The sequence below is a fragment of the Myotis nattereri genome (genome assembly GCF_964212035.1).
Source record: "Myotis nattereri genome assembly, chromosome: X".
In the NCBI taxonomy this organism is placed as follows: Eukaryota; Metazoa; Chordata; class Mammalia; order Chiroptera; family Vespertilionidae; genus Myotis; species Myotis nattereri.
Genome location: NC_138078.1, coordinates 145316580 through 145420403, shown reverse-complemented (window position 1 = coordinate 145420403; position 103824 = coordinate 145316580). Strand labels below are relative to the sequence as shown.

General features: G+C 45.8%; 3 protein-coding genes and 1 pseudogene across 7 annotated transcripts; 2 read left to right on the top strand and 2 right to left on the bottom strand.

Annotated features, from left to right (window-relative positions):
- Positions 1-32963: 32963 nt before the first annotated feature.
- Positions 32964-65021, bottom strand: SMC1A (structural maintenance of chromosomes 1A). Its single transcript, XM_081115444.1, has 25 exons — positions 64804-65021; positions 59467-59655; positions 59256-59368; positions 58225-58428; positions 57889-58127; positions 56383-56641; positions 56145-56285; positions 54662-54744; positions 54303-54510; positions 53258-53443; positions 52995-53174; positions 52754-52900; positions 52521-52658; positions 51694-51810; positions 51487-51593; positions 48170-48311; positions 46967-47112; positions 46722-46875; positions 45614-45724; positions 38747-38903; positions 38112-38266; positions 37844-37995; positions 36364-36433; positions 35993-36103; positions 32964-35572 (listed from the first exon to the last, which is right to left on the bottom strand). Exons 1-25 carry the CDS (start codon positions 64910-64912, stop codon positions 35489-35491), a joined length of 3702 nt encoding a protein of 1233 aa, XP_080971570.1. The 5' UTR covers positions 64913-65021; the 3' UTR covers positions 32964-35488.
- Positions 65022-65181: 160 nt separating this feature from the next.
- On the top strand, positions 65182-77116 carry RIBC1 (RIB43A domain with coiled-coils 1). 3 transcript variants are annotated; one of them, XM_081080981.1, is made up of 9 exons: positions 65229-65303; positions 65595-65708; positions 70679-70795; positions 72820-72901; positions 73105-73228; positions 73310-73449; positions 75800-75918; positions 76352-76761; positions 76881-77116. In XM_081080981.1, exons 3-9 carry the CDS (start codon positions 70679-70681, stop codon positions 76960-76962), a joined length of 1074 nt encoding a protein of 357 aa, XP_080937107.1. In that variant the 5' UTR covers positions 65229-65303; positions 65595-65708; the 3' UTR covers positions 76963-77116. The 3 variants fall into 3 exon arrangements, with proteins under 3 accessions (XP_080937105.1, XP_080937107.1, XP_080937106.1); XM_081080979.1 differs by having other exon boundaries at positions 65182-65303; positions 73105-73449; XM_081080980.1 differs by lacking the exons at positions 65229-65303; positions 65595-65708 and having other exon boundaries at positions 70216-70795; positions 73105-73449.
- A 147-nt stretch (positions 77117-77263) lies between these two features.
- Positions 77264-79999, bottom strand: HSD17B10 (hydroxysteroid 17-beta dehydrogenase 10). Of its 2 annotated transcripts, none has more exons than XM_081115442.1 (6): positions 79922-79999; positions 79455-79619; positions 78470-78634; positions 77979-78107; positions 77788-77896; positions 77264-77599 (listed from the first exon to the last, which is right to left on the bottom strand). In XM_081115442.1, the coding sequence occupies exons 1-6, from the start codon at positions 79946-79948 to the stop codon at positions 77409-77411; spliced, it is 786 nt and encodes a 261-aa protein (XP_080971568.1). In that variant the 5' UTR covers positions 79949-79999; the 3' UTR covers positions 77264-77408. The 2 variants fall into 2 exon arrangements, with proteins under 2 accessions (XP_080971568.1, XP_080971569.1); XM_081115443.1 differs by having other exon boundaries at positions 79699-79978.
- A 20775-nt stretch (positions 80000-100774) lies between these two features.
- Positions 100775-103413, top strand: LOC308511936 (large ribosomal subunit protein uL6-like; annotated as a pseudogene). Its single transcript has 2 exons — positions 100775-100792; positions 102855-103413. The product of its transcript is annotated as a large ribosomal subunit protein uL6-like (transcript).
- The last annotated feature ends 411 nt before the right edge of the window (positions 103414-103824 follow it).

Here is a 103824-nt window from a genome sequence, read left to right as displayed (position 1 = left end):
GACCCTACCCAAATAACCAGGATAATCTCTTCACATCAAGTTTTTTTAAATATATTTTTTATTGATTAAGATATTACATATGTGTCCTTATCCCCACGTTACCCCCTACCTCCTACCCCCCCGCTCATGCCCCCCCCCCCCCGTTGTCCGTGTCCATTGGTTAGGCCTATATGCTTGCATATAAGTCCTTTGGTTGATCTTTCCCCCTTACCACCACCCTCCCCTACCTTCCCTCCAAGGCCCAACAGTCCAATCAATGCCTCTCTGTCTCTGGATCAGTCCTTGTTCATCAGTTTATGTTGCTCATTATATTCCACAAATGAGTGAGATCATGTGGTATTTATCCTTCTCTGACTGGCTTATTTCACTTAGCATAATGCTCTCCAGTTCCATCCATGCTGTGGCAAATGGTAAGAGTTCCTTTTTCTTCTTCCTCTTCTTAAAAAATACCTTTCAGCATTTCATATAATGCTGGTTTGGTGGTGATGAACTCCTTTAGCTTTTTCTTATCTGTGAAGCTCTTTATCTGACCTTCAATTCTGAATGATAGCTTTGCTGGATAAAGTAGTCTTGGTTGTAGGTTCTTGGTATTCATCACTTTGAATATTTCTTGCCACTCTCTTCTGGCCTGCATGGTTTCTGTTGAGAAATCAGCTGACAGTCGTATGGGTACTCCCTTGTAGGTAACTGACTGTCTTTCTCTTGCTGCTTTTAAGATTCTCTCTTTGTCTGTTGCTCCTGGCATTTTAATTATGATGTGTCTTGGTGTGGTCCTCTTTGGATTCCTTTTGTTTGGGGTTCTCTGCGCTTCCTGGACTTGGAAGTCTATTTCTTTCACCAGGTGGGAGAAGTTTTCTGTCATTATTTCTTCAAATAGGTTTTCAATATCTTACCCTCTCTCTTCTTCTGGCACCCCTATAATTCAGATGTTGGTACACTTGAAGTTGTCCCAGAGGCTCCTTACACTATCTTCATATTTTTGGATTCTTTTTTCTTTTTGCTTATTCGGTTGGGTATTTTTTGTTTCTTTGTATTTCAAATCTTTGACTTGATTCTTGGGATCCTCTTGTCTGCTGTTGGATCTCTGTATATTATTCTTTATTTCGGTCAGTGTATGCTTCATTTCTAGTTGGTCTTTTTTCATATCCTCCAGGGTCTCACTAAATTTATCGGCGGTTTCCATAAAATTCTTGAAAAACCTTATAAATGTGGTTTTGAACTCTATATCCAGTCGTTTGCTTTCCTCCATTTCTGTCATTTGTGACCTGTTTCTTTTCTCCGCATTTTTTATGCTTCACTGTGTTGGTAGAGTGGTTTTGTGTGCTAGGTGTCCTATAGGGCCCAGTGGCTCAGCCTCCCCAGTTACCGAGGTGGACACTCTTGGTGCACCACCTTGTGGGCTTTGTGCACAGTCTTGTTGTAGTTATGCCTTTATTGTTGTAGGATCACTGGGAGGAATTGACCTCCAGGCCAATTGGCTGTGAGAATCAGCTGTCTGCAGTGGGAGAATTTCTGTGCTGAAGACACCCCTCCGGGGCAAGACTTGCTTCAGTGGGGCTTTGGTGCTCACTGAGTCTGCCCCCTGAGTGTGTCCCTTATGGATCTGAGGAGTTGTAATCTGGATGGTCCCACTCTGACCACTGGGTACACTGGCTCTTGGATCTAAGGAGGTGCTAATTTAGTCTCTGCCTGAGGTTACCCAGCAGGAGCTACGAAAAGATCTGCAGATTTCCCTTCCTTTTTTGGAGTTTGGAGGTGCCCAGATGTGGCCCAGCTGTGAAGCAATGCAAGCTGCTGTGGGGCCTTGGGCCTTCTCTTGGAAGTTCTGGGTCTGTCTGGCCCAGCTGTAATTTGTTAGGTAATTTTCAGGTTGCAAAGGGCCAGGGCATTCATATGCAAAAGCCTCTGCCACAGCCTGGGTGGGGCGGGGTCTCAAGGAATCAACAGGGCGGAGCTAGCAACTATGGCAGATCCTCAGCCCTGCCCTAAGGGGCCACGCGTCTCAGTGTCCCGGTAATTTAATTGCTGCAAGCACCTCTGAGGGAAAGCCGCCCTCGAGTTCCGAGTTCTGCCCGCTGCCAGACAGTCCAGTTTCTCCCTGTATGAGTCCTGGGTCCCCAGAGACTTCCCAGAACTGGAGTTCAGAGCAGTCGGGAGCTTGTGACTCCCTCCCGATTCAAAAAGACAGCCGCGTCCTCAGGTACCACCCCCTTTCCGCGAGCGCACGAGCCTCCGTACCTTTGCACTTTACTTCTGCAGCTCCTGACTCTCAGTGTGCTTTTCTCTTTCCTTCTAGTTTTAGAATTTCCACTCAGTCAGCCTTCCTGTAGTTCTGGATGATGTCCGTTTTGTCTTTTTGTTGTATTTTTGAAGTTGCTGTAGGATGCAGCAATTTCGGTGTTTACCTATGCCGCCATCTTTTTTGTCCACATCAAGTTTTTAGTTCATTTCTTCTGAGAACCTCTGATTGTACCACTTATCGATGGGCATTTGAGTTGTTTCCAGCTTTTCTGTGATTATGAATAAATTATGAGTATTTTTTGAGCATTAATATTTTCATACATCTAGAATTTATTTGGGTGTAAGAAATAAGATCGAGATCCAACTTCACTTTTCTTGCCAAATCACAAGCCAATTATCTCAACAGTATTAATTGCATAATACATCTTCCACCAAGGAATTAAAATATCATCTTTCAAGGCCCTGGCATGGTATCTCAGTTGGTTAAAGCATCATCCTGATACACCAACGTTACGGGTTTGATCGCTGGACAGGAATCATACAAGAATCAACCAATGAATGCATAAATAAAGTGGAACAACCAATTGATATTTCTCTTCTCTTCTCTTCTCTCTCTTTCTACCTCCCTCTCTCTCTTTTAAAAATAAAATTTTAAAGAAAAAATGTCTTTCAATATGTTAAATTCTCCATAGACTGTTTTTTCCAAACTCTCTATAGTGTTCCATTGATCTAGTTGCCAGTTTTGAACCAGTAGTATTGTATTTTAATTCCTATAACCATACAATGTGTTTCAATGAGTGATGTACCAGTTGGTACTCATCACTCTTCTTTTTCAGAATTGTCCTAGTTATTTCTGGATGTTTATCTATATACTTTCTATGCTGATAGCTATGTTCTAAAGGGATACCAGTTAGAAATTTAATGTGAATTAAAATTTATTTTGGTTGCATTAACAAATTAATTTGAATCTGCCCATCCAGGAACCAAATATATCTCTTTATTCAAATATTTTATATTCTATAGGGGAGCTTGTTAACTACAGAATGAGGTTTTCAGAGGGTATAGTGGAAAGGTTACGGAAGAAGAGAGGCAGGCTAAGGTTGGCTCAAGGTAGGAAAAGCAGAGTTGTATGAAATATAAGAGAGAATAGAGAATTAGAAGAGCTTATATAAAAGGTGGGTACTGTAGTAGTTATCTATTGCTGAGTAAAAGCTAAAACCACACTTAGTGTCCCGAAATATTTATTCATCTCATGTTTTTCCATGGGCTTAGTTGGGTGCAGGTCCTCTGCTGAACCCTCTCTTTTAGGGTCTCTCACAAAGGCTGCAATCAAGGTGTTGGCTAGGGCTGGGTCTCATCTGAGGGTTTGATAGAGGAAGGGTCCACTTCCAAGATCAACTGGTTGCTGGACAGATTTTCAGTTCCTCAAGGACTGTTGGACTGAGAGACTCAGTTCCTGGCTTGATGCTGGACTTCACTTACTTGACACATGGACTTTCCTAACATGGCAACTTACTTCATCAAAGCCAGCAAGAGAGAAAATCTCCTAGCAACATGGAAGTCACAGCTTTATGTAGCCAATTTCCTAAGTGATATCTTATCACCTTTTCCCCATTCTATTGTTTAGAAGTAAGTCCCTAGGTCAGCCACACTCAAAGGGAGGGAATTACACAAGGGTGGGAATACTGAGTCAGGGATCATTGCGGGGGAGGGTCATCTTAGAGACTACCTGCCACAGTTATTAAGAAATGTAGGTTGTGGTAGGTTTGGTAGCATTTGCTAACTCAAAGTGTGCCAAAGGAATGAAGCTCCCTGGCACATGGGGATAAGGAGGGACACAGACTTCAGGGTTTTCCTATAAACTAGTTCAGGGGTGGGCAACCTTTTTGTGAGTGCGTGCCAAAACCAGCAAAATCTCTGATTCAAAATTCTTCTGCGTGCCAACCCTAATTTTTTGAGAACATGTTATGCCTACTTGATATCTCTTAAGGTGTGCGTATGTGAAGAACCTAGAAGAAATAATAAAATTCATTCGAGCGACAAAAACACAGTATATGATTATGAAAAATACATTTATTTTTTAATGTATACATGTACACTGATAGTCCAACAGAACACTTTATGACTCCGTTTGATATTATCAGTGGGACTTTTGCTGCTGCATCACTGATGACAGAGATTTTACATCAGGTTTATATTTCGTGACCTTCAGAGATATGCATGAGCTACTACTTTCATCTGTCAGGCTGCTCCTATTATGAGACTTAACAAAATTCATCACTGAGAACAAAGATTCACAAGCGTGGATGAAAACATGGAGAGTAACGCTGTTGCAAAGTTTTTTAAACAGAAAAAAATTTCTGGAATGGCATTCCAAGTCCTCAATAGTTCGTTTTCGACACTTCTCTCTGGTACTCCTGTCTCTAATCGCTTTTTTCCAATGTTTTCCAAGTCAACTCTAAGGTCAATAAATTTCTGCTTCCAAATTGAGCTACTCTGAAATTCAATCAACTGCATTTCAAAGTCAGCCATGTCTATGGTCTTTAAGATAACTTGTTATGTAAAATTATTTATCTAAGATGCACCTACACTGAATTTATGTGAAAAATAAAAAAGTCGATATTAAGAAAAACATTGTAAATGAAAGATTATAAGAGAGGGTTTCGCGTGCCAGCAAAAGTTACTGGCGTGCCATGTTTGGCACTCGTGCCAGGGGTTGCCCACCCCTGACCTAGATCAATGGTGTTTTCAAGAGAATTGTGGTCTCTGTTGGAAGGGTAGACTCCAGACTCATTAGACCAGGTAAATAATAACCATTTTCATATGCATAGCACTTCAGGGTTTATACATCTGCTTTTGGAGCCATTAATTTAATTCTAATAACAACCCTGTGAGGCAGCCAGGCAAGGAAACTAAGGTTCAAAGAGGTTACGTGGCCACCTCAGATCTCACAATCAAAGGGTGGCAGAGCCGAGACCAGAGCCCCAGTCTTCAGATTCCTAGCCTGTTACACCAGAGTGTTTTTCCCTTCAATGGCCTTTCCTAACATTTTCCTCCCTCTCTGGGTTCTTACTGTGGCTCAGTTAGTAGTTAGTCTGGCAACCTCACCGTACCTTCTAGAATTACTGTAGGGTCAGAAATAATGCTCATAAAGCTCCCAGCCCACTGTTTGGCACACAGTAAGTTCTCACTAAACAGAAGCTATTAGCTGTTATTATTCTTCCTCCTCTGCCAAGCCATCCTCACTGCTACTCATCTTCAATTCTGCTCCTTCCCATGAATCTCTGTGGTACCACATCCCAAGATGCAACTTGCTTTCAAAAGACACAAATACCCAACAACTTTTACAGGCAGACATTGCCCATCTCCAAACATTTCCAGTAAAGAGCATTTGGTTGTCAATGGTGTACTCTTTCTACTTATTAAAAAAGGTTTGCTGGCCCAGCCAGTGTGGCTCAGTGGTTGAGTGTTGACCTATGAACCAGGAGGTCACAGTTCGATTCCTGTCAGGGCACATGCCCAGGTTGTGAGCTCAGTCCCCGGTGGGGGATGTGCAGGACGCAGCCTATCGATGATTCTCATTATTGATGTTTCTGTCTCTCTTTTCCTCTCCCTTCCTCTCTGAAATCAGTCAAAATATATTTTTAAAAAAGGTTTACTATAAAAGAGTATGCATGTCACTCAGGCAGCAGCCTCATACATCTCGTGTTTACCACGTTTCTTGATTCCATTATTTTCTCTTACGCTTGATTTAATTTTGTGTTGTTTTATACAGTAACACGCTGTATAGGTTTGTAGCCCAGGAGCAATAGACTATACCATCAAGCAGTGATGGCGAACCTAGGACACGCGTGTCAGAGGTGACACGTGAACTCATTTTTTTGGTTGATTTTTCTTTGTTAAATGGCATTTAAATATATAAAATAAATATCAAAAATATGTTTTTGTTTGACTATGGTTGCAAAGATCAAAACATTTCTGTATGTGACATGGCACCAGAGTTAAGTTAGGGTTTTTCAAAATGCTGACACGCCGAGCTCAAAAGGTTCGCCATCACTGCCATAAAGCCTAGGTGTGTAGCAGGCTATACCATCTAGTTTGTGTAAGTGCATTTTATGATGTTCACACAACAATGAAATTGCCTAACACATTTCTCAGAATGTATCCCTTCACTTTACCATACAGAAAACTATATATTTATGTATGCCAAATATTAACATATTATATTTATTTTTAATACAGAGAGCCCTCTCTGGGCCTGACATTCTAGCTCTGGGTTCTCCATGGCCAAACACAGATCTTTCTTTCAAAACATGGTCCTCATGGGTCCCTCCTGTAGCCAAGCCACTCTCACCCCAGCCACTCTTGTTCAACCCCCTTGCAGAAGCCAAGATCCAATTTGCATCTGAGCCTTTGCTCTCCCCTTTCATTGTGGAGCCTGACACATCTATTTAAGTCCTGCCCTTGGTGCTTATTAGGTGCCTAAACTTATGTAAATCACTTCCTTTCTAGGAGCCTCTGTTTTTCAGAGATGAAACTGGATATTAATAATTTCCACATAAAGGGACTGCTTTGAGCATTGAAAGGTTATGTATAGAGTCCTGAGCAAATAACAGAAAGAAGTTTATTAAATGTTTAAATATATATTTTATTGATTTTTTTACAGAGAGGAAAGGAGAGGGATAGAGAGTTAGAAATATCGATGACAGAGAAGCATCGACCAGCTGCCTCTTGCACATCCCCTACTGGGGATGTGCCCGCAACCAAGGTACATACCCTCGACCGGAATCACCCTCAGTCCCCAGGCCAATGCTCTATCCAGTGAGCCAAACCGGCTAGGGCAGTTTATTAAATGTTTAAGCTCCATATCCTGCCCCCCACCCCACTAATCCTTTGGTCCCCACAGCACAAGGTCATAGTAAGAATTCAGAAGGTGATTCCTTCCCTCTCTCTCTTCTGCCTTGACAATTGTTACTCTAAGACCCTGGTTCCAAGCGTAACTCCACCATTAATTACCACAAGCCTGTTATCCAAAGGGAAGGTTGAGAGAGGCTGGGACAATGTAGAAAGTGCCTTGAAGTTGATCAGAGTTGGAGTCCCACCACGACCTAACTTAGCTGTGTGGCTTTGGCAAGTGACCTAAGCCTCCCTGTGCCTCAGGTCACTTACCTATAAGGGGGAGGGAAAAGCATAGCACCACCTCAGTGGGCACACCCATTTTCTATCCCTCACTGCACCCCTTCTCATCCACCTACCTGCTCTCAACTCAGCTGGTTGGGCCTCACCCTCTGTCAGCTGACTCAAGCCACGCCCCTCCCAGAGAAACCACCACAGGGAGCAGGTAAGAACCTGCCAGACAGCAACTGACTTCATGCAGGAGTGCGCAAGGACAGAGCTGAACCCAAATTTCATTCTTTATTCAACCATTCATGCACCTGAATCCATGCAATGAATATTTGCTGACCCTTCCTCTGGGACTGGCCAGGTGCTGAGCTTTGCTGGAGACAGAGGCCCTGCCTTTAGGGAACTTCTGACCTGACAGGAGAGGGAACCCTGGGCATGAAATCCACATGGGGAGGGGCAGGAAGGTCTAGGGGCTGTGAGCCCAGAGGACAAGATCAAGGTAGTACTTGGATGAAGTGCCACTTGGTGAGTTCACAAGGTCTGGGGAGTTGTGAAGGGCAGAGCACCTTGCAAAGTCACCTAGACCAGAGAGAGCTGTCAGATTGTAGGAACCACTTGTGGTTAGTTCAGTGGGCAGAGCACAGTGTGTTGGACCAGGTGTGGCAAGAGATGCAGTTGGAGAGGTTTGGTGAGGCCGGATCTATGGTGGGCAGCCTTAATTGCCAAAAAGGAGTAGAAATTTATCCTTGTGTGTGTGTGTGGGGGGGGGGCGGGTCACAGAAGGAAGTGACTCCCCTCTCACTGCTGCTGTGCAAAGGGGTAGGTCGAAGATGGCCAGTCCAGAAGCCGGAAGCCGGGAAGGGGAATTGCCAGCAAGGGGACTTGGGGTCGTTCATGTGAGGGGTGTTGAGGCTGGAACAGGGCAATGGCAGAAGATGAGGAAAGAAGCTGGATTTGAGGGACAGAAAGGGGAATCAGCTGCACTTGGTGAGGGACTGGCTAGGAGGAGAGAAGGGGAGTTTGGGCTGCACATAAGGCAGAGGACACAGAGGAAACTATCGCACAAGTGCCCAGGGGGTGGTGAAGGCAAAGATAATGGCGGGGCGGGGGGGGGGGGGCGATGACTCTGAGTGCTGGGAACCAGTGCGGGATAGAAGGGGCCGAAGCACTATCCTGGAGGTGGACGGGTTCAGCCTAAGACTCGCTGTGTGACCTTGGGCCCTCGGGTCCTTCAGGTTTCCACCTGGTAAATGGGGAGACAGAGAATGATAATTGTGAGGAGTGAATCACATAAAAGTGTGTCCCGGAAGTGCTTAGCCTTGTGGGTGATTTGAAGGCGGAGACCTGTGGCAGGTGTGTTTGGTCCAGGGTGGAGTGAGGCTGGGCTATCCTTTCTGCAACAGCATTGTCATGGGCAGGAGGACACACACACTTGCAAAGAAAGAGGGGTGTGGGGAGGGACGATGTGACCTGAATACATGCCTGTTGACTTTGAGGAGGGTCAGAGGCCAAGGAAGTCAAATCAATTTTACCTTGGGAGGCCCTACCTGAAGTCGGCAGTGAGCGCTTCTCTGAGCTGTGAACCCTAGATGCCACTTCCTCAGGAAGTACCAGGCCTGGGAGGCCCGAGGCCTCTGGGTTGTGATCTCAAGTCAGCACTGGAGTTGCTGTGTGACCCTGAGTCAGTTCTAACCCAATCTGGGTCCCATGTTTGCCAGATGAGCAACAATCACAATAAAGCATGTGTGTTGGTAGACAGGTGACTGAAATGTTTCCACAGGTCCTCTCAGGTTTACTATGTTTCAGCTCTATGACCCCGAGTACTTTTTAAAAAATATATTTTTATAGATTTCAGAGAGGAAGAGAGAGGGAGAGAAACATAGAAACATCAATGATGAGAGAGAATCATTGATAGGCTGCCTCCTGCACACCCCGTACGGGGGATTAAACCTGGAACCTGGGCATGTGCCGTTGACCGGAATCGAACACAGTACCCTTCAGTCTGCCTGGGACCCTTCAGTCTGCAGGCTGATACTCTATCCACTAAGCCAAACCGGCAAAGGTGACCCTGAGTACTTTTTTTAAAATATATTTTATTGATTTTTTACAGAGAGAAAGGGAGATAGAGAGTCAGAAACATCGATGAGAGAGAAACATCGATCAGCTGCCTCCTGCACATCTCCCACTGGGGATGTGCCCGCAACCCAGGTACATGCCCCTGACTGGAATCGAACCCGAGACCCTTCAGTCCGCAAGCCGACGCTCTATCCACTGAGCCAAACCAGTTTTGGCGTGAGTACTTTTTAAAAACATCTAGTCCTGTCCCTGTCCCTGACGTCCTGTGTGGTCTTGAGCCAGCTACTGGACTGCTCGGACCTACTGTCACATCTGGAATATCAGGAGACTGGGCAGGAGTCCCCAGTGATTCTCCCTGAAGGACACTCACCCTCATCTCCAGCTGCACGCTTCAGACAAACAAGGGGAAAGTGAAGTGCTGGTCACAGATGACCCCCCCCGCCCCCGCCTTCCAAATCTTCTGTCTTCTCCCACTGCCCTCCCCTCCCTACTGCCAGGAGCTTGTAGCACTGGCTCACTTGCCAAACTTGTTGCTATGACAACGGTTACAAATAACTCAGATGCAGACGAAGATTTTAACTCAAGAGCTGCTGGGCCAATCCCACTTCACACCTGACTGAAGGAACAATCTGACAAATTCTTTGAGATCAAGTCACTTCCTTGTTCACAAGCCTGCCAGGGTTCCTCAGCGTCACAAGACTAAGTCCTGGCATCCGAGACCCTCCTGACACCTGCTTCAGATCTTTCCAATCACATTTCCCACTTGCTGCCTTAAACAGTGATCACTCCAATTCTGAGCACCTACTGTCTGCCAAGCCCTGTGTTGTATGCTTATATATAGCCGCTAAGGAAATCTTCCCAGAGCTCTATCAGATAGACCTCCTCATTCCCACTTTGTAGAGGAGAAAATTGAGGCCCATGGATGTGACTTGAGTAAGGAGGTCAGAGAATGACAATTCAAACTCAAATCCATCAGAATCCCAAACCCAGGATTTTCCATTGCCAATGGCTCATAAAAGTTGGTCCAAGTAATCTGGGCCTGTTAAAAATTCTGATTCTAACTTCCATTCAAGAGGTTGGAATGCCTCTCTCTCCTCTACCTCCTGACATCCCATAAAATAAGAATAAAGGAATCATGTGTATAAACCCACATCTCCAAAGAAACTGGAGGAAGATCCCTCCATGGGGAAGAGTTCAACTTCCTGGCAGAAAGGGGCTAGCGGGGCGGTAACTGAGAAAGCAGGGCCTGGAGAGGTAGAGGACAGCCCCCCGTGGGAGGGACCTGGGTGAAGAACCTTGGTCTTCCTTGCAAAATCCGGGTGAAGCTCTGGTGCAAAAGGTATCCTGACCTGGGAGTGAGATGTAGAGGCCCCAGAGGAGGGAGAATTGAAAGTAGGTGTTGGAACAGTTGATTGTCCCACCTCTCTCTGTCCTTCCCTGTGCTCCTGGGTAGAAATCACAAGAGTCAAGCATCTACACTCAGCAAATTACAGAGCGTTCCCCAAAGAAATCAGTCTCAGAGCAAAGCTTTCCCTTTCTGGACTCAGGAGTCCTCGGGCAGAATGCGCGGGTCCCCACCCGGTCACCTTACACAGGTTCCCAACCAATCAACTTTGTGTTGGTTTCTCCTTAAATCAATGAGCTGAGAGGTGTGAATATTTGTGGGAAAATGTGTGAATAGGTTTATGAACGATTTGATGAAGCAAATGGGAAAAATTAACACTGGGCACGTTTCAAGGGGGAAAACCAAGCAATTATTAAATTCAAGAACATTTTAAAAAGGAAAAGAAATCCAAATAATCTTAGTACATTTTTTGACTCTAACAGCCACTGATTTACCAGGAATTGGGATATAAACACAGTAGAAGAGTAAAGGGAGGGAAAATAGGATGTGCGTGTGGAAGTGGATAAAATCCTCTTCTACCATAACAAGATGTCAAGGGATAGTGTCTCAAATTGTTAAGAAATATTAGCATACATTGGAAACTAAAGAGAAAATAAACGAATGGGACTACATCAAAATAAAAAGCTTCTGCACAGCAAAAGAAACCATCAACAAAACAACAAGAAAGCCCACTGCATGGGAGAACATATTTGCCAATGTTATCACCGATACGGGTTTAATCTCCAACATTTATAGGGAACTCATACAACTTAACAAAAGGAAGATAAACAATCCAATCAAAAAATGGGCAAAGGACCTAAATAGACACTTTTCAAAAGAGGACATTCAGAAAGCCAAGAGACATATGAAAACATGCTCAAAGTCACTAGTCATTTGAGAGATGCAAATCAAAATGACAATGAGGTACCATCTCACACCTGTCAGAATGGCTATCATCAACAAATCAACAAACGACAAGTGCTGGCGAGGATGTGGAGAAAAAGGAACCCTCGTACACTGCTGTTGGGAATGCAGACTGGTGCAGCCAGTATGGAAGACAGTATGGAGTTTCCTCAAAAAACTAAAAATGGAACTCCCATTTGACCCCGTGATCCCACTTCTAGGAATATATCCCAAGAAAACAGAAACACCAATCAGAAAGGACATACGTACCCCTATGTTCATAGCAGCACAATTCACCATAGCGAAGATCTGGAAACAGCCTAAGTACCCATCAGCAGATGAATGGATTAGAAAACTGTGGTACATCTACACAATGGAATACTATGCTGCTGTAAAAAAGAAGGAATTCTTACCATTTGCAACAGCATGGGTGGAACTGGAGAGCATTATGCTAAGTGAAATAAGCCAGTCAATGAAGGAAAAATACCACATGATCTCACTGATTCATGGATAATAGAGACCATTATAAACTGACGAACAAAAATAGATACAGAGGCAGAGCAGCCTTGAACAGACTGTCAAACTACAGTGGGAAGTCCGGGGAGGGTTGGGGGGCAGGAGGGGGGAGGGTAAGAGATCAACCGAAGGACTTGTATGCATGCATATAAGCATAACCAATGGACATAAGACACTGGGGGGTAGGGGAGGCCAGGGGATTGTCAAGGGTGGGAAAAAAGGAGACCTATGTAATACTCTTTGTAATACTTTAAGCAATAAAACAATTAAAAAGAAAAGAAATAGTAGCATAGTCTATTGTATAGAAACATGGTGGCCCTTGAGGTTAAAACTCTTTCAGCTACAAGTAATAACAACAAAAAATAATGAACTGACAGTGGCTTTCTGTCATTTTTCTTTCTTTCTCGGGAATTTAATTTATTACCAACAAAAGTGTGGCATGCATTCAGCTGCTCAATGATGCCATTAAGGACTAGGCTCGCCCTAACCGGTTTGGCTCAGTGGATAGAGCGTCGGCCTGTGAACTCAAGGGTCCGGGTTCTATTCCAGTCAAGGGCATGTACCTGGGTTGCGGGCACATCCCCAGTGGGGGCTGTGCAGGAGGCAGCTGATCGATGTTTCTAACTCTCTATCCCTCTCCTCTCCTCTCTGTAAAAAAAATCAATAAAATATATTTTAAAAATTTTTTTTAAAAAAGAACTAGGCTCTTTCTAACCTTTTCTTCCTTAATGTGTCGAGCTTCAGTCTCATGCTCATCCCCTCAGGGTCACAAGATTGCTGCCACCTCTCCAGGCAGCACGACTATATTCCCAGCAGAAAGAAGAAGGAAGAGGACAGTGTGGCCTCTTAGTATTTATTCTTGAGAGATGTGTGTCTCAGGAAAGGCAAAGCCTTGTCAGAAGGCGCCCAGAAAGCATCTCACGGCCATCACGGGGACACATAACCATCTCTAGCTGCAAGGGAGGCTGAGAACGTATCTCTGGCTCTTCAGCTTCTGAGAAGACGGCCAGGGAGAAGGGGGTTGGGAGTGGTAAAAGCCAGAAGAGACAGCCAAAGGCTGGTAAAATAGTTTAAAGTACTGCCTGTAGGGAGCAGGACTTGCAGTTGGAGTGGGACAGGATATTGCTGGATTTTTAGTATGAGCTCTTTAGTAGCACTGTCTTATTTTTTAAGTGTGTGCAAGTATTACTTTGATGAAAAATTAAAATCTAGAAATAACGTGTTATGATTTCTATGAAAAAAAAATTAAATAGAAGCTGGTGGTAGTTTTCTGTCTCCAAAGGCAAGGACGTCAATTCACTTGGGAGAAAACTAACCAGAATAGGTTGTTTACTCAGACAAAGGCACCTCAGGTTTCTACCAGCTGATCTTAGAGTAGATTGTGCTACACCATTAACCTGAATATGGCTGGGAGAAACCAGTCCAGCACATTGCAGCAGTTACATGGGTTGGCTGTGGTTTGAAAGGACTGGTACAATTTCCTGTCTGCCATTTATGAGCTCTGTGACCCTGGGCAAGTGGCACCTGGGAGCCTCTCTCTGCTTCTTTATGAAATGAGGGTAATTCTAGTGCCTGGTACAGAGTAAGCACTCAGCCAATGCTCTCCACTCTGATTAAAATGTTAAATGTTCTGAGCAGTGACATAATTTGGGCGTACTTTAACAGTATTATGCTTCCACTGAGTTCATTTTTTATCCTAAACATGGCTCTGTGAAAATTAGTATTTGTTCTTGAGAGATGTGTGTGCATATTCCCCCCCCCCCCCAATACTTTGTTCTCAGGGATACTCTGTGTGGGCCATATCAAGAGATATGCAGGTTTGGATTGCTGTTGACGCGTGCTGGAGGAAAGGGTAAAATAAACTAGACTGGCCCTGGCCGGTCTTTTCAGTGTTTAGAGCATCGGCCTGGGGAACCAAAGGGTCTCAGGTTCAATTCCTGGTCAAAGGCACATACCTGGGTTGTGGGTTCGATCCCCAACCCTGGTTGAGGCACATGTGAGAGGCTACCAATCGATGTCACATTGATGTTTCTCTCTCTCCCTCTCTCCCTATCACTTTTTCCCTAAAATCAATGGAAAAAATATCCTCAGGTGAGGATTAACAAAAAAATAAAAAATAAATAACAAACAAGAACAAAAAGCTAGACTGATTTGTTGTTTCCACTATATATATTGTTATTTAACATTAAAAAAATCCACTGTGTGAAATGTGCTGCTGACTATTGTGATTGTCTTGGGTGGGCCATGGGAACCAGGTCAGCATGATGGGAGGCAGGTATGAGAATGTCCGAGGAAGAAAATAATCATGCAACGTGTTATGCTGGAGCAGAAAATACAGAGTGGTGAACAGAACAATAACATCACTTCTCTAATGTTAAGGTAAGAGCTGAGATCTGAACTCCAGGTAGGGAGCACATGGCCAAAACCATCCAGTTGGTAAACAATCAGCCTTCACACACACAGTATTTATCATACTAGGAGGCTAAGGAGAGGGACAGCCAATATAATAGACAGCCTCCTTCAGAGGGACCTGGGTGACATTCTCTTGGAGAGGTAATATCTGATATCCATTAAAATTTTTCCTTCTGGCTTAGTAATTGTCATCTGTTATTCTCAAGACTCCAGTAAAGTCCTATTAAGCACACATACACGGAAGATATTGCATCCATTAAAAAAAAAAAAAAGGATGCTATGAAAAAGGCACCTTAGGAGAATAAGAGAGATTGCTTGGCAATTGAAAATGACTGCCAAAATAAAGAAGTTCAATAGAAGATAAAGTCAAGAAAATGTCCCAGAATGCAGGAAACAACAACAACAAAGACTAGGCTATGTAAGAAAAAATAAAAAGACAAAGGCAGCCCAGCTGGCGTGGCTCAGTGATTGAGTGTTGACCCATGAACCAGGAGGTCATGCTTGGATTCCCTGTCAGGTCACATGCCCAGGTTATGGGTTCCATCCCCAGTGTGGGGCGTGCAGGAGGCAGTCAATCAATGATTCTTTCTCATCATTGATGTTTCTACCCCTCTCTCCCTCTTCCTTCCTCTAAAAACATATTTTTTAAAAGGACAAAGTCATGCAAGATCCGAATCCAACTAATAAGAGAACAGAGAAAATAAAGGAGAAAAAATTAGCATAGAAATAAAACAGTGATTTCTCAGAGGAGAGGGACATAATTCTTCAGATTGAAAGGGCCCAACCAGCAGGTGCCCAGCAAAACACATGGGGAAGAACGCACTTCTGGGCTCTTCGTTGTGATATTTCAAAATCCTAAGTATTAAGGGCAAAAATATAAGCTTTCAGAGGTGGGGAAAACAGGTTGCCAACAAAGGAATCAGGATAATATTAGCACTGACATCTAATCAGTGACTCTACACACTAAAAGCAATACCTTCAAAATTCAGAGGAAAAATATTTTTTTAAATCTAATTTGCTTTATTCAACAATTCATGAATCAGTCAGCCTTCAATCTAGTAAATAGAGCGAATCTCTCAAGGGGAAAAAGATTTTAACATAGAATTCTAAAAACAAACTATGATTCAAATATGAAAGTCAAACAATGTTACCTTTTCAGACATGCAAAGACCGCAGCATTTACCTTTCATAAGAATTAACGTGAACCTGGCTGGCGTGGCTCAGTGGTTGAGTGTAGACCTATGAACCAGGAGGTCACAGTTCAATTCCTGGTCAGGGCACAAGCCCGAGTTGTGGGCTGGATCCCCAGTGTGGGCGTGCAGGAGGCAGCCGATCCATGAGTCTCTCTCATCATTGATGTTTCTATCTCTCTCTCCCTCTCCCTTCCTCTCTGAAATCAATAAAAATATATTTTAAAATAAAGAAGTAACTTGAGGATGTCTTCCAACAAAATGTGATGTATCAGTCAGGATTTTGGATGCCAATAACAGAAATTGACTCTGGTTAATTTAAGCAGAAAAGGGATTTATTGCAAGGTTATCAGATAGCTCACAGAAGTCTGGAGAACTGGGTATCAAAAGCCACACTGTTAACAGCGGGGTTAGAATCTGCTACTGGCACCGCTGGCCTGGAAGGGCAGGTCCCAGCTGACTTCTGGGCCTTGGGCAGCACCTGGGACCCCGGGCCCCTTGACCCCTAGACTACCATCACACGCCACTGCAGTTGAATGCTAACCATCCTCCTGACCTCGTTTATTTGTGGGCCACTTCGGGATTGTGTTACTCCCACTCTCCAAATCCATGGCATATTATTTTCCTCAGTCCATGGAGGCTCCTCTTCTGTTTTATTTCATTCTATTATTGATTTCCCCTGTCAGTCCCCGTCCCCACTCCCACTCTCTTGCTCACCTTAGTGAGGTGCTCAAGTGTGTTTTATGTATATACACGCTTCTTCCAAGCCATTTTCCATGGGTTTATTTAGATATATGCATATCCATGAAAATATACAGTGGTTTTTTTTACATTTATATAAACACTATTATGCTGTAAATATTATTTTGTTTTTTGTTTAATATATTTTATTGATTTTTTACAGAGAGGAAGAGAGAGGGATAGAGAGTTAGAAACATTGATGAGAGAGAAGCATTGATCAGCTGCCTCCTGCACACTCCCTACTGGGGATGTGCCCGCAACCAAGGTACATGCCCTTGACCGGAATCAAACCTGGGACCCTTCCGTCCACAGGCTGACGCTCTGTCCACTGAGCCAAACCAGTCAGGGCTATTATTTTGTTTTTTACCTTTTCCACTTAATACTAGGTTTTGGAGACCTATCTATGTGGCTATAGTAAATTTAGCTCATGTCTTTTTACTGTTTTACTTTTTCTTTCTTTCTTTTATTTTATTTTTTGTTAATCCTCACCCAAGGATACCCCTTTCCATTAATTTTTAAAGAAAGTGGAAAGGAGGGATGAATGCAGAGAGGGAGGAAGGAAAGGAGGGAGGGAGGGAGAAAGAGAGAGAGAGGGAGAGAGAGAGGGGGGCAGGCTACTTTCCACATGCACCCCCACCAGGGCTGGGAAATGAACCTGCAACCCAAGTACATGCCCTTGACCAGGAGTCAAACCCATGACCCTTCAGTGCAAGGGCCAATGCTCTAACCATTGAGCATGCTGGCCAGGGCTGTTTTATATTTTCTTTTCTATGAATACTAGAGGCCCGGTGTGCAAAATTCATGCACAGATGCAGTCCCTAGGCCTGGCTAGTGGTCGAAGCATGAGCGTCTGGTGTGGAAGGGCAGGTCCTAGCTGACCTCTGGGCTTTGGGCAGCACGTGGGTCCCCGGGCCCCCACGCACCCCCCTCCATCTGAGTCATTGGGCCCTGCCCAGCTACCTGAGCACCTGGGAGCTCGGCAGGAGCCCCGCTCCCCACCGCCACCGCTGGTTGCTGTCTGTGGGACGATCAGCAGGGCAATCAGGCCTCGCTCACACCTGCCTTGGCCTGGCACCGCCTGATCACCTGCTCCACCATCCTCCCATGGTCCCGCTCTTGTTGGGGCCCATCTGGGCCAGCAGTGCCTCCACTGCCACCCGCTGCCAGCGCAGCATTTCCCACACCTGCCATGTTCCGCGCCACACCCTGGTGGTCAGCGCACGTCATAGTGAGCAGCTGCACTCTGGGTCGAATTCCCAGTTGAGGGGACAATTTGCGTATTAGGCTTTTATTATATAGGATATCACACTTTGCTTATCCAGTCCCATGGTTATGGACACCTGGGTTGCTTCAAATTAATTCTCCACTACCACAAATAAAGCTAGAGCAAGCAACCTCAACTCTATTTCCTTAAGGACCTATGTGAGAATTTCTCTGGAATATAAATATATATATATACCCAGGAGTATGATAGCTGAATTGTAGAGTATACATACACAGTATGGCCTCAATGTCATTAGTAGGTTCTGAGACTTTAAGTAAAATGATATATAAGAAAATAATCAATTTTTTTGGTTAATCCTCACCTGAGGTATTTTTTCCATTGCTTTTCAGAGGGAATGGAAAGGAGAGGGGAGGGGGAGAAAGAAACATCGATGTGAGAGACACATCAATTGGTTGCCTCTTGCATGTGCTCAACCAGGGGCGGTGAGCAAACCCGAAACCCGGGTACATGCCATTGAACTGGAATCAAACCTGTGACCCTTTGATGTGCAGACTAGTGCTCTAACCACCGAGCAACATCAGCCAGGGCAAGAAAACCAATTTTACCATAGGCTAATTGATATAAACAGGAGTTAAGATCCTACGACATCCTATGTTATAACAAAACAGCGCTGAACAAAACAATGCTCTACTTACTTCCAGGTGGTACTACCAGATTACTCTCTGGAGTGTCTGCATCAGTTTACACTCCCACCCACAGTGTTCCTTTCCCTCACATCCTCATCAGCAATTGATAATATCTGCCTTTCTACATCTTGCCATTCTTATAGTGATTCTCACTATTATTTTAATTTTCATTCTTCTAATTATTAGCAGAGTTGAAAATCTCTTAATTACTCTTCATATCCTTTGTTCGTTTTCCTATCGGGTTTACTATCTCCTTTTGTTGTTGTTAATATTTTGTCAGTTTTTCACATTACAACTATATTCTCCTAATTGATCACCCATCTTTTTTTAAAATATATTTTTATTGATTTCAGACAGGAAGGGAGAGGGGTAGAGAGATAGAAACATCAATGATGAGAATCATTGATTGGCTGCCTCCTGCACGCCCCCTACTGAGGGGGATTGAGCCCACAACCCAGGCATGTGCCCTTGGCTGCAATCGAACCTGGGGCCCGAAGCAGGGTGATCGCCCTAGCTGATGTGGCTCTATCCACTGAACCAAAACAGCTAGGGCAATCACCCATCTTTTAATTTCATATGTTCCTGTCTCCTTCAAAGCCATGAACAGAGCATTCAGCCCTTGCTGTGTGGTGGGCAGGGAAAGGAAGTATCTAACCACCTTCAGTTTCCATACTTGAAAGTAAGGTCCTGTCTCCCAACTAGACTTACACTAGCAGGGAATCCCCCCAAACAGGGTGGACATTTAGATGCTAAGCAACCACTACAGTTCACTCCTTTGGGTGTCCGGCATCCACATATACCCTCATTTCCATACTTAAAAAATGCTGCCACCTAATATAGAACCTCATATAACCAAACATGCACTCATTCCCTCTCTAAAGGGAAGTGGCAGAGAGTAGGTTAGAATGCTTTCAGGTGCAAGCAATATAAAACCCACCTCAAACGGGCTTAAATAATCAATGTAATTTATGGCCTCACTTACCTGAGAAGTCCACAGGCAGGGCAGATTCAGGCATGGTGTGACCAGGACTATGGTTCCATTTCTCTGTGATTCTCTTGGCTCCGTCTCCTCCATTTGTCAGCTCCATCCTCAGGTAGGCCTTTTGCATGTTCACAAAATGGCTAACAGCAGTGACACAACTACATACTTCTTTCTTCATAACCAAGGAAAGATACGCCACATCTTTCCTCAAAAACTGAGCAGAAGTCCTAAGCTTCAGTGTGATTGGATCATTCTTTTTTTTTCCTTTTTGTTGAATTTAATGGGGTGACACTGGTTAACAAAATTATACAGATTTTAGGTGCACGGTTCCACAACACCTCATCTGTACACTGTATTATGTGTTCACCACCCCAAGTCAAGTCTCGGTCCATCACTATTTATCCCCCCATACCCTCCTCCATCTTCCCTCACTTGATACTTGTATCATGAAAACACAGGACCACAACATAGCAGAAGCCATGAAAAATCAAGACAGCAATAGGATGCTGAAGCCATGAAACAGTAGGAGCCATAAGGAACAGAAACCATGAGACAAAACCCTGAATTCAGCCTGGTCCATGCAGCTCAGTGGTTGAGCATCAACCTATAAACCAGGAGGTCATGGTTTGATTCCTGATCATGCCCAGGTTTTAGGCTCGATCCCCAGTGTGGGGCATGCAGGAGGCAGCTGATCAATGATTCTCTCCCATCATTGATGTTTCTATCTCTCTCTCCCTCTCCCTTCCTCTCTGAAATCAATAAAAATATATTTAAAAAATTATTTAAAGCCGAAACTGGTTTGGCTCAGTGGATAGAGCGTCGGCCTGCGGACTGAAGGGTCCCAGGTTCGATTCCAGTCAAGGACATGTACCTGGGTTGTGGGCACATCCCCAGTGGGAGATGTGTGGGAGGCAGCTGATCTATGTTTCTCTCTCATCGATATTTCTAACTCTCTATCCCTCTCCCTTCCTCTCTGTAAAAAATCAATAAAATATATTTTTAAAAAATTATTTAAAAAAACAAAACAACCCTCCTTCCCCCCCCCCCCCCACCAATCTGTGAGACCCATATAGCATCAGCAGCTTGAACACACAAGATCCATGAAGTGGCAGAAGTGATGAGACTGCAGGAGCCACCAGGAAGCTGGAGCCACGTGACAGCAGGCAACAGGAACCACAGAGGTGGCAGGAGTTACAAAGCAAGCAGAAGCTACAACACAGAGCCCAAGCCAGTTTGGCTCAGTGGATAGATTGTCAGCCTGCAGACTGAAGGGTCCTGGGTTCGATTCCGGTCAAGGGCCCAGGCCCTGGTTGGGTCTGTGTGGGAGGCAACCAATAGATGTGTTTCTCTCACATTGATATTTCTTTCTGTCTCTCCCCCTCCCTTCCACGCTCTCTAAAAATCAATGGAAAAATATTCTCGGGTGAGGATTAAAAATAAAAAAAAGAAGAAGTTACAACACAGAGAAGCCCTGGGCTATTTGGAACTGAGGCCCCAGCAGTCAGGAAGCTGCACATAACAGGAGGCCCAGAAGCCACGGGGCCCGAAGGCCCTGGGGGAGCGAAGAGGGGAACAGAATGAAGGTAGTCAGTGGCAGTAGGAGTATAAATACAGCAAGAAAGAAGTTGAGTCACTATTTTGGGAGCGCTAGAGAAGGGAGCAACAGATGCCTGCAGCTGAGGGGGTGACGAGATAAGCCAGGCTCTAGAGCTGCTTTGGATCATGAGCCGTTTTCAAGTTTCAGTTCTCCTGTGAGGCCGTCTGTGGAGCTGTGTTTGACTTCCTTCTTGCCCTCTGAATTCTTCAATAAATAAATCTTCATCTCTAACCTGAATGTGTCTGTTCCTTGTAATGGAAAAGAGGTGAACACTGTGCCACGCACTTCAGATGGGTGGAGGGCAGGGCAGAAGCTCTTCCAGGTGGGTTTGCACCAAGACACAGAGGGTGATTCATTCATTCTCTCTATCATACCCTTACTGGCACTGGTGCTTTTCTTTTTTAAAAAATATATTTTATTGATTTTTTACAGAGGGAGAGGGATAGAGAGTTAGAAGCATTGATGAGAGAGAAACATCCATCAGCTGCCTCCTGCACACCCCCTACTGGCGATGTGCCCGCAACCAAGGTACATGCCCTTGACCAGAATCGAACCTGGGACCCTTGAGTTCGAAGGCGGACACTCTATCCACTGAGCCAAACCAGTTAGGGTGGCACTGGTGCTTTTCATCCATTTACTTCAGAGGTGGGGAACCTTTTTTCTGCCAAGGGCCATTTGGCTATTTATAATATCACTAGTGGCCCGGTGCACAGATTTGTGCACATTGAAAGGAAATTAGAAGAAATATTTTAATATCTCTATTCGCCCTTTCTCTATAATAAAAGTGTCAACCAAATTCATGATCGACAATGACAGATTGAAACACATGCTTGTGATTGGCACCAGCGTGAGCTTTATATGTATCGTGCATGTGCAAGTCAACGTTTATTTTTAAAATGCCAGTGCACATCATATGTACTGGCCAGTTGGTCAGTCGGATGGTCAAACAGACGTACGGTCGGCCACTTAGCCTTATATATATAGATAGATTTTGGGGCCATACAAAATTATTCCCTTAAAAATTAGCCTGCTATATTTGGTCAAACATTTAATTAACTCACCCCTAATGCCTTGGCAGGGCCAGACCAAACTATAACTAGTACAGAGCCAATTAATATATTTTTATAATTTTTCCTTAGCAGTTTTTCATTTTTCTTCAAGTTTCTAATTCCTTTTTTCTTTTTCACTATTTCATCATATATTCCATTTTTTCTTTTCAAGATCTCTATTACATTAAGTATTTCATTAAGCCCACTTTTCCACCCAAGAGACCTTCTTTCTGCAGCCCTCCATCCCCTTTCTCAAATCTGGACTTAGTACTTCTCTAGTCCTGATGCATGGCTGTCATTTTGATACTTTCCTTCACTGCTTTCCTTGGTTATACCCACTATTTACTGGTTCCCAGGTTTGTTTGTTTTGTTAACTTTTTCCATTTTTTTGATAGTACACATCCTCAAGTAACTTTCTCAGAAAGGTTGTGTAAGAAGTAGACTTCATGAGTCTTTGCATGTCTGAAAATATTTCATACTTACATTTGTCTATAAAGTCTGAGGTTCAATGTCATTTTCTCATAGAACTTTGAAGGCATTGCTTCACTTTCTTCTAGCATCCAATTTTTATGATAAGAAGTTGCTTTCAGTCTTGAGTCTTATTGCTTTATAACTGACTTTCACCATCTCTTTTTCTTCTGTCTTTCTGGGAGCCCAGAGACATGAATGTTAGATCTTTTGTTATAATCTCACAGGTCCCTAAGATTCTGTTCACTTTTTCCCCAGTCTATTTTCTCTCAGTTGTCCAGATTGTGTAATTTCTATTGTTCTATCTTCAAATTCACTGATTCTTTCCTCTGTCCTCTCCATTTTTCTGTTAGCCCATCCACTGACCCTTTTGTTTTGGTTATTGTATTTTTCAGTTCTAAAATTTCCATTTGGTTCTTTATATTTTATATTTCTTTACTGACAGTTTCTATTTTTTCATGTTTTTTTAAAAAATATTCTTTATTGATTTTTTACAGAAAGGAAGAGAGAGGGATAGAGAGCTAGAAACATCGATGAGAGAGAAACATCAACCAGCCGCCTCCTGCACACCCCCCACTGGGGATGTGCCCGCAACCAAGGTACGTGCCCTTGACCGGAATCGAACCTGGGACCCCTCAGTCTGCAGGCAGACGCTCTATCCACTGAGCCAAACCGGTTTGGCTATTTTTTCATGTTTTAATGAAACAAATTTAATTGTACATTGAGGCATTTAAAAATATATACATATTATTTTTAAAAAATATTTTTTTATTGATTTCAGAGAGGAAGGGAGAGGGAGAGAGAGATAGAAACATCAATGATGAGAGAGAATCCTTGATTAGCTACCTCTTGCATACCCCCTACTGGGGATCAAGCCTGCAACCAGGGCATATGCACTGACCGGGAATCAAACCAGCGATCTTCTGATGCATGGGTCAATGCTCAAGCACTGAGCTACACCAGCTGGGCACATTGAAGCATTTTTATGATAGCTCCTTAAAAACCCTTGTCAGATAATTTTTAACATCTTTGTTATCTTGATGTTGGAGTCTGTTCCGTGTCTTTTCTCATTGAAGTTGATATTTTCTTGATTCTTAGTATGATGAGTAATTTTCTATTGAAACCTGGGAAGTTTGGGTATTGTGTTTTCAGATTCTGGATCTTATTTAGACATTCTGTTTTAGCTTGCCTCCTCAGACACTGTTCCAGAAGCAAAAGAGGGGCCATTGCCTTGTTACTGACAGGTGGTGGTGGAAGTCCAGGATCTCCACTCAGTGGCGAACCTATGACACGCGTGTCAGAGGTGACACGTGAACTCATTTTTTTGGTTGATTTTTCTTTGTTAAATGGCATTTAAATATATAAAATAAATATCAAAAATATAAGTCTTTGTTTTACTATGGTTGCAAATATCAAAAAATTTCTATATGTGACACGGCACCAGAGTTAAGTTAGGGTTTTTCAAAATGCTGACACGCCGAGCTCAAAAGGTTCGCCATCACTGCCCTAGGGGGAGGATTTCCTCATTACTTTTAGGCGGGGGATGGGAGTTCCAGCTCTCCACTCAACCTTCTCTGACACCATCATAGCAAGAAGGGGCTGGGATGACTATAGCTAGAAAGGGTGGAAAGCTCAGCTCCCCACTTTGCCTTTGCTGGTGGAGCCACACTTTTTTCTGTGGTGTTTGGCTGGAATATCTAATTGTTACCTTCTCCAGCACCAAGTCTTGGGTATGTGAGGTGAAAAGCAAACCCAGGGAGCTCACACCATGTCACTCCTCTGCCATCAAGATCCCCAGCAGAGCCCTAACCGGTCTGGCTCAGTGGATAGAGCATCGGCCTGCGGACTGGAGGGTCCAGGGTTCGATTCCAGTCAAGGGCATGTACCTTGGTTGCAGGCACATCCCCGGTGTGTGTGTGTGTGGGCGGTGTGCAGGAGGCAGCTGATCGATGTTTCTTGCTCATCAATGTTTCTAACTATCGCTCTCCCTTTCTCTCTGTAAAAAATTAAAATATATTTTTAAAAAATAAAATAAGCCGAAACCGGTTTGGCTCAGTGGATAGAGCGTCGGCCTGCGGACTGAAAGGTCCCAGGTTCGATTCCGGTCAAGGGCATGTACCTGGGTTGCGGGCACATCCCCAATAGGGGATGTGCAGGAGGCAGCTGATCGATGTTTCTCTCTCATCGATGTTTCTAACTCTCTCTGTCTCTCTCCCTTCCTCGCTGTAAAAAATCAATAAAAAATATATTAAAAATAAAATAAAATAAAATAAAATAAAAAAGATCCCCAGCAGATTTGCCTTCTCCCCACCTCTCAGAGTCTTCTTAGGTTTATAGATAATGTTCTAGCATTTTAGCTGACTTTGGGAGAGGAATAGGGAAAAGTTTTTCTACTCCCCTCTTTAAATAGTTATTTTTAATTGTATTCAAATTCTAACCTTTTATGTGTTTAGGTTTGGGGATTTGTCTTTCATTTTTCTGGTCATTGGTTAGGTCTTTTCATTTTGAAGTTCTTTAACTCTGGGAATTTTTCTTACCTTATTTCTTTGATACATACCTCTCTTCTATGTTCTTCTCTCTTTAAAGTTGGATGTTAGACCTTTTAAATTGATGGTTTATAGTTTTTTTTAAATTAAATCTTTATTGTTCAGATTATTACAGTTGTTCCTCTTTTTTCCCCCATAGCTCCCCTCCACTGGTTCCCACCTGACCCTCTGCCCTTACCTCCCCCCCACCCCCACTGTCCTCATCCATAGGTGTACCATTTTTGTCCAGTCTCTTCCCGCATCCCCCACACTCCTTTCCCACCCCGAGAATAGTCAGTCCACTCCCTTTCTATGCCCCTGATTCTATTATATTCACCAGTTTATTCTGTTCATCAGATTATTTATTCACTTGATTTTTAGATTCACTTGTTGGTAGATGTGTATTTGTTGTTCATAATTTGTATCTTTACCTTTTTCTTCTTCTTCCTCTTCTTAAAGGATACCTTTCAGCATTTCATATAGTACTGGTTTGGTGGTGATGAACTCCTTTAGCTTTTTCTTATCTGTGAAGCTCTTTATCTGACCTTCAATTCTGAATGATAGCTTTGCTGGATAAAGTAGTTTTGGTTGTAGGTTCTTGGTATTCATCACTTTGAATATTTCTTGCCACTCCCTTCTGGCCTGCAAAGTTTCTGTTGAGAAATCAGCTGACAGTCGTATGGGTACTCCCTTGTAGGTAACTGACTTTCTTTCTCTTGCTGCTTTTAAGATTCTCTGTCTTTTGCTCTTGGCATTTTAATTATGATGTGTCTTGGTGTGGTCCTCTTTGGATTCCTTTTGTTTGGGGTTCTCTGCGCTTCCTGGACTTGGAAGTCTATTTCTTTCACCAGGTAGGGGAAGTTCTCTGTCATTATTTCTTCAAATAGGTTTACAATATCTTGCTCTCTTCTTCTGGCACCCCCATAATTCGGATGTTGGTATGCTTGAAGTTGTCCCAGAGGCTCCTTACACTATCTTCATATTTTTGGATTCTTTTTTTTTTTGTTTTTCTGGTTGGGTGTTTTTTGCTTCTTCGTATTTCAAATCTTTGACTTGATTCTTGCGATCTTCTAGTCTACTGTTGGAACTCTGTATAATATTCTTTATTTCAGTCAGTGTATGCTTAATTTCTAGTTGGTCCTTTTTCATAACCTTGAGGGTCTCACTAGATTTCTTGAGGGCCTCACTAAGTTTATCGGCGGTTTCTAGAGAATTCTTGAAAAACCTTAAATGTGTGGTTTTGAACTCTATATCCAGTAGTTTTCTTTCCTCCGTTTCTGTCATTTGTGACCTGTTTCTTTGTCTCCACATTTTTTATGCTTCCCTGTGTTGATAGAGTAGCTTTCTGTGCTAGGTGGCCTATAGGGCCCAGTGGCTCAGCCTCCCCAATTACCTGAGGTGGACACTCTTGGTGCACCCCTTTGTGGGCTTTGTGCACAGTCTTGTTGTAGTTAAGCCTTGATTGTTGTAGGTATCACTGGGAGGAATTGACCTCCAGGCCAATTGGCTGTGAGAATCAGCTGTTTCTGCAGTGGGAGAACTTCTGTGCTGGAGACACCCTTCTGGGGCAAGACTTGCTTCAGTGGGGCTTTGGTGCTCATTGAGTCTGCCCTCTGAGTGTGTCCCTTATGGATCTGAGGAGTTATAATCTGGATGGTCCCACTCTGACCACTGGGTACACTGGCTCTTGGATCTCTAAGGAGGTGCTAATTTAGCCTCTGCCTGAGGCTACCCAGCAGGAGCCCAGCTGTGAATGCAAGCTGCTGTGGGGCCTTGGGCCTTCTTTTGGAAGTTCTGGGTTTCTCTGACCCAGCTGCAGTTTGTTAGGTAATTTTCAGATTGCAAAGGGCCAGGCCTTTCATATGCAAAAGCCTCTGCGTACAGCTTGGGTGGGGCGGGGTCTCTGGGGATCAACAGGGCAGAGCAAGGGCTATGGCTGCTCCTCAGTCCTACCCTAAGAGGCCCTGCTTCTCAGTGTCCCAGTAATCGCTGCAAGTACCTCTGAGAGAAAGCTGCCCTCGAGTTCCAACCGATGCCAGACAGTCCAGTTTCTCCTGTATGATTCTGGGTCCCCACAGACTTGCCCGGAACTGGAGTTCAGAGCAGTCAGGAGCTTGAGACGCCCTCCCGATTGAAAAAGACAACCATGTCCTCAGTTTCCAGCCCTTTCCGCGTGCGCCTCCGTACCTCTGCACTTTACTTCCACACCTCCTCTGAGTCTCAGTGTGCTTTTCTCTTTCCTTCTAGTTGTAGAATTTCCACTCAGCCAGCCTTCCTGTGGTTCTGGATGATGTCCGTTGTCTTTTAGTTTGTATTTTTGAAGTTGTTGTGCGAGGCAACAATTTCCGGTGTTTACCTATGCCACCATCTTGGTTTCTGTTTCAATGGTTTATAGTTTTTATCTGTTCTCTACTTCCCTCATCCCTACCTTCCTAGCTCTCCATCTCTTCCTTTTGTTTTTACTTTCTGTGAGATTTAATTTTATCTTCCAACTCTTCTATTGCATTTCTTTTCATATTGACAACCACATTTAAAAATTTTCAAATATCCATTCATGTTCAATTTTCCTTTCTTGTAATACCCTATTCTTGTTCAATGGGTACACTATTATCTTTAATCTCTGGGGAAAATAGAGGTATTTTTATATTTCCTTCGTTTCTTTGAAATACCTACAGTGGGGCCTTGACTTATGAGTGTCCCGACTAACGAGTTTTTTGAGATACCAGCTGTCTCTCGGCTGATTTTTTTGCATTGAGTTGATAGAGTAATTTGAGTTAACGAGCTCCTTAAGGAGCTCGGTCTCAGAATGAATTAAACTCGTAAGTCAAGGCCTCACTGTATTTCATTTGGGATTTGTTTTTCCCTGTTTGCTTATTTTGGTCTCTTTCAGTTTGCAGACTTTTCTCAAATGCCTGGTGATCCATGGTTGTTTACTTGTATTTAAGAATGTAGCACTAAAATCTGATTGGAAGCTCTGTGTATGGGGGACAGAGCTAGGTGACTGGTGGCTTTCTTTTTTTATTTATTTCTTAATCCTCACCCGAGGATATTTTTCCATTGATTTTCAGGGAGAGTGGAAGAGAGAGGGAAAGACAGAGAGAAATACTGATGTGAGAGAAACACATTGATTTGTTTCCTCCAGCATGAGCCCAACCAGGTACGTGCCCTTGACTGGAATCGAGCCCAGGACCCTTTGGTTCATAGGCTGATGTTCTATCCACTGAGCCAAACCAGCTGGGGCATGGTGGCTTTCTTTGAGGATGATTGAGGAGAATTGACTACTGTGCTGCAGAGCCCCCAAATGCCAGAATGCAAAGATTTTTCTCCTGAGGTTGTTCAGTTTCCATAGACAAGAACACTCTGGTTTTTGTCTAATGGGTAGATATCTGGCTGTTGTGAATTGTACACAAGGGGGTTGGTTATCAGTTTGATATCCAGCCTTCCAATTAATCTGTTTTTAATCCCACATCTCACTCCCACTATATATGGTAACTAGCATTGTTAAGACTCAAGACACTCCATACTTCTGCAGAGAAACATCAGTTCCTTCCTTGGTGGTATCACTTCCATGCATATGCTAAGTTAGGGCTTCCTCTGTCATGATTCATCAATCAACATTCCTTCATTTATTTCCCATCTTCCTGAAATTTGTTGAGATCTCTTTTGCTGATGGACCTGCTCCCATTCTCTTCATCATTGTGTTTTTATACTCTTTTTATTCCTTTGCTGTCATTTTAGCAAGGTCTCAGGTGGGAGTGAAGATAAACATGTGGTAAGTCTGCCATCTTGATCTGGAAATCTACTAGTCCACTTATAACTGTTTAATTTTTCTGATAATTATTTTTATATCTCTAAATCATATGCAGATTTTCTATTTATAAATTTATTGATCACTTTTATTTTTAGATATATTTTTATTGATTTCAGAGAGCAAGGGAGGGGGAGAGATAGAAACATCAATGATGAGAATCATTGGTCGGCTGCCTCCTGCACGCCCCCTACTTGGGATCGAGCCTGCAACCTGGGCATGTGCCCTGACTGGGAATTGAACCGTGGCCTCCTGGTTCATAGGTCAATGTTCAACCACTGAGCCACACAGGCCGGGCTGGATTCAGGGTTTTGTCTCATGGTTTCTGTTCCTCGTGGCTCCTACTGCTTCATTTGGTCTATTGCTGTCTTGATATTTCATCGCTTCTGCTACCTTGTATCTCATGACACAAATGTCAGGTTTCTGAAGTTTCCTCCTTGCTTTTGCTGTTTAGTTTCTGGCACCACTTCTGCTGCACAAAAATCTAGTAGGTCATTGGCCAGCCTAGAAATTAGTTGTCCTTGAGACAGATATTATCCCAACCTAACCATCAGTGGCCAGGATTGTGAGGTCACATGGTACAGAGCATAGCAACTTATGCTTAAGAAATGCTGTAAAAGGAACTGTGGGCACGGTAGGTTTGCTGGGGGTTTCCAGAAGGGGACAGTGTAATTGACAAGCTTTTTGTTTGGCCCATCCAGTATACTGATCTTCAAGGCCAATACGTACCACCTTCAAGGCTCTAGCGGTGATGGGGGAAGGGAACTTAGGTTCCAGTTCTGGCCCCAACACATCCTAACAGTAGGACCTTGAGGAAGTTTCTTCCCCTCCAAGGGCCTCAGGAGGGGGTTGGACAAAGTCTGTAAGTTCCCTTACAGGTCCGACATCTGGGCATCTCACTCTAGATTCCTGTATCAGGGGTGTAAGTCGTACCTGGGGAAGTCCTCAAAAACATCTCTTGAGGTAGGAAAGAGTCAAGAGTCCTGGCTTGGAAGAGCCTCACTGTACACAGGCAGTGCTTAGCCAAGATTTATTGAACTGGAGAAATCGTAGCTGGGGAGAGGGGGTGACCACACAGCACACAGAAAATGTTTGACTAACTTGAGGGAGGAATTTCACTTACTGAGTAGTCTGGATTCAGATAAATGAAGAATTACTGGGCTAGGGTAGGAATCTTGGCTATTAATGGATGTTCACTCTATTGTCTCAGTCACCCTCCACATCCAATAATCAAGTCACCAAGTCTGGTTCATCATCCCTTAACAGCTCACACCTTATCACTTCCAAACCATTCCCACTGCCCTTGTCTTTGAGTAGGCTGCCTGGTATTTTCAAGTTTCCTAACTAATTTCCTTGTCTCCTCTCCCTCACAAATGCATTCATTCTTTCAAAAACTATCTACCGGGTGCCTGTTTTGGGTCAGTAACCTCAGGCCCATCCTTGTGCTCACAGCTTCTTCAGAGACAAAATAAGCAAATATCATCCACTGTAGAACTGAACAACAGGGAAACTGCGGCCATGGGAACCTACAGCAGGAGCATCCAATGGGATCCATTTCACACGGACTGGCCAGAAAGGGGTGTGCTAGTTCCCATCTGACCCAGAGTCTCCCAGCTTAAAGCCACTCCACAGCCACCCCCCCCCCCCCGCCTTAGGCTACAGTTCTAACCTGGCTGCACCCTAAAGTCATGTGCTGACCTTCATCTGCACTCAGGATTCTGAGGTGCCACCCCAGTTAGTGAAACTGAACTTTACAGGCTGGGTGCAGGATGCCCCAGGTGTTTCTGGTGTGCAGCCACTTTGGGAACCACACTGTCCCAGGAGATAAATCTGGACTCTGTAGCCAGGCTCTGAGGCTTCAAATCTGGTTCTTGCTTACCTCTCCAGCTTCATTTCCTGCTGCTCCTCCCCAACCCAGGAAACCTCATGCTTCAGTATTTCTGAATGGCTTTGCTGTTTCTTGCCTTCAGGTCTTTGTGCATACCATTCTCACTACCTGGGAATTCCTTCCATTTCCTCAACTGGCTAATTCCTACCAGTCCCTCAGGACTCAGCTCAGATATTATCTCCTAGATTAGAGGATGCCTTCCCTGACTCTCTAAGCTACATGCCCCTCCTTTTTCTGTGCTTCTGTCAGAACACCGATCACACTGACACTGGATGGTTAACGGCTGCTTCATGAATTGCCTCCCCAACTAGAGTGAGCTCCTCAACAAAGACTGGACTCATGTTTGTGTGCTTGGTGTGCAACACCAGGATTCCCAGAGTGAACTGCCCAATTGAAAGTAGACACTGTGGCCCTAGCTGGTTTGGCTCAGTGGATAGAGCATCAGCCTGCGGACTGAAGGGTCCCGGATTTGATTCCGCTCAAGGGCACATGCCCGGGTTGCAGGCTCAATCCCCAGTAGGAGGTGTGCAGGAGGCAGCTGATCAATGATTCTCATCATTGATGTTTCTAGCTCTCTCTTCCTCGCATAAAAAAAATAATAATTTTTTTTTAAAAGTAGACACTGTCGTGGAGTACTCGCCAACTCCCCAGACCAAGGCTGCAGGGTCCAGAGTATAAGGGATACAACCTAGTGTCCTCCAATGAGCCCTAAGGATGCTCCTCAGATCCAGCTTCCTCTTGAAAGCAGCTCTGCTGTCTGCTCTCCTCTGAGCACAGCCTTCACTGAGCACATTACCTTGTGATGATAGGAGGTGGTGAGGCACAACAGGAAGGCTCTAGGCAAACACAGAGAAGAATCAAGTTGAAGTCTAGACTCTGACACTGAAACACTGAGATCTCAGACAAGTTATCTCTTCTCTGATCCTCAGAATGTAAGATCCTTTTAGCAATTGTGTTCCTGTGTTCCAGGCCCATAGCCCAAGGCATAGCATGTAATCCTTTCCACCCTGTGAGGTAGGAATGTTATCTAGATCAGCAATTTCCCCGGCTTGCCGCAAGAATTTTTAAAGCACGCAATGAATTCTTAAAACATGCAATAATCTGACTAGTCAGGGGCACTGACCTCTTTTCCCTTAGGTTGTCAAATAAAAAAATGACAACAGCCAACACAATAGCCATCCGACGTGAATGATACCTTTTTCATTTAGTCAGCTCAGCAAAAAAAAAAAAAAAATCTGTTTTTTTGTGTGTCACCAAATTGTTGTATTATGTGCCACAAGATGAAAAAGGTTGAGCCCGGTCAGCGTGGCTCAGTGGTTGAGTGTTGACCTATGAACCAGATCACAGTTTGATTCTCTGTCAGGGCACATGCCTGGGTTTCGGGCTCGATCCCATAAGGAGCGTGCAGGAAGCGGCTGATCATTCTTTCTCATCACTGATGTTTCTATCTTTCTCTCTCTCTCTGCCCCCCCCCTTCCTCTCTGAAATCAGTAAAAAATATACTTTTTTTAAAAAAGAAAAAGGGTTGAAAACCGCTGATCTAGATTATTACCCACACCCTACTGAAGATTTCCAGGGGCAGGACCAGGGCACAGAGCTCTAGTCTTCGGCTGTGGAGGTGCAGCAGGGAGCTACTGCTTTTGATTATAAGCCCTTCCGTGCAACCTTATTTTCCAACCTGTGTACATATTGCTTTGACTTTTAAAAAGGAAGAAGCTTCACAAGTGAGTCAAGTACAAATCCAAGGTGAATAAGCACCCTCAGTGGAGAAACCCCAAGACAGAATCGGAGGGCCCGAGTTCAAACTCTGTTATCTGGGTCACTTACCCTTCCTGGGCCTGTTTCCCCCTCTGTAAATGGGGAGAACAGCAATCGCTACCTTTAAAGGCCTCTGATAATGTGTCAGCCAGTACTTCAAACATATTTCCCTTCATCCTCCCTGCACGGCTGCAAGGTAGGCTTCTATGAGCTCCTTTCCTACAGGAGGAAACTGAGGCCCATGCAGGTGAAGGAATAGGCTCAAGCTGCCACAGCTGGGATCTGAACCTGGGTGACCCCCAAACCATGCTTATAATTATGCCAGTACTTCCCAAACTACGGCACACTGGTGGTATGGGACTTCTTTGATTGAACAGACAAATTTGTTTTGATTATACCTTTTAATATGCATTAAAAAACAACATAACAACACATAAAACCCGTGATTTCATGATATCACTACTTAGGATGAAAACTGAAGTTCATGATGTTAAACCTAAGACAAACTGAAGGAAAATACTGAGTAAGTGGTACAGGAGGGCAATTTGGAAGTATCTATTAAAAACAAAAATATAAATAGCCTATGACTTTTTCAATTCAACTTCTAGGCATTGATCACAGGTAAATTTTCACACACACAAACACAAACACACACACACACACACACACACACAATGCTCCTATGTATTTTGTAATATCAAATCCATAAAATAGTCTTATGACGGCGATCTATACAGTGATTACAAAGGATGGCATGAATCTATTAGCACATGCACTGATCTCAAAAGCATTAGGCCAAGAAAGCAAATTGCAGGAAATGTCCATATATATCGTCTGCATTAAACACAATAACACTTCCAACGAATTAGTATATGTAAAAATCTTAAAGTCTAGATAGAAAGATGTACAACAAACGAACAGCAGTTAAGGGAGGAAGGGAAAATGGCGGCGAGCGAGGCTACCTTTATTTGTAATCATCTAATTTCTTAAAAAGAGTGGATTCGCGGATGACTTGAGCAATTAGAACTGACTTAACTTTTCAAAAACAACTATGCAGTATGCAGATCAGGACAGGGTGATGGTCTGGTGGTGTGTGTGAACAAATGCAGACTGACCTCATGGCAGCGGGCTGTGCCCAGCACGGTCCCTGCAGCTAATGCATCTAGTTCCCAAAACGAACATCAATGTGTTTGGCTAGGGTGTGGCCCAGGCCACCTCTCCCTACTTCCTCACAATAAGGTTGGGGCCCGGGCACCCAGTTATTACATACGATTGAAACTACAGATTTCCTAAGGCCGTCCACGTACCAGGTAACCCCTCCCCCATCAGTGCCCAGGACTTTCCTAGTAACCAGGACATTCAGCATCTCCCAGATTTGGAGGCTCCTTCTGTTCCTAACAACTGGGATCAGAAGCCCTCAGGGATCCAGATATGAGAAGGCTGTATTCTGAGGGTTCAGCACCTAGTGGGCTCCAGGCAGGGGTAAGGCCTCCAGTGAGAAGCTTGACATCATTAAAACCTATGTGAGGTAGGTAATACTGTTAGCCCTATTTTACAGATGAGGAAACAGTGAGGCACAGAAAGGTCGAATGACTTGCCCAATGTCACACGAGTGAGTGACTAAAAAAATGGGACTAGGGCTCTCCCTCCTGGAAGCACACCTGCGCTTCTTCCTCCCCCCGCCCCCAAGCGCATTACCATTACCTTCCTCGCTCCCAAGCGCCTAGAGCCCTTCTGTTACCTCTACTGTTGTTTCCTACACCCATTTCTTCTAGGAATTACTTTTTCTACCTCTGAATTTTAAAAAACGGGACTAGAACCTGCAACTGTCTGTCCCTAGAGCCCGGGCTTTGCTCCTAGTGCCCAGGCCCTGTTCCTAGTGCCTGATCAAATCCTACCGATTTATTAATGCCCAGTTCCAATCCGACCTTCTCCAGGAAGCCTGGAGGTGGTGGTCTCCTCAAATTCAAAGTGCCTATACATGATTCAGCTAACCACAGGAACTCCTGAACCCAATGCATCTCCTTAGGAGGGATCACATGACTCAGCTCTGCATTCCTATCAGAGAGCCTGACAAACAGCATGCTCAATGTGTTTGATAAATACACAAATAAATGAAAACACAAATGAGGGGATGCAGGCAGTCTCATGTGACTGCCTGACTCCTTCCTATGAGGTCCTGAATACCTTTGCCCAGTTCTGGGGGGCGGTCATACAAAGCTCTCTTGGAGTCAAATTCAACCTAAGTTCCTTATTATTTTTTTTTTTTTAAATCCTCACTGGAGAAATGAGGATATTTTTTCTGGTTGATTTTTAAAGAGTGGAAGGGAGGGGGGAGTGTGGGAGAGAGAAACATCAATGTGAGAGATACATTGATTGGTTGCCTCCCACACACACCCGGACCAGGGGCGGGGATCAAGCCTGCAACCCAGATACATGCCCTTGACCGGGAATCAAACCCAGGACCCTTTAGTGTGCAGGCTGATGCCCCAACCACTGAGCCACGCCGGCCAGGGCCAACCTAGGTTCCTTCTAAAATGAGTCTCCAATATCATATCATTATTTTGCAAATACAACCACATGTACACACACATACCCACACACAAGCAAAATGCAAGGGGTCCCACAGACCCATGATTATGGGCCGATGGAAGGCGAGGTTTGGGGGGAGGGGATAGACAATGGCCCTGTTTAGCTCAGCACCTCCTTACAGAGGCCAGGATGCTCCCTGTAGCTCAGGAGTTTTTGCTCCAGACTTAACATCACCTCTGTTCCTCTTTGTGCTCAATAGCAGCGCCTAAATCCCATGACAATAGCAAACAAGGAGAGGAGGTAAGGGAAGGTTGGAAGCCAAATATCCAGAGATTGGCAGATGGGCAGCTTAGGGATCCAGATAGGGTGGGAGGGCAGAACTGCTACTGCTCATTGGGATTGGGGTTGGCATCTGGGTACTTGGTGAGGTCAAAGGTCAAGACTTTGCTGATCACACAGTCCCCTTGCTGAAGGAGGAGAGAGAAAAAGAAAAATGAAATTGTAAGGAGAGAATTAAGAGGGGTCTAAGCATCCCAGAACTGGGGGCCTCAAGCCTCCTCTCTACATACCTGCCCAAAGCCCAAGCAGTGGTTCTCTCTGGGTGTGAGAGGCCATGCTCAGTCCCATGTGCCTCTCCCTGCCCACCTCTGCATGCTGCTGCTGTTTTTGTCTGGCTGCCTATGCCTGGCTTTTCCATTTGTCCCCAAATGCAATGGCCCTGCCCAGCTGGGCTGGGTAAGCCTCCAGGGCAGAGTTCCAACCAGCCCAGATGGCCGTTCAGGACTTGAGTCTCTGTGCTTCCCCGCCCGGCACCCCTTCACTGTGGCCTTCCCGTCCTGCCCCGGGGAGTCAGGCAGGGAGTGGGGCTGGCTCCAGGTCCGCCCTACCTCAGGGTAGACTCCAATGAGGCTCTCGGCCTTGGTGTAGAACTCCTCCTTGAGAGAGATGACAATGGCCTGGAAGTTGCAGGTCGACTGCTCCTTGATGTAGTTGGCCACCTGTGGAAGGGACCACCAACACACAGTAGGGTTGAAGCCTTAATAATACCTTGTGTTTTCCAGTCAGTACCAGAAGCAGAGGCGGGGGTACAGGGAGATGAGATACTAAGAAGAGGCCACTGACTAGCAGGGCATGAATGATCCTGGGCCCAGCCTCCCCACACAGAAAGCAAACAGCAGGAAAAGTTAGGGCACATTCAGGAGCTGGCCCCTGAAACCCATTCCCCAGCCTAGGGATGTCCCTCTTTCCTTGTACCCACCTTGCCAATGTTGGTGTTATCCAGGGCGGCATCAATCTCATCCAGGACGAAGAAGGGGGCTGGCTTGTAGCTGGAGGAGGGGACGGGACCAATAGGTAAATGACATGGATGGGGTGGGGGTGGGGCAGAACAGCCCCAGGGCCCATCACTCAGGTCAGATTCCCCTCCACTTCTTCAGAAATGAAAAACCCAGGCCTTCATGTTCCTCAAGCCCCTAAGGCCAACAGACCAACTGAGCCCAGACCCAGTGAGCCCTCCGTAGCAACCAGCCCTGTGCTCCTGGATCCTGTAGAATCAGCAGACACAGCCCTCCCCAGAGCCTCCAGGCTGGCTGGGGAGGTGAAGCTGCCCTAGGCTCTGGCCATACTCACCAGGCCGTCTAGAAGTCTGCCCTGCCCACCTGCAGTTTACTCTCATATCTCCCTGCCTGCACACATGCTACAAAGTCCGCCTGCAATGCCTCCTCTCTCCCTGGCCAATTTCTACTCATTCTTTTATATATTGATTGCAGAGAGGAAGGGAGAGGGAGAGGGAGAGGGAGGAGAGGAAGAAGGGAGGAGAGGAGAGAGGGAGAGGGGAGAAACATCAATGATGAGAGAGAATCACTGATCAGCTGCCTCCTATATGCCCCGCACTGGGGATTGAGCCCGCAACCCGAGCATGTGCCCGGACCAGGAATTGAACTGTGACCTCCTGGTTCATAGGTTGACACTCAACCACAGAGCCACACTGGCAGGGCTCTACTCATTCTTTACATTTCCTGCTCATGTGTTACCTATTTTACCTCCAAAAGCCTTCGCTGGTCAGCCCTAATCCTTCTCTACAGTGGGTGGTGCCCCTCCTCTGTGCATCCACAGCACACACCCTCACCTGGTTACAAAACCAAGCTCACTGCCTGCTTACACATCTGGCTTCCACTAAACCACAAGCTCCTTGAGGACAAAGACCATGTCTGACTCATCTGTGACATTAATAGCCCCAGAGGGGCTGGTACAGAGCGGCCCTCAAGAAATGCTCACTGAACGACACTGTACAATCCAGCACTAGGTTGTGGGGGTCATATTCAAGTACAAGTGGCATTCAGGAGGGGAAGGTCAAGGTATGCTTCTCAGGTCAAAACAGGCTTCCCAGAGGAACAGGAGGAGAATGAGACACGAAGGGGTGATAGGTGACAGGTGACGGTCAAACTGTATTTGCATGGAAAAGACCGATTAGCCAGCAATCTTGTGAGAAACACCCTGGTGGGAGGACTGAATACATGCAGGGCTGGTGAGGGCATGCTGCTGGGATGAGGATGGTGGGGAAAATGGGCCTAGGAAACAAAGGCCAGGTGTGGTAGTAGGTAGGGAAACAGGGGCGCAATTCCGATTCCACCAGAACACCGTCACCCCTGCAGATCTCTGCAGATCCTTGGGCCCCAGAGTCTCCAGTGACCTAAGTTCAGTCTCTCCACCAATTGTGCTGGCGGACACAGCCTTACCTATGAATGGCAAAGAGCAGGGCCAAAGCTGCCACAGTTTTCTCTCCGCCTGACAAGTTGTCCATGGGCCGGAAGCGTTTGCCAGGAGCCACGCAGTTGTAGTTAATGCCGTCCAAATAGGGCTCCTCTGGGTTTTCAGGGCCCAGGAATGCCTAGGGCGGAGGCAGATGGGTGAGGACTTGGGTCTGGACGGGGATCGGACAGGAAGCCTTGAGGGAAGGGCAACTGATGATGACAGGGGCTGGTTGGGTAAGGAGCTCCAGCCTACCTGGGCACTGCTGTTGCGGGACAGGGCCTTATAGATCTCATCAATGTTGGTGGCCACAGATTCAAAACAAGCATTGAAGCGGTCAAAGCGCTCCTTCTTGATCTGTTCGAATGCCTGCTTGGCCTTCTTGGCTCGCTTTCGGGCTGCCTCAAACTCTGCCACAAGGGAAAGACAGGTGACTCCTCAGTGCCCAGGCTCTGCAAGGCTGAGGACCATGTTGTCTGACAAGAATGACCTGCAAATGACAATCTACAGAGCAGCGATACCCCACAGAGGGAAATGAATGCCTGGGGAGAGTTCCAGGAAGAGGGTCCCACCACCAGCTGTATCTGGTGGACGGGCCACGTGGTGCAAAGGAAGAAACATGGGTTTGAAGCCACATAAACATGGATTCTTCCCTGGGCTCTACCAGCAACCAGCTGTGTAACCATCGCCGGTAATTCGCCCTCTCTGAACCGCAGCAGTTTTCCACTATAAAACAGGCATGATAACCCCTACTGTTTAGGCCTCTTGGGAGTTTCAAGTAAGAAAGCATGTAAAAACAGGAGGGAGCTCTTGGGATGTATAACAGGCCCTTGCCACACCTCCAGCCTCCTGTCTTCATCTCGGGCCCAAGTAAAAAAGGGAAATCCTACCATCCGAGGTCTCCTGGAACTTGTCTCGGACACTTTCCAGCTTTTCCATGGCCTTCATGTTGGGGGCGGCGATACGCTGCAGCACGCTCTGCTGCTCATTCAGCTTCTGCTGTAGTGTGTTCATCTCCTGCTTGATCTCCTCCTCAGCCTGAGCATCCTGTAAACCCCAGGCCCAATGACATCAAGGAGGGCCAGGGTCCATAGCCCAGGTCCCCAGAGATGCTTGAACACATGGGGACCTGCTCCTGAGTACAGTTCAGGTTCTTCCCCAGCTCGGTTCCTCCCACAGTAACCATCCCGCCACCCCCGGAAACCACAGGCTGATGCCGCTTTCTCATCTCTAGCCCTTCCCCCCAGCCCTGTCAACTTCTCCGTCTCTCAGGAGCAGCTGGTGGGGCCCCTCTCTGGCTCTCAGCCCAGGCCAAGAGCCAGCACCATCCCAGGGTGACCTAGAGACTCCCACATAGGCTGGCCGGGACTGTACAATAAATAACCAGATCACTACATCTGAGCAAATTCCACTTGCGTTTGGTTTTAGGTTTTATGGATATTGCGATGCATGTCTGGGCTTGTGCCTTTCTGCCACTTTTAGTCAATAAATATTTACTGAATGCCTTTCCAGTGCCAGGCACCAGGGCCCTGACATCCTGTGAGCCTTGGTTCCTGTGCTCACAGAGCTGGCAGACTAACAGCGGAATGCATACAAGTACATGATCAGGACACTATGTGGTGATAACAAGATTCCAATCAACAGACATGTGGGGTCAGCACACAAGGTCACCTAACTCAGACTCTGCAGCTAGGGAAGGCTTCTAGGAATATGTTTAAGCTCAGGCCTGCAGGCTGAATGGTGAGGCCGGAGAGAGAATAGGCTTCTAGGCAGACGGGGGCATCATATGCAAAAACAGGGGTTTGCTCATAGTTCCTTCAAGGAATTTGAAGCAATTCAAAAGAGTAATCAACCTTAAAAATGTCACTGGGTGGAGATGGGCAGGGGGGAGGGGGGAATGGGGGAGATCTGTAATAGTGTCGACAACAATAAAAAAATTCAAAGCCCCTCCACCCCACAAAAAGGGCAATTCAACATTGCAAAAGTGGCAACTGTGTGTATGTGTGTTCACGCGCGTGCACGCTGCGAAAAGAGTCAAGGCTAGAGGCAGACGAGGAAGCCTGATGATGAAGGGCCTTTCAGTATTTAAGAGGTTTGGACTTTATCCAAAAGACGTGACGCTCCGCCGAATGCCTTTAAGCACAGGAATGACATGACTATATATATAAATATATTTTAGAAAAGCCCTTGTGAAGATTTTTAAATACTGGTGTAAAGTGGTCTCTAGGATATGTGAAACACAAAAGGTACTCAATGCAATGCTACCTTTCATCTGAGAGAAGGAATATGAATATATTTGCATACAAATGTATTTGTCTTTCAAAAGTACAGCAGCAAAAAAGAAGGATAATCCAAGAGCTAATTAAAATGGTTACAGAGAGGATGAGAGGTGACGGGGACAGGAAAGGAAGCTAAACTTCTCTTCATGTGCCTTATACTATACTTTTTGTTTTAGAACCATATGAAGACTACATAATTATAAGAGAATTCAACCAAAATGTGGAAAACACTGGGTAAAAAAATTGTTGGGTAGGGTGACTAGATAGAGAAGGTGAAGGAATTAGCTAAAGAACATATACAAATACCCCATGGACACAGACAGTAGTTTGGTGAAGGCCAAGGGAGGGAGAGGCAGGGGTGGATGGAAGTGGGTAAAGGGGAGGAGTAAGGGGGGACAGCTGCAATAATGTTAACATTAAAATTTCTCAACCAAAAAATATATTTAAAACAATTGTTGGGGAACAAGATGTTCACAAGATGCCAAAAAATCACCCTAAAGTTTTCTAACTATGTACAAAGGTAAAAGTGTATGTTTAGTGTTGAGAGATCTGGCCATGATACCTTAACTGAGGACCAAACTTAGCATCATGAATATGGGACATCCTGACAGTATGTGCCTCCTGGCATAACGCAATCCAAAGTACAAAGCATCACCAATGAAATGTTCTTGCCAAAAAATTACTTAACCCAAATCCGTCAAGCCTCCAGAAGAGATCAAACTCCCAACTCACAGGAAGAACAAGTTAAGCAACAAGGAAAACAAACTGCCATATCTATAACGTACCCCTAACATATCCATTCTTTGAGACAACACATAGAAAAAAAATAAAAGGCAACACACAGACTCTTCAAAAGATCAGTTATGGCCAGAACCGGTTTGGCTCAGTGGATAGAGCGTCGGCCTGCAGACTGAAGGGTCCCAGGTTCGATTCCGGTCAAGGGCATGTACCTGGGTTGCGGGCGCCTCCCCAGTAGGAGATGTGCAGGAGGCAGCTGATCGATGTTCCTCTCTCATCGATGTTTCTAACTCTCTATCTCTCTCCCTTCCTCTCTGTAAAAAAATCAATAAAATATATTTTAAAAAAGAAAAAGATCAGTTATGAAAAAAAAATAAAAAGGTGAGGGGAATATTCCACATTAATGGAAATTATAGAGACAGAAGAACCAAAAGCAACATATGATTGGATCATAGTTTGGTGTGTTTAAGCTTTTATAAAAGACACTTTTGAAACACCTAGAGAAATCTGAATATGGGCAGGATATGAAATATGAAATTACTGTTACTCTTCTTAGGTGTAATATGGAATTGTGGTTATGGAGGAAGATCCCTTGTTCTCAGGATGCTGAACCATTTAGAGTTGAAGTCTGCAGCTTCCTTCAAACAGTTCAGCAAAAACAGAAAAAGTGTGTAGTGTAGAGGGAAGGGAATCGAGCTGAGAAAGAAAGCACACTGAAAAATATTCATTGGTGAATTTAAGGTGAAAGGCATATGGATGATCACTATACTATCCTTTCAGTTATTCTATAGATTTGAACATTTTCAAAATTAAAGTTGGGAAAAATTAATCACAATGCAAAAAAACGGCAATCCCTTAAAAACTAAAAACTAGCCCTAACTGGTTTAGCTCAGTGGATAGAGCGTCGTCCTGCAGACTGAAGGGTCCCAGGTTCGATTCCGGTCAAGGGCATGTACCTTGGTTGTGGGCACATCCCCAGTAGGGGGTGTGCAGGAGGCAGCTGATCAATGTTTTGCTCTCATCCATGTTTCTAACTCTCTATCCCTCTCCCTTCCTCTCTGTAAAAATTAATAAAATATATAAAACAAAAACTAAAAACTAAACAAAAACACCTGACTCTATATTAAGTTGGCTAAAGAGAGAATTCTTTCAAATTACTTTAAAACAGAAACACATGCCCAATGACCTATTAGCTTAACAACAAAAAAGAACCTCAAGGAAATCTTAGACAGCATTCAAAAATTAAATTGTTGCTAATAGTATCTTATTGTGATTTCCAAACTATTACAGAATAGAGTAAATATGTTACTATGTTAGTGTAGCTAGGAACCAAGATTTTTAGCAAGAGTAAATGGAGACTCAAACATAAAATCAATGATGTTGAACTGTAAGAATTATGATTTAAATTGGAAGTATGAATATAAACTCATGATACATGTTCCTTCAAAAGAAAAAAATACATTTCGTACCTCAGTCTACCAAAAAGTTCTAGAAGCACCAAGCAACTCAGCAGTTATAAGCACTCCAGTGTCCCGACAGTAGTCACTAAATAATAGCATTTTCCGACTAAAAGAAGATAAGAGCTTTTCAGAGAAATGGCTAATTCAGGACACGGGGTAGGAAATGTAGAGGACGAGTCTGAAGTACCAGGAAGCAAGGAAGATATCAAAGACTACAAGAGCTGTGTCAAAATGATTCAGAAGCCAACTTGAATGAGTTCCCGCTGGCAAAGATGCGACAACTTGATCAGTAAGAATAACCACCACCAGAGTACAACATACCAAATGTGTTCAAAGCTCAAAGTTCATAATGATAAGAAAACAATTTAGTGGACGTATCTTGAGATTGCCACAGAAAGAACTCATTAGCTTATAAATGGTAATAAAGGGAAAGAATCAAGCATATACATCCTGCCTTTCCTACATGAACTGTACCTCAGGGTAACCAAACAACTGATGAGAAAAACACTCTCTTTACAGTATTCTAGCTAATAAAGAAGAAACTGTGACCTCCTGTTTCATAGGTCGCCACTCAAGCACTGGGCACAAGAGGGAGGCAACCAATCAATGCGTCTCTCTCACATGGATGTTTCCTTCTCTCTCTGCCTCCCTCCCACCTCCCATCCACTCTCTAAAAATCAATGGAAAAAATTTAATCCACTCCCTCAGGTGGATTAAAAAGAAAATGGATAGGGCTAACATTGTCTGAACTCAGTGCTCATGATTTTCTTTTTTTAAACATACACAAAAATGCAGAGAATATAATGAACTCCCATGTACCTATTACCCAGCTTCAATAATCATCAACTCAGAGCAAATACTCTGCCATCTATGCCTAATTCCTTTCTATGTTCAATTATTTTAAAACAAATCTGAGACATAGCATTTCATCCATAAATACTTCAACTTGACCCCCAAAGCAGGGTTTCTGAGTCTCCACACTGCTGACATTTGGGGCCAGATGCACTGTTCCCGTAGGGGCTGTCCTAGGTATTGCAGGATGTTTCAGAGCATCCCTAGATGCCAATAGTAACCTCCACCCCAGTTGTGACAAGTGGGTGTGAGGAATATCTTCAGACATTACCAAATGTCCCCTAGGGATGCAAAATCCACCCCACCTCCATTTTGAACCACTGTTATAAAAGACAGGACGGTTAAAAATAAAATCCAATACCATTAACTCACCTAAAAATATTAAGCAGCAATTCCTGAGCATCAAAAATGATCTGGTCTGTGTTCAAATCGTTCTGATGGTTTCATAAAAAATTTTTTTATAGCCCTGGCTGGTATGTTCAGTGGTTAGAGCGTTGTTCCTAGCACCAAAGGGTCTTGGGTTCAATTCCTGGTCAAGGGTGCATACCTGGGTTGTAGGTTCAATCCCCAGCCCTGATGGTGTGTGCAGGAGGCATCTAATTGGTGTGTCTCTCACATCAATGTTTCTTTCTCTCCCTTTCCCCCTCCTACCCTCCCTCCTTTCCACTCTCTCTAAAAATATCCTCAGATGAGGATTAACAAAAACAAACCAAAAAAAAAAAATTTTTTTTTACAGGTTTTCAAAGCAAGTTCCAAGTAAGGTACACACATTGCAACTGGCTGACATGTCTCTTAAATCTCATTTAATCTATAAATTCCCCTTTCTCTCTTTTCTTTGCAATGGACTTAACGGAGAGCCACATAGTCCAATGGGTTGATTTGTCTGCTATTGTCGATAGAAGTTCCCCCTCTGAATTTATTTTCTTTCTTCCCATTATATGGAAAAGAACAGGTCTTTTGTCCTTTACTTTCCAGTATGGATTTGGCTGAACGCATGCCTGAGCTTTTATTTAACATGTTCCTCTGGCACCCATGTTTCTTATAATTGGTGGTTATAAAAGCTTGATCAGATCCTTGAGCTTTTGGGAAGAATATTTCATAAGAACGTTGAACAACGATCAATCTTATGACAAAGACAGCACTGACATTCAGTGTCCACTGATGCGACACGAAAGGAAGTTCACAAGCACAGAGTACCACCTATGATGTATTCTTGTCAAAAATAAAAGATGAACCTGAATCCAGTTAAACCCTAGACTTAACTACCAGTTTATAGAAATACAGGGGATGGAACAACATGTTAAATAACATGATGGGACATACTCAGCCAAATTTGGAATGTAGAAAATTGTGCAGGTCCAATGACCCAGTTTCTTCCATAAATAGGAAGAAAAAAAATGTTATAGACTAGAAGAAACCAATTCTAACATATGGACCTCACTTGAATCCTGATTTAAACACACAAACTGTGCAAAAGAAAAAGATATTTATGGGATGTTCATGGAACTCTAAACATTTACTAAGTATTAGATGATATTAAAGAGTTGTGGTTATGTCTTTTTAAAGAGTCCTTCTATGAATGGAATATCTGGCATTTGATTTAAATAAAATAGGCCAACGGGGAGATGGAAGGGTATAAAAAACAAGATTGACCATATGTTGCTAATTGCTGAAGCTGAGTGATAGGTACCTAGGGGTTCATTATAGCATTCTCTGTATATTTGAGAACATCCACAATAAAAAGTTTTTAAAAAACCAATTCCCCCTGCTATAATGATGGATTGGAAAGCATCAGAAGCTATTTAGGAAGCTCCTGTAGTCCATGTGAGAGGTGAAAGTGGCCTGTGCTAGTAGGAACAGGAAAAAAAGAGGACTTAATAGCTATTTAGGAGATAGAATGGATAGGGCTTGGTAATTCACTGAATAGGCCAAGTGAGAGAGGGAATCTGGCATGAGGCTCAGATTTCTGGTTTGAACCTGTGGCCAGCTCTGAGGAGAAGGGGCAGATTTGCGGAGGAGGGCTGGCATCTGAGATACCTGTGGAACCTAGCATAAAGATGGTAGCTGAAAGAAAGATCCAGGATGAGAAAAAGCCAAATGAGAAGAGCGCCTGGGACAGAGGGCTGAGGAACCTCTGAGCTCTGTCTGTGCAGGAGCCTGTTCCATGTGTGTGCATCAGGGCTGAGACATACACACACGGAAGGGGAAGATGAGCAGCAGGCAGGGATGGGCGCAACTTGAGGTCAGGGAGGAAGATGTGCCGGTGTATCCATGCATATAGGGGGCGACCCTGGATCATAACTCGACCCTCCCTCTCTTGCCAGCTTGTCCCTCTTTCTGGCCCTGGTTTCCAAAGGATCCCCAGATGAGCTGACCTACTCTTTGGACAGTGGGAAAATGTCCCCCAACCCCCGAGGCCGATCCTCACCTTCAGATCCTCACACAGGTCACCGTAGTCAATTTCGATGAGGGCCTCTCGTGCATAGATACTGGAAGTTCGCTGAGAACCACTCACAGAATCCTCCCCCTGGGAGCTACCCTGCAATGACAACAGGGAGTGGAATGGAGCAGACTGGCCAGGAGAGGGCCCCTCTAGAAGGGGCTGGGGCTCCTTGGCACCTTCAATGACTGAGAAAGCCCCTTGTGGCAGGACAGCAGCTTTGAAGGCAGGAAGATCTGAGTTCAAAATTGGGCTCTATTGTAGCCTAAGGGTGTGATCTTCCTTCACAGAACCACTGGGCTTCTGTTCAAATCATTCTGTGGGATCTGAGCTCTCTCATCTCTAATGTGGAGCAATGCCTGCCTGGCAGAGATGTGGTTTAGATTAGAAGTAATCATGTCACATGATACCTTGAGCCCTGGTGCATTTCTGGTGTTCACAATATTTTGCTGAATTAAAGTGAAATGCTATTTTGGAATAGGGGATGTAGGAGGACATGTGGGACTGAGATACCTGTCCAAGTAGAAGACAAGACCTACGCAAACCTCCTCAGTTAACATTCCCACCCCTTGCTACCAATCCTCACTTCCAGTGGATAAAATGACTTGGCCCTTTTATCAGCTAGTGGCCCTCCCTTTCCTATAAGCTTCGTCACCTCTGCATTGCTGATGTCTCTTACCCAACCCTCTCCTGGCCAACCTCCCTCACTGCAGCTAAGCGATCATCCCGCAGGTCCTCCACCTTCCATCTTCCTTACCTCTTGGCTAATGTCCCTCAATTGCTGCTCCTACCAATATCCATCACCTGCTGGAGCTAACAGCTCAATTCCTAAGGTTAATGAAAGATTTCATGTTCTCCTGGCTTACCTCCCTCACCACCAACTGACATACAGCTCTACCCCCAATGCAACTTCCCTGTCACACCACGCCACTACCTTTCACCTCGTCTGTCTCCACAGCCTCCCCTGCCATCCCTCCTTATGTCCCATGATCTTTCTCTCTCTCTCTCCTGTCCTCCCAGGCCACTTTCACATTTTCTTCCCATCCCTGGTTAATGTTGCTCACAGCCCACTCCCAACACCAACCCTGATACTCACCTCTTCCTGACTAATATCATCCATGGTGCCCTTGGACAGTGGCAACTTGATGTCTTGCATCTTGCAGGCCTGTAGCAGGTTGTGGCGGTCACTGCGCTTCTGTTCAAGCTTGGTCTCAATGGCTGTCACCTCCTTTTGTAAATGGGTCATTTCCCTAAGAAGATCCAGGGAAAAAGGTGAGACCCAAATCCAGCAGGTTGCCTGCCATACCTACTTGCCCCAACCCCAGGCCTGAACCCACTCACTTGTTGGCGCCCCCCAGTTTCTTACGAATCTCCTCCATCTCGTGATTCTTGTCATTCACCTCTGACTTCTTGGCCAGGTGCTGATTCTTTAGATCTTGCAGCTGGGCCATGGTCTCATCTATGATCTTCATGTGTCTTTGTTCCTCCTGGTCCCAGCAGGGGGAACAGGACAAGAGGTGAAGGCTTTCCTTATCTCTCCTAGGATCTTCTCCTTCTGTCCCCACCCTTTTCACCAGTTTGTTGGAGCCTCTCTTCAATGAGTTCTGCTTTCACAAACCCTTCTCACCTCTCAAGCTTCTTTTATCTTATTCTAAATTATCTGGTTGCCCATTTTACCAGTTGCCTACTGTACAGAAGTTCAAAATACAGAAAAAGTATTTAGTGGGGATGACAAAAATCACTCATAATCCTACCAGCTAGAGATAACCAATCAATACTTTAGCCTGTTTCCTCCCAGCATTACTTATAGGACAGATCCACAAAGTTAAGGCTAGATTGTAATTAAAACTTGATATTTTTGATTTGTTATACTTGAGCATCTTTTCCACATCAAAACTACTGTTGTGAGCTATATAATAACATCAATGTTTTTTTTAAATCCACACAAACAATATGGTGGATTTTTTCAATGAGTACACATACATGAATGTTGAAGTATTCAAGTCAATCAATACCTGCAGGTTTGGAAAATATACATTCCATGGAGTTAGCCCCGGGAAGAATAAGAGGACTGGGAATGAGTGGTCAGTCACAGGGGACTATAGTCTGATTATTTAAAAGGGGAGTGTTTTGTTTTCATTTTGATCTTAAAGTCACATAGAGAGGACGTATTGACAACTTACTCTCAAATGGCTCATAAAAAGAATATGCACAGCCCAGACAGCATGGCTCAGTGGTTGAGCATCAACCTATGAACCAGGAGGTCATGGTTCGATTCCGGTCAGGGCACATGCCCAGGTTGCAAACACAATCCCCAGTGTGGGGCGTGCAGGAGGCAGCCAATCAATGATTCTCTCTCATCATGGATGTTTCTCTCTCTCCCTCTCCCTTCCTCTCTGAAATAAATAAAAATAAATATATATATATATATTTTAAAAAGAATATGCATCCACAGAGAGAGTCTGCAAAAGCAAATATGGCAACATGTTAATGACTCTTGGTGATGGGTACCATGGGAGTTCTTTTCATGCTCTCTTTCCTTACCTTCTTGAGCTTTTCTATCTCATTTTCATCCTTTTTCACCGTTTGTTCCCACATGTGTACTTTATCCTGGTCCTCTTTCAGTTGGTTCTTTTCAAAGTCCAACTGGATGCCCAAGCGAGTCTTCTGATTCTCAAACTCCAAACTGTGGGGAGAAAGGAGAACTAGGCCCAGGTCATAGGGATCCAGGGTCACTGCTAAATTTCAGTCACCACCCAGCTCATCCATCCACATCCACATAAAACTGTTCCCTGAAGTTGGAGAATTAAGTTTCTCAGCCAAGCTTTCTGGAAATGGCACAAGCCAGGGGAAACCGGGCCAAAATCCATTAGTCTCCCTTTAAACAATGGAGGACTCCAGACCCTCCACCCGCAACTTCCTAGATGGAAGCACAAAAAGGTCCACCTCAACCCACCAGCTATAATTCCTATTTATTACGCTTCTGTGTACTTTACATACATTACCTCTAATCCTCTAATCAACAGCTCCACAACTAGGCATTATTATCCTCATTTTACAAATAAGGAGACTTGGGCCAAGAGGTAAAAGACTTTTGCCCAAGGCCACATAGCTAGTAAATGGCAAACGTGAGATGGAAACCCAGGTCTAGCACCAAACCCAGGCTCCTTCTCCTATGGCACTGGTGCAGTCCAGTGTGGTGGGATAAGAGGAATGGTATCCCAACTCTGTCATTTACTAGTAGTATACTCTCGGGCAGGTTAGTTATCCTCTCCTTGCCTCTGTTTCCTCATCTGTAAAATGGAAATAATAATAGTACTTACCTCGGAGTTACTGGGAGTTAATATGTATGTCCTTAGAACCATACCTGGCACCCAGTTAAGTACTCAGTAAATTGTAGTTACCATTACTGCCAGGTATTCGACTCATATTGACTCGTTCCAACTACGGTCCGTACATGCACACCCCCCACGCCAAGATTCCAGAACTTCTAAGGGGTAGTAGAGCTTGGGTAGCAAAAAACCATGGAGAAAATACTAGATTCCTGCTATTGCCCTCCTCACCATCTCTTCAGAACTCAAAGAATATGTAACCAGCGTACAGATACTTCCAGCGGCCCCACACCCCCAATGTGGTGTCATAGATGCTGCCAGATGTCATGCTGGCAGTTTAAACCTATTAGTCACTATAATCCAAATGAAATGTAATTGACTCTGTAATTTTGAGCTATGCAATTTTAAGTCCAATCTCCCAAGCATGACTCATAAAGCCCTCTGTGATCTGGCCCCCGCTGACCTCTCCACCATCCCCGCCTTCCACCTGACCCCGTTTCTATGCTGCAGACATTCAGAACTCTTTAGTTTCCAGAACAAGGCATGATCCCTCACACCTCTGAGCATGCTGTTCTCACTGCCTGGGACTTTGCTGCCCGGCTGGCTAAATCCTACTCACTCTACAGGTCTCCATTTCATCATTCCTTGTTCTGTAAAACCTTTCCCGAAGGCTGTGATCAGGTTCTTAGTTTCTATTACACTTTGTTGGATTCCTCCCTGTATAGCTGTTGAGCTAATCACATCCCACAGTTCGGAACGCATTTATGATTGCTGTCTGTGCAAGACCCTTCCTTTGTCTCCTCTGGTTCACTCCCTGATTTCCACTCCCCTTTTCTTCTTTACAGTGAGCATGCACTCCAAAGCGACAGATATATATACACACATACACAAACATATGTACATAGCCTTAAAATGCATACCCTTATAAAATGTCATTTTGTTTTTCAACTTACACAAATGCATGGTGCTGTACATTTATACAGGGCACTGCCCGTAAATCTAGTTCTTGCTTCAAACAGCAATAGAGTATTCAGGAGTCTGTAGACTCATCACATTTCACTTATACTTTCCCTCGTAATGGCTGTCTACATTGCACCAACATCCTACTGCCGAATTATGACAAGATAAACGGCCCTGAATGTGTCTCTCTGTGACCCTGTGGCAAGACTCTCTGTGATACATACCCAGGTGTGGCTTTGCTAAGTCACAGAACTGCCGGAGACTTATTTTCACTGAATACCTCTAGATTGTTTTAATTTACATTTCTCTGATTAGGAATGAGACTGAATCTCACTTTGTAATTAGCCATTCAAACTTCTCTTTCCATGACGTGCTAACTACATCCTCTGTCCAGTTTTCTATTGGGTCTCTTCTTTGGATTTTTCCTCTCGTTGATTTGAAGTTCCTTGACCATTTCCTCTGTATTTTGTATCTACCTAAGGTACAGTATTGATCATATTAATCTGAAGTTGCTGATCTACTTGTTTGTCTCCCCTACAACTCCATAACTCAACTCACTGAGGGCAGGGGCAGTTTCTGACTCAATTCTATATCCCTTGAGCTTGGCCTGGGGGTAGAAGAGCAATGAATATTTACTGTATGGGTTGTGGGCTACGTGAACTGCCAATTGAGGCTCGGGGGCCAGCAGATGAACTTCAAGGAGACTGTGTTATGTTCATCTGCCTTATCCCCATCTCCCAACCCCCTCCAATACCTAGCACAGGACAACTTGGCACAACATAGGTACTCAAGAAAGGTCTGCTGAACAAATGAATAAACTGAAGTGGGGAAGAGGAGAAACTGTTGTTTTGTTCTTACTATTCTTCTAACCTAGAAATTTGTTACTCCTCACCTGCATTGCCTATAAGATAATGACAATAATACAAGCTAATATTTGCCCAGCCAGTGTGGCTCAGTGGTTGAGCATATACCTATTGTATGAACCAGGTCAGTTCGATTCCTCGTCAGGGCACATGCCTGGGTTACAGATTCGATCCCCAGTAGGGGGAGTGCAAGAGGCAGCCAATCAATGATTCTCTTTCATCACTGATGATGTTCTTTCTCGCCCTCTCCCTTCCGCTCTGAAATCAATAAAAATATATCTAAAAAAAAAACAAACCCCAACACCTCAGGATTATTTTAAAACGCTAATATTTATTGCTCTTAGTAGGTGCTAAGTATTATGCTAAATACTTTATTAAGGATTATTTCACCGGATCCGCCCAACAATGCCATGCATGACACAGGTGTCATTATCCCATGTTATAGATAAGGAAACAGGGGCTGAGAGAGATCAAGTCACTGTCCAACACGAGTTGTGGAGCTGGGATTTTTAACCCAGGTAAACCACACTTAAAGTTGGCCCTCTTACCCACTACACTGTGCGACAGCACCTCCCTAATGTCCCTGTTCTCTAAGGCTGACCTATAATGAACGCCCATCCAAGAGCTGCTCCCAGCCTTAGGATGGCATCTGACTTTCCAGGACATCAGGCTGGGGTCTCAGAGGCACTGCAGTCTCTACCCTTACCGCTTCTTGGCGATCTCATTCTGCCTCTTCACCTTCTCTTCCTCAAACTCCCGAATGTTCCGCACACCGATCTCCCGACAAAACTCTTCAAACACCTCATCCTCCACCTGACAGAAGCAAAGGAGGGCAAAGGCGCTTTGGGTCAGAGTGCTGCTTCCAGCCCCAGGCCTGCCCCGATGCACATGCTGGCATGGCTCCTCCACCAACCTGGTTCATCTTCTCCTTCAAGTCTTTCATTTCCCTCTCTCGGCTCTGGATGATCCTCTTGATATCATTGATGCGAGGCCCAAAGTTGGCTAGCTCACTCTCCAGCTTGGATTTTTCCTGCAGGAGATGGGGTTGAGAGCGTTAAAAAGAGACCAGGCTCCTTAGAGGAAGGAGCCGCCCGAGTTCCCTGGCCATGGACACAAAGGGCTGGATCTCCACACGCTGAGCGAACGTGACTTAGCACCCGTCAAAGCTCCATCGTCTCTCGAACTACCACAGAGCTTCAGAAGTTTTAGAAAACTCAGACTTTTTAATTTTAGAAAAAGGCAAAACTACTCACACACACACACACCCCTTCCAGGGTGGTCTGGGGAAGCACGTCATGATCAAACACATTAACATCTAGAAGAGTACCCCACACAGGGACTGAAATGCCTATAGCTCACTATCCATTCACTTTGAGAAGAAGCTCAAATATTTATTAAATGAATGAATTCTGCTAATAACAGCCCCTAATATTTACTGAGCACTTACTGGGTGCAAAGAATCAGTCTAAGCACTTCACATGTACTAACTCACTCAATCTTCACAATGACCCTGATTAAGCAAGTAGTATCCTAACTACCATTTTACAGCTAATGATAAAAAAAACTTACACTGATAGGTTAAGTAACTTGCATAATATTACACAGAGCCAAGATCTGAACCCCTGGCTGACTGACTGCGCTATGCTTGGTTCCCTGGAGCAGCCTGGGAGAGAGGGGAGCAGGAGAAGTTCCCTAACCCCAGAGAAAGCTTTAGAAAACAGGGCTGGGGCCAGACCCCACCTGTAGATTCAGGGCTAGATGGCGTGTCTTGGTCTGTTCCAGGTCGCTCTGTGAGTACTTGAGCCGCATCTGCAGCCCATGGGCCTGAGACTGCACCTGGCGCAGCTCTGCCTCTTTCCGCTTGGCCTTCATCTGCTCCTGGAGTGGACAGGAAAGAAGGGCAAGGCGGTAAGAAGGTGGCTGGCCTGAGCTTCGGACCCCCACTCCCAGGGACAATGTTGCCAGTGGCTTACTTTCAGCTCCTCTGTCAACCTCTCCTTCTTCTCTTTCAGCTTGTCTACCGCTTTCTCATCCCAGCGCCGCGCCTTGGCCTTCAGGTCACTGGCCCCACCAGAGATCACTCCTGACTTCTGGAACAGGGTCCCATCCAGTGCCACTGTCTACACACAGAAGGGAGAACAGAGAAGCTGAACAGACGAATCTCCAATAGCAAGCCAGCCTGTCCAGCTCCAATCTGGGCAAGGGAATCCATACCTTGTGGCGCTGATGGCCTCCAAAGGCAATGCGGCGGGCATCCTCCACATTGTCACAGACCAGGGCATTGCCACAAGCGTACTGCAGGGCCTTTTTGATGTGAGGTGGCTCATAGCGAATGACATCAATCACCAGCTTGGCCCCCTTCAGCTCCCGGAGTTTCTCATCTGTAGGTTTCACCTGTAGGAAGAAGCTCAGTAGGTGGCGGAACATGGGAGGCGAGGAGGAGGGTCTTTCACACACTGTCTTGATACCAGCCTCACCTCCAGGTAGTCAAGAGGCAAGAAGGTCTCAGGCTCCCCACGCTGCTCCTTGATGTACTGAATACAGTCCCGGCCTGTCTTCTCTGAGTCCACGATGATGGCATCCATGTTCTTGCCCAAAACCTTGGTTACAGCAATCTGATACTTCTTTTGTGTGGGCTGGCAGAGGTCAATGAGGCGGCCGTACTGAGGAAGTCACAGAAGAAAAATAAGGCCTGAGACTTTGGGGAGCTGGCTCAGAAACCCCAATTGCCAGCGTGGGTAGATCAGAGTCTGTATCAGGAACATAGAAAAAGTCTACCCTGGCCCCAAAGCAAAAAGGACTTCAGGCAGTCTTATCTGAATCCAAAATCATCCTTGCTAACCTCACTTTGACCATTTCACACATTGCTGCCACTCCAGACACTACATCAGATAACCTACATACATTATCTCAAATTCTCACAAGCACCAGCAAAAGAAACCTGTTTTCCCAGTTCATCTACCCACATTCTCTCCAAACCAGCCATGATTCCCTAAGAATTATCAGATGAAGGGAAAGATCTTCAAGGGCAAGGCCTGAGCCTACTTCACCTATATAAACTCCCCAGCAGTGTCTAGAGGAGAGATGAGGATATTTATCGAACCCAATTAAGCTGAACCCAGGGATGGGATTACAGATCTGAAAAAGACAGGCAAATGAGCGGGTTGGTTCATAGCAAGGGAACTCACATTGAAGCCTGCACAGAGCTACTTCTGCCCCATGGCCTCTCCCCCTTCCAAGGGTCTCTCTAGTCTCCCTGCCTCCCACAAAAGAGTGGACACAGCAAGACAAAACCTTCCGGAAGATGCAACTGGTGTGATAAAAAGAACATGAGGTTAAGAATCAGAACAAGTTGGTGTGAACTGCAGTTCTTTCACTCATAAGCTGTGCTCTTGGGCAGGTCAATTTAACCTATCAGTTCTCCAGCTGTAAAAAATGGAATTAACAGGGCTGCTGGGAAAATGATCTGATTGAGTGTGAAAGTAAGTGCTCAGGAAATGAGTTTTTTCTCTCCACTCTTACCACAGAGCCTGGATATAGACGTTTGATGCTTTCCATAATCTCTGCCTTGCGCTGTTGGCGGCTGCTCTCCTGGCGGTCGATGCGGGCATCCCCCAGCTGCTCCATCACCTGGTTCAGCTCCTTATTGATCTCATCAATACGCCGCTTGGCCATCTCCACCTCCTCTGTCAGCTCCCCCTCTAGCTTCTTCTGCTCCTCTAGAGACTGCCTATAAAGGGGATACAGGGGTTACCCTGGCTGGTCAGGAAATACTTTGGGCTGAGAGGGCCTCTGGGGGCCTCTGCCGGGGGAGGGTTAGGATAGGGAGGGTTCATAAGAACAGCCCCAGAAGTAGGAGGGAAGGCTGCAGAGCCACATACTTGCTAGTCGTGATGTACTCCTCCAGTTTCTCAATCCGCTTCTGATTCTCTTCAATCTCCCGCAGCTTTTGCTTGATCTTGGCCTGGAAGAGAGACAAATACACTCTATTACCAGGGGCTGAGCAAGGTAACTCCCAAGACCATGGGGCCTGGGCTTACAGCCCCTACGTGCCTGCTTATCCAAGAGCCCAACAATCCAGGACAATCTGTCATTATTACAGGAGGCCTACTAAAAAGCAGACACACAACCTGGCTGGTGTGGCTCGGTTGAGAGTTGTCCCATGCACCAAGAGGTCACTGGTTCAATTCTCGGGCAGTGCACATGGACAGGTTGCAGGCTCGATCTCCAGTAGGGGGCGTGCGGGAGACAGCCCATCAGTGTTTCTCTCTCATGGATATTTCTATCTCTCTATCCCTTCCCCTTCCTCTCTCTGAAATTAATAAAAACATTCCTTTAAAAAAGCAGATACACAGACAGTGCTCGGTGTGGCTCTGGTGAGACCCTCTCAGTGCTCAACCCAGCCTGGGCTCTCTTCACCACTCAGGGAGGCTCAAACCAACACCAGATAAAGCTTTCTGGGCCTTTCTGCACCTCTGTTTTGTCATCTGTGAAATGTAGGTAACCGCCACTTCAGAAATAATGTAATTAAGTGCTTAATATAGGGTAGCTATTAATATTGACGCCTACCGCCAAAAGAAGTGCTTAGCAGAATACCTGGAATGCTGTGAATTCTTGGGGTAGTAAAACAATTTTTCTTTTCTTTTTTGTTGATTTTTACGTATTGATTTTAGAGAAAGGAAGGAAGAAACACTGATTTGTTGTTCCAATCATTGGTTGATTTTTAAAATTTTTATTTATTATTAATTTTTTTAATATATTTTTATTGATTTCAAAGAGGAAGGGAGAGAGAGAGAGAAACATCAATGATGAGAGAGAATCATTGATTGGCTGCCTCCTGCATGCCCCTACTGGGAATCAAGCCCGCAACTTGGGCATGTGCCCTTGACCGGAATCGAACCCGGCCAGTCCACAGGTAGACATTCTATCCACCGAGCCAAACCGTCTAGGGCCACTGGTTGATTCTGACAGGGGATCGAACCGACAACCTTGGCATATCCAGACAATGGTCTAACAACAATCAAGGGCCATAACACTTTTCTATTCTTGTTATTATTTCACTATCATTGTTATTAGGAAGACAGTAAGTGAAGTGTACTTGATAGGAGTGTGGGCTTTAGAGCTAGACTGGCCAGGTTCATATCCTGGTTCTGCCACTTAATAATGAAGTGACCGTAGGCAAATTGCCTCACCTCTGTGATATAGTTTCCTCATTTGGAAAAGCAGAAATTAAACGAGTGAATGCACGTATAGTGCCCAACACACAGTAAGTGCTTGCTCGATGTTAGCTGTTGTCGTTACAATTAAGATTATCATTACTTCCTTTTCTCTGGACCATCAACCCCAATCCTGTAACATGCCCACCTCTGTCTCTACTTTCTTCCGCTCTTCCAGATCCAGCCGGTCCTGATCAGCTTTCTGGTCTCGATTGAACTTCTCCAGCTCCTGGGCCAGAGTAGCAGCTCTCTTGCTGGCTTCTTCTTTCAACCGGTGGTATTTCTTCACCTGTGTTAGAGACAGGGAAGGAGGACACAGATGACCGGTCAGTCCATGTCAGCCCAGCAATCTCCCCATCCTCCCCCTCAGCCCTCCCAGAGCTTACCTGATTCTCCTCCAGGGTCAAGTCTCTGCCCTGACTCTGACTCTCCTCTTCCATCCGTTCCTCAAACTCCTGCCGGGCTTTTTCCACAGAGAGCATCTCCTTTTCCAGCTCATCCATGTCACCTTTACGCTTCTTGTAATGCTTCTGAGCATTCTGTAGGGACTTCTTGGCTGCTTCCAGCTTCTTGATTTTGTGGGAGGTATTCTCCTTGGCTTTGATGTATTGAGGCCGCTTCTGGTTCAATTCTGAATCCTTTTCCCTTTTGCCAGAGGGGAGGGGGAAAACCAGTCAGCACTGTTGGAGGAGGGTTCCTAGGTTTTTTACCCAAAGAAAGGGATGCCTGAACCCCCACACACAGCCAGCCCCAGGGAACTGCCTAAGAATAATGACCTGATGTCCCACAGATCCTCAAAACAGGGGCTGATTATTCCCTGGGACCTTCTGCCTCGCATTCCAGGCCCTCCATAAGGTTAAAGCTGCTACCCTGGCCTCAACCAGCCAGGCCAGAACCCTCATAACAACTCTTAGAATATTCTATGTTAGCCATCCCCCATCTGAACTGGCCTTTTAAAATCCTGTCCCTGCGCCCTGGCTGGTTTTGCTCAGTGGAGAGAGTGTCGGCCTGTGGACTGAAAGGTTCTGGGTTCAATTCCAGTCAAGGACACATGCCTGGGTTGCGGGCTCGATCCCCAGTAGGGGGTGTGCAGGAGGCAGCCAGTCAATGATTCTCTCATCATTGATGTTTCCATCTCTCTCTCCTTTCCTCTCTGAAATCAATGGAAATATATTAAAAAAAATGTCCTGCCCCTGCCCTAGCCAGTTTGGCTCAGTGTGTAGAGCATCGGCCTGCTACCAAAGGGACCCGGGTTCGATTCCAGTCAAAGGGACGCATCTCAGTTGCAGGCTCCTCCCCGGCCCGGGCCCTAGTCAGGGCACATGCAGGAGGCAACAAATTGATGTGTCTCTCTCACATCGATATTTCTCTGTCTTGCCCTCTCCCTTCCACTCTAGTGCTTGGGATTCTCATTGCTTCCTCGCACTTGGCAAGTCATCACCCTTTCAAGTTCTCCCTCTTCTGAGCACCTATCTACCCAGAGCCTGAGTATTTAAATACTCTATTTGTCTAAAATGCAAGTCAAGCCCTATCTGGTTCGGATCAATGGATAGAGTGTCAGCCTGTGGACTGAAGGGTCCCAGGTTCGATTCTGGTCAAGGGTACATGCCTGGGTTGTGGGCTTAATCTCACTGTGGGGCGTGCAGGAGGCAGCTGATCAATGATTTCTCTCATCACTGATGTTTCTAACTCTCTCAACCTTCCTCTCTGAAATCAATAAAAATATATATTTAAAAAAACAATTTAAAAAAATAAAAATTAAAAATAAAATGCAAGTCAAGAGGAAAATAGAGAAACTAGTATGGATGCTGAACTCCAGGCTGAGAGCAGCCCTAGGAAACAGGACAGCCTCTTGGTTTCCCATGAATTGCACGCCCAGGCCTGTCTCTTACTTGATCTCCTTCTCAATCTGCTGCTGCTCCCGCATCATTTTGCCCAGCTCCTTCTTCTTCTCCTTCAGCTCATCCTCTACCTTGTCCATACGCTTCTTGTCCTTCTCGATCTCCTTATTCTTAGAGGCCAGCTCCTTATTGAGCTTCTCGATTTCCACTTCATTGTGATACAGCTTAAAGAGCTGCAGCTGGACCTGAGCTCGCACCACCTCGTCCTTCAGGCGCTGGTAGCGGTCAGCCTGTGCAAATAGAGGCATGGAGTCAGGGGGTGCATCAGGAAGGCACTGGCTCCCTCCCCATCCTCTCTCAGGGCCTTGAGGCAGCCTGGCCACCTACCTCTTCTTTCTCTTGTTTGGCCTCCTTGCGTTCAGCTGCGATGTTTTTCTTGCGATGGTAATTAAATTGTGTGTCCTCTTCAGCTTTTACCATTTCCTTCTTTCGCTTGTCATACTCCTGGGCCAGCTCTCCAGAGCGACTGATCTCTTCAAATAGCGCTGTCCTCTCTTTAGGGTTCTTCATGGCAATGGATTCCACAGCACCCTAGTAAAGGTCAAAACACTCTCCCCACTTAGACCCTAGCCAGCCAGTTCCTCCGACCTACTCCCACCACTCAACCTTTCAGAAGAAGGTCACTGAGCCTCCTCCCCACACTGGGTGCCGCATTTCACACTGGGCTCTGAGGACACATTCCTGGCCTTTTGAGGTGCACGGGGAGCAGAAGCAAAGCCAACACCATGTATTAAATGCAGCAACAGAAGCAGCACAGAAAAGGACTAAATGAAGCCTGGGGGTAGGACTGTCTACAGGGAAAGGTTTCCCAAAGGTGACATCTAAGCTGAGTTTGGAAGATGTGGAAGAACTAACCAAGAAAGTGGGAGAGACGAGGTTGTTCCGTGTAGAGAAAAATTAACGTGCAAAGGCCTACAGTCCAAAGAAAGCAGGTGAATTTGGGGAACTGCAAATGGTTTCATTAGTCTGGAGTGCAGGGGTGGAGGGAAAAGCATTGGCAGATGAGGCCAGTGAGGTAGGCAGGAACTAAAGGATGGTGTTTCCTGAATGGCAGGAGTTTGGATTTCATGCTCAGGCAGTGGTTCTCAAACTTTAGCGTGTACAATCCTAACCTGGAGGGCTTGGTAAAACACACACTGCTGGGCTCTACCCCCATAGTCTCCGAGTCTGTAGGTCTAGGATGAAGCCTGAAAATGTGCATTTCTAATATGTCCAGTGATGCTGATCTGAACACTACAAGGGCCAAGACTGGAGTGAGGAAGCTGCTCTATTAGTTCAGGGCAGAGAGGAAGCCAGAGATGAAGCAGGCCCAAGGGTTGGCAAAAAGCAGAGAGCCAATAATTGTTAAAAAAGCCCACCTGGAAGACGAGGAAGTTACGAGCTTTGATGAGAATGCCCAACTTCTCTAATTCCTCACTGTACTCGTGTAGCTGGACCACTTTGTTGTTGATCTTGTACTCAGAGGAACCCCCTACAAGACAAGTTGGCCAAGGGTCAGGTTTTCCTCTCCAGCCAACTAGTCTAGCCACGTCCAGGACCCAAGGAGAGGCCCTGGTCAGCCTAACTCACCAACAATAACACGGGCAAAGGTGCGGTCCTCAGCACCCTCCTCAGAGTAGACCATGCTGACAAAGGCCCGGTTGGCAGCTGGCTTGCCCACAGGAGCTCCATGGATCAGATCCCTCAGGGTCTTTACTCGCAGGTTGCTGGTTTTTTCGCCCAATACAAAACTGATGGCATCCATGAGATTTGACTTACCTAAGGGCGGAGGGGACAACAAAGAGGAGGGGAAGTCAGGAAGAAGGGGAGAGGAAAAGGAATTAAGGAGATATTGAGAGGAACAGGAATATTCCCTAAGCACTCACTTCTCAGACTCAGGAGGAGAAAATATTGCTCATAAAGACAGCCCAACCAAAGCTCTGGGTCAAAAGCTTAGAAAAACGGTCCCTCTGCAGTTGCTGCTTATAGCAGCCAAAACCTAGAACCCTACCTAAGGAAAAGGTATATTTACAGAATAGATTGTTCTACAACCTTTAAATGTGTTTTGTTTTTTTGTTTTTTACTGACTTTAGAGAGAGGAAGGGAGAGGAAGAAAGGAAAAAAACAAGTGTGAAAGAGAAACATCGATTGACTGCCTCCTGCATGCCCCCTACTGGGGATTGAGCCTGCAACCCGGGTATGTGCCCTGACCGGGAATCGAACCCACAACCCTTTGGTGCATGGGATGACGCCTCAACCAATGCTCCAACCAACTGAGCCACACCAACCAGGGCTATTCTACAACCTTTAATAACATGGGAAAATGCCCACAATAGGAAAAAACAAGCAAGATACAAAACTCAATATATGCCCTAGCCGGTTTTGGCTCGGTGGCAAGAGCATCAGCCTATGGACTGAAAGTCACGAGTTCAATTCCCAGTCAGAGCACATACCCAGGTTGTGGGCTTGATCTTGGTCAGGGCAAGATGTTTCCCTCTCTCTCCCCTTCCTCTTTCTCTAAAATCAATAAAAACATATCCTTGAGTGAGGATTTTTAAAAATAATAATAAAATAAAAATAAAAGTGGTTGCGATAGCAAATTTTTGTGTGTGTATTTTGCCACAGTTTTTTTAAAGGCATTATTCTATTGTGATACAATATGAAGGGCACAGCATCTAGAAAGTTATTTTCCCAAAAATATTTAACCTGAATTTAAACAAGTCTTTAGACCTCCCTTCAGGGTGACAGGAAATACAGCAGTTAGAGGAACATGGTAAATGACACCATGAGGAAACCTTAAGACAAACAGAATGTGGAACATTCTACAAGACAACTGGCCTGGGATTTTCAGAGTCAATGTCAAAAAGAAAGGTTAGGAGAACCATTCCAGAACACTAGAGATAACTGAGACATAAGCAAAGGCAGTACATGAACTCTGATTGGATTTTGTCCCCCCTCAAAACCCCCAAAAGACATTTTTGGGAGCAATTAGGGAAGCCTGAATATGAACTGGGTGATTGATGACATGAGGAAATTAACTTTCTTAGGTGTGATAATGGTATATTGGTAACACAGGAGAATGGTTTTAGGAGATGAATGCTGAATCCCTTAGAGGTGAATGTCATTAAGTCTACAATTTACTTGCAAATGATTAAGCAAAACATACATGTATGTCTGAAAATTTTCATAATAAAAACTTGGGGAGAGGGAAAGGCACAAGAAAAAAACCACATGAAAATGCAAACAGTTTAACAGTAGTCACTTCTGGAAAGGAAAGTAGGTAACAGGTCAGGGAAGAAATGCAATTTTCTTTTTATTGTATATCCCCTGGGATTTTTTTGAATTTTATACCATGTGCATTTATTAGCTATTCAAGTAAATATGATTAACATTACGAGTGGTTATCTCTTCAGTAGAGAAGTCACAGTTTTTATTTTCTTCAGTTTAGACTCAGAAAAAAAATATTTTAAAAAAATTTAGACTGGGGTTAGGGGTAGGGAACAGTTTAATCTCTGTAAATTATATCTCAAGGTTCTCCCCAAACATGTTACGTGACTGAACTGAGGATCTGATTTCTAACACCTATCTACAATCCAGCTATAAAAACAATCCAGCTATAAAAACGGTAGCCCGGGTCCTTCCAAGGAGGCAGTTTGAGACAGCGATTAAGAGCTTGGGTTCTAGGCAGGTGTGGCTAAGTAGGCTGGGCATTATCCCATGCACCAGGAGGTCACTGATTCCATTCCCCATCAAGGGCACATGCCAGAGTTGAAGGCTTGATCCCCAGTAGGGAGTGTGCAGGAGGCAGCCAATTGATGTTACATTCTCACATGGATGTTTTTCTCTCCCTCTCCCTTTCTCTCTCTAAAAAATCAATAAACTGTTTTTTTAATGTTTTGGGGGATGGGTGTGGGGTGGAGGGGGTCAATGGGGGGAAAGGGGAGACATCTGTAATACTTTCAACAATAGAGGAAGGTGGGGGGTGGGAAGAGATTAACCAAAGAATTTATATGCATATATGCATAACCCATGGACACAATAGTGTGGTGAAGGCCTGGGGGGGTGGGGGAGGGAGGGGCAGGGGCAGGCTAAAAGGGGTCAATGGGGGGGAAATGGGGGGCATCTGTAATAAAGATAATTTTTTACAAAGACAGCAAAGAATCATATTTGGTTCAACATTCAACAATTAAGTTGTTAAGTTTTTAAATCTATATAAAGAGCTTCAAAAAAAATAAAGATTAAAAAAAAAAAAAGCTTGGGTTCTAGTCCAATAGATTAAGTTGTATTTAGTTTCACTATTTCTTGGCTGACCTCGCCTGGAAAATGTGAGAAACCATGACTCGTGGGTAAAACATCTAAAACAATCCTTGGCATATAGTCCTCCATTGGAGTGGCAGGAGCACAGGCTTGGACAAGCATAGGTTCTAGCCCTGGCTCTGAACTGTGCAAGTGATTGCAACTCTTAGTGCCTCAGCCTCTTCATATACAAAACACAGATAATGGGATCTCCCTCTTAGGGTCATTGTGAGAATTTCAATGTAAAAGGGCCCCATAAATAAAGTACTCAACCCACAGTAGGTGCTCAATAAATGGCAGTCCCATTCTAACAAGCCTGACTCAGCAAGGTCTCCCTCATCACAGCAGGACTAGCACACCATGCAGACCAGGAGTCAGCCTATTAGACACTCATTTGTAACCTTAGGGCCTCTCCCATGCTCTCCCCAGACTTAAGGACATCTCACAAAGGCAGGCCTACTCACAATCATTCAATATTATAAACATTTTTATAACATTCATTATGAGCTGAACAGTGACAAAACGTTTTAAGAAACGTCTTCTTTTTTTTTTTTAAATATAATTTACTGATTTTTCACAGAGAGGAAGAGAGAGAGACAGAGAGCTAGAAACATCGATGAGAGAGAAACATCGACCAGCTGCCTCCTGCACATCTCCCACTGGGGATGTGCCCGCAACCAAGGTACATGCCCTTGACCGGAATCGAACCCGGGACCTTTCAGTCCGCAGGCCGACGCTCTATCCACTGAGCCAAACCGGTTTTGGCAAGAAACGTCTTCTTTGAGACACTCTTAGACCAGTAATAAAGATACAAAAACATACTATGAATACAAGATAGGAGAAAAACGTTAATGTGTAGCAAGTGCCTACTGTGTGCCACTTAGTTTCAGGAGAAGAGCAATTCACTGAGGGGAATCAAGGAATGCCTCATGGAGTTGGGCATTGAAGAATGAGGGTAAGAGGGGAGGTCAGGCCCAGGACCTTTTCAGAACAGCCGGGTATACAAATCTACCGACCCATGTTGAGGGGACCAAATGACAAGAGGTGCCTCTTGCCTCCTTTCCAAATTCTAAGACACTGGAGCGGAACCCCAAGCATTAGCCCTCTGAGCCAGTCAGTGGTTCTCAAGAGGTTGGTAGGGGGAGTGATTTTGCAACCCCCAGGGGGCATTCAGTAATGTCCGGAGACATTCTTTGTTGTCCCATCTCGGGGTGCGGGGGTGCTACTGTCATCCAGAGGGTAGAAGCCAAGGATACCACTAAACAGCCTGAAATGCACAGGGCCAAGCCCACAGCAAAGAATCACCTCGCTGGAAATGTCAACAGTGCAGCTGTTGAGAAACCCTGCTCTCCACTGAGAGCCAAACAGGCAAGACTCCAAGGGAGGTCCACAGTTAGAGCTACTTCAATAAAGGCAGCCACCTCAGACTAGTGAATGATTTAGCTAGAGCAACTCCAGGCTGGAGTAGCACAGCAGGATTCCAAACAAACTCTTGAGAGGGTAGATGGGTGAAACACACCGTGTATCATTTAGAGATGGGAAGTTAAGATATGAAATAGTGGCCTGACCTGACCACCCTTTCTTTTTCCCCCGTTTTACTGAAATATAACTGACATAACATGTTACTCGTTTCAGGTGTACAATAAAATGATTCCATATTTGTACATATTGCAAAATGACCACCACAGTCAGTTTAGCTGATATCCATCACCTCGCATGATTACAATTTTTTTGTTGTGATGAGAACGTTTGAGATCTACTCTCTTAGCAACTTTTAAATATACAATACAGTATTGTTAACTACTGACGCCACCCAGCCACCCAAGTCGCTCGATAACATCTACCGGTCTGGTCTCATTTCCGGCACAGCGCTTATCGCAGCTGCAAAAGATCCTATTTTCTCTTTCTTGATTACGTAACTTTCCTGGGAACACGGCTTATTCTATTCTGCGCTATTTCCGCAGCATCCTGATAACTCCTTATAAAACAGCAAGCACTCGGTTAATTTGGTGAGCTTGAATAAGTTCTGACTTTTTAGCGGTTTCAGTGCTAGCACAGGGGCGAGAACGAGGCATATCCACCTCTGAGCTGGGGAGGGCGGCCGGGGATGGAGGATGGAGACCCCAAGCACTCTGGAGACGCCAGCGCTGGGTCTCAAATTCAAAATTGCCCGCCTTCGAAAGAGAGCACACAAAAAAAGGGGGGCGAAATCGGAGCGTACCAATGTGAGGCGGGACGGGTTAAATGTACCGCTTGGGACCGGAGGCCACGGGATGGGTACCAGCAGTCCCACACCTTCCAGAGGGTTCATACAAGGAGGGGATCCAGCTGCCAGCGGACTTGGACCACTTTTGGCGGGAGGGGGGCAGAGGAAAGGGGAACATACCGGGCGGAGCGTACCACTCGGGCTGGAGTGGGGGGCGCGTAAAGAGCGGGCAACTGACACCTCGGGAAGAGGTTCAAGTCAGAGCCTCCGAGCCGGGACAGCGGCTTTGGGCCGTACCCACGAAGGAGGGGCGAGGAACCTGTTACAGTTCGCAACATTTCAGGTGGCATGGGCTGGGTTGTACTATGATACTGGAGAGGGGTCCAGGGCGGGATGTGCGCAGGGCCGCAGCAGGGTAATCTCACCAGAGCCATTGGGTCCGATGATGGCGGTAAACCTCTGAAAGGGTCCGATAATCTGTCGCCCCTTGTACGACTTAAAGTTCTCAATCTCAATCAGTTTCAGGAAACCCATGACGGCGGCGGCGCCGGCGGCGGTACGAATGGCCGCGCCGTACGCCAGGAACTGGAGTAGCCTGCGCGGGAAACACCGCGGTGCAAGCCGGGCGGAGAGCAAACCTCGCGAGCATGAGTCCAGGCCAAACGAGATTTCCGGCTTCCGGCACTGGCCGGAACCGGGGAGGAGGGTTTTCCGGCTGGCGTGAACGTTTTGTTGACCCGTTGCCAGGGTGCGAGCTTACGACAAGCGTTTAGGGCCCGCCCCCTTCCTTGTTGCTCGGCAACAGAGTCGCCGCAAACAAACCAAATCGCGTCGGAGAAAGCATACGCGAGAGGGATCGGAAGTCAAACTTGCTGAGAAGAGTCAGAAATCACAGTAGGGTTATGCCCTCCGGGGCAGGAGGAAGGTGGGAGATCGGCTGTGGCTGCCGCGTGCCCGGTTAGAAAGCTCAAACAAGGACAGGGTCGGGAAGGACTGTACGGGAAGGAGGGGCCAGCGGGAGGATTCGGTGCTCTATGAACTCAGACCTTGCTGTGGGCGGAGGCGGAGGGGGATGAAGTTCGAGGTTGGACGAGGTGTGGAGGGAAATGGGGTGTAAAGGGAGATAAGGGTACTCAAGCGACAGGGATACGGGCTGTCCAGAGGTTCTACCCTATCCCATCTCCCTCCCCCCCGCCCCCTGGGTTCTTCCAAGCAGAGTTCACAGACTGACGCTGTAGCCCAAGAGCAGACGTGGATCTGAGCCACTTGTTGGCACCTGAAGCAGGACCCCAAGTAGGAGCTTCAAAGTTGGGAGTCCTTGCTGAGAAAGGTATTTTGTATGAACCCTTTATCCTTCTCTTCTCCCCACTTCCTATCTTCCTCTTCATGACTCATCTCTATCCTATGCCCTCCTCTCCATCCCCTTCTGCCCCATCCTTTGCTTCCCCCTTCTTTCGCTGCCCCCCAACTCTACCCTCTCTGTCCTTTCCCCCTCTCTATTCCCCATCTTTTATATCCCTCTCTTCCATCCCTTCATCTTCCTATCACCTTAAACCTACTCATTACTAAGGCCATGGCCTTAGCAGTCCAAGAAGCTTAAAATATCTATGGAATCTTCCCTTCAGTGAAGTAATGTAAGTATTGTGGTGACATATGAAATGAGTAGGCTGGGGTTAGTCCTGAGGCTGAGAAGAGTCTTAGTCTTAGGACAGGTGCAAGAAAGTGAGAAAGTTTGGTTGATAGAATCTAGAAGAGGAGCCATAAATGAAGTTCAACTTGGAGAAACAGTCATCATCAGGCTGAGGGAATAAAATGATCAAAGGACAGCAATCCGACAGGAAATGGAGCTTGGGGGCAAATCAAATTGAATCCCTACCTCTCATACCATATACAAAATATAATTCCAAATAAGTTAAAAACTTAAATGAGAAAGGCAAAACTTTAGAAATTTTAGAAGAATATATGGGAGAATATCTTTATGACCTCAGGGGATTTCTTAAATAATAAAAACTTTAAATAATAATAATAAAATGAAAAGACCAGCCACAAATTAGAGATGTTTGCCACATATAAATTAACAAATGATTGTTGTATAGAATACATAAGGAACTCATAAAATTAATAAGAAAAGAGCAAACAACCTGATTATTTAAAAAATGAGCCCTGACCGGTTTGGCTCAGTGCATAGAGTGTCAGCCTGCAGACTGAAGGGTCCCAGGTTCTATTCCGGTCAAGGGCATGTACCTTGGTTGCGGGCACATCCCCAGTGGGGGGTGTGCAGGAGGCAGTTGATCAATGTTTATCTCTCATTGATGTTTCCAACTCTCTATCCCTTTCCCTTCCTCTCTGTAAAAATTCAATAAAATATATATTTTTTAAAAATGAACAAAAGAGGACATATGTAATACCTTCAACAATAATTATTTAAAAATAAAGTTTAAAAAAATTAAAAAATGAACAAAAGCTATGAATGGGCACTTCAGAGAAGAGTAAACAAAAATGACCAAAATACACATGAAAAGATGTACAACCTCATCAGCAATAAGGAAAATTCCAATCAAAATCAATTATAATTGTATAAGCACAAATGGGCAAAAATTATAAAGCCTGCAATACCAAGTGTTGGTGAAGATGTGGAGTGCCTACGTTTTTATACACTGTAGTTTTTTGGTTTTTTTAATTATTCCAGAAAGGAAGGGAGAGAGAGAAAGAGAGAGAGAGAGAAGGAAAGAAACAACAACGATGAGAGAGAATCATTGATCAGTTGCCTTCTGCACACCCCACACTGGGACAGAGCCCAAAACATGGGTATGTGCCCTGACTGGGAATGGAACCATGACCTCCTGGTTCATGGGTTGACGCTCAACCACTGAGCCACACCAACCAGGCTACACTGTAGTTTTTATACACTGTTGGTACAATCTCCTCGGAAAACAAGTTAGCATTATCTTGAAAGTTAAATATACTTTAAGTGCTGGGATCCAGCACTTCCACTTCTAGGTATATGCTACAGAAACTTTCCCACTTGTATATATAAGTCTCTTGTAATCTACAGATTCCTCCGCCCTCTTTTTCTCTTGCAACTAAAAATAAATAAACTGGGTTATTTGGGCCACGGAGTCCTTGTCTTTATTGAAACCACTGCAATCAGACTTTCATCCCCACAACTCTACCAAAAATGTTCTTGTCATGGTCATCAGCAATCCTCATATTATTAAGTACACACAGTTCTCAGTTCTCCTCTTAACCCATTATCCGTCATTCATTCTCTCCTCCCAAAAGCACTTTCTTCACTTGGCTTCTCTGACACCACACTCCTGGGTTTTCTTCCACCTCACTGGCCATTCCTCCTTAGCCTACAGTGCTGGCTCCTCTTCTCCCTGTCTCCCTAGGACATTCTTATCCATCTACATTCACTACTCCCTTAGAGGTCTCCTATTGCCTTATAGCTGTAGATTCCCTTATATCAGTCAGGATAAGCTAAATTATGCTGAGGTTACAAACAACCCCAAAATCTCAAAAGCTTATAAAGACCAACATTTATTGAGTGTTGACCTATGAACCAGGAGGTCACGGTTCAATTGCCAGTCAGGGCATATGCCCAGGTTGTGGGCTTGATCCCCAATAGGGGGAGCATGCAGGAGGCAGCCGATCAATGATTCTCTCTCATCACTGATATTTCTATATCTCTCTGCCTCTCCCTTGCTAGCTGAAATCAATAAAAAATATTTAAAAAAACAAAAAATTATTTCTCACTCCTGCTTCTTGGGTTGGCTGCATCTCTGCTCTATGTCACCACTCCAGGACCCAGGCTGAAGGAGCAGCCCTTACCAGTCTCATAGCAGAGAGTGAAGAGAAAAAGTGGCTGTCACCTAATGGCTCTTAGTTCTGCTTGGCAATGACATATGTCAGTTCTCTCACTGGAAAGGGCAAAGCAAATCATGTGGCTAAACTTGAGGGCAATGAGATAAAGATGTATAATCTTTCTGTAGGCCCAAATCCTTGAAGTTATTCTGTTTTAAAATACGTTTTTATTGGTTTTAGAGAGAGGAAGGGAGATGGGGAGAGAGACATTAATAAGCTGCCTACTTCATGCCCCCTACTAGGGACCAAACCCAAAACCCAGGCATGTGCCCTGACCAGGAATCGAACCAGCGACCTCTTGGTGCATAGGATGACGCTCAGTCCACTGAGCAACACCAGCCAGGCTTGAAGTTATTCTTGACACTGCTCTCACACCTCACATCCAATCCATCAGAAAGTCTTATCAGTTCTGCCTTCAGAATATATCCAGAATGTGACCACTTCTCACCACCTCTGCTATTCCCAACCTGGTGTGAGTCACCATCATCTCTTGCCTAGACGACTGCTATAGCCTCCTGTCTGGTCCTCTGGCTTGTAGCCTTGCCTCCCCTAATCCCAGTCTATTGTTAACACAGCAACCAGAGTTGTCCTTTAAAAATCAAAAGCAAAACATATCACTTCCACTGCTCAAATCCCTCCAATGGCTGCCTGTTTCAGAGTAAAAGCCACAGCCTTCCAATGGTCTGCAAAGTCCTACATGCTCTAGCCCCTGCATTGTCTCTCTAATGACATTTCCTACCTACCTCTCCTTTGCTCACACAGTTGCCTCCTGCTGTTGCCTTGAATGTGTGTCCATTTTTTTTAAGGGTAAGAACAAGGGAGAAGAGAAACAAGATACTTAATATTGATCATGTTCTATTTCCTAAATTGGAGAGTTGGTTCATGGGTCTCTATTTTATCATGCTTCCTAACTTACATACAGGTTATATATATTCTCCTGTGTGTATCTAATATTTCACAGTTACAAAATGGTTGTGTTTTTTGTGTTTTTTTAAATCCTCACCCGAGGATTTTTTTTTTTCTCATTGATTTTAAGAGAGAGGGAAAGACAGACAGAAACACTGATGTGAGAGAAACACATCGATTGGTTGCCTCCTCATGAGCCCTGACCAGAGTCCAGGCTGGGTAGGAGCCTGCAACCTAGGTACATGCTCTTAGCTGGAATTGAACCCGGGACCCTTTGGTCTGCAGGCCGACGCTCTATCCACGGAGCCAAATTGGCCAGGGCTGGTTGTGTGTTTTTTAATCCTCATCCGAGGATATTTTTTCCATTGATTTTGAAAGAGAGTGGAAGGGAGATAGAGATAGAGATGGAGATAGAGACATCAATGTGAGAGAAACATCAATGGGAAACTCACCAATTGATTGCCTCCTGCATGCACCCCTACAGGAGCAAGGAGCGAATCTGCAACCCAGGTATGAGCCCTTGACTGGGAATCCAACCAGCAGCCATTAGGTCTGAGGGCCAGTGCTCCAACCACTGAACAAATAGGCCAGGGCACAATGTTTTTTTAAGATGGGAACTAGCTGTAGGAAAGGTATTCCAAACAAAACTGTGGATAAAGGCCCTGCGGTGGGAACAGCTGTGTTGTTAGAGGACTCACTCAGTTTTGCACCTGGGGCGCTGTAAGCAGGGGTGCTGCTGGCATGAGATGAGCTGGAGGGGTGTGCAGGAAGCGGATCTTGGAAGCTCACGTCTAGGAGTTTGGATCTGATTCTAAGTGCAGTGAGAAGGCAAGTGGAGTGTTTTAAGCAGGTGAGAAACACGGTAAAATTTTTAAAAATGTAAGGTATGAATATTTCAAGCTTTAGATTCCAATCTACTTCAAAAACCCCAAATCTGATTTCTTGCCTCAGATTAGCTGAGCTCTCTGTGTCAGGATGATTTCCTAATGGCCGAAGGGCTCTGTGCCCTTAGAAACACATTTTGTCAGTCTTAGCGCAGACTGCCTGAGGGACATGATAAGAGTTATGTTTGCGCAATGTTTTGAGCTGTGGCTTTGGCTGGCTACGTGCCCAAAATGGGCTGCCTTAAGTATGAAGGGACACAGGCAATTTTAAGCCCTGTAGCTTTTCATTTGACTGCAGAATAATAAAAATAAATAAAAGGGTAATGGTGGTGCCATTTGCTGAAATGAGGAAAACGGAATAAAGCATAAAGTGAAAGGGAGAGTGTTGTAAGTTTGAGACTTAGAAAGGGAGCAGGGAGCAGGTCATGGAGACACTCTTCTAAATCCAGCAGGTGGGGGTAGACTGGCACCAGATTGTGAGGCCTGAATTCAGGTGGCCACAGCAGAGATGGGGGATACGAATATGAAATATAACAGGAAGTAAAATCAGTAGGAATCACTAACCAACCTGTGAGATACTATGGGGAGAAAGGAATGGGGGTGGGGTCTAGCACTGATGGGGCATCCTACCTCACCCTTTCTCCAGATGTTTCCTTACAGCCTGCCACTAGATCCCAAGGAGGTGGCAGCCATTGAGGCTAGACGAAATCGTGAGATGGAGCGACAGAAACGATTCCTTGATGTGCGCACCCGAACCATGGGGGTGAGTGGGCAGTGGGACTTTCTTGGGACCCAGAGCCACCTCACTTTTGCCCCTGGAGAGGAACATAGCAGTGCCTGTTACCCCCTCCCTGAATTTTAAAAAATATGTTTTTTGGGGTTTTGTTTTGTTTTGAATATATTTTCTTTTTTTTAAAAAATATATTTTATTGATTTTTTACAGAGAGAGGAAGGGAGAGAGATAGAGAGTTAGAAAAATCGATGAGAGAGAAACATCGATCAGCTGCCTCCTGCACGTCTCCCACTGGGGATGTGCCCGCAACCCAGGTACATGCCCTTGACCGGAATCGAACCCGGGACCCTTCAGTCCGCAGGCCGACGCTCTATCCACTGAGCCAAACCGGTTCCGGCTGTTTTGAATATATTTTCATTGATTTCAGAGAGAAAGGGAGAGGTAGAGAAAGATAGAAACATCAATGATGAGAGAGAATCATGGATCTGCTGCCTCCTGCACGCCCTGTACTGGGGATTGAGCCTGAAACCCGGGCATGTGCCTGACCGGGAATGGAACCATGACCTCCTGGTTCATGGGTCAACACTCAACCACTGAGCACACTGGTCGGGGCCCCTCCCTCATTTGAGCAGGCCCTGAGGATGGAAAGGAAGGAGAGGGAGAGAAAGCACCCACTTGTAGGCACAGGAAGGGCCTGGGAAGGTGGTTGGGGTTGCAGGGGACGAGACTTGGGGAAGAAGAGCTGTGACAGCTGACTCTTCTCCAGTCAGCTCTGGGCCAACAGGCCTGGTTGTTGAAAGACAACTATCATGGAACCAAAAGAAGTCCAAAGGATATTGGTACTGCATATCCCTAAACTCTATCTAGAAGGCTACATAAGAGACTGTTAGCCAGGCTGAAGGGCAGAGATGGGAGGGACACATTCTTCACTAAACTGTATTCCCCTTTGCACAGTTTTGAAACAGTTTAAATGAATGAATTACAATCAAAATAAAGAGAAAACATTGGTAGTTTAAGAAAAAATAGATTAGGGGGTGGGTGAAGGGAGGATGCCGCATGTATTGTGGAAAAGACCCCACACCTTCACTCAAGGCCAGGTCTGCTGTGTACTACCTCTGTAGTTTTGGATGAGTCCCAGGTCTTTGAGCTCTAAGCTCCTCCTCGGAGGCTAAAGGAAATGTTGAGGTATTAACTTAGGGTGGCAGCCCTGTCAACCAGAGCAGAGTGCCTGACCCAAGTAAGTGGTTGGCTGAGGCTTGAGTGGTGTGACTAAGATCCTGTTGGCCAGCACTTCCTAGGGCCTGCTTTGTGCCAAGCAGTGGGTTGCACAGGAGTGACACAAAGCTGAGGCCTAATCTCGGCCCTTAATGGACTCACAGTCTGGGGGAGGAAATCACCAAGAGAGGCCAACTTCAATATAGTGCGGACAGTGGGTCTGAGATCCTGTGGGAGTACACCTGCTGGAGGGGTCAGGAAAGTGAAGCCTGTGCTGAAGGGATGAATAGGTTTCCATAAAGAACAGGTGAAAAGTTTTCTAAGTGGCCAGAGCAAAAGCTGTCTATGCAAAACGGACTAAGATGTGCAGGAAACTGGAAGCGTGGAGCTCCTGAGGGTGGGACAGAGGAGAGGGTACCGAGATTAGGTTGGAGAACCAGCAGGAGCTAGATTATCGAGGGGCTTCTGAACCATGCTGAGATGGCGGAACACTATTTTTTTTGAAATATGTTTTTATTGATTTCAGAGAGGAAGGGAGAGGGAGAGAGAGACAGAAACATCAATGATGAGAGAATTACTGATCAGCTGCCTCCGGCACGCCGCCTTCTGGGGATTGAGCCTGCAACCCAGGCATGAGCCCTGACCAGGAATTGAACCGTGACCTCCTGGTTCATAGGACAATGTTCAACCACTGAGCCACGCTGGCCGGGCTATAGGTGCAACACTATTATCCAGTAGGTATTAGGAATCTATAGGAGGGTTTTTAAACAGGATTACTGAGCAGAGTAAGGCCTGCTGCTGGGCCTCTGCCACAATTTAGCTAATTTCTTTGGGATCAGGTGGATGTTGGAACCCTGAACAGCCAGGTAGAAGAGCGGAAGCTTCGGGAGATCAGAGAGCGGTGCAAGGAAGAAGCTTACGGTAAAAGCCCAAGGCTAGAGGCCTGCCAAGGAGGAGAATGAATGGGACTGAGTGGACTAAGTAAGGCAGTTCTGCCTCCAAGTGGGACCTTGAGGCCTGGGGGTGATGGAACAAACCGGATGGGCCTTGGGGGCAGGGGCCATGCTGAGTGGGCTCTGTCCCTCCCGTGGGGCTTCCTCCATGTCCCTGCCCACCACCCCCAGGTACTGCCCAGGTCCACTATGATATGGTAGCACAGATGCTAGAAAAGGAAGATGCAGAACGGACACGTCGCCTGGCCAAAAAAGTCCAAGAGTTTCGCGAGCAGAAACAACAGCTCAAGAATAAGTATGAATTTAACCTTTGGGGTCCAGACCAACTCTGGAAGGGGTTTCAGGCCCTTCACGCTAACAATGATGCCCAGTATAGCCCATCCAGCCTACAGTACTTCTCTGGGGAGGACCCAGGCAGGGCCGCGACCATAAGAATGCAGCAGGAGCAGTTGAGGCACGACCTGGATAAGCAGATACAGGAGCAACAGCAAGCCAGGGCTGATGAAAGGCGTACCGGTAAGTAGCTGGGTCCTCCAGGCTGAGACCTGAGGCCTGGTAGGAAAAAGTCCCAAGTCTGGGACAGTACCCAGGAGACCAGAACTGGAGGTGGCAGGGAGGGGGTGGAGCACGGGGACGGAGAGCAGGTCCAATTACCCCTAGGGCTGCTGCTGAAAGATTGATCAGACCTCAAGCTCCCTGACTTTCTTCAGTAACTGACAGTATAGCCATTGGTCCCCATCAGCCTAGCATTTCTCTTTTTTTTTTAAATATATATTTGTAAATAAATATATATTTGTAGTGATTTCAGAAAGGAAGGGAGAGGGAGAGAGAGAGAAATATCAATGATGAGAGAGAATCATTGATTGGCTGTCTCCTGCACACACCACACTGGGGATCAAGCCCGCAACCCTCATGTGCCCTGACTGGGAATCGAACATGACTTCCTGGTTCATAGGTCGATGCTCAACCACTGAGCCACGCCAGCTGGACAATCCTAGCATTTCATTACCTGGAGGCAGCACAGTAAAGAGAAGACAGACCTAATAGCTCTGCCAATTACTAGCTGGTTTGGGCAAATGAATTTTCCTCTCTGTGCTTCAGCTTCCTTGTCTTGAAAATGGGAATGAATCCATGACACAGAGCTCACGTGAGGATGAAATGAGATTCTGTGTGTGCAGCACAATCTGCAGCACTGGGTCTGTGAATGGTCTGGTTTAGGATTCACACACAGTTTAGTATCAGTGCAGTCCAGGGTTGAGAGTTCGGAGGAAGAGAGAACACCAAACTAAGGCATTGTGACTTTATTGTGTAGGCAGTGGGTCATCACTTAAGGGTTTTAAGTCAGTGCTCAATGACCAGTAGCTACCATTACTATGACATTATCTGTGGCCACGTCGTCCTCTTCCATTCGAGTAAGCCTTTCCAGGGCAAGGACCATCTCTTATTTACTCATACTGCTCACCTTTCAGTTACCCCTATTATACAGCATTCTGTTCTGTTGTACCACTTGCAGATGTAACTAACTTTGAAAGTATTTGTGGATGTCAGTCTTCTCCCCAAAATGTTGGCTCACTAAAGATGATCCATATGTCTCATTTGCACACCTGTATGCCAGTTGCCTAGTACAGGGCCTACCACTGTGTAGGGAGCTCAATAAATCGTTGCTGAATAATCAGTTGAAGACCAAAGTAAACAAGACAGGCACCCTCCAGAAGCCCACAGAACCATGCCTTCAAGAAAATCAGTTTAGCCCTGGCCGGTATGCTCCGTGGTTAGAGTGTCGGCCCACACACCAAAGGGTCACAGGTTCAATTCCCAGTCAAGGATGCGTGTACCTGGGCTGTGGGTTTGCTCCCCGCTCTGGTTACCTTCTAGTGAGGAGAGAGACAGGCAATAGGCAAAAATAATTTTAAATGTAGAATATATTGGATGGTGACAAATCCTAGGGAGAAAAATCAGGGAAGGGAAATAAATGTTGGAGGTAGGCAGGTTGTCATTCTAGGTAGGAGAGAGAGGGAAGACCTCATTGAAGCAGTAACATTTGAGCAAAGACTGAGGAAAGCAAGAAAGCTGAGCCAAGAGTAACATCTTTTGCAAAACCACGAGGCAGGAGTGTCTGGCATGCTCTAGAAGCTGTAAGACCAGTGTGGTAGGTTTAAGTGTTAATACCTTTGTTCAGGTTATGCCAGTGGCCTGAAATGCCCTTTGCTTCTTGGCTAATATGCAACCTGTATTTCAAGGATCACCTCCTCCTGGGAGCCGTCCTCTCACCCACTGTCTAAAGTTCCCATAAACCCAGTCAGTGTGACTCAGTGGTTGAGGGTCAACCCATGAACCAAGAGGTCATGGTTTGATTCCCAATCAGGGCACATGCCCGGGTTTCGGGCTCGATCCCCAATAGGGGGTGTGTAGGAGGTGGCTGATTGATGGTGTCTCTCTCATCGATGTTTCTATCTCTCTGTCCCTTTCCCTTCCTCGCTCTCTAAAAATCAATTTGGTGTCCTCAGAACCCAACACATGGCTCTTAGACTGAGGCTCAGAGAGATGGAGTGATCTCCCCAAGATCACACAGCTCAGAAGCAACAGAAGAGCTGGCACTGGGATCCAGGTCCACTGGAGGCACCTTTCAGTTAGGCACTTGAGAAATCCTTGTTACTGCCGCTTTGGCTATCCTTAGCCTGACAGAGTAGCTCACTCTACATGCCTCCAATTAGGATATTACCCCCACTCCGAAACATGCATACACACACACACACACACACACACACACACACACACCAATTATGCTTGTTGAACAAATGGCTGAATGAGCAAACCCAGAATGAAGCAGGCCAGTACAGGGCCCTGGTCAAATTTCTCTGTATAGATGAGCTCCGTGAGAAGCTGCGCATAGCTGTGGAAGCTCGGGCCGTCCAGCTGGCCAAGCTGGAGGAGTCTTGCCGCATAGCCATGAAGTATGCCATGGCCAATACCCACAAAGCCCAGGTATGGCCTGAGCCATCCAGCACTCTGAGCCCTCCCTATCCCCCTGAACAAAGTCCTGGGGAGTCTTAGCCACAGCTTCTCCTCACAATTATTCTCAAATCAACACCATCCCTCTCATCTACCTGAGGACTTCCCCCTTTATCCTAGGGGACTCTTAGGGCAGAAGATGCCATTCCCCACCTTGACCCAGGCTGACTTGAGAACAGAACACTGCCCTGCCTTCCCCAGCTGCTCAGCCTAAAGGTTTCCAGAGGGCAGGGAAGTTCTCTGTCCATTCCACCCCTTCCCCCACCTTAGGTCATTCAAGGGCCATGCAATACCTCTGTTCCTTCTGCCCTTGAGATGGAGAATAGGGCCATGTCTCCCCTTCCCCTGTGACTGAAAGTTCCCTGAGGTTGGGTACCCAAATTCTCCCATTTGGGGATCCCACCAGGCAGCTGAGGTGGCTGAGCGACGGCTGCAAGAATATCGGCGTGAACAGGAGGCCAATTTGAAAGACATCCATGCCCAGATCAAGGGTGACCTAGTGAATGAGACGCCCCAGATCACCCCACAACCTGTGATGGCCACCCCTGCCTCCCGGATCCTGCCCTATGGCGGGAAGGGGAAGGGCGTGATTCCAGAGAATCAAACCAGCATCAAGAAAGCCCAGGCGGCGCAATGGCGTGAAAAGGAGGTGCAGCGCCGGGCCGAACAAGCACGGGATGCCGAATGGGAAAGACAGGCCACATGCCTGGCCCAAGCATCCATGGAGCTAGAAGAACAGGAGAGGCAACTATGTGCTGAATTCCGAAGGGGGCTGGGCTCCTTCAACCAGCAGCTGGCTTATGACCACAAAGCCCAGTAAGTTCTAGGGGGTGGCAGCAGGGATGACTGCCAAGGGGTTGGGAGGAATGGGGAAGGCCAGAAAGACAGGGAAAGGGGAAAACCCATTGGTTGAGGCCTCTGCAATTCTTTCACAGGCAGAATTACCTCAATTCAGTGATCTACACCGGTCAAGCTGCGGTCCCATATAACCTCCAGTTCAACACCAGTGGCCGCTGAGTTCAAGATGGTCATTTCTTCCTTCCCCCTCCCCCATGAAGCCCATAGAAGCTAGCAGTTTGAGGAAAATGCTGCAAATCCCCTTCCATTTCCCAGAGGAAGATAGCAGAGCCAGTACCCCTACCTGTGAGCATAGGTAATAAAGTTGTTCACTAAAATCAAGGCCACGTGTTAGAATAAGACCCAAAGGTGTGAGGTACTGCTTTTCCCATGTCACCCCTGGGATCTGTGCATCTGTCAGTCTTCACCCATTCACCTTTTCCCCCATGTCAGTTCCCCCAGCACACAGCACTGCCCACTTCCTGTAAGAAATAGACTTTATTAGGCACAGAAGGTGATTAGTGGGCAGAGTTACAAAATGGCTACCAGGCTTCCTCCCAAGCTGGAGTATAGTATGCCAGGGGAAGGATGGGTGGAAGAGAGTGTGTTTCGTCTGCCCCCTCCCTTCAAGGCTGCATGCGGATGGCCCCATCCAGCCGGATGACCTCTCCATTGATGAATGGGTTCTCAATGATGGACTGTACCAGATGGGCATACTCAGCAGGGTGGCCCAGTCGGCTGGGGAAGGGCACCTGGCTGGCCAGGAAGTTGCGCACTTTCTCTGGGAGGCTGGTCAGCAGTGGGGTGCCAAACAGACCTAGACAAGACAGAGTCAGAGGCCCGCCCTTGCTTTCATGTTTACCCTGTCCCCCCCTCTCCCTAGCCCTACTTGTAGTACTTCCCTATGCCCAGGGATGGACGACGGCTGCTGCTGCTTTGCTTCTCCTCTCAATTGCCCATGGATCCCACCCAATCCCAGGTGTGGCAGGGAGGGGATAGGTTTACCTGGAGCAATGGTTATCACCCGGATGCCCATGGGAGCCAAATCCCGAGCAATGGGCAGTGTCATGCCCACTATGCCCCCCTTGGAAGCAGAGTATGCAGCTTGTCCAACCTGGAGAAAGAGTGAAGGTCATAGGTGGGAGGGCCCCGAACAGGTCACTGAGGAGGCACAAGCCTTGCCCCTGCTCACACACCTGGCCCTCAAAGGCAGCCACGCTGGCGGTGTTGATGATGATCCCACGTTGGCCTTCCTGGTCTGGTTCATTCTGGCCCATCTCACCAGCCACAAGGCGGATCACATTGAAGGTTCCTATGAGATTCACCTAGAGCAGTGGTTGGCAAACTCATTAGTCAACAGAGCCAAATATCAGCAGTACAATGATTGAAATTTCTTTTGAGAGCCAAATTTTTTAAACCTAAACTATATAGGTAGGTACATTGTTATTTAACTTAATTAGGGTCCTCCTAAGGCTTAGAAAGAGCCACACTCAAGGGGCCAAAGAGCCGCCTGTGGCTCGTGAGCCGCAGTTTGCCGACCACTGGCCTAGAGGACCAGTAGAGACATGGTTAGAACTTGAGGCAGAGGCAGGCTTTTGTCCCTTAAAAGCTTTGGGAGCACCCACAGCCCAACACATCTTATTCCTACCCCTAGACTCTAGGGCCTAGAGAATCTCCAAGGCCTCACATTGATAACTCGTTGGAAGTCCTCCAAGGTATGGGCCTGGTTCCTCTTTACGTTGTATGTCTTGAGGGCCACCGCAATGCCTGCACAATTGACTGCCACATCCACACGGCCAAACTTTTCTTTTGCTAAAGCCAGAGCTGCTTGCACGTCCTTCTCTGAGGTCACCTTCAGGAGGAGAAGTGGAGGAGGGACTCATCACCCAGCACACACACTCCCCACTAAACCTATGGGAGGGGCAGCAGAATTATATAAGCAAGGGAGAGGCCAAGAGAAAAGTGGAGAAAGCTGAAAATGTCAGGTACTACAAAGCAGTGTTTCAAAACGTTTTTTTAAATCTATGCCTTCTTGATAATTTCACATATGAGTGGAGATTCTCAATTGCTGTGAATCAGAGCACTGTTTTGAGAATTAGTGATATGAAGACAGACTAGCTTTCTTGTGCCCCTACCTACTAAGATGATTGCATCAAGCTTTACTGTCTGTAGTTTTTTTTCATGAAAAGTTTTTCAACTTTGTAAATATAAAATTACAGGGCACTATGAGTTTTTCAAACTACTCATATCCCCTCCAGGAGATCATGACATGTCCAATCCCCATCCCCACAGTTGTGAAGGGAAAAGGAGATGGGTTGCCCTGGCCAGTGTGGCTCAGTTGGTTGGGTGTGGTAGGGTGCAGCAAAAGGTTGACAGTTCGATTCCTGGTCAGGGCACATGCCTGGGTGGCCCACTCAATCCCAGGTAGGAGGCAGCTGATGGATGTTTCACTCTCACATGGATGTTTCTCTGTCTCTCTCCTTCTCCCTTCCTCTTTCTCTAAAAATCAATAAAACTGTTTTGTTTTGTTTAGTTTTGTTTTTAAGAAAAGGAGAAGGGCCCACCCCTCACACAGACAGCAGCAGCCTATGGGAGGGAGGGACCCATAGGTTCCCAGGTTGGTGCCTTGCGCGGGGGGGGGGGGGGGGGGGGGGTGAAGTGACCCCACTTACGTCGGTTGGGGCAAAGGCGCAGCTCTTCCCTAACTTCTTGGCCTGCTCCTCCCCATTCGAGCTGGGCATGTCCAGAAGCACAGCACTGGCCCCCTGTCCCACCAGTCGCTCCGCTGTGGCCAGTCCTAGGCCTGAGGCGCCTCCGGTTATTACGGCGACCAGGCCCTGTGAAGAGGTACCGTCAACGGTTACGCTGTGCAGACCCTTTCATCTGCCCGTTCTCCAGGTGTGCCCCTCTCCTTACCGACGACAACTCTACGCTTCTCATCCCGAGAGAGTACACCCAGGCACCCCACATACACGTGCTGCGGAGAGTTGACCTTCACCTCCCGAGCCCCACCGCCGCAATACCGGGCCTAGAATCGCGTGACCATTTTCCCGGCACCGATCTCTTCCCTCTACTTCCACGGCCGCCAAAGTCCCAGCAGGTTCAGCGGGGCAAGCCGCAGGGGCGAGGACCCGGATACCTTCACGCTCCGACACGCCGCAGCCATCTTTCCCACGCCTCTCCCCCAACCGGCTGCAGGCGCTCCTCCAATGGCGAAGTGGGCGGGGCCGGAAAGTGGGCGGGGCCGGCTGCCGGCGCTCCTCCAACGGACAACTGGGCGGGGCCGACGGAGCAGGCGGAGACGGCTGCCGCGCTCCTCCAATGGCGGAGGGGGCGGGGCCGGCGGAGGGGGCGGGGCGTCCGGGAGTGTGCTGACTGCTCTGGTCTCTTGCCGAGAGGGTTAGGACATGGCAAAGTGCCTTCAAAGAGTTGTGTCACCTGGGGAAAGAACCCAAGAGCAGCAGCACAATGCCACACCCTCCGCCCAACTCTCTAGCTGGCCCAGGGCCACACAGCCAGCTCCGCGGGAGGCGGGGAGCAGCAGGAGATTGCGAGTCCCTTACTTCTCAGAAAAATCCTTCATTCAAGTATAAACGTTGCTGAGAGACTCTTACATGCTCGGCTTTAAGCGGGGATACCCAGAGGAATAATAAAGGGTTCATGCCTTCCAGGAGAGCACAATTCAGTTGGAAAAGAGATACTTACAGTACAAACACAAAGGAAGGTAAGAGAACCAGATCCTGGAACACAGACATGAATAACTGAAGATGGAGATTCTGAGAGCCGTATAGATAGGAATATGTTGAAGAGATCTCAGGGAACAGAGATGCCAGGCCAGATCTCAGAGATAGATAGGGGTGTGGAGAGCCACTAAGAGACACAGTAGCTAGAAGAGACATTAGGAGACAGAGCTGCCGAGAAACACAAGTCCAGAGGGGCATAAATACAGAAGCAAAGAAATCTTTCACCAGTTCAACCTTTCCTACTGTCCTCTGTATCCAAGGTATTTTGAACCCCAAAGCCCAGATCACACACTGCAAATTGGATTTCAATCAGAGGCTGTCATTTAAGACCCAGGTGAATGCATAAACAAGTGGAACAACAAACCGATATTTCTCTCTCTCCTTTCCTCTCTTTATAAAATCAATAAATAAATTTTTTAAAATTTTAAAGAAATACATATGTTGCCCTAACTGGTTTGACTCAGTAGAGTGTCGGTCCCAGGTTCGATTCCAGTCAGGGGCATGTACCTGGGTTGCGGGCACATCCCCAGTAGGAGGTGTGTAGGAGGCAGCTGATCAATGCTTCTCTCTCATCGATGTTTCTAACTCTCTATCCCTCTCCCTTCCTCTCTGTTAAAAACCAATAAAATATATTTAAAAAAAAATAAAAAGAAATACATATGTTATATGTGCTTCTTTATTTTTTTGTATATTAGCTCTTTATTATATAGGATGTTATCATCATCCCAGAAATTAACTTTTTTATTGATTAAGTTATTACATATGTGTCCTTATCCTCATGTTACCCCCTATCCCCCCCCATTCATGCCCTCACCCCCCTGTTGTCTGTATCCATTGGTTAGGCCTATATGCTTGCATATAAGTCCTTTGGTTGATCTCTCCCCCTTACTCCCACCCTCCCCTACCTTCCCTCTGAGGTTTGATGGTCTGATCAACGCTTCTCTGTCTCTGGATCTGTTTTTGTTCATCAGTTTATGCTGTTCATTATATTCCACAAATGAGTGAGATCATGTGGTATTTATCTTTCTCTGACTTATTTCGCTTAGCATAATGCTCTCCAGGTCCGTCCATGCTGTTGCAAATGGTAAGAACTCCTTCTCTTTTTTATCACAGTGTACTATTCCATTGTGTAGATGTACCACAGTTTTCTAATCCACTCATCTACTGATGGGCACTTAGGCTGTTTCCAAATCTTAGCTATGGTGAATTATGCTGCTTACATGTGCTTCTTTATCAATACATTAAACACAAAGCTCCATCAACAAATTTAGTGGCTACCATGATTTCAAAATAATGTTATTTTGAGAGATCTGCAACAACCATGGTAAGGTATGAAAATCTGATTTCCATTGGTGACAAAGCCACAGGTACTGCTATAGTAATGTAGCTTGTTACACCCTTAGAAGGACAGAAAGACAGAAGGACATGCTACATTTCTGTTAGTGATAGTAAAAATAAAGATGCCTTCCCCTCCCATCCAAATCCATGGGCTCCTTAAATTTTCTCTACAGACTCCAAAGGGGCTGTGGACCCTTGGTTAAGAACTCCTGTTTAGAGCAAATGTAGGGCATTAGGGGAATGTTTCCTCTCTTGTCACTTCCAACATTCTTTCTAGCCACACTATCCTTTTCTAGGGTCTCAGAGAAGAGAGGTCTTGTTTGGGGCTTCCCTTCCCACTGGGCCTGGGTCCTAGCCCCTCCCATTTCCTTGGGGATTTGTGCCATTGAGCATGCCCAGTCTTTATTATTCAAACTTCTGTCTCAAGATCATTAGAAAATCGGGAACAGATGAACTCAATTGATATCCATCAGTTTGGGTGCATGAGGACCAGAACCAGCAACATCCAGTATTACCTTACAACCCCCCAGGGCCTATTAGGCATACCAGGAGATGAGAGAAAAACAAAGGTGGTCTTCACTCCTGGGAGATAAAAACTACAACAAGATAAGCCTTTTAACCCCTGTGGGGGCTAAAGTTACCCCTGCAAAGACAGAGTTGTACTGGATCTGGCTGGCTCTGAGGTGACTTTGGCAACTATAAAGGGACTCAAATGATGAGTATGGAGAGGACCCAAATGTGTGCTTGTAATTTCCGAGTGAGTTGGGGCACAATTGTTTAAAAAATATGTTTTTATTGATTTTAGAGAGGGGGGGTTAGGAAGAAGGGAGAGTGAGAGAAACATCGATGTGAGAGAGTAACATCGATTAACCAGCTACTTCTTGTATGCACCCTGCCCAGGGATTGAGCCCACAACCTGGACATGTGCCCTGACTGGGAATCGAACCAGCGACCTTTTGGTGCATGGGACGATGCTCAACCACCTTAGCCACACCGGCCAGAACAGCTGGGGCACAATTTGAATGAATGTTTTAAACTCTGAAGCAGTGTGCAGGACATGAGGATGACCTGCGAGCCTCTGAGAGTATGCTGAGGACACATGCTAGTTGAGTGTCTACCACTTGACTTAATAGGGCTGACATCTGAATGAGCCCGAGTGAGCCAGCCTAAGGTTATGATGACTTTAGCATGGCCCAAATCAGTGGCATTGTTCAGCCTCTGTGTAATTAGAACTTTTTAGTTGCGTAAGACATGGTTGATTAGTTCCTCCTCCTAGACACCCCCCCTTGTCTTCCATGATACCTCACTTTCCTGGTTCCTCCTACTTCCCTGACTCTTCTTTCTAGGACTCCTCCCTGGGTTCCTTTTCTTCTGCCCCCTCACCGAGGAGCTCAGTAATCTCCTGGTTTCAATACTGCCTCTCTGCTGAAGATTTCTCCATCTCTACCTCCAGCTCACCTCTCCATTAACGTCAGGATGAGATAGCCCATCATTTGCTAGCCCCTCACACCAGGTGGCTCTTCAGCACCTCCAACACAAGTCTTTTTTTTTTTTTTAAATATATTTTACTGTTTTTTTACAGAGAGGAAGGGAGAGAGATAGAGAGTCAGAAACATCAATGAGAGAGAAACATCGATCAGCCGCCTCCTGCACATCTCCTACTGGGGATGTGCCCGCAACCCAGGTACATGCCCTTGACTGGAATCGAACCCGGGACCCTTCAGTCCGCAGGCTGACGCTCTATCCACTGAGCCAAACCGGTTTTGGCTCCAACACAAGTCTTAAGTTAAATTCAATCATTTCGCCGTAAACTTGTTCTATCTCAGTAGCAATACTACCTTAACAGACACCAAAGCTAGACCCTGGGGCTAATGCCTTTTTCACTCCATCTAATCAATTGTCAAATCCTGTCGATTTAAGTCCTACATACTCCCTGTATCTGGCACTTCCTCTTTCCCATCTTCATGTTATCAACACCCAAAATCTCTTGTATTATTGCACCTGGTCAAATCCCACTGCTGTCCCTCTTAAAAGGACCTTCCAAGAAGCCAGTAGAAGTCTCTTCCTAAAACTCAAATGTTATGTTACCCTCCTTGCTTTAAACCCTTTCAGTGGTCTCCCCTCGCCTGCAGGGCTCTCCATAATCCACAACTGCTGATTTCCTGACTTCAGCCTGTATAACACTGTACTCTCCAGCAACAATGCATGGTAGTGCTGCCAGATGATTTTTAAATTAAATTTTAATTTCAGATAAACAACAAATAATTGTTAGTATCAGTATCTCCCGTGCAATATTTGGGACATACTATTATGAAAATTGTTATTAACTAAAATTATTGGTTATTTATTTAAATTCACATTGAAGTGGGCATCCTGTATTTTTTTAAAAAAATATTTTTATTGATTTTTAGAGAGGGAGAGGAAGAGGGGGAAAGAGAGAGAAACATCAATTGACTGCTTCCTGCTCTCCCCCTGGGGATGGAGCCAGAAATTCAGGCATGTGCCCTGACAGGTAATCCAACAGACAACCTCTCTGTTCTTGGGACAACGCTCAGCCAACTGAGCCACCCGGCCAGGTGGCAACCCCACCGCACAGATTTTCCTTAGGACCATGAGATGCCCCCCCTCAACACACACACACACACACACATACACACACACACACACACACTCACACACTCCCACAGCTCTTTATGTCCACCTTTGAACCAATACTTACCTCTGAGAGATCAGGGGTCTGTTCTGATCTCTGTATCCATGGTAAGCATACAGGGCCCTGGGCAGAACAGATGGCAGTGTCTGCTGAGTGAATGAATGCATATGTGTGACATCGCACTAATCCTGAATCATTCGGTGGACTCAGTATTGTGATTACTGCAGTGTCAGCCTTCACAGCCTCGGGAGAATTACCTCAAGGTTTACACATTCACCCAGCAGGAAAGCTAGAAAGCTGGGAGCAGCCTGCAGGCTTAGTGAAGCCATTATAGGGCCAGTTGGGGGTGTTTGTTTGTTTTTGGAGGGAGGGAAGGAATGGGAGGGAGCGGATGGTATCTGACAATATGGAGGTAGAAGAAGGGAAAGAGGCCCGGAGCCAGGGAGGCTGTGGGGGAGGAAGAGAAGGGGATGTGGGCAGCCCGAGGAAGGCAGCAAGCAGGTAGGAATGCCGGGGAAGGACCAGAGCTGGTACAGAGCGAGGAGTGACGGCAGCCGCAGGGAGGGGACAGGAGCGGGAGGAGGGAGGCTCAGGCACTGCAGACAGAACCATTCTTCTCCTTCCGGGACACCGGACCTTAGCCCTTCTGAGGCTCTTGCTCTCCAGCCCCGGGATTAGACTAGTTCCTCTAACCATTCCCTCGGCCCCCAAATCCGGAGGACTACGGAGAGATTCTGAGAATCCTTCACCTCCCCGCCCACCCGGGTCGAATTAGGAAAGACTTGGAACAGAATAAATGGGGGGGGGGGGTATGAGTCAGCCTGAACCTCCTGCGAGTGCGATTGGGCAGCACCTAGAAGTGGGGGCCAGCGGGGTGGGGGTGGGGGACCCCTTCCGGGTGCTAGGCTTTAGAGGCAGTGTCTGGAATAAATGTTGAGCACACACCCACTGAAGGAGAGGCTGCGGGACCTGGGTCACGTCCTATGGGTCGCCCAGCCTCATATTTCTCCGCCTCGAAGTGAGAATGAGAGTGTGTTCTGTGCGCCATAAAAGGCGGTGCGTGCTAGTGCTGTGCCCTCCACCCTAGGCCACTTGCGCCATGTGAGACTGTCCCAATGGCGGGGGTGGGAGGCCCTGATCTGTCATCACGAGGAGCTCAAAGGTGGCTCTGGTCCTCAAAGGGCTTGATGGGACCCAAAGTGTCTGGCGAAAGGTCTCAGGCAGGAGACAGGTTTCTCTTTTATTTCTGCCACTTCCAGGTGGGGAAGAAAAGGCAGCCGGTGTGAAACCGAGGGCGGGATGGCAATCCGTGTACAGGCTGCGCCCCCTCTAAGCAAAGGCACCTGAGATTCACTATGCTTGCCATTCATTCGTTCATTTTATTAGAGGAACGGCCAGCGGAAACAGAAGGACTCACACTAAGACTCCAGAACGGAGCTGTCCTATAGACCCGACTGAGTGTGGGAAGACCAGACCCAGGGACAGAAAAGGGGTGGCGGGGGGCGCGGGTTCTGCCCGCATTGCCGGGGTTGCATAGACTCAGCTTGGCGCCACCACCCACTCACTGCATTTTCCCAGCTGGAAAGGGCGGATGGCATCTACGCATGCGTCCTCCGCCCCCACCGGACCTTGGGGCCGGGTTGGCCTGTCCTTGGTGAAAATGCTGTCCGCGCATGCGTGACCGGCTCACTTCTTGTTCCCAGGGAGGTTGGAGAGTCCCCTGTAGAGCTGGCGGTGCCATCCGGTCTGACCCTTATAGGGGATGACTGTAAAGGGATGTTGACAAAGCCGGTGTGACAGCGATTGGTCACAGTGAAGGCGCCTGGTCGCAGAAGGAGGAGGAGAAGTGCGGGCCGCCAGGGGAAGTTTGGGTGGGCGGGCGCAGAGTCCTCAGAAGTAGACGGGAGCTGTGGTTGCTCCTTTCAACTAGATCACAGTTTCCGGTCCTTTGGGGAAACTGAAAACCGGAAGACAGAAGGGAGTGGGTGTGTTAGACCCAGGGGAAACCCCTCTCATTCCCGTCCTCACATCTCCATGTCCTAGAAGGGACTCAATATGAGGTCCAGTCGCCCTGGCCAGGTAGCTCAGTTGGTCAGAGCGTCGTCCCATACGCCAAGGTTGTGGGTTTGATCCCTGGTCAGGGCACATATAGAATCAACCAAGGAAGGCATAAATAAATAGAACAACAAATTGATCTCTCTCTTAAAAAAAGTCAATAAAAAAGAATAATTTTAAAAAATATGAGGTCCACTCCCCCCCCACCCCCCTCAAAGGAGGCTAGGCTTGAACAGTAACTGCCCCACACCTCACCCCAAGTCTTCCAGCCAGTTAGTTCTAGGAGCCCACCCCATACTCTGGGGGCCTCTGAGTCAAAAAGGGGGTCCTTTGGAGTGGGGCTGGGTGGTGGTGAAATACCTGCTGTGGAGCTGCCCCTGTAGACTGGAAGAACCTCTGTGGAAGGAAGACCCCAGGTGGGCCTGTCAAGTACTGTAAAGAGTGACTTCAGACCATCTATCAGGGAAGTGAAGCCTGAAGGAGATTGGAAGCCGTCTAGTGTGAGATGGGGTTAAAACTCTGACCGCGAATGGCAATAAAAACGACAACATGGATGGGCCTAGAGCAGTGGTTCTCAACCTTGGCTGCACATTAGAATCACCTGGGAATCTTTTTAAAATCCTGATTTCTGGGCCTCATCCTCCGGAAATTCTGTTTCTTTGTGACTCATGTGGCCCCACCCCATAACAAAGAAACAGAATTTCCGGAGGATGAGGCCCAGAAATCAGGATTTTAAAAAGATTCCCAGGTGATTCTAATGTGCAGCCAAGGTTGAGAACCACTGGCCTAGAGGGTATTATACTAAGTGAAATAAGTCAGACAGAGAAAGACAAATACCTTATGCTATCACCTACATATGGAACCTAAAAAACGAAACAAACAAAACTAAAATAGACATAGAAACAGAGAACAACCTGGTTGCTGTATGGGTGGGTGTGGGGGGATGGGTGAAAAAGGTGAAGGAAAATAAGAGGTATAGATTTTCAGCTATAAAATAAGTCACAGAATGTGATGCACAGAGAATATACTCATTAATACTGTAATTACTTTGCATGCTGACAGATGGTTACTACACTTAGTGTGGGGATTACATAATAAGGTATATAAATGCTGAATCACTGCGTTTGTACACCTGAAACTAGTATTATTGTATGCCAGCTGCAGGGGTGACATTATAGAGACTTCAGGGAACTTAAAGCCTAATGCTTCTTAGGAATGAGGATCCTGAGGCCCAATCATACTATTTACACTGATGTCAGGCTCTGTTGTGAGGATATTTACTCTATTAATCCTCATCACAACCCTATGATTACAATCATCCTTGGTTTACAACTGAAGAAACTGAGTACTGAAAAAAGTTTTTTAACTCTTTTTTAAAATTGATTGCTTTTAGAGAGAGAGGAAGGGAGGACAGAAGGATATATATATATATATATATATATATATATAGAGAGAGAGAGAGAGAGAGAGAGAGAGAGAGAGAGAGAGAGACATTGATTTGTTGTTCTACTTATTTATGCATTCATTGGTTGATTCTTGTATGTTCCCTGACTGGATATTGAACTCGAGACCTTGGCATATCTGAATGGTGCTCTAACCTACTGAGCTATCTGGCCAGGGTGAGTACAGAAAAGTTAAGCCACTTTCCAAAGTTAAGGAGCAAAGTGAAACTTCAAACTCAGAGATTCTGGCTCCAGAGGCTGCACTCTTATGAGCACAAATTCTGCTGCTCTGGGTAAGAGACCAGATAAGAGAGACCTAGTAAAAGGTCAAGATTGAAATTCATTTCCTGAGCACCTATTATGTTTATCTCATACTGCTTTCATCTTCCCCCAACAACCCTGAGAGGAAGGAATTGCTGGATGAAGGAACTGAGACAGAGAGATTCCATATCTTGCCCCAGCTCACACAGACAGTAAAGTAGTTGGACCATGTTGATGTAGCAACTTGACTCAGGTAACTAACTAGTTAACCAAGACAAACCATGAGACTAAAATCTAGGTCTCCTATCTCCCAATCTTGGGGCCTTTTTTTTTTTTTAGTATGTGCATTTTAAAAAAATATATTTTTTTATTTTTCAGAGAGGAAGGGAGAGGAAGAGATGAAACATCAATGATGAGAGAGAATCATTGATTGGCTGCCTCCTGCATGCTCCCTATGCCTTGGCCACGGAACCGAACCGTGACCTCCTGGTTCACAGGTCAATGCTCAACCACTGAGCCACACCAACTGGGCAAGACAGATTTTATTCAGTCACTCCTGACAGTAGGGGGAAAGCTGAGCCCCATTCCCATTTGTGCAGGGGTGACTGGGCATTTGAAGGAGGGAGAGGAGCAAGCAGGGGCTCAGTGGTGTCAGGGAAGTGAAAAACAACAACGGGTGGGTCAGTGTAGGTGCAGTTCGGCTGGCTGCGTCTGCGAGCTGTCCATGGTGGAAGTGAGGAGTCTATCCTCCCACGGAGGCTGGGAGATAAGAGGCCCTAGGCTTCCTGATGATTGCAGTTCCAGAACTGTACTCCTTTCCTTCCTAGACCTTTGTATGTTCGGGTTCTTAGTTCACCAATACTAAGAGAGATGCCCTGGAGCTGTGGGAGATACATCTACATCTCAAAGGGACAGGGGAAGAATTTACAGTTGTAAGTCCCTTTTAGTAAACACTAAGCAAGGGAGGTCAGGGAACTATGTTAGGTGTCAGCTAGAACAAAAGGTAAATTCTTTAAAAATATATACTTTTATTGATTTCAGAGAGGAAGGGAGAGGGAGAGAGAGATAGAAACATCAATGATGAGAATCATTGATCGGCTGCCTCCTGCACGCCCCACACTGGGGATTGAGCCCACAACCTGGGCATATGCCCTTGACCAAAATCAAACCTGGGACCCTTCAGTCCACAGGCCGACGCTCTATCCGCTGAGCCAAACTGGCTAGGGCCAAAAGGTAAATTCTTTTGACGGCCCTGAGATTTTCCAGGTGGGAACTGAGTCATCTCATGGACTGTGATGATATTGAAGACCTGGAGATCTAGAGAAGGAATTGACTCTATTGGTGAACTGAGAACCTGAACATACTAATGTCTAGGAAAGAAAGGAGTATAGAGGGAAGAGCAAGGAGGAGATCGGAGGCAGGACTGGGTTTGTCTTCTGCTAGGGCAGGATTGAAGGCCAGTGTTGTGGAAAACAGGTAACAGGGAAAGCAGTGAATGAGAGTGGGGTTAGGATAATAGAAGTCTGAGGTCTTGGAGACAGACAGCGGCTAAATCACAAATCCTAGCAGGACCTCCCTATACACAAGGTCGTGCAAGTGTTCACTGTATAGGACACCTTGCACTGACGCAGTAAGAACAGGGATCTAAGAGTCAACCTCAAGCAGCTGTGCCATACATCCTCGTGCAGGGCTCCGTGAGTCAGGAGAATGGGGTGCCTTTTTCTACCAAACATAGCTAGCTGCACTGTGAGCCAGAGGGGTTGCCTCTGCCCAGAAGAGCACCTTTGTTTAAATAGAATGAAGGTGCTAGACGGGCAAGCTGTGGCTTATGTGCCAGGCGCCGAGTTAGTGGTTGCCAGGGTACCAGATCAGTTGAGATTATTGAAAAACCTGAGCAGCTGTCTTTAAAAAGAGCACCATGAACAATGAATGTAGCCCTGACTGGTTTGGCTCAGTGGATAGAGCACGGGGCCGTGGGCTAAAAGGTCACGTGTTCCATTCCGGTCAAGGGGGTGTACCTTGGTTGCAGGCTCGATCCCCAGTAGGGGGCATGCAGGAGGCAGCTAATTGGTGTTTCTCTCTCTTCGATGTTTCGATGTTTCTAACTCTCTATCCCTCTCCCTTCCTTTCTATAAAAAGTCAATAAAAATATATTTTTTTAAAAAAACAACAATAAACAATGAATGCATTTCCTTCCAACAGGGACCAGAATGGTGGTATGGTGGGCGTATTCAACCCCTTCATGGAGAAACTGCAGCTGAAAACTGAACAAGCGAGACTCTGATATGTCTGCTACTCACTGGTAGTTCAGTGTGATTTCATCCAGATGAATGATCCCCTCTTCCTTCTCTTCCTGTGTCCCCTTTCCTTGCCCCTTGCCCCCTTCAGGCTCAGGCTCTTCCTGGGTCTTTCACCTGTGACTTTTGTTTCCTTGAACAGAACTCTTAATATCTAATCTAATAAAAGAGAAACCTGCAAATTGACCGCACTTCCACTATGCCCCAAGCCATGCCCACCAGCCAATCAGAGCGGCTATATGCAAATTAACCCAACCAAGATGGCAGCCGGCAGCCATGGAGCTGGACCAAGCAGGAGGCTTGGTTGCCCCGGCGATGGAGGAAGCCAAGCTTCCTGCTTGCCCTGGCTGGCTGTGGCCTCCACTCAAGGCAACAAAGTTTCAACTATAGAAGATAAATAAATACCAGATACCTGCTTCCAGCCAGCCTCCACTGGGAGCTTGGGTGGCTGGGTGCCATGGCTAGCCTGCAAACAGCCATCAACCCCTCACCCATACTGGCCAGACACCCCAGCAGGACCCCCCACCCTGAAGGGGGTGTGGCCAGCCTGAAAATGGCCCTCAGCCCCTCACCCAGGCTGTCCAGGCACCCCAGTGGGGACCCCCCAACCTGAAGGGGCTGTGGCCAGCCTGCAAACAGCCATCAGCCCCTCACCCAGGCTGGCCACACCCTCATGGGGTGAGGGTCCCCACTGGGGGCCTTGGCCTGCTTGCAAACAGCCATCAGCCACTCACCCAGGCTGGCCAGGCACTCTAGCGGGGACCCCCACCCTGAAGGAGGTGTGGCAAGTCTGAAAACGGCCCTCAGCCCCTCACCCAGGCTGGCCAGGCCTTTATCCTATAGAATAAAAGGGTAATATGCAAATTGACCCTAACAGCAGAACGACTGGGAATGACTGGTCACTATGACACACACTGACCACCAGGGGCAGTGCATTCCCACAGGGGGAGCTCTGCTCAGCCACAAGCCAGGCTGACGGCTGCCAGTACAGCGGTGGTGGTGGGAGCCTCTCCCGCCTCCTCATCAGCGCTAAGGATGTCTGACTGCAGCTTAGGCCTGCTCCCCGCTGGCAAGTGGACATCCCCCAAGGGTTCCCAGGCTGCCAGAGGGATGTCTGACTGCCAGCTTAGGCCCGATCCCCCGGGGAGCAGACCTAAGCCAGCAGGTGATCATCCCCCGAGGGGTCCCAGACTGCGAGAGGGCACAGGCCGGGCTGAGGGACCACCCCCCCAAGTGCACAAATTTTTGTGCACTGGGTCTCTAGTATATATATATATATATATATATATATATATATATATATATATATAGTTGTTGTTGATTTCAGAGAGGAAGGGAAAGGGAGAGAGAGAGAAACATCAATGATGAGAGAGAATCATTGATCATCTGCCTCCTGCATGCCTCCTACTGGGGATTGAGCCCGCAACCTGTGCATGTGCCCTGACTGGGAATCGAACCCCGAACCCATGGTTCATAGATCAAGGCTCAACCACTGAGGCACGGAGGCCAGGCCTGAACTGAACTATTAATGAGCATTTATTACTCAGAGCAGTGCATGCAAAAATGTCCTCAGTGACCCCTAGCTGGTTTTGCTCAGTGGATAGAGCATAGGCCTGCAGACTAAAGGGTCCCAGGTTCGATTCTGGTCAAGGACACATGCCCAAGTTGCGGGCTTGATCCCCAGTGGGGGGGCATGCATACGGCAGCCCATTGATGATTCTCTCTCATCATTGATGTTTCTATTTCTCCCTCTCCCTTCATCTCTGAAATCAATTATATATATATATATATATTAGAGGCCCGGTGCACAAAAATTTGTGCACTCAGGGGGAAGGGGGGTCCCTCAGCCCGGCATGTGCCCTCTAGCAGTCTGGGACCCCTTGGGAGATAATGACCCGCTGGCTTAGGCCTGCTCCTGGGTGGCAGAGGGCAGGCCCAATCCCTAGGTGCAGCCCCTGGTCGGGCTCAGAGCAGGGCCGATTGGGGGGTTGGGGCACCGCCCCCTGTCACACACAGAGCAGGGTCAATGGGGAGGTTGCAGCGCCACCCCCTGTCACGCACAGAGCAGGGCCATTCCGGGGGTTGGGGCACTGCCCCCTGTCACACACAGAGCAGGGCCCATCAGGGGGTTGGGGAGCTCCCTCCTGTCACGCACAGAGCAGGGCCCATCAGGGGGTTGAGGAGCTCCCCCCTGTCACTCACAGAGTAGGTCCGATAGGGGAGTTGGGGCACCGTCCCCTGTCACACACAGAGCAGGGCGGATCAGTGGGTTGGGGCACCACCCTCTATCACCCACAGAGCAGGGCTGATCAGGGGGTTGGGGCGCCGCCACTGTCACACTCAGGGCAGGGCCGATGGGGAGGTTATGGCTCTACCCCGTCACACACAGAGCAGGGCCCGTGGGGGGGGGCGGTTGGGGAGCTCCCCCCTGTCACACACAGAGCAGGGCTGATCAGGGGGTTGGGGCGCTTTCCCCTGTCACACACAGAGCAGGGCCGATCAGGGTGTTTAGGCGCTGCCCCCTGTCACGCTGATCCCGGTGCTGGGAGGCCTCTTGGCTCCGCTGATCCCGGTGCTGGGAGGCATATTACCCTTTTACTATATAGGGTAGAGGCCTGGTGCATGGGTGGGGCTGGCTGGTTTGCCCTGAAGGGTGTCCTGGATCAGGGTGGGGGTCCCCACTGGGGTGCCTGGCCAGCCTGGGTGAGGGGATGATGGCTGTTTGCAGCTGGTCACACACCCTTCAGGGTGGGGGTCCCCACTGGGGTGCCTGGCCAGTCTGGGTGAGGGGCTGAAGGCTCTTTTCAGGCTGGGGGTGACTGAAGCTCCCAACCGCTTCTTTCTTTCTTTCTTTTTTTTTATTCTGGGCCAGCTTTAGCTTGAGGCTTGGCTCCAGCCCTTAGGCCTCCCTCCGCTGCTGAAAGTAGGTTTCTGGCCTTTGCATACAATGTTGCAAATCTGCTGGCTGAAGTCCCGCGGTATTTGTTACAATGTTTCAAACTGCCCGCTCAGAGGCCTGCAGTCGCAGGCAGGGAACGTTGGAGTCCTCCATCACTGAGGCAAGCAAGCCTCATGTTAGTTTTAAGCTGCCTGGCTGCCGGCCGCCATCTTGGCTGACAGTTAATTTGCCTATCTCGCTGATTAGCCAATGAAAAGGGTAGCGGTCGTACGCCAATTACCATGTTTCTCTTTTATTAGTGTAGATATATATATATAATGTCCTCAGTGATGTCTCCAAGATCAGGTAGGGGAAACAGACATGTTTTTTAAAATATGTTTTCATTGATTTCAGAGAGGAAAGGAGAGGGAGAGAGAGATAGAAACACAGATGAGAGAGGCACATCGATTGGCTGCCTCCTACTACTGCCTCCTGCATGCCCCTCATTGGGGATCAAGCCTGCAACCTGGGCATGTGCTCTGACCAGTAATCGAACTGTGACCTCCTGGCTCAATCTACTGAGCACACCAGACGGCCAGACAAGTTCTTTTTTAATTTATCGAGTTATTGACTTATGCATCTCTATTTTATGAAATGGATTTGAAGCAACTGTCAATTGCAAGATATATCATTTCCTGCCACTATACCAGCATGGACAATAGAACTAAGCTAGGGCAAGATGATAAGAATCCCTTGTATTCATTTTGCTTTAAATTTTTTTTAAATATTATAGCTTTATGCTGTATATAGTTATGTTATTATCTTCTTTTCAAGCGTGCAGAAAAGTAGAGAATACTATAAAACACCCCCAATTTAATAAAATCTTCACATATTTTGTCAGATTTGAGTTTTTAAAAGAAAGCAGAGCCCTGCCCAGCCGGGTGTGGCTCAGCAGTTGAGCGTCGACCCAGGAACCAAGAGGTCACTGGTTCGATTCCCGATCAGGGCATATGCCCAGTTGCGGGTTTGATTCCCAGTGTGGGGTGTGCAGGAGGCAGCCAATCAATGATTCTCTCTCATCATTGATGTTTCCATCTTTCTCTCCCTCTCCCTTCCTCTCTGAAATCAATAAAAATATATTTAAGAAAAAAAAAAGAAAAAAGAAAGAAAGCAGAGTCCTGGCTGGATAGCTCAGTTGGTTATAGTGCTGTCCTAATACACCAAGGTAGCAGGTTGGATCCCCGATCAGGGCACATACAAGAATCAACCAATGAATGTATAAATAAGTGGAACAACAAATCAATGTCTCTCTCTCTCTCTCTCTTTCTCTCTCTCACTCGCTCTCAAAATCAATAAGTAAAAAATTAATTTAAAAAAACAAAGCAGAAATTATACAGTTGAATACCCTTTGGCACCCATCCCCTTTCCTCCCTCAGTTACCACTGTCCTGAACTTGGAGTTTACCATGGTCATATATGTTTTGTTCTTCAAATTTATATGAATGTATCCATCAATTTCATAGTATTTTGTCAACATGATATAGCCTCGTTTTGCACAACTGGCATGAACACTGTATGGCCCCTATGTTGGTAGTGCAACTCTAGATATCCCTTATACTTACACGGTGCTCTCCTCACACAGGCCTCTTTTTTAAAATATATTTTTATTGATTTCTGAGAGGAAGGAAGAGGAGAGATCTAAACATCAATGATGAGAGAGAATCATTGATTGGCTGCCTCTTGCAAACCCCATACTGGGGATCAAGCCCACAACCTGGGCATGTGCCCTGACCGGGAATTGAACCATGACTTCCTGGTTCATAGGTCGATGCTCAACCACTGAGCAACACTGGCCGGGCCTCACATAGGCCTCTTAAGGGGCAGAAGACATCTTATGATTCTCATTTGACTCAAGAAGGAACAAAGGTTCAGAGAATGAAGGGGAGCCTTGAGACCTTCAAGGGACAGAGGCCTAGGCTGTGGTCAACTGGGTAGTACTGTGAGTCATATCAAGACAACTAGTGTGTTGCCCAGCCTGTGTAGCTCACTGGTTGGCATGTTGTCCCATGCACCAAGAGGTCACCGGTTTGATTCCCCATCAGGGCACAGGCCTGGGTTGCAGGCTCACCCCTAATAGAGGGCGTGTAGGAGGCAGCCAATGGATGTTTCTCTCTCATTGATGTTTCCATCTCTCTCCTTTCTTCTCTCTTTAAAAATCAGTAAAAACTTTTTTAAAAATGCAGTTTACAAAAGAAAGAAAAAAGACAACTGTGAGCAACTGGAGAGCAGGCAAGTGGGAGGGAGTGGAGTTGAGGGTAGGAAGGAATGGTAGACAAGTGAGGACAAAATAAAAGTGCAGAGTCTGAGGAGGGAGCTGTATGGCTTTAAATCTAGTAGTGACTCTCAACCGGAACTTCAAAAAACATTGATGCCTGGGACCCACCTCCAGAGATTCTAATGCATTGGCCTGCTGGGCGGCCTGGGCAGCAGGATGTTGAAAAGCTTTCCAGCGGATTTTGGATGCAAACCATTGAGTAAGCAAAGCAATTTGTCAGGCAGTGAATTGGTTGAGGGGGTGGTACTCAAAGGCTGTTTTGTTAACATTAATAAGATCTTAGACCTCAAAGCCTGGCTTGATAATGCAGTGTAAATAAGGTACTGAGATCTTAGCCCCAGATTCTATGGACAGAAATGGGCTAAAATGAGAGGTGATAATCTGCTTTCCTCAGAGCTGTTCATACTAGTCTTAAACTATGTGTTCAGTTATGGGGCTTTTACTTGAAGGGGAGAGTAGCAATTTTCACCACGACTGCCAGCAACCACCACAGGGTAATAGAATTCAGCAAACATTCTCTAAGTACTTCCTTTATGCAGGCGCTGTGCTGCACTAAAATAAGAGAAAATGGCAAAATCACAATCCTTGCCCTCAAGCTTACACTGAGGGCAACCCAGACACATTATACAACAATAAACACAATGTGCTGAGGGCTAGAGATAAGTCCAAAGCACAGGGAACACAGGGCAGACAACACCTAACTCTGCCCCAGGAGTCTCTGCCCAGGGCCTCAGAGTGGGCTTCACAGGAGTGAAAGGACAAGTAGGAGTTGCCTAAGGGCATCCTTGAAGCTGGGGGTTAGGACGAGCATGCGCAAAGGTTCAGGTGTAAAGGCACCTGCAGAAGGGCAAATAGTTTGGTGCGGTAGAAGCACAGGGAATAAATATGTGGTGGGGGAGAAGCAGGTGATGAGGCTGAGGGCGGGGCTTCCCCCTGCAGTCAGCTCATGCAATCATCAAAGGGAGGACTGCGCAAAGGACAGCGAGGTCCTAATGGAGGAGAGGGCATCTAACTTAGGGCTTGGACGATGAGTAGAAATTTACCAGGCTGGGATGTGGGATGGATGGGGGTGGGGAGAGGAGGGGGAACAGTGTGAGTAAAGAAGTGGAGGCAGGATGAGCCTGACGTGTCAGGTACAATGAAGGAACCAGCAATCTGGTAGAAATGATCAAAACCATCTGGGGCACATTTTGAAAATATCACTGCCTGGGTCCCACTTCCCCTCCTCCAGTAAGGATTCTGATTGATATGGTCTGGGGGTGGGGTCCAGGTCTTAGTATTTTATTTTAAATTTATCTGGGAAATTTAAATATTTCAGTATTTTTAATATGTTTTTATTGATTTTTAGAGAGGAAGGGAGAGGGATAGAGAAATAGAAACATTGATGAGAGAGGAACATCATTGATTGGCTGCCTCCTGCACCCGCCCCCCACCCCCCAACTGGGAATTGAGCCTGCAACCTTTTGGTTCCTGGGTCACCGCTCAACCGCTGAGCCACACCCGCCAGGCTAATTTTCAGTATTTTTTAAAAATCTCCCAGATGATCCTAATATACACCTGGGCTTGAGAGCCATAGCTATAGGGGAGCTGGTTAGGACACTGGGGGAAAGGTAGGCTAGAGCCAGAAAACAGTGATGATAAATTGGCTAATATATATTTAATTTTAACTATATGCCAGACATTTTTATTAATCTATTTAATCCTCATCGCCCTGTGAGGATAGATACTATTATCCTTATGTGGCAGATGAGTAAACAGTAATTTGACCAAAGTCCTATATCAAAGTAAGTGGCAGGCAGTCTGGCTTCCAAGCATATCCTAGAAAGACTTGTATTCCAATCCAAAGAGCTTGGGTTTGCTTCTGTGCCAGTCTTTATTAATTTAGTGTGTATCTGTTCAGAATTTCTTTATGCATATTTAAGCAAATATGAGTATGTATTCTCCTGTTTCTTACATAAAAGGTAACATACTCGATACACTGTTTTGTATCTTGCTTTATTTTTAGTTAATCCTCACTGGAGAAGATTTTTTCCATTAATTTTTAGAGAGAGTGGAAGGGAGGGAGGGAGAGGGAGAGAGAGAGAAAGAGAGAGATAGAGAGAGAAAGAGAGAGAGAGGGAGAGAGAGAAACATCAATATGAGACACATGGATTGGTTGCCTCCCACGCGTGCCCCACTCAGGGCTGGGAATCAAACCTGCAATCCAGATGTGACCTTGACTGGAAATCAAACCCACCACCATTTGGTGCATGGGCTGACGCTCTAACCACTGATGCACCAGCCAGGGCTGTGTCTGGCTTTATTAACAAAACTAGAGGCCCGATGCATGAAATATGTGCAAGAGTAGGCCTTCCTTCCCCCGGCTGCCAGCACCGGCTTCCCTCTGGCACCTGGGACCCAGGCTTCCCTCACAGTTCCGGCTTCTTCTGGAAGGTCGTCCAGTCTAATTAGCATATTACTCTTTTATTATTATAGATATCTTGGAAATCTTTACAAATCAGTACATAGAACCCAGCCGGTGTGGCTCATGGTTGAGAGTCGACCTATGAACCAGGAGGTCATGGTTCAATTCTGGTCAGGGCACATACCAGGGTTGCGGGCTTGATCCCCATTAGGGGGCATGCAAGAAGTAGGCAATCAATAATTCTCTCTCATCATTGATATTTCTCTCTCTCCCTCTCTCTCTCTCTGAAACCAATAAAAATTTATTTTTAAAAAATCAGTACATAGAGAACTTCCTCTTCTGTTATTTAGTGATATACTACTTAATTTCCCAGCATTTCTAGATCTTCCAGTTTTTATATTGTTACTTAGGATATCATGTATTTCCACTATGATCAGAGGATGAATTTCTTCTTTTTTTTTTATATATTTTTATTGATTTCAAAGAGGAAGGGAGAGGGAGAGAGAGATAGAAACATCAATGAGAGAATCATTGATTGGCTGCCTCCTGCACACCCCCTACTATGGACCAAACCCGTAACCCAGGTATGTGCCCTTGACTGGAATCGAACCTGGGACTCTTTAGTCTGCAAGCTGATACTCTATCCACTGAGCCAAACTGGCTAGGGCTCTTTCTATTTTTGTGGGGGAGGGGATGATGAATTTCAATCCTTTGAAGTTCATTAAGCTTACTCTATAGGTATTGATATGGTTAATTTTGGTAAATGTTCTATATGCATTTCAAAAAAGTTTATTCTGTTGTCGTTGGCTGTGGTGTCCTGTATATGTCAATCATTAATTGTTCATATATTTTATATCCTTCCAGACTCATGGAGTGGGAAGAAGATGCTTGGGTCTGAGTTCTTAAATATACTGTTAACCAATCCATCTTTGTTTTTGGATGCACTCTTCCTTCCAGAGATACTGGTACTGTTAATTTTGAAGTATCTTGGGGATTTCACTTTCAATATGTTTTGTACTGGTCTCAGCCTATCAGTAACCAGTGCTGTGTCTGGACCGGCCCTTGTGTTTCTTACTGTGATTGGAAGAAGCCCTTTAGCAATAACCATCAGGAAACTTTGACAAGATACAGGTTTATTACTTACTAGACCCGGAAATTACACAGCACCAACTGGGGCCACAGAGGGAGAGAAGGAGGGGGAGAAGGAGAATGGGTCTGGGGTTCTGTTTTTATTGGGGTCAAGGATAGGGGCCTAGAGTTTGGCTGGCTCATTCTTTGTTAGTGAATTTAAAATATAAGAGTGGGAATCTAAAATGCAGTAAGAGAAAACAAACGCATAGCCCAAATGGTCAGATATTGAAATCATTTCATTCAATCAGAAAAATATTTTTTATTGAATCTATTGGGATTACAGTGATTAATAAAAATATACACATTTCAGGTATATAATTCTACAACACATGATCTGTGTACTGTATTGTGTGTTCATCACACCAAGTCAGGTCTCCTTCCATCACCATTTATCTCCCCCTTTACCTTCTTCTATTATCCCCCATGGAATTTAAAATTTTTAAAAACTTCTACATGGTTGGGATTTTATAAAAAGTATTAGTTTCTTGTAGCTGCTGTAGTAAATTACCATAAACTTGGTGGCTTAAAACAATGAAAATTTATACCCTCTCTCAACAAAAAGAGAAAACTCAACCAAGATCTCTAAAACAAAGGAGCCTAAGTAGGGGGAAGCACCTGGCTTTTATCTAGTCTAGTGGCTGGGAATGTGTTTATTGGAAGTAGGTGCCTCTTTGAATTGGACGTCTCAGGCAATCAAAGCTTAAGCCGGCACTTGCATTACAAAAGAGAACAAAAAACAAATGTTAGGGCTTACACTGTGCAATAGTTTGCTGACTTTCATCCTCCCAGCTGCTGGTATATTATTTAGTTTTCTATGGTCTGCTTTATCCATTACTACTCATGCACATTTCAGAATTTTCCTCTCCAATTCTTTTTGTCCTTATGGATTGATGTCTTTTTGTAGGTATACTCTGAAGAATTACTTAATTTTTGAGTGGGTAATATGCATATACTTCAAAAATGAAAAGGTGTGCAGTGGAAAACTTCCCGCCATCACTGTCAATCTACCCAGTGTCCACCCTCCCCACACATTCATCATTTATATTCATTTATCATATAATCTAGTGTTTTCATATACTCTCTCATTGATAATGATTTTTAAAGATATATTTTTTTATTGATTTTAGAAAGAGGAAGGGAGCGGGAGAAAGAGATAGAAACATTGAAGAGAGAGTAGGGGGCATGCAGGAGGCAGCCGATCAATGATTCTCTCTTATCATTGATGTTTCTATCTCTCTCTGAAATCAATAAAAACATATTTAATAGATCAATCAATCAATCAATCAATCAATAATAGGAGTGAAGACCTATAAGGATGCCTTTTATTCAGTTGGACAAACTAATAACTGGGTCATTTGGATTTGCATCTTCTATAATTGGTGCTGAGAGAGAAAAGTGAAGTGGTGGGTTTTCCCTTGGTGTCTCCTGGAGGACTTATCATATGGAACCTAAGGCCATGGGTCTAAAAGAGGTGGTCAGTAGTTGCTAAAGAATGACAGGACTTGATTTAATGTTTGAGTCCTACTAGACACTGAAGGTACAAAAATGTATGGTGTCTGAGGTTCAGACGGAGTTTGAAATTTACTAGATCCAAACCTAACAGCTGTGTGACTTAGGCTTTGTCTCATTTTCTTATCTTAAAATTTAGGTAAAGGCACTTACTTGAAGATCATGTGGATTTAGTAGAATGGAAAGCATTTATTAAACAACAAAAGGAAACTTCTGTGGGAGTAGAGCTTTAATATTCTCACCACCGCCACAACAAAATGGTGATTATGTGAGGTGGATGATATGCTAACTAACCTTATTATGGTAAACATTTCTCAATATCTATGTGTATTAAAAAAATCACCACATTCTACACCTTACACTTACGCAATGTCATATATCAATTATATCTCATAAAGCTGAAAAGAATGTCTCAAGGAAAACCTACTTACCCACGCCCCATTAGAGAATTAGATTTTCTTCTTCCATTCCTCTCTCCTTCTCCTTTTCTTCTCCTCCCCTTCTTTTTTTTCATTGAGGTGAAATTCACAAAACATAAAATTATTATAAAGTGAGCAATTCAGTGGCAATGAGTATATTTACAGTGTTGTGCAACCACCACCTCTATCTAGTTTCAAAATGTTTTCATCACCCCAAAAGGAAACCCTGTACCCATTAAGCAGTTGCCCACACTCTCCATCCCTCAACCCCTGGCAACCACTGATCTGTGTTCTGTCTCTATGGATTTACCTATTGTGAAAGCATACAATGTGTGAGCTTTTTTGTCTGGCTTCTTTCACATAGCATAGTGCTTTCAAGATTCATCTGCATTACAGTATGCCTTATGTACTTCATACTTTTTTATGACTGAATAATAAATATTCTATTGTATGTATATACCACATTTTGTTTATCCATTCATTTGATGATGGACGTATGAGTTGTTTCCACCTTTTGACTGTTGTACATAGTGATGCGTGTACAGGAATTTGTTGAGTACCAGTTTTCAGTTGTTTGGGGGAATCTACCTAGGAATGGAATTGCTGGGCCAGTTGATAATTCTATGTTTACGTTTTTGAGGAACCGCCAAACATACCACAGCAGCTGAAATTGTTTTACATTTCCATCAGCAGTATGAGGGTTTCAATTTCTCCATATTCTTGCCAACATTTATTATTATTTTTTAAAAAATTTATTATAGCCATCCTAGTGAGGCTGGTATCTCACTGTGGTTTTCATTTGCATTTCTCTAATGATAAATGATGTTGAGTATCTTTTCATGTGCTTCCAAGACATTTGTATGTCTTCTTTGAAGAAATGTCTATTGAAGTCCTTTACCCATTAAAAAATCTAATTTTTAAAAATATCTTATTTAAAAAATATTTTTATTGATTTCAGAGAGGAAAGGAGAGGAAGAGAGAGATAGAAATATCAATGATGAGAGAGCATCATTGATCTGCTGTCTCCTGCACGTCCTCCACTTGGGAATCGAGCCCGCAACCTGGGCATGTGCCCTGACCGGGAATCGAACTGTGACCTCCTGGTTCATAGGTAGATGCTCAATCACGGAGCCACATCAACCGGGCTGTTTTTAATTTTGTTGTTGAATTATGGGTTCTATTATATTCTGGATACTAGACCCTTATAAGATTTGCAATTACGTTCTCCTGTGAGTTGTCTTTTCACTTTGATGCACAGAAGTTTTACTTTTTTTAAAAAAATATATTTTATTGATTTTTTACAGAGAGGAAGGGAGAGAGATAGTTAGAAACATCGATGAGAGAGAAACATCGATCAGCTGCCTCCTGCACATCTCCTACCGGAGATGTGCCCGCAACCCAGGTACATGCCCCCGACCGGAATCGAACCTGGGACCTTTCAGTCTGCAGGCCGACACCCCATCCACTGAGCCAAACCGGTTTCGGCAGAAGTTTTACATTTTTATGAAATCCAATTTATCTGTTTTTTTTTCTTTTGTTGACTGTACTTTTGATGTCATACTTAAGAACTCACTGTCACTCTTTGCCACACTTACTGTGAGGATAAAGACCCTTCTCAGCAATCAAACTGTCAACATCCCAGAAAATGTTGACATCTCTCTCAAGGGGCGCACAGTTATTGTGAAGGGCCTCAGAGGCACCCTGTGTAGGGGTTTCAATCAAATCAGTGTGGAACTCAGTCTCCTTGGAAAGAAAAAGAGGCTCTGGGTTGACAAATAGAAAGGAACTGGCCACCGTTTTCACTATCTGCAGTCATGTACAGAACATGATTAAGGGTTTTACACTGAGCTTCTGTTACAAGATGAGGTCTGTGTACACTCACTTCGCCATAAATGTTGTTATTCAGGAGAATGGTTCTCTTGTTGGAAACAGAAATTTCTTGGGTGAAAAATACATCCACAGGGTTCGGATGAGGTCAGGTGTTGTTTGTTCAGTATCTCAAGCCCAGAAAGATTAGTTGATTCTTGAAGAAAACAACATTGAACTTGTATCAAATTCAGCTGCTTTGATTCAGCGAGCCACCACAGTTAAAAGCAAGGATATCAGAAAAATTTTGGTTGGTATCTATGTTTCTGAAAAAGGCCCAGTTCAGCAGACTGATGAATAAGATCTAAGTTGTCCAGCTATAGAAACTGCAAGATTCCAAATGATTCCTCAGAATTATTTGCAGTATTATATTTATTGAATTCATTGGGGTGACCCTGGTTAACAGGTCTCAGGTGCACAATTGTACAATACATCATTTGTACAACATACTGTGTGTTCACTACTCCAAGTAAAGTTTCTGTCCATCACCATTTATCTCCCCTATACAGTGGGGCCTTGACTTACGAGTGTCCCGACTAACGAGTTTTTCAAGATACGAGCCATCTCTCGGCCGATTTTTTGCTTTGAGTTGCGAGCTAAAATTCGGGTTACGAGCCAGCTTCAGATACCCCACCGCTAGTTGGCGCAGCAAACGTCACAGTGAACGCCACAACATCAGCCCAGCATCACGTGTCTCACTCGTTCACTTTAT

Bases quoted from the DNA above. Each gene is read 5' to 3' on its own strand.
- HSD17B10 (XM_081115443.1), bottom strand. From the start codon at position 79,752: ATGTGGGGTGCCTGGGTGTACTCTCTCGGGATGAGAAGCGTAGAGTTG. The intron at 79,620-79,698 runs GTAAGGAGAGGG...ACCTCTTCACAG, and splicing joins GAAGCGTAGAGTTGTCGTCG to GGCCTGGTCGCCGTAATAAC. The intron at 78,108-78,469 runs GTGAGGCCTTGG...CCACTGCTCTAG, and splicing joins ACTTCCAACGAGTTATCAAT to GTGAATCTCATAGGAACCTT.
- SMC1A (XM_081115444.1), bottom strand. From the start codon at position 64,912: ATGGGTTTCCTGAAACTGATTGAGATTGAGAACTTTAAGTCGTACAAG. The intron at 58,429-59,255 runs GTGGGCTTTTTT...GACCTTTACTAG, and splicing joins GTAACTTCCTCGTCTTCCAG to GGTGCTGTGGAATCCATTGC. The intron at 38,904-45,613 runs GTGAGGATCGGC...TGGGGTTTACAG, and splicing joins ACCTGTGTGAGGATCTGAAG to GATGCTCAGGCTGAGGAGGA.
- RIBC1 (XM_081080980.1), top strand. From the start codon at position 70,613: ATGGGGAGAAAGGAATGGGGGTGGGGTCTAGCACTGATGGGGCATCCT. The intron at 70,796-72,819 runs GTGAGTGGGCAG...CTTTGGGATCAG, and splicing joins TGCGCACCCGAACCATGGGG to GTGGATGTTGGAACCCTGAA. The intron at 72,902-73,104 runs GTAAAAGCCCAA...CACCACCCCCAG, and splicing joins GTGCAAGGAAGAAGCTTACG to GTACTGCCCAGGTCCACTAT.